The sequence below is a fragment of the Crotalus tigris genome, unplaced genomic scaffold, assembly GCF_016545835.1.
Source record: "Crotalus tigris isolate CLP2741 ecotype Arizona unplaced genomic scaffold, ASM1654583v1 scf7180000024457.371407, whole genome shotgun sequence".
Taxonomy (NCBI): Eukaryota; Metazoa; Chordata; class Lepidosauria; order Squamata; family Viperidae; genus Crotalus; species Crotalus tigris.
This window is the reverse complement of record NW_024100627.1, coordinates 185,552-329,730: the sequence shown is the minus strand read 5'-3', so window position 1 is coordinate 329,730 and position 144,179 is coordinate 185,552. Positions and strand designations below refer to the sequence as shown.

Genomic DNA, 144,179 nt, shown 5'->3' with positions numbered 1-144,179 from the left:
AGATCCCTGACCCCGGCATCAGGAATTTCCTTCCCCAGACACAAAAACAGCTCAATTTTTAAAAACTACATATAGCATCATTTTTAAGCATGAAATTTAACCCCGAATCCCATTCTGATGTCCATTTTTATATTTGGGTCAAAAAAAAATTTCACCTCCGAAGCACAAAAATCCCTGACCCCGGCATCAGGAATTTCCTTCCCCGGACAGCAAAATGGCTCAATTTTTAAAAAGTAGATATAGCATCATTTTTAAGCATGAAATTTAACCCTGAATCCGATTCTGATGTCCATTTTTACATTTGGGTCAATAAAAAAATTTCACCTCCGGAGCACAAAAATCCCTGACCCCGGCATCAGGAATTTCCTTCCCCGGACACCAAAACGGCTCAATTTTTAAAAACTAGATATAGCATCATTTTTAAGCATGAAATTTAACCCCGAATCCCATTCTGATGTCCATTTTTACATTTGGATCAATAAAAAAATTTCACCTCCGGAGCACAAAAATCCCTGACCTCGGCATCAGGTATTTACTTCCCAGGACACCAAAATGGATGAATTTTAAAAAACTACATTTAGCACCATTTTTAAGCATGAAAGTTAACCCCAAATTCCATTTTGATGTCCATTTTTACATTTTGGTGGAAAAAAAAATTCACCTCTGGAGCACAAAAATCCCTGACCCCGCCATCATGAATTTCCTTCCCCGGACACCAAAACGTCTCAATTTTTAAAAACTACATATAGCATCATTTTTAAGCATGAAATTTAACCCCGAATCCCATTCTGATGTCCATTTTTATATTTGGGTTAAAAAAAATTTCACCTCTGGAGCACAAATATCCCTGACCCCGGCATCAGGAATTTCCTTCCCCGGACACCAAAACGGCTCAATTTTTAAAAACTAGATATAGCATCATTTTTAAGCATGAAATTTAACCCCAAATTCCATTTTGATGTCCGTTTTTACATTTGGGTCAAAACAAAATTTTCACCTCCGGAGCACAAAGATCCTTGACCCCGCCATCAGGAATTTTCTTCCCAGGACACCAAAATGGCTCAATTTTTAAAAACTAGATATAGGATCATTTTTAAGCATGAAATTTAACCCCGAATCCCATTCTGATGTCCATTTTTACATTTGGATCAATAAAAAAATTTCACCTCCGGAGCACAAAAATCCCTGACCCCGGCATCAGGTATTTACTTCCCAGGACACCAAAACGGCTCAATTTTTAAAAACTACATATAGCATCATTTTTAAGCATGAAATTTAACCCCGAATCCCATTCTGATGTCCATTTTTATATTTGGGTAAAAAAAATTTCACCTCTGGAGCACAAAAATCCCTGACCCCGGCATCAGGAATTTCCTTCCCCGGACACCAAAACGGCTCAATTTTTAAAAACTAGATATAGCATCATTTTTAAGCATGAAATTTAACCCCGAATCCCATTCTGATGTCCATTTTTACATTTGGATCAATAAAAAAATTTCACCTCCGGAACACAAAAATCCCTGACCCCGGCATCAGGTATTTACTTCCCAGGACACCAAAATGGATGAATTTTAAAAAACTACATTTAGCACCATTTTTAAGCATGAAAGTTAACCCCAAATTCCATTTTGATGTCCATTTTTACATTTTGGTGGAAAAAAAAATTTCACCTCCGATGCACAAAAATCCCTGACCCGGCATCAGGAATTTCCTTCCCCGGACAGCAAAATGGCTCAATTTTTAAAAAGTAGATATAGCATCATTTTTAAGCATGAAATTTAACCCCAAATTCCATTTTGATGTCTGTTTTTACATTTGGGTCAAAACAAAATTTTCACCTCCGAAGCACAAAAATCCCTGACCCCGGCATCAGGAATTTCCTTCCCCGGACACCAAAACGGCTCAATTTTTAAAAACTAGATATAGCATCATTTTTAAGCATGAAATTTAACCCCAAATTCCATTCTGATGTCCATTTTTACATTTGGGTCAAAAAAAAATTTCACCTCCGAAGCACAAAAATCCCTGACCCCGGCATCAGGAATTTCCTTCCCCGGACACCAAAATGGCTCAATTTTTAAAAACTAGATTAGCATCATTTTTAAGCATGAAATTTAACCCCAAATTCCATTTTGATGTCCATTTTTACATTTGGGTCAAAAAAAATTTCACCTCCGAAGCACAAAAATCCCTGACCCCGGCATCAGGAATTTCCTTCCCCGGACAGCAAAATGGCTCAATTTTTAAAAAGTAGATATAGCATCATTTTTAAGCATGAAATTTAACCCCAAATTCCATTTTGATGTCCTGTTTTTACATTTGGGTCAAAACAAAATTTTCACCTCCGAAGCACAAAAATCCCTGACCCCGGCATCAGGAATTTCCTTCCCCGGACAGCAAAATGGCTCAATTTTTAAAAAGTAGATATAGCATCATTTTTAAGCATGAAATTTAACCCCGAATCCCATTCTGATGTCCATTTTTACATTTGGGTCAAAAAAAAATTTCACCTCCGGAGCACAAAAATCCCTGACCCCGGCATCAGGAATTTCCTTCCCCGGACACCAAAACGGCTCAATTTTTAAAAACTAGATATAGCATCATTTTTAAGCATGAAATTTAACCCCAAATTCCATTTTGATGTCCGTTTTTACATTTGGGTCAAAACAAAATTTTCACCTCCGGAGCACAAAAATCCCTGACCCCGGCATCAGGAATTTCCTTCCCCGGACACCAAAACGGCTCAATTTTTAAAAACTAGATATAGCATCATTTTTAAGCATGAAATTTAACCCCGAATCCCATTCTGATGTCCATTTTTACATTTGGATCAATAAAAAAATTTCACCTCCGGAACACAAAAATCCCTGACCCCGGCATCAGGTATTTACTTCCCAGGACACCAAAATGGATGAATTTTAAAAAACTACATTTAGCACCATTTTTAAGCATGAAAGTTAACCCCAAATTCCATTTTGATGTCCATTTTTACATTTTGGTGGAAAAAAAAATTTCACCTCCGAAGCACAAAAATCCCTGACCCCGGCATCAGGAATTTCCTTCCCCGGACAGCAAAATGGCTCAATTTTTAAAAAGTAGATATAGGATCATTTTTAAGCATGAAATTTAACCCCAAATTCCATTTTGATGTCTGTTTTTACATTTGGGTCAAAACAAAATTTTCACCTCCGAAGCACAAAAATCCCTGACCCCGGCATCAGGAATTTCCTTCCCCGGACAGCAAAATGGCTCAATTTTTAAAAAGTAGATATAGCATCATTTTTAAGCATGAAATTTAACCCCAAATTCCATTTTGATGTCTGTTTTTACATTTGGGTCAAAACAAAATTTTCACCTGCGAAGCACAAAAATCCCTGACCCCGGCATCAGGAATTTCCTTCCCCGGACAGCAAAATGGCTCAATTTTTAAAAAGTAGATATAGCATCATTTTTAAGCATGAAATTTAACCCCAAATTCCATTTTGATGTCTGTTTTTACATTTGGGTCAAAACAAAATTTTCACCTCCGAAGCACAAAAATCCCTGACCCCGGCATCAGGAATTTCCTTCCCCGGACAGCAAAATGGCTCAATTTTTAAAAAGTAGATATAGGATCATTTTTAAGCATGAAATTTAACCCCAAATTCCATTTTGATGTCTGTTTTTACATTTGGGTCAAAACAAAATTTTCACCTCCGAAGCACAAAAATCCCTGACCCCGGCATCAGGAATTTCCTTCCCCGGACAGCAAAATGGCTCAATTTTTAAAAAGTAGATATAGCATCATTTTTAAGCATGAAATTTAACCCTGAATCCCATTCTGATGTCCATTTTTACATTTGGGTCAATAAAAAAATTTCACCTCCGGAGCACAAAAATCCCTGACCCCGGCATCAGGAATTTCCTTCCCCGGACACCAAAACGGCTCAATTTTTAAAAACTAGATATAGCATCATTTTTAAGCATGAAATTTAACCCCAAATTCCATTTTGATGTCCATTTTTACATTTTGGTGGAAAAAAAAAATTTTCACCTCCGGAGCACAAAGATCCTTGACCCCGCCATCATGAATTTCCTTCCGCGGACACCAAAACGGCTCAATTTTTAAAAACTACATATAGCATCATTTTTAAGCATGAAATTTAACCCCGAATCCCATTCTGATGTCCATTTTTACATTTGGATCAATAAAAAAATTTCACCTCCGGAGCACAAAAATCCCTGACCCCGGCATCAGGTATTTACTTCCCAGGACACCAAAATGGATGAATTTTTAAAAACTACATATAGCATCATTTTTAAGCATGAAATTTAACCCCGAATCCCATTCTGATGTCCATTTTTATATTTGGGTCAAAAAAAAATTTCACCTCCGGAGCACAAAAATCCCTGACCCCGCCATCAGGAATTTTCTTCCCAGGACACCAAAATGGCTCAATTTTTAAAAACTAGATATAGCATCATTTTTAAGCATGAAATTTAACCCCGAATCCCATTCTGATGTCCATTTTTACATTTGGATCAATAAAAAAATTTCACCTCCGGAGCACAAAAATCCCTGACCCCGGCATCAGGTATTTACTTCCCAGGACACCAAAATGGATGAATTTTAAAAAACTACATTTAGCAACATTTTTAAGCATGAAAGTTAACCCCAAATTCCATTTTGATGTCCATTTTTACATTTTGGTGGAAAAAAAAATTTCACCTCCGAAGCACAAAAATCCCTGACCCCGCCATCATGAATTTCCTTCCGCGGACACCAAAATGGCTCAATTTTTAAAAACTACATATAGCATCATTTTTAAGCATGAAATTTAACCCCGAATCCCATTCTGATGTCCATTTTTATATTTGGGTCAAAAAAAAATTTCACCTCTGGAGCACAAAAATCCCTGACCCCGGCATCAGGAATTTCCTTCCCCGGACACCAAAACGGCTCAATTTTTAAAAACTAGATATAGCATCATTTTTAAGCATGAAATTTAACCCCAATTCCATTTTGATGTCCGTTTTTACATTTGGGTCAAAACAAAATTTTCACCTCCGGAGCACAAAGATCCCTGACCCGGCATCAGGAATTTCCTTCCCCAGACACAAAAACAGCTCAGTTTTTGAAAACTACATATAGCATCATTTTTAAGCATGAAATTTAACCCCGAATCCCATTCTGATGTCCATTTTTACATTTGGATCAATAAAAAAATTTCACCTCCGGAGCACAAAAATCCCTGACCCCGGCATCAGGTATTTATTTCCCAGGACACCAAAATGGATGAATTTTAAAAAACTACATTTAGCACCATTTTTAAGCATGAAAGTTAACCCCAAATTCCATTTTGATGTCCATTTTTACATTTTGGTGGAAAAAAAAATTTACCTCTGGAGCACAAAAATCCCTGACCCCGCCATCATGAATTTCCTTTCCCGGACACCAAAACGGCTCAATTTTTAAAAACTACATATAGCATCATTTTTAAGCATGAAATTTAACCCCGAATCCCATTCTGATGTCCATTTTTATATTTGGGTCAAAAAAAAATTTCACCTCTGGAGCACAAAAATCCCTGACCCCGGCATCAGGAATTTCCTTCCCCGGACACCAAAACGGCTCAATTTTTAAAAACTAGATATAGCATCATTTTTAAGCATGAAATTTAACCCCAAATTCCATTTTGATGTCCATTTTTACATTTTGGTGGAAAAAAAAAATTTTCACCTCCGGAGCACAAAGATCCTTGACCCCGCCATCATGAATTTCCTTCCGCGGACACCAAAACGGCTCAATTTTTAAAAACTACATATAGCATCATTTTTAAGCATGAAATTTAACCCCGAATCCCATTCTGATGTCCATTTTTATATTTGGGTCAAAAAAAAATTCACCTCTGGAGCACAAAAATCCCTGACCCCGGCTTCAGGAATTTCCTTCCCCGGACACCAAAACGGCTCAATTTTTAAAAACTAGATATAGCATCATTTTTAAGCATGAAATTTAACCCCAAATTCCATTTTGATGTCCGTTTTTACATTTGGGTCAAAACAAAATTTTCACCTCCGGAGCACAAAGATCCCTGACCCCGGCATCAGGAATTTCCTTCCCCAGAAACAAAAACAGCTCAGTTTTTAAAAACTACATATAACATCATTTTTAAGCATGAAATTTAACCCCGAATCCCATTCTGATGTCCATTTTTACATTTTGGTGGAAAAAAAAATTTCACCTCCGAAGCACAAAAATCCCTGACCCCGGCATCAGGAATTTCCTTCCCCGGACAGCAAAATGGCTCAATTTTTAAAAAGTAGATATAGCATCATTTTTAAGCATGAAATTTAACCCTGAATCCGATTCTGATGTCCATTTTTACATTTGGGTCAATAAAAAAATTTCACCTCCGGAGCACAAAAATCCCTTACCCCGGCATCAGGTATTTACTTCCCAGGACACCAAAATGGATGAATTTTAAAAAACTACATTTAGCACCATTTTTAAGCATGAAAGTTAACCCCAAATTCCATTTTGATGTCCATTTTTACATTTTGGTGGAAAAAAAAATTTCACCTCCGAGCACAAAAATCCCTTGACCCCGGCATCAGGAATTTCCTTCCCCATTTGGGACAGCACAAAATCAGGCTCAATTTTTAAAAACTAGATATAGCATGTCATTTTTATCCCTGAGCAGGAATGAAATTTAAGCCCATGAAATTTAACCCCAAATTTGATGTCCGTTTTTACATTTGGGCATCAGGAATTTCCTTCCCCAGACACAAAAACAGCTCAATTTTTAAAAACTACATATAGCATCATTTTTAAGCATGAAATTTAACCCCGAATCCCATTCTGATGTCCATTTTTATATTTGGGTCAAAAAAAAATTTCACCTCCGGAGCACAAAAATCCCTGACCCCGCCATCAGGAATTTTCTTCCCAGGACACCAAAATGGCTCAATTTTTAAAAACTAGATATAGCATCATTTTTAAGCATGAAATTTAACCCCGAATCCCATTCTGATGTCCATTTTTACATTTGGATCAATAAAAAATTTTCACCTCCGGAGCACAAAAATCCCTGACCCCGGCATCAGGAATTTCCTTCCCCAGACACAAAAACAGCTCAATTTTAAAAAAATACATTTAGCACCATTTTTAAGCATGAAATTTAACCCCTAATTCCAACCTGATGTCCGTTTTTACATTTCGGTGAAAAAAAAAATTTCACCTCCAGAGCACAAAAATCCCTGACCCCGGAATCAGGAATTTGTTCCCCAGACACCAAAATGGCTCAATTTTGAAAAACTAGATATAGCATCATTTTTAAGCATGAAATTTAATCCCGAATCCCATTCTGATGTCCATTTTTACATTTGGGTTAAAAAAAAATTTCACCTCCGGAGCACAAAAATCCCTGACCCCGGCATAAGGATTTTCCTTCCCCAAACACCAAAATGGCTCAATTTTTAAAAACTAGATATAGCATCATTTTTAAGCATGAAATTTAACCGCGAATTCCATTCTGTTGTCCGTTTTTACATTTGGGTCAAAAAAAAATTTTCACCTCCGGAGCACAAAAATCCCTGACCCTGGCATAAGGAATTTACTTCCCCAGACACCAAAACGGCTCAGTTTTTAAAAACCAAATATAGCATCATTTTTAAGCATGAAATTTAACCCCAAATCCAATTCTGATGTCCGTTTTTACATTTCGGTGAAAAAAAAAATTTCACCTCCTGAGCACAAAAATCCCTGACCCCGGAATCAGGAATTTTGTTCCCCAGACACCAAAATGGCTCAATTTTTAAAAACTAGATATAGCATCATTTTTAAGCATGAAATTTAACCCCGAATCCCATTCTGATGTCCATTTTTACATTTGGGTTAAAAAAAAATTTCACCTCCGGAGCACAAAAATCCCTGACCCCGGCATTATAAGGAATTTCCTTCCCCAGACACCAAAATGGCTCAATTTGTTTCAAATGTTACCGATTTTGAAGAATGAGATTAATCTAAGTGAATGGCAGAAAGGCCTTAATAAATTTATTTGGGCAGGGAAAAAGCCAAGGGTTAAGCTTAAAATTATGCAAGACTTCCGTGAGAGGGGTGGGCTCAAGGTACCGAATTTGAAATTATATTATGATGCGGTGGTTTTAACACTAATTAGTGATTGGTTAAATTTGACAAATCCTGAGATACTTTATCTCGAGGGATGGGATTTACTTTTTGGGTGGCATGCCTATTTAATATTTAACAAAAAGATGGATTGGGTTTTTAAATCTCATATTTTAAGAATTTCTTTACTTATGACTTGGAGAAAATATTATAAAAGTGATTTTAAAGTACCATTATGGGCTATACCTTGGCATGCGATAGAAGGAATAAAAAGAGGTGCTAAAATGGACATGGTGTCTTATAGACAGTTACTTATGTGGGATGGACAAAACTGGCAATTAAAATCACGGGAAGAGTTAGCACAAGAAAATATTATTTACTCTTGGTTCCAATACAGGCAACTAGCAGATAGATGGAAGGTGGATTGCAAGGTGGGCCTTCTTAGAGAAGATGAAAATTTTATTAAGCAAGTGAAGGATCAAAGACAAGCCCACATTAAGAGAATTTATGGGGTTTTAGTTGAATTGGACTCAGAAACGGAACTAATTAAAGATTGTATGATGAGATGGGCGCAGAATTTTGGTGAGCCAGTTCCATTGGACACCTGGGAAACTATTTGGGTGAGAAATGTCAAATTTACACAAGCACAGAATTTAAGGGAGAATTTCTATAAAATGTTTTATAGATGGCACCTTGATCCACAAAAAATGTCTTTTATGGACCCTGACCTACAACCTAAATGTTGGAGATGTGGGTGTATGGATGCTACTTATTATCATATTTGGTGGTCGTGTAGAGAGATAAAAGCATTTTGGATTAAGATATGGTGGAATATCCAGAGAATTTTTAAAAGGAGGGTAAAATTTACTCCGCAATTATTTTTGTTGGGTATAGTTATTGATTGTGATACAAAGGAGGTTATATTGATGTTAAATTTGATTACAGCCGCGAGGCTGTTAGTTGGACAATATTGGAAGAAGGAATCTTTGCCTAGACTGCAGGAATGGTTTCTTAAAGTGTCCTATTTGGCGGAAATGGCAAAGATTTCGGCTTTTTTAAAGCAACAAACGCAAGAGAAATTTCTTGCTGTTTGGGATAAATGGATAAAATTTATACAGTTTAAAATGGATATTAAAAAATATTATATAGCTTTTTCTTAATTTTTATTTTTATATATATACATATATATTCTAAAATATAATTTTTCTAATTGTTTTTTAATTAAGCCTATATTCTGCTCTGGGAAGCTCGGGGGGGAGAAGGGGGGGTGTTTGGGGGAGGTTGGGGAAGGGAGGGTTTGTTGTGTAATGTTTAGTTTTTTCTTTGTATATGTTTTTAGTCTTTGTATTGTTTTGTTTTTTTTCTTTTTTTTGTAAAACTTATAAAACTTTTAATAAAAAAAAAAAAATTTCACCTCCGGAGCACAAAAATCCCTGACCCCGGCATAAGGAATTTCCTTCCCCGGACACCAAAACGGCTCAATTTTTAAAAACTACATTTAGCACCATTTTTAAGCATGAAATTTAACCCCTAATTCCAACCTGATGTCCGTTTTTACATTTGGGTCAAAAAAAATTTTCACCTCCGGAGCACAAAAATCCCTGACCCCGACATCAGGAATTTCCTTCCCCAGACACCAAAACGGCTAAGTTTTTAAAAACCAAATATACCATCATTTTTAAGCATGAAATTTAACCCCAAATTCCATTTTGATGTCCGTTTTTACATTTGGGTCAAAAAAAATTTTCACCTCCGGAGCACAAAAATCCCTGACCCCGACATCAGGAATTTCCTTCCCCAGACACCAAAACGGCTAAGTTTTTAAAAACCAAATATACCATCATTTTTAAGCATGAAAGTTAACCCCAAATTCCATTTTGATGTCCGTTTTTACATTTGGGTCAAAACAAAATTTCACCTCCGGAGCACAAAAATCCCGGACCCCGGCATCAGGTATTTACTTCCCAGGACACCAAAATGGATGCATTTTAAAAAACTACATTTAGCATCATTTTTAAGCATGAAATTTAACCCCGAATCCCATTCTGATGTCCGTTTTTACATTTGGGTCAAAACAAAATTTTCACCTCCGGAGCACAAAGATCCCTGATCCCGGCATCAGGTATTTACTTCCCCGGACACCAAAACGGCTCAATTTTTAAAAACTACATTTAGCACCATTTTTAAGCATGAAATTTAACCCCTAATTCCAACCTGATGTCCGTTTTTACATTTGGGTCAAAAAAAATTTTCACCTCCGGAGCACAAAAATCCCTGACCCCGACATCAGGAATTTCCTTCCCCAGACACCAAAACGGCTCAATTTTTAAAAACTACATTTAGCACCATTTTTAAGCATGAAATTTAACCCCTAATTCCAACCTGATGTCCGTTTTTACATTTGGGTCAAAAAAAATTTTCACCTCCGGAGCACAAAAATCCCTGACCCCGCCATCAGGAATTTTCTTCCCAGGACACCAAAATGGCTCAATTTTTAAAAACTAGATATAGCATCATTTTTAAGCATGAAATTTAACCCTGAATCCCATTCTGATGTCCATTTTTACATTTGGGTCAATAAAAAAATTTCACCTCCGGAGCACAAAAATCCCGGACCCCGGCATCAGGTATTTACTTCCCAGGACACCAAAATGGATGCATTTTAAAAAACTACATTTAGCATCATTTTTAAGCATGAAATTTAACCCCGAATCCCATTCTGATGTCCGTTTTTACATTTGGGTCAAAACAAAATTTTCACCTCCGGAGCACAAAGATCCCTGATCCCGGCATCAGGTATTTACTTCCCAGGACACCAAAATGGATGAATTTTAAAAAACTACATTTAGCACCATTTTTAAGCATGAAAGTTAACCCCAAATTCCATTTTGATGTCCATTTTTACATTTGGGTCAAAAAAAATTTCATCTCCGGAGCACAAAAATCCCTGACCCCGGCATCAGGAATTTCCTTCCCCGGACACCAAAACGGCTCAATTTTTAAAAACTAGATATAGCATCATTTTTAAGCATGAAATTTAACCCCAAATTCCATTTTGATGTCCGTTTTTACATTTGGGTCAAAACAAAATTTTCACCTCCGGAGCACAAAGATCCCTGACCCCGCCATCAGGAATTTTCTTCCCAGGACACCAAAATGGCTCAATTTTTAAAAACTAGATATAGCATCATTTTTAAGCATGAAATTTAACCCCGAATCCCATTCTGATGTCCATTTTTACATTTGGATCAATAAAAAAATTTCACCTCCGGAGCACAAAAATCCCTGACCCCGGCATCAGGTATTTACTTCCCAGGACACCAAAATGGATGAATTTTAAAAAACTACATTTAGCACCATTTTTAAGTATGAAATTTAACTCCTAATTACAATCTGATGTCCGTTTTTACATTTGGTGAAAAAAAAAATTTCACCTCCAGAGCACAAAAATCCCCGGCATCAGGAATTTCCTTCCCCGGACACCAAAACGGCTCAATTTTTAAAAAGTAGATATAGCATCACTTTTAAGCATGAAATTTAACCCCGAATCCCATTCTGATGTCTATTTTTATATTTTCCTTCCCAGGACACCAAAATGGCTCAATTTTTAAAAACTACATTTAGCACCATTTTTAAGCATGAAATTTAACCTGGAATCCCATTCTGATGTCCATTTTTACATTTTGGTGAAAAAAAAATTTTCACCTCTGGAGAACAAAAATCCCTGATCTCGGCATCAGGAATTTCCTTCCCCGTACACCAAAACGGCTAAATTTTAAAAAAACTACATATAGCATCATTTTTATGCTTGAAATTTAACCCCAAATCCCATTCTGATATCCGTTTTTACATTTGGGTCAAAAAAAATTTTCACCTCAGGAGCACATAAATCCCTGACCCCGGCATCAGGAATTTCCTTCCCCGGACACCAAAACGGCTCAATTTTTAAAAACTAGATATAGCATCATTTTTAAGCATGAAATTTAACCCCGAATCCCATTCTGATGTCCATTTTTATATTTGGGTCTATAAAAAAATTTCACCTCCGGAGCACAAAGATCCCTGATCCCGGCATCAGGAATTTCCTTCCCCGTACACCAAAACGGCTAAATTTTAAAAAACTACATATAGCATCATTTTTATGCGTGAAATTTAACCCCAAATCCCATTCTGATATCCGTTTTTACATTTGGGTCAAAAAAAAATTTCACCTCAGGAGCACATAAATCCCTGACCCCGGCATCAGGAATTTCCTTCCCCGGACACCAAAACGGCTCAATTTTTAAAAACTGCATATAGCATCATTTTTAAGCATGAAATTTAACCCCAAATCCCATTCTGATTTCCGTTTTTACATTTGGGTGAAAAAAAAATTTCACCTCCGGAGCACAAAAATCCCTGACCCGAGCATCAGGAATTTCCTCCCCAGGTCACCAAAATGGCTCAATTTTTAAAAAGTACATTTAGCACCATTTTTAAGCATGAAATTTAACCCTGAATTCCATTCTGATGTCCGTTTTTACATTTGGGTTAAAAAAAAATTTCACCTCCGGAGCACAAAAATCCCTGACCCCGGCATCAGGAATTTCCTTCCCTATACACCAAAACGGCTCAATTTTTAAAAACTACATATAGCATCATTTTTATGCGTGAAATTTAACTCCAAATCCCATTCTGATATCCGTTTTTACATTTGGGTCAAAAAAAATGTTCACCTCCGGAGCACAAAAATCAGGAATTTCCTTCCCCGGACACCAAAATGGCTCAGATTTTTTCAGAGACTGCTACTTTGGCACTCCTGAACCACACACTTTATTTACCCATATTACTGATGGTGACATGCATTTGGGCCAGCACAATTTATCAAGCCCAAAATATGACGGGCTGCTCACCTTATACATCACAGCCTTATTGCTCTCTATTTGTAGTCATCAAATTCATCAAATTGCCCATTGTCAAGACTTCTCATTCTTCACAACAGCAAAAGAGCAAGAAGGGCAAAAAAAGAGCAAACTGAGCACTGCTCATATTCTTGGAATGTTCTTTGTCCAGTTTCTGCCTCTCTCCATTTCAGTGAACCTGAGTTCAGTTAATTTGCCAGTTTTATTATGAAAAGGATTTTCCCTTTTTCTCTAACATTATTTTAATGGGATTCTTGATGTCCTGCAGAAGTAAACAATAGACTACTAGAACATTTTTTATTGATAAGAGCCTCTCAGACCGCACACAGCTACAAAGGTGTTTTTAGAAAACCAAAAGGCTGAATGGGTGCAGCCCAGTGATTTCTTGAAAGTCCTCTATTTACCTAGGAAACAAATAAAGGCATGTTGAGACAACAGAGAACAATCTCACTAGTTTGTCTTTTGCGGAGGGGATTATGTTGAGTCTGGTCACACCAATCACGGCAGCTGTTCTGTGAGCAATTCATGGCATGCTGTCAACATTCCCAGTCTGCTCATGGAATAAAAAAGATTGCCCACCTCAAAGCTAACTGCACTGAACATATACCTACTCTATGCAAGGTATCTCACATTCTCTACACCAGCTTTTGTGGTGGTCTCCCATGGAAAATGAGACACGCACGCAGGTATCTCGGGATGGGAGCCCAGAGCTGACTCCAACACCCTATTTTATTGTTACTACAGTTTTTACATCACACAGCGTAATCAAAAGACGTATATAGGGGTGGTTACAATGTATCGCATAACAGACACTCTCCAGATGCAAGGCTACGCAGGTGTTCTTATCAGACTCTGTCCAAAAGGCTGATGAATGTATCCTGTGTCTGGAGCAGTCCGTTTGTTATCTCAAGGACCTTGTGGGAGCATGCCCATGGACATATTTGTGCAATTAATCCCACAAGCTTTGAAACACGATAGCTGGTTTTTGTTTTATATTTTTCCTGCTAATTTGGGAGGCAAAGTGGACTTGCAATCCTGCCTTCTTTTTCTTATTGATTTAACACCTCACCTCCCTCACTTCTTATTGTCTCAACTTTCCAGAATAAGCATCATATTGTGCCCAAAAGACTTGGCCTCCTTCAAAAGCTTGTCCAGTACCCCCTGGCTTTTATACCCAACTCCCTCTCTCTACGCTCCTCCCGTGTCTTTATTCTGGGGGCAATTTTGCATAGCTAAGCTGCTGCTCCCGACTGTTTCTGAAGCCAAATTTCTGAGTCCAGATTGGTGTGTTTGGAAAAAGGTTAAATTGGTGCTCAAACCAAAGTATTGCTACTGAAGGATCTGACTGGTCTTTCCCTTGCTCATGCCCTTCTTATGGCTAGTTTGTGTTGAGTCTCCCAGTATTTGATTTTTCCTTTTATTCTTTCTTCTTGGTCTTTGTTCTTTTCCTTTCCTTCCCCAGATATCTGCATACATGAGCACTTTCATATTCCCTTCCCAAATTCTCTTCCTTGACATTTTATATAAATTCTTTTTTTTCTCCCTTTTTCCATACAGGTAATCCTCGGCTTACCACAGTTCATTTAGTGACCGTTCAAAATTACAATGGCACTGAAAAATGTGACCTATGACCGTTTTACACAGTTATGACCGTTGCAGCAGCCCCGTGATCATGTGATCAAAATTCAGATGCTTAGCAACTGGTCATATTTATGAGCATTACTATGTCCCAAGGTCACGTGATCACCTTTTGCAACCTTCTGCTAAGTAAAGTCAATGCAGAAGCCAGATTCACTTAACAACTGGGTTACTAACTTATCAACTGCATTGATTCACTTAAAAACTGTGGCAAGAAAGGTAGCAAAACTCACTTAACAAATGTCTCACTTAACGACAGAAATGTGGGGCTCAGTTGTGGTCTTAAGTTGAGGACTAGCTGCATTGTACTATCATTGTAATGATTAAAGCAAATGGAAAGGTTGTTCCTTTGCTCCTACAGCACATCCCATTGGACCATTGAAACTTTATAGCGGTGCTTCCCAAACTTTTTCTTTCATTACCCCAAATCACCTATCAGAAAGGCCTTTTCACCCAGGTAAGGTAAAACATTTTAAGTGAATTTAAATGTCCTTGTTGTAATTGGGCAATGGGTTTGAATGTTGTTACCCAAAGAAAAGCCACTTTTACCCAATTTGGGGTAATTTGCCTAGGTCTGGGAAGCACTGCATTTACAGCAAGAGAGAATGGATGGTTCAACTTCAAAGGATCCAAAGTGGCATTCACTAAATCTTTGTGACTTCATTCCAGTGTGCCTACAGAGCAACCTAGAGATTGGAGAGACAAGAAGGAAAAGGAAGTGTTGCTGTACAATGGGCTAAGAATGGGAAAGCATAGAGAGCATGTTTCATCCTGTTGGACAGAAACCGGAGCATATAGGATGTGGTGGAATGTAGTCCAGATTCCCAGGAGGATGGTAGTACATCCCAAGGAATAAAAGACAGCTGGGAGGAAGAGATTCAGGAGAGGCTGAGAGGAAGAGGGTCCTCCCTAGAACTTCTCAGAGTATATCTTTGATGAAGCAAGTAGCTTGCTTTAGTTTGATAAGATTCTACCTATAGGTGAGGAACAATAAAATAAACTGCTTAAAAATACTCTGCACATCTTTCTTGGATTTTGGATGCTGATATCACCTCTGATTTGACTGCTAACTCAAAATATTAATATTCACACCATTGTCTCTTCTTCCATAATTCATTGGTTGATGATGTGCCAGTATTAAACCTTTCTGGGTCAGTTTTGAAACAAGTTTAGCTCAGTATGGTAACTTTTTAAAAAACCTTATGGTCTTCTTCATTCTTCCAAGTAGAAAGTTTTTTGATTCTGGGTCTCTGGAAAAAAAGGCCTGGATTTTATAGTTTCTGCATTAACCCATCAGTTCCCAAACTGTTAACAGAACCCTCAGAATAGCCTCAAAAAATCACAGATCACACACGGGTTTCCTATTTTTGTTTTCATATTTTCTCAGCTTTTAATGATCTTCAAATTAGAATTTATTAATAATCAATGCATATGCTCAACAAAAAAGAGGTCCATTTTCATTGCAAAAGAAAATCAATTTTTGATGTATTTATCTGTTCCATATATTCACAGAAAGGCTCTACAATTTTTGATTAAATATGGTGTATAAAGAATTAGAAGACATTTTAAACTTAGAACAGAACAAACATCTTGAAAATATTTCATTGGAATGTCAAGAATTCCACATCCCCAAAGAGGAAAACTCAACAAAATGGAAGTTTACAATAAGCCTTTGCACCTTGATTTTTTGTTCTAGTGAGGTAAAAGTGGTGGTTTACATTGATGATGGCTAGATAATTAGAGAAACAGGTTCAAACAGGTTACAATAAAAGCTTGTTGTCAACGCTGCTAACATCGGATGTTTTTGCATTGATAACAGATGGAAATGTAGCCATCTTTTTCCTTTTGCTTTTAGAGTTAGATGATGCTGGAGGGGGGATATGAACAAAAGTCTAGCTAGACATAACACACCAAACCTAGCATGAGAAACAAGGTTATTGTAACCAGAGCAGATAAGGATTTGGTGGGCCGGAGAACTGGAGAGGAAGCCCGCGCTTCAAGCTAATTGGGGAATGTGATTTATGACTGTTAATTAGCGGAGGCAATTGTGCTTTGATACTATGTGCTCAGGGGAGGGGAATCCAGTTTTTGGCTTCGATTATGCACTGCCGATGTTATGCTACTCAAAATAAAGATTCTTTAGGATAAACAATGCCTCAAAGTTCTTTTGAAGAGTTTCATCTGTCGGAACCATGACACTTGTTAACACTCAATTCTGTAATAAACTAAACTCAAGGATGCTAACAGTACTAATAAAGGAGAATATTTGTAGCTCAAGATTGAAATGAGGGGTCCTAACACTGATCACCCATCATTAACACTGATGATGTTGCCTGGTTTGGGGACTGAAACATCTGCAAGAAAAAAAACCAAGCTCAGAGAGCATTGAAAATCCCTCGCTAACACCACTCTTTTTTTTTATTGAAAATTTTTATTTTTTAAAATATACAATCATTTATAAAAATACAATAAAATTTTAAAATAGAGAAACCCCCCCTTACCCTCCCTCCCACCCCCACCCCCCCTCCCTTCACTTCCCAGAGCAGAATACAGGGTTAAAAAAAAAGAAAATTATAATAATTAAGAAAAAAGAAAAAAAAGAGAGAAAGAAAAAAAATATCATAATTAACCTTTAACTCCATAACCTATAAAACAATTCTCTATAATATTTGATATTCATTCATAAAATAAATAAAACTTTTTAATTCCATACTTTTTCTGAATATAATCTATCCACCTTCCCCATACAGTAATATATCTTTCTTGTGTATGATCCTTTAAATAAGCAGAAATTTTTGCCATTTCTGCAAAACTAGATACTTTAAATATCCATTCTTCTAAAGTAGGCAAAGAATCTTTCTTCCAATATAAACCTACTAGTAACCTTGCTGCAGTTAATAAATTCAACATCAAAGTAGTTTCTTTTTCATTTAAGTCAACAAAAATACCAAGTAAAAATAGTTGAGGAGTAAACTTTATCTTTTTTCTAAAAATCTTTTGAATGTTCCACCAAATCATAATCCAAAAAGCCTTTACTTTTTTACAATTCCACCAAATATGAAAGTATGTCGCATCATTATTGCCACATCTCCAACATTTGGGCTGTATGTTGGAATACATACAAGATAATTTTTTAGGATCTAAATGCCATCTATAAAACATTTTATAAAAATTTTCTCTCAAATTTTGAGCTTGTGTAAATTTAACATTTCTTATCCAAATTGTCTCCCATAAATCCAATGAGATCGGCTCCTGTATATTTTGAGCCCATTTAATCATACAGTCTTTAACCAATTCTGTTTCCGAATCTAACTCTAATAAAACATTATATATTCTTTTTATATGAGCCGGACCTTGGTTTTTAATCTGAATAACCAATTGTCTATCTTCTAGTGTTATTCCCTCTTTCTTGTCTACAGTCCATCTATCCATTATTTGTAAATATTGAAACCATGACTGTAGAATATTTTGCTGCCTTAATACATCTAGGGATTTCAAATGCCAATTCGAACCAGAACAAATTAACAATTCTTTATATGAAATTTTATCAAAATTTGTCCCCTTAGAGGTTCCCTCAATTGCATGTCTGGGAATCCCCCAGATAGGTATTTTATAATTTAATCTATAATAATACTTCTTCCAAACACAAAGTAAGGCATTCCTCAAAATATGTGATTTAAAAGTCCGATCAACTTTCTTATTAAAAATTAAATATGCATGCCAACCGTATATTAAATCCCAACCTTCCAAAAAAAGAATATCCATATTTGTTAAATTAAGCCAATCACTTAACCAAGTTAGGGCGGCTGCATCATAATATAATTTCAAATTAGGTGCCTTAAGTCCCCCTCTTTCTCGAGTATCCTGTAATATCTTAAATTTAACCCTTGGTTTCTTCCCGGCCCATATAAAATTATTGATACCCTTTTGCCATTCCTCCAAATTTGCCTCTTTTTTAAGAATAGGTATCATCTGAAACAAAAAAAGAAACTTTGGTAGAACATTCATTTTTACAGCTGAAATTCTCCCCAACAATGACAATTGCAATTTTTTCCAATCTCTTAAATCCTTTTGGACTTTTGCCCATAGTGGTTCGTAATTGTTCTTATACAATTTTCCATTTGAAGCAGTTAGATATACTCCCAAGTATTTAACCTTTTTTACCATCTGAAAACCTGTGGCTTTAATCAAACTTTCCCTTTCTTTAACTGACATATTCTTAGATAATATCTTAGTCTTATAATTATTAACTTTAAAACCAGAAACATTCCCATACTGTGTTATAAGTTCTAATAAACCATCAATCGCCTGATTCGGCTGTTCCAAAATTAAAACCAAATCATCCGCAAATGCCCGCAATTTATACTCATTCTTCCTTATCTTTACACCCTTAATTAACTTCGATTCCCGAATCTGAGTCAATAAAATTTCCAATGTTAAAACAAATAACAATGGGGATAATGGACATCCTTGTCTTGTCCCTTTTTGAATATTAAAATTCTCAGTCAATCCCCCATTTACAACAATTTGTGCAGATTGCTGCTGATATATAGCTTTAAGTGCATGTAAAAAATTATCCCCAAAATTCATTTTCTCTACCAAAGAAAATAAAAATTGCCAGTCCAATTGATCAAAAGCTTTTTCAGCGTCCAAAAAGATAAAAGCCACAGGAATCTGATTATTCTTATCCAAGTACTCAATTAAGTTAATAATTTGTCTAACATTATGTTTCATATATCTCCCTGTTATAAATCCGCTAACACCACTCTTGTTATTAGGAGACTGTAGCTCTGTTGCATCAGTTGATACAGCAAACTCCCCCTGGTGGTAGGAGAAATTGTGAAAGTAACTTAGAAGAATCTATTCTACCAAAACACCTGCAAATCACTTAACATGAATGATATCTATGAGACAATGATCCAGCTTTTTCTGGAGTAAAGCTGGGGAAATCTCAAAAGGCATTCATTTTCTTTCAATAACAGCAATACAGGAGGTGATGTTACTGTATAGGATTAATAATATAGCAAAATTTACAAATAAGAAATTAAGTAGAGGATACTTTGAATACAAAAAGAAGCACATTAGATGCACACATAAGATTAATCTTTTAGAAAATATAGATAAACAATTGATGATACTATAAAAAGATAAATCTAACAATTATTGTTAGTGAGGTGATAAACTAACAATTTTTAATTTAGCAACTAGGTGTAACAGAGTAAAAGAGGACTATATATCCTCCTGCTATAAAAAAGAGAGAACTGTTAAAATATATAATTTAGGAGGCATTGTGTTGTTAGATATATATATATAGTTTTTATGCAAAATATTAAAAGAAAATAAAAGATGATAGGGATAGATAGATAGATATGGATGGATAGATAGATAGACAGACAGACAGACATCACTCATTAATAGTTAAAGACAATCGAGCTAGTAGACATTGAAATGTATCCAACATCCATACAACTCCTACATCCCATTTTGATGAGACTAATAGCATGCAAGAAAATATTTATAACAACCAGCTCTGATTTTAAGAAAAAGATCTAATTTAGCAGGCATAATGCAGACTTGTGTTCTGTTTAATATGAATGGTATAATCTTCATTGCTAGTTTGATTTCTAGCAGGCAGACGGTATAATCCCAGTCTTCATTTTCTGAAAATAAAATCCCATGGTGTTCAAATAGATTTATTCTGATCAAACATCCCTACAAGTATTACTTCAACATATCATTCACAAGACATATTAACCCTGATCAGGATGAATTTCTAAAATAAAAATGGGCTATAATATAAGATGACAATGAAACTGAACAGCACCGAGATCAATAATGTTGAGGAAATCTTGTTTGGAGAGTTTCAAAGCTTACTGTTGTTCTAAACATGCAGGTGTCATTAAAATTCTGATGACATATTATTTGAATCCCATGCACTGTAATTTTTACCATTAATCATTATGTTTCTTGATTCACAGTGAAGAGATTTTTAGTGCACTGCTGAAGCATAACTAATTTTTTATTAATAGAGTTTTATTCTGCTTTTACTTTGGATCAGTTCATAGCAGCATGCATATCTAGTGTTACTGCCTCCTATCTTCCCCGGAGAAAACTTGTCAAGTAGGTTGCACTGGCTCAGAACTACTACCCAGTGTATGTAATTCTAGCTCTCAGGGTAGAGGGGAAGAGAGCTGTGATAGATGAGCAAAATGCTTTTTTCTATGGCCAATACCCAGTTGTGGATGTCAACTGTATCCAGGAGAACACACATGGCTGGTGATTTAATTCCTTCTCTTCTTGTTGTCATAACTGCAACCCACAAATCTGCTCTGAAAGTTTGGAAGGCAATCTGAAATAAATGATTGGAGGCACATGGGGACAAGAAAAGAGGACAGCAGGGAAAGCTCACATTGAGCAAGCAGATGCCTGTCCATGTGACACCAGACATAGCCTTGGATAAGGAGCTGATCAAAAATATTATATTGTTTCAGTTAATAATCTAGTTATCTAAGTGCCTGACGTGTCTCCCACCCTGATTATCCTGATTCTTTGAGCAGATCACTGCACAGTTTTAAGATCACCATCAATGTAATGAGTTTCATGGAATGAAACTTCCAAAAGATCTAACTCAGTGATCTAGCTGGAGTAGCTTTTTCTTTTCAAATGAAAAAAAATATCTGTGCAAATCTTTCTACTGTTCTACTGTTAAATGCCAACCACCCATACATTCCAATCTATATTATTTCTTTTGTCAATAGTTGGAAACTAAAACGTTACCAAAACAAAAATGTTATCATTTAATTTACACTAGACTAGGAGATTCTTTAAATGTAAATTTATATATCTCTACTCTCACGTAGCATTATGAGATGACTAAATTTTGTTGGTAGGCATTATGAATAACAAGGTTTTGTCTTGAAGCAAGACTTAATTTAGTGTTAGTAAATTCTATTCCATGGGTAGAAAAACATAATGAAGTTTGAAGAATGCTGTGCAAGAATGCTGTGCCATTTTGGTTACTATGAATATAGAAAAAAGTTGTGAAATAAGAGAGCTACAATAATGAGAATTAGGGCACAACTCAAGGGGCTGATTTGTTGTTATAGAAATGGCTAGTACTTACTAAGTATGTAAAAATAAGAAGTTGAGGCTATAATGTTACTATTTTATTCTACTATAGTAAAAAGAGTTGAAGTCAATGCTTTTGTTTCCCCCCCCCTTTTCCCCCCCTTCACTCTATTCTTCTTTCTCTTCTTTTCCCCTCCCCCATTTTTCCACTTTTCATTTTCTTTTGTATTTTATATGTTGATAAGCTTAATAAAATTATTAATAACCAGGAAGGGGCTAATGTCATTCTACCGTGCCCCATAGATGAGATGTAGATTCAGATCCCCATCCTGAACTAATACAGCAGTCCTCAACTTACAACAGTTCATTTGGTGATCATTCAAAGTTACAACGGCAGTGAAAAAAAGTGACTTATGACTTTTTCACAATTAGAACTGTTGCAGGATCCCCCATGGTCATGTAATCAAATTTTGGATGTTGGCAACTATGACGGATGTAGTGTCATGTAATCCTTTTTGTGACTGTCTTATAAGAAAAGTCAATGGGGATGTCAGCTTCAGTTAACAACCATGTTACTGACTTAGTAACTGTAGTGATTCACTTAACAACTGTAAATTGTTAAAAAAAAACAACTGCAAATTGTTTGTGCCCATAAGGTAGGGCAAAATAGGGCAAAGTTCACTTAACAAATGTTTCATTTAGCAACAGAGGTTTTGGGCTCAATTATGGTCGTAAGTCAAGGACTATCTGTAAAGTACTGTACCACTGCATTTGAATATTAAAATATGACACTTCAAGAAGGAATTCCAAATAAATCACAGAAGTGGATTGTAAATAAAATAATGTTAACTGTGATTAGTATTCACCCTCTTTTTCACAGATTAAAAACCTTTTTATTATTATTTACTGCTTGATTTTAAGAAAAATCCCTTAAGTATCTCTGTTCCTGGCAATCTTAATTCAACCAAGCAAAATAGATTCAGATACTGAAAATGACACTCATTTATGTGAGACACCTTTCTCAGGAGTTTTAGCCAGCGGTATCAGGCTGGGAAATAGGATGCAGGCTTAATCCACTGGCTCAATTGAAAAAAGTAATATGATTATACCTTAGACCAGCGGTTCTCAACCTATGGGTCGCGACCCCATTTGGGGTCAATCAACCATTTCACAGGGGTCGCCAAGCAAGGCTGTCCACCATTTTTTTCCCCTTTTCCAGCGGGTGCCTTACCTCCCTTGGGCTGGGCAGGTGGTCAGCAGGTGGTCAGCCTGCTCCGTCTCTGACGCTTGCCAGCTATGCCTCGGCCAGCGCAGGGGGTGGCACCACGCATGTGCAGTGCTCCCAGGCAGGGAAAGTCCTCGACTTATGACCGGTTGGGTAGTCCTTGACTTACGACCGGTTTAGTCCTCGACTTACGACCGGTTGGGAGTCACGGCATTAAAAAGGTTGAGAACCACTGCCTTACACTATCAGGAACCCTAGTGGTACAGTGGTTGCATGCAGTACTGCAGGCAAATGCTGTCCACAGCCTAGAGTTCGATCCTGACAGGGCTCAAGGTTGAATCAGTCTTCCATCCTTCTCAGGTCAGTAAAATGAGGACCCAGATTATTGGGGGCAATTTGCTGACATTGTAAACTGCCCAGAGAGTGCTGTAAAGCGCTATATAAGCTACATAAGGTAGTGTATAAGTGTAAATGTTATTGCTATCTAGCTGGATCCCTTATATCAGGCTATAGAAGAAGGAGAGATTGAAGGCAGAGCTTTCCATTGAGTTTTTTTAAACATCTCTTCCATTTGACTCCTGCTGTCCCCGAGTTGAAATGTCCCATGGCAAATGCATATAACTTTAACCAAATGGTGCATGGCTTTGTTATTTCCCTCTTTATCCTTTTACAATGTGTATCATATGTCTTAAATGTAAGATTGAAGGCAGAAACCACTTTATTTTGACAAAAGAATCTCTGGGGATCTTTTTAGCTGAAAAATGGGAAGTTTTTCTTTTTATACAATAACAGCCATAGTGGCTATGCACTCTGAGACAACAAATTGATACATACTGGCAGTGCTTTTTTTCTAAAAAAAAAAAAAAAAAAAAAGGTGCCGGAACTCACACACGTCATACAATCCGCCTTGCCTACCCTAAAGGTTCCATCCAAAAAAGGTGCCGGAACTCCATTCTGGGCTTTTTTTTTGAGAAAAAAAGCCCTGCATACTGGAGAGGTTTCTGCCTACCATGGCGCTTTCCAAATCAAATAATTTTATTGCAGTCATTAATCAGCAGGAAGAAAGAAATAAATGAGGAGGAGCAATACACAGGAAAATATGCTTAAAAGTTTCATTCATTTTTTTAACTAAAATCTAGAAATATAGAGCCCCTGACAAATCTGAGGAAGGTGTGGTGCTCTCTACACCTCAACTTATTTTGGTCTTTTTTGGGAGAGCAGGGGGTGCACATATCCAAACAGGGCACTGGGCTGCTGCCCCCAATCATTTTAATGTTATGAGCGTTGTGGTTCCTGTAGATGAGACCAATTAAAAGAACTTCAAGGCAAGGAATTCTTCCTCAAAGAACATTTTTATTTGGCTACAAAATAACAGCACATACAAAGGTGAACCCAAGACTAAATTCCTCTCACCTTGGTTGCAAAGTTGCAAGTAGCAATTCCCACCCCAATTAGATGCCATAAATCACATTCACCAATTGTTAGAAAACACAGGCACTCCTCCCAGCTCTCCAGCCCACCAAAATATTATCAGCAATGACCTTGATTCCCATACATTTGATTTGTTTTGGCTGAGAACTACACTCCCCCCCTCCTTCTTCTAAACTAAATATGTGGCAATGAAGACAAAATGAAAATGGCTTCAGTTCAGTTTGTCACAGCGTTGACAAGGAAAACATCTCCATGCAAAGATAGTAGAACTCTTGGAAGTATAATGATAATGCATGCTAGCTTTCCTTTTGTTTGTTTAATGGAAAAACAATGCAAAAATATTAGATGAGGTATGGATCACATTGGGTACCAAAGGAGGTGTCACTGGACACACTGAAGCCTTTGAAGTTAGGACTCAAATAAAAGCTCCCTTTTTAGCACACCTAGGCACTCAGTCAATGTGACAGGAACAAATATAGAAGGATTGATTCAGTTGAGGAAGGAATTTAATATAATCATGTCAGTAGGGTGATCTCCATCACCCCAAATTTCCAAATTAGAAAGCGGTCCTCCACGAGGGACTTAATAATACTTTATGAAGATAGACTCGCTGAATATAGAGCTACAGAAGTTAAAGCCCACACTGGAAATATGTTTTGTAATCTCTGACTTCATTTGCAAATCAGCCAGATGGCAATTAGTGTGGAGGTGTATTTTATTCAGCTTGGAGGACAGGTTAGCTTTCACTGAAGCATATTGGCTCTGGCTAGGAAAGGGTGAATAAGGTCTTCAAGAGAAAAAAAAATACATCAGGATCTTATATTGTAATAATTACGAAAATGCCCATGATCAACTCCAGAGAGGCCGGCAGAGTGAAAATGAAGGTGGTGGGAAAAGGAGAGAGGCAGCTCTAGGGTCAAAATGCTGTTAAACTACATCATGCAGGCAACCCACTCGAGTTTTGCTATAACACATCCAATAATGAGCTGTCCCCATTTAGACCTTGGGCAGCAAATCCAACCTCTTGAAAAAGATGTGACAGAGTTATAGATTGCATTTGTTGCTCTGTTTGTAGCCAATAGTCTAGCTTGGTATCTAGGAGAACTTGACAGAACCCCTCTGAACTGTGAGACACGGGAAACACTCAGAAGCATCCGCCTGTTTTTCATTCCTTAACTATTCTCAACACAGGAAATCCATTCATCTTGAATGAAGCTTAGGATTAGTGATCTACTGGATAAATAAATTAATCTTCTCCCCTCTGCCAATACTGAACTCACATTTCCAGATATTTCCCTGCACACACGCACATAAACACCTACCAGTCAATACATAAGATAGGATACATATTGTTGAGGATAAGTTGTTAAAGTGAATTTGAAATGTGCTTCCCAAAATATCATTTACACATTTACCAGATGGTAAAATAAACATGTAAATTGTTATCAAGTATACACCAACTTTATCCTGCAAATTTTAGGCACCAGAGGGATGGTGTAAAAATTGTTGCATATTGTGTTACTTGTTCATTTAATAGTTTATTAGCATTTTAAAGTAAATATGTATAATCTTCCCTTTTTAAAAAAGGCATTGGTATTTTAAAAATAATTTTTAACAACTTAACACTTCTTCAGTTATGCAGCAGTTCCAAGTCCCACAATGTAAAAATCAGGGACACACTTAAATTTGTAGTTTGCACAGTGAGATGATAAAGGAAGGGTAATTATACTAACCAGAAATTAATTTTGTAGAGCAAGGAGCATTAAAAAAAATGGCTGACAGCATTATCTTTGGAGCAAGTGAAGAAGAGGAACAGGGTGTGGTGGGATCAGAGGATCAAATCAACTTACTAATGAATACTGTTGATTTAAGTAAAAATCCATTGCTGATTTTGGAAATCCACTGAAACACTTCTTTTATTTTTAGAAAGATTAAAATCTTATAAACGTCATTTGAAAAAATTCCCTAGAATGTACTAGGGTAATAATCCCTTACTCACTTTCTTATCTGCCTAGGTTTATTTATTCTATTAAAGCTATAATGTGGCTTATTTAATTTTGACTCAGCATGTTATGTAAACTGAGCTATTGTGGTTTGATTTAGAGATGTATGTTTATAGGTTAACATTGTGGTTGAACCTGGCCACTATGTTAAAAACAATGAATGAATCTGCCATAACATCTCCTGGATCAACTTAAACACTGGCGCAACCATGACATGATGTAATCATGGAGATCTGAACCCCCAAAGCAAGCAGTTTTTATCTTTCAACTATGAAAAGATCATAGAATCCTAGAGTTGGGTGGGGTTATTTAAGCCACCAAGTCCAATCCCTCACTCTGTGGAGGTTTTCAGATTACAACGTCCCAGACAGTATGTTTTATGAGTACCACTATGCATGAGATATAGTAATAGCTTCCACATGTGCAGTATGAGGCTTCTTAAGCATGCAACTCCTTATGAGGCAAAAGATATGAAATAACCTAAGTTCAATTATGGTGTTCAGGGCCTTTTTTCTCATAGAACGCCCAGAACGGAGTTCCGGCACCTTTTTTGGATGGAACCTTGTAGGGTAGGCAAGGCGGATTGTATGACATGTGTGAGTTCCGGCACCTTTTTTTTTTTAAGAAAAAAAGCACTAATGGTGTCAGTAAAGATGAAAGATGCAATGATAGGACAGGCTAAAGCAAGAATAAGCCAAAACCAAGACATCTGGCTGCTTGGAATAGCAAAGGGACAGCATTTCTACATTCAGTGAAATAGAAACCTCTACACCTCTTGCTCTTTTTTTTCCTGTAAATAAAAATTCACAGTATATTACTCACATTTTGTGATATTCTTTATTTTCTGCCTGAGCTGTCCCTTTCACTATCTCATGATAAGTATAGGCCTGACCAAAGATTCCTGAGGTAGATGCATGCAGGAAAATAGCTTTCTGGGGTGAACTTTCCAATGTATGGTGCACTTAGCAATCTTGTACCATTGGTAGCTTAAGAAAATCCTGTCTGGACTGGGACTCTTGAGAACAACTTGAACAGTGTTCAAACCACCAGCTATGAGGTCCTCCCACTGGACAATTCCCTTGCTGCTGTTTCCTCCCACCTATCTCTTCCAGGAAAGCAACTCTTATCACTTTCTTTCCTGGAGAGAGTGAGAATGAGAGTGAGAGTGAGAGTGAGAGTGAGAGAGAGAGAGAGAGAGAGAGAGAGAGAGAGAGAGAGAGAGAGAGAGAGAGAGAGAGAGAGAAACATATACACACATGAGATGCACCTTCTCTTTCTCTACCTCACACACTGCACAAAAGGTAATTTTATATATACAAAGCATCTAAATGTACATAGAAGTAGTCCTTGTTTACAACCACAATTCAGCCCCAAGTTTCTGTTGCCAAGGGAGACGTTTGTTAAGTGAATTTTGCCCCATTTTACAACCTTTCTTGTGAGGTAAATCCCTACAGCTGTTATGTTAGTAACATATAGCTCCCCCATTGACTTTGCTTGTCAGGTCACAAAAGGTGATCACATGACTCCAAGACACTGCAACCATTATAAATATGAACCAGTTGCCAAGCATCCAAATTTTGATCATGTGACCATGGGGATGCTGGAACAGTCAACGTGTGAAAAATGGTAATAAGAATTCTGTATTTCAAAGCTGGTCGCTGTGCTGCAACAAACCTGTACATGCAGCATAACAACCAGCTTTAAAATCCAGATTCCTTTCCTTCTGCTTTTTAGAGCTACAGTAATGTCTTTAGTAAAGCAGTAAAGCTCCAATAGATGCTAGAAAGAGAGATGCCGTATGTAGTACTTTCTATTCTGGATGGGTCTGGGAGGTCTTCCCTTAATTTGGAGCGTTTCCTACTTCAGTTCAGTGGGGACTGCCTTATTCTCCCTTCGGCCTGTTCTACAGTTCCTCTTTACTGAGACCTGCTGTTGAACTGTCCTAATCTTATAGTCTCCCTCAAATCAGGGCGTGCAAAGAGATAATTTGCTGGATTAAATCCCAGCAGAAACTTTTAAAAAAAAAAAATTACTCCTTTACTTTCCCTGAGGTATCTACTTCTCTCTGACTTTGGAGGGGTTTGGAAGATCATTGGTGAGAATGGGCTGAGATAAGGATTGGCACTGGAGCAGTTTGCCTCTTGAAGGTGTTCACTTCCGCTTCCACTCGTTTTAGAGGTGGGAAAAAAATAAAGATTATGCTTCCAAAGTGTCAGATTTGTATTCACATTGATCTGACAGAGCTCCAATGGAGAGATAATTAATTCTCACATACAGTCATCTTTATGTACGCTTTCGTTTTAACATTGGAACTGCCTGTTCTTTTGCAACCAGACTGTATGCTGATGAATCTATCCATGTTCTCTATACACCTGTGACCTAGGAATGATTGAAACAGATATCATACAAATAACACAAGTTGTATTTGACCTTCATCAGATCTCACATACAGAAGCTATCAGTGTGCAGACCAGATGTCTGTTTAGAAATACTTCTGCTATTGTTACCTTTCAGCCATTTGGTCTGTTCACTTTTTTTTTTTTTTTTTTTTTTTGCAATATCTTTTTCCATAGTCATTTTGCCCTTCAGGATTAGACTTCTATGCTTAGGATTTTATTGCTGTCTTGCATATTTAGCAGACTCATCTGCTTCAGGCAAAAGGGCAACAAAAGCCATACTATATTAAACATAAGCTAGGTGCTGCATCTTCTCTCTCCCTGGGTTTTTCCTTACTCAAAGTAAATGCCCTGGGGAGAGACTCTAGTCTGGAAAGAAAGAGGCTTTATGGGTTTTTTTTAAGTCCTTGGGGTCCAAATTTTGGTTTAAAATTGATACAGCAATTTCTGATGCCCCAGAATCATTTTATTTTACATTCAAATGTCACATCCAGAAATGTATATTTATGTTACAGGGGTGTAATTTACTTTCTCTTTAAAATAATACAAAAATGACCTGTTTTTTCTCCCCAGAAATTAGTGAGACTAAATCCCAACATACTTTTTTTTTTCAGGCCAATAGGGTATCTTTCTAATACATTATTTGATGCATTACAGGATTTAATGTAAATTATTGCAAGACACCACTATATATTTATACAGTGATTATATAAAGTGGCTAAATAAATAGTAAAAAAAATCTAATTGCACATATTCTTTACCTGTCCATCCTGCCCTTTCTCAAAGGAATGCTTGAATCTACTGTATGTGTATGCATTAAAATTTACCTCTCTCTTCTGTTTCAGGAATCTGAGATGGTGATGACTTATTCCCCAAAAATATGTCACAGTTTATTTCTAAGTCATTTTGGAGTATTTTTAGCTTTTACTGTTATAAATTAAGGGTACTTCTATGCTGTAACTGCTTCTATTCTCCTTGTTTCTTAAGAACAGTCTGAGTATGATCCATGACTGTCTTCTGCTAATTCTGACAGCACAAAGGGGAAATTGTTCCTCATCTCCATTCTAGACAAAGGATAATAAAAAATACATTACTCCTCCCTCTAAATCTATATTTCACGTTGTGATTGCATGCAAAAAAAAGAAACAGAAATCTTAGTGATTCCCCTGGGGACCACTTGCTGAAAAGGAATTAAGCCATAGCCACCTTTCTCCTGAAAGCATTGGAGCTACAAGGTGCAGGGAGGCAGAAATGGCTCACCAGTTGCACAGAACCACCCTAAAAATATACACCACAAGTGACTGAAAAGACTGGGAAAGAAATCAGCTTAGCTCTCAAACCCAGCTGTATTTGCAAGATCATAGAGCTCAAAGCTGCTTTCAGATTGGGGCTGAATCCTCATGTGGTCGTGCTCTAAGGTTAAAACAACAGCATTGGGTAATTCCCACAGCTATGCCAAAGTCTCCCCACTTCTGGCAGGAGGTGGATCCACCATCCCCAACCACTTCCTTGGATCTGCATAGCTCGCCCTTGATGGCTAGATGACCACAGCCTCACCACTTAGCCTCCATTCATCAGCTAGATGGCTGCTCAAGGAAGTTCTCAGGGCGACGAACTGTGAAGTGGTTGTGGGGAGGCTACCAAGTGATCACAACGGGGAGGGGGAGCCATTCCAGAAAGCCACCTGCCTGTGGTGATTTACTCCAGTTGCAAATCAGGAGGATAATAAGGAAGCCCCTAGTTTGTTACTTGTCCCCAGTTTAAAGCTTCACTTCATCAAACAGTCAGACCAGTTACATGCAGTCTTCGACTTATAACTGGTCATTTAACAACTGTTTAAAGTTATGCCAGTTATGCCAAAAGGAACTTACTAGTTCAAAATTTCAAAGTTCCAACATCTCCCACATGACCATATATTGGGCACTTGGCAAGCAGCCCACATTTTTGGCCATTTGCAGTGCCCTGCTTACATGTGAGTACGATTTACATTTTTGCCAGAAACCAGCATTTACTTCCAGTTCCCTGAGGGAAAAAAGCACCTCACAGTGAACAATGGGTGTGCTTCCTAATACAGACATGTCAAACTCGCGACATCACGTGACATCGCAGTTTTGCCATTGCCGGCAATGGGGTGGGCGCAGCTTCCGGATGACGCTTCCGGCCCGTCGGCTGGCAGTTTGACACCTCTGACCTAATAGCTTCAGGGTTTGCTTTATGACTGCCACATTTACTTAACAACCGCTGCAAAAAAGGATATAAAAATGAGTCTGGTCATATGGTGACCTACTTGACGAGTGTCACAACTTACAATTGTAATTGCCAGGTTCAGCTACAGTTGTAAGTTTTTTAAGAAGAGACTAGTCTGAAATGGTATAGGTTCTCTTGCTCGAGCAAGGGGCTGGACTAGAAGACCTTCAAGGTCCCTTCCAGCTTCTATTCTATTCTAAATTCTAAGTCGAGGACTACCTGTAAAACAATACTTTATCATCTGGCTTAAAATGGACTCTTTTGCCTCTCAGAATACCTGAAATGAATCTCCAGTTCTAATATATAAATATAATTATGATTCTCCTTATTACCACTTTCTGCCAAATACTTATTACCACTTTCTGCCAAATAAGGAACCTTTTATCCAAGCTAAAAAATGGGCTAAAAAGAGAGCAGCATTTTATATTTTTAGAAAAAAAGGTTCATTCATTGTTTCTTTGCCTCCCAGGACTGTTGCTGTGGGGAAAATAGGCAGAGGAAGGAGTATTATGTATACTTGCAACCTTGAGTTATTTATAAAAAAATAATAAAGACAAGATAAAACATTTTTAAAAAAAAAAAAAAAAAAAAGATCAGCCCCTAGTCAGTGCAGGAATCAAAATGAAAGCATTCCAGGTATATGGCTGTTAGGAAGATTCTTCTAATAATCAAGCAAAATCTGCCTTCCTGCAATTTAAATCCATTATTCTTGTTGTGCACGACAGACTGATAAAAAACAGAGAAATCAGCAACCCTTTCTAGTGAGTAATGCACCAAAGAGATTCTAAGCTGCGGTCCTCATGGCCATGTAACACCAGACCAAATTTTAGGATTCTTCCGCCATTTTTTTGTCTATATCACCTAATGAACTTGAAACATTGCACACAGTTTTGGTTGGTCTTGAGGTATTTTGTTATTTAATAATTATCAAGATGAACAATATACTCATATAATCTGTCACTTCAAATCCCAGAATGCTTGGTTGCAGGGCTCTCTGCCTTACTATCGTAATGAAGAAAGCCTATGGGACCTGCAGCCTAAGCCTTAAAAGGAGACCTCATAAAGACATCTCGCATCAAAATGTCATGGTTTTTTTGTTTTTTGTTTTGTTTTGTTCAAAGCAGATGAGATTACCTGTTCTCTGTGTATTGTGGCCCTAACCACTTTGGCTCTTTAGCACACACACACACACCCAGCTCCAAATGACATCCCAGCCTGGCCTACATAATAATGGAGTAAAGCAGTTCTAGTACGCTAATATGGAAATCACTACTGAAAGCACAATTCCGTATTTACTCTAATCACTATTTATCCCCATATGTGAATTTATTTATTTATTTTCTAGAGCCACCCAAGAAAGAGGCAAGATTAAGAGATAATTAGCACTACAAGGGGATCAAACTAAATTGTTTATTATTAAAACAATTACATAATACATAGTTATTATATATTATATAACTATCATGGTTAAATAAATGAAATAGTATAATTTATTTCCATTTTGCAGAATAAGAAGAAAACACTGAGGGATAAGTGAAACCTGAAGGTGCTATATATGGTGATAGTCTCCTACAGCCTGAACTAGTTATAAGATACTAAATAATTACATTCTATGGGCCTGATCCTGCATTTTTAGAATATTTCTAAGCATTTCTATAGCTATGTCCCTGTATTTCTAAGATGAATTTGCAGTGTTCCTTATTCTACAAACTCCCTTTTTACGACCCTGTAGCCCAGGGGTCTTCAAACTTGGCCCTTTTATGACTTGTGGACTTCAACTCCCAGAATTCCTCAGCCAGTGTCCCTGGCTGAGAAATTCTGGGAGTTGAAGTCCACAAATCATAAAAGGGCCAAGCTTGAAGACCCCTGCTGTAGCCCATTTATACTATAAATTCTCTTTTTACGAACCTATGTTTCATAAGGAGAGCCATTAAAATAAACTATGTACATCTGGTATTAATTAGGTCCTTCATAATGGAATTTGGAATTTGCTGCTTCTCTTCACATTTCCAAAATATAGAGGCACAAACTATTAATCGGATTAAGGGGATTCTAAGACACAGGACAGGCAAAAAAAGTGACACGTCTCACAAAGAAGCTACTTTTCCCTTTTATTAATGAACCAAAAAGTTAAATGTATTTAAATGTAATTAACACTGAACAGACAACCAACACTAGTTTTTATTCTTGATATACAGGTTCTCCTTTCCTCTTTGTTAAAAATCATCACCAAGTCCAAAATACCACAAGCAGCAACAACTATTTAAGGCAGGAATGCAGCTCACAGTTATTCATACAGAAATCCAAGTAAAATGAAGATTACTCACATACACATGAATCAAAATTATCCTCAAGAAATTAAATGAAGATATTAACATGAAGAACACAACACCTCTAGGAGTGTTAATGAGAATATACCAGAGGGAGAGAAACTGAGCCCAAAGTTGATGAAATGTATTTATTAAGGTGGAATGTATCAGCTATCTGCAAGATCATCTACCGCAACCAGCCCATCCATTTCACATCAAGCAGGGATAAAATGTTATTAATCTCCCGTTTTGGGGATGTTCAGAGGAATGAAACAAGAAGGGCTCCTTTTCTCTTGGCAATGTTGACCCTGTGAATAGCTTCCTGGTAAAGATCAGGCCAGCCTCTTTCTTGTTGACCTTTCGGAAGCTATTAAAGACAGAGCTGTTTCAGAGAGCATGCCTCTGGTTTTGTGATGTCCTCTTTAATTCCTCTTTTTATTGTTTGTGCTCTTTTTTTCCCTTTGTTTGTTTTGGTGTTGTTTCTATTGCTTTTATAGAAATGTGTTCCAAGAACGTTTTAATTGGTTTTTCTGTACTCTGTAAGCTGACATGAACCTTATGATTGCCATGGGTTAGAAATGTGAAAAAATAAATAAATATTTCAAATATCACTTCAATCATGAACCCATTCAGTGGATTAGGCAAGTCAGAGTTCTTGTAGCTTCATCCTACCCATCTGTAAAATGGCTATAATAATGATCTTATACACTTAATGATACTGAAAAATGTTTCTATTTTGTCTCGAGCACTTGAGGAGGTGTTACATGATTTATAAGAGTTAGCATTTCTTGCATACACAACCATTAAAGTTCGAAACCCCCAAGTTTTCTAATGGATATAGAAATAACTTCTAGTAGAGATTTGAAAGAGCACATTGAAAGAAACTTGCATTCATCATTTCTGTATTTTCTCTCCAGAGTATGTAGTATATTGTACAACATATTATAATATATATAGTATATTGTACAACATATACTTTGCCAGAACACAAAACTTGCAGCCCAATTCACACATGTCTGAAACATCAGTAGTTTACTTAATGCTAGGTCAATGGCTGAAAAAGCAATTTTCACAAGCATTTTTCTCTCCTAACTGTCTTTGGAATAAGATACTGTACATTCTATATGTGGTCACTAATCCATACCCCTCCAAGAGGAATGGGGTTTGCACATATAAAATGTTCTTGGGCACAAAAGTGTGATGCTGCTTCGTCATACAATCAATCTGTGCACTGAAATCTCATAAGCCTTGATACATTTTTGGCTGGGTTGATACAATTGATTTATTTATCAAATTTATGTAGTCACCCATCTCTCCTAAAAGGGACTTTGTATAAGTCAGACAAAGCTCAATGTGTTATGTAAACCACAGGCATGGATTGCTTTACTGTACAAACATATCGACTGATTATAAGCCCAAGCACACACCATGGGAAAAATGACTTGCATCTTCATGGCATTTTCTCGTGCATACATCCAGATGAACAGAGGTTGCAGCAAAGATTCATAATTTTCTGAATCTCTTTACAGCCATCTGGATTGCATTGCTCAGATCTAGTAGCCCAAGGTTTTTTTTAAAAAAAAAACAGTTAAGTAAACTCCACTTAACTAGAATTTAAGGCTACAGCTCTAACCATGCCTTCAATCTATTGAGTTTAACAAGGATTATTTTTGAGTATACATGTGATAGGAGTGTATATAGACCATTACCTCAGCTAAGTTGGAGGTAAAGTGTAACATCATGGACTATTTTCAATAAAACATCCTGGCCTATAAATGTCATCAGATGTGAGTCCCTTCAGGATTACTCTTAAGTAAATTGTTTAAAATGGCAAACAGAGGCAGTGACTATTAAAAAGCATTGCACTTTGATTTCAAGCATACCTCACTCTGCATCAGAAAGTGAAGTTTTTCTCCCCACCCCATTAAAAACATCCAGGAATAGAAAGCCTATATATTGAACTGAACATTGCATGTGTTTTCTATTACTTGCAACAAGTACAGTATTCCTTAAGAGGGAGGACCCTTTTATAAACAAGAGCTCAGAAAATAAGTCCAGAAGGAGATAACCTGCATAATGGTACCAGGAAACTGATGATGGAAATGAATCATAAACTAGCAGATCTGAGCAGAGCAGCCTGCATCCTATTTATTTCATTCCAAAGGTGCTGAATCAAAAAGAGCTTAAGATAAGGGAGGAATGGCAATATTATATGCCTATGTTTCCCAAACGGATGACTCCCAAATATTTCAGGATTACCAATCCCAGATTCCCCAGCCAATTTCTTGAAAGGTTGGAAATGTGTAGTCCAAAGGCCTTTGGAAGAGACCAGGATGAAAACTGCTTTACATTACATATGCTCGAGAATAAATTCAACTGGGTTAGATTTACTTAGATATGAACAGCAACTAGCAAACTAGAAAATCAAAATCTGGCATGAAGCTTGAAATGCATGTATTTTTTTTTTTTTTGAGTGTGGAAATAAGATCAGAGTTATTCCAAATAAGTTGAAGATGATATAGTATGGCTTTTAGCTATATTCATCCTTTTACTGGAAGCTCTAATTTATCAGTTTTTAAAACATAGATTCCTTCTTTAAAACAAAAACTGTTCCATCTTTTTTGACCAGAAGGACTAGAAGGAAAAAAAATTAACACACACCAGTGCTTCCCTTAGATGTTAGATTACAAATCCCATCATCCACACCCAGGACAGGAATCAGGGATAATAGCGTCCCACATCTACAGGCTGGGAGAGGATCTGCTCATTGCAGACAAGTCTGTAGATACAGACACTAATTTGCACTAAAACTGTTCTGATATAAAAGTATAGGAAGACAGCACAGAGAGAGAGATAGAGAGAGAGAGAGAGAGAGAGAGAGAGAGAGAGAGAGAGAGAGATTTGGTGGTTCTGTCCTACAGTCTGAATTTACACAATATGCTAAGGCAGGTTTTCAATATGATGTGTATAGTATGTCATAATTACCAAATTCATACAACATGCTGAGATTTGGGCTCTTGTTCCTTTTTTGCCGGCCAGTAAGTTCACAGACCAATCGATTATTTTTCCAGTCTTGTAATTTCATTCCTACGGAATGGGTGAGGGTTATTCATCCATGGTTGGTAGTTCCTCCCGTGAATGTTTGTAACCAAGCCACATTAAGGATCTCCCATTTATTTCAACAGTCTCTTTTTGGATATATTTTATCACTAGTGGTGGGCAAAAAGGGGACAAGAGCTGAGCTTCAAAAGCTCCCTTGGCTCGTAAGCTGAATTCTCACGTTGCCCCTAAGATGTACTGTGGTTTTGCTTAGCTTTGGCTTACTGTCTTGTGTGAATCCAATCAGAGTCAGCATCTGTTCGGTAGAGAATTCTGGGAGACATTTAATAAAATAATGATGGGCCGAAGAAGACAGATCCAATGCATTTGGTAGAAAAGTAAAACACACAATTTTGCCACGCTGCTAGGGAGAGCACAAAATACCCACCCAAATACTTGACCCCTGAAAACTTTCCCCCCACACAGACACACCTGCCTCCTCCTTTAGGTGTAGCAGACACCGCCTCCTTCCCTGGTCACGCCAGAGGCCTGTCAAATCCAGCCTTCTGTCCTCCTTTTCTCCCCGAAATCGCCCACGCGAAAGAGCGTAACTTCGGAAAGGTTTCCAAAAATATGCGGGCCCTCCTCCAGCACAGCACAAGGGCTGCGTCGCGTGGGCCTCTGACGTGCGCGAGAGCGAACGCGGACGCGACTGACCCGGAGGCTGCCGCTGAGCAGCTGCGGATTTTCCGCGAAGGCCCGGACGGATTGCAGGCTGCTTCAACTTATTTTGGTTCTGTCACCTCGAAAAATGAAACGGACCTCGGAACATTTTTTTTCTCCTCTAGAAAAAGGACCCCGGACTCGCCGTTCTTAGATTTAATCTTTTACCACAAATTTAACGAGGTTTATACTTCTGAGTAGATTTGGATTGCATGGCGTTCGGATGGAGCAAGGATATTGCAGATAAAAGTGTGGATACATTTTTTTTTCCTGAAGCTTTCCTTAAAGACAAAGCGAGCTTTTAAAGCTTACTGGGGCACAATTTTCAGAGAATGGGAGGAATACAGGGACAAATATTTTTAAGTTGTTTGGGCAAATACACCACAAAAGTCTTGTGACATCTCGCAAGACTAATAAATCTTAAAAATGATAGTTATGCCATATCAGATAAAATAAAGGTTTTTTTTATTCTACATTTCTTTGTCTTTAAGGTGCCACATGTTTCTCCTTACAAATATTTTTGAGGTGATAAGGGACTTTACTTTTGGAGGAGAGGAAGCCCTATTTGAATTACTGAGATTTAGTTTTAAGCAAACTTCTCCAAATTAAATGCTAAATTTATAGCTCAGAAGGTTGGGAACTGGGCAGTAAATCAAATAATTACCTAATTAATTATTTGTTCATATAGCTAACTATGGCTTTTTGAATAAACCATATTTGATAGCATTCACATTACACACTAAAACATAAACCATGTCTGTGCTATGGTTACACCATATACCAAATGACAGAAAAAAACCTGATTATGGTTTAGTGTATTATGCAAACTTAAAAATTGATAGGATTGTTTGTTAGGCTGCAATCTTATTTGGAAATAAATCAAAATGACCGAAGAAGAGCTTCCAAGTAAATATGTATCTGGCTGCACTATTTGTCAACTTCAGTTAAAATCAGACACCTACTTTATAAACCCAGTGGACCAATATGATTTGATTATTATCCCGGATTATGACTAGAAGGCTGCAGTCCAAGCTTATACAAATTCATGGAAACATATGGGGCGACTTTGCCCCAGTCATTGACACAGCTCTATGCCCAAACGTGGTTGGCCTGTTTGAGGTCTTGCATGTTGTAGCAATTCAGCCATTGTCCCTAAACCACGGTTCATATTTCAGTATATTGTATGAACACATCAAGTTTCAGTGCCATGGGGAACCCAACCATAATTCAACCCAGTATATTTGTGTGTGTGTGTGTGTGTGTGTGTGTGTGTGTGTGTGTAATGTATAGTCTGCATCACCTTGCATGACTCTAAATAGTGTATTATGTTCACCTTCTTAATCTATTGAAGGAGAGTGGAACAATTATCCATTGAATCAGTGCATGTTGATTATGGAAAAAATAGGAGAAAAACCAGCAGTTGTTCACTATTGTCAGTATGCGTGTATCTCAGCAGTTAAAGACTGGATAAAACTTTGAAATAGCAAAAAGAGATGTATAAATTTTCCTAGGTGAGCAGCTATGACTCAATAGACTTTATTTCCCCTCCCCCCCTATGTTTTTTTCCTACATTGCTAATGCCCTTTTCCATCAAGATGCTATTTCATAAAATGTTAAGTATAAGAAGGCTATCTCCAATGGACCATTGACCAGAACAAATTATTTTGTTTGAAGAATTCCAAACTATTGTCTGAGGTTATAAACCTGCTTTCTCCTTTGCTGCCCTCTAAATGTGCTGTTGGGACAATGACTCCCATTATCTCCAGTGAATAGGAGTTATACAGACTGGCAAGAATGGGAGTTGTAAATCCAACATATCTGGAGGGTACAAATGAGAGAATCCTGAATGTACTAGAGAACCATAACAGGGAGCTTGAGGAAAAAGACATCCTAACTCATCATTTTGTTTGCTTAATTCTTGCAACAAAGACAGGACTCCCACAAAATGTCTGAATTCAGTTTTCCAAATGCAAAAACTTAAATTCATTCCCTGAATAAAATTTGGATATTGCAAAGCATACAATGATCTCTCTCGACCATTTCAGAATTGCTACTGCTGTTCCAACTTTTGGAGAAAGGTCATTCCAACATATTGCCTTGAGATTTCTTGAAGTATTACTCTTTGTCCAAAGCATTAAAAAGGGAGTAAATAAATAGTGTGTATTTCACATTGGGATTTGAACAAAGGAAAAGGAAAGAAGCCACAAGAAAAGCAATTGTCCTGACTTATGACAATACTCACTGACTAGTCATTAAAACACGTATTTTACTCATTTAGAAAGATTAACATTCAGTATAACACTTAATTACTCATACATAAAGATCCACATTTAGTCTGAGCAAAATAATAATACAAAAATAAATTCAGAGAAATCAAGCACTCCTAAGCGGGTCTCAAACATGTACTGTGTCTGATCTGCCTTCATTTGACTATGCTTCTTTTTGTTCTTGGGTCCATATAGTCCCTTAAAGCATTTGCTACAATAATAAGTCAACATCTTGGATCAAAGCACATGTGGCTCAAGTGGGAATATCTGTCCTACTAATTGTTGCAGTTGTTAATTTCTCTTTATTAATATAAAAACTTGAAAAGTTTTTTCCTTCAACTTCTGGATGATATCTATAGCCTAGGTTCATCCATGATGCTAAGCTTTTCCATGTGGTTTAGCATGCTATTGAACCCCATCCGTAAGCCATTTCCAAATCAAAGTTCCAGCATTTTACAGCATAAATTAGTTATTGTTGTAGAGACATATTTGTATGAAGGCAGGCTTTTTATCATTAGAGTGATAAGTGGATGACACAATAAGATGTTATACGTCCACTAAGGCTAGTGTCAGTAATGAAATGTTGTTTACAATTGGTTTCTACTGTTTCTGGTTTCTGATCTGCACAGTTGAAGAAAACCAGTGTGTCGCTCTGAATCTGGAGGCCACTGTCTGTCTCCAGATGGAATAGCAGAGGAATTCACTAAAAAGGAACTTTCTTTTCCAGAATATACCCCATTTAAAAGCTTCATTAGATATGATGGATGTTATGCAATTTGGCAATACATTCCCATTAAATCTGATAATTTTAAGAGCAAGTTTGTATATGAGAATTGGGAATCATAATCTCTAGTACCTCATGAGATGGCTAAACAAGATAAAATCATTTTCAAAATCAGGCAGAAATAAAAGAGGTATAGGAAATAAAACTAAAAATTATTACTATAATAATGATTGATTAATATTATACCTAAAAGTTCTTGAGTATTCTCTGTTAAACCCCGTTTTCTAGCAGAGTGTCCTTTAAAGGTACGTAAAAGACTTTTCTGAAATAATTTTAACTTTTTTAAAAAATAATTGGTTATTGACAAATATTATCACACATTTTAAAAAAGGGGGAAAAACTTTAGTTTCACAGTTTAAAGATAAATTTCCCATCATGGTAGAAGGCAAAGAAGGTGGAATAATATACTGGTCAAAAAAATAAAGGGAACACAAACGTATAGGATCCTATACGTTTGTGTTCCCTTTATTTTTTTGAGCAGTATATAATGCAATTCATGACAAGGAGAATAACAATCCATCAAGAGACCTCTAGTGGCAGGTTGCAGAATCACTCAATAGTATGGGTGAGTGTGTGTGTGTGTGCGTGCGCACACACACACACACACACACACACACACACACACACAAAGAGATCCCAACCTCAAATTTAATTCCTCAATGTTTTAGTTTTTTAGAAGAAGTCAGATACTACAGGGAATCTCAGATGTCCTAGTCCTAGGAAATTGGAGAATTCTGCAACAGTTCACATGCAGTAAGATAGAAAGTGAAATAATTATTTTATAGGATCTACTATTAACTATTTCTGTTTTTATAGAATCCTTAACCAGCATATTCTATTTTACTTCAGTTTAGTGATTCTGAGGTGCAAATGTTTACGTTTTCCCCACTGCCAAAAATTCTTTAAATGCATTACAATCATAAATTTGCCCCAAAGTAACTTACATCCAGGTGCCAATGAATCTCGCACCCTTTTTTAGCTCATTGCATAGTGGAATAGGGTATGATTGTACTTGCCCAAGCTGCAGCGTAAAGGTGAAAAAAAAAAAGACATTATGTTTGTGCTGAGGATCAAGTAGCTGATATTAGAGGAAATAAATCGTTCCTACTCCGTTTGTAAAAATTCCCATGTACTCCCAGCCCTGAGTAAACTATTCTTAATTTACTCAGATGTTCTAAAAGCTACACATAAAGACTGTCTAAACATTTTTTCCAAGTTTTATTATGCTTTTTGTACACAGACAATATAAATGGGTGAAAAAACAAAACATTTTCCTGGTTACTTGTAATTTGAAGAAACAATTATTTATCTACACAAACATAACAAATGTGTAGGGAGGTTTCTTTTTTAAAAAAAAAGGGGGGGGGAGAAAAAATCATGTCCATCAATTACAGAAGGACATACAAAATATATACAGGATGAAAGTCCTGAATTTCTATTTGGGAAGGTTTGTTTGCCGATTGCAAGTTAGTCTTAATCATTTTGCCTGATGTCTATTTCACAGTTCATTTCTCGCCCCCACCCACCCACCATATTTAAACATGGGTTGATCAATTATATGTTTCCTACACAAAATTTTGAAGACTCACTACTCTACATCAACAAGGGGAAAGACTAAAACTCTTGATTGAACGAGAAAATGAAAAGAAAAAGAAAATGTCAGAGAGGGGAGGGAAATTAAACCTCTTCAAACTGGTGCTGTCTAGTCTATTCCCCAAAGAAGGCTCTTTCAGAGATACTTCCTTATGCATTGAACAAAAACGAAACGAAACAAAAATTCAAACTAAATGCAATTTTTTTTTCTTTTTTTAAAAAATATACAACTCACAAAGTCATTTTTCACCGGACTACACTACGGGCACCAACAGGTCAAGCTTAGCATTGGTTGTACAGTAGTTTGTTCATTACAAAGATTTACAGTCGGTCTTTTAACTGAAGTGGGGAGGGGAGAGAAAAATATTGGAACAAGAGAAGAGCACCTGCACGCCAACCAGGGATGGGCTAAGGATTCAGTGTGGGGACAGAAAAGGACATAAAGAGAAAAGATCATTCGATTGGTAATGTGAAATGCTTGTTGGAACTGAAGTGGGCTTTCAAGGAGCTGTTCCCCTCTCTCTGGCCACCTGTCTCTAATAGAGTGTTAAACTGCGCTGCTTACTTGACGAAAGAGTCGATGGCCCTGTGGGCAAATCCCCTTCCCATACACCCACTTGCACACCTGGTTGAGCACAAGCTACAATCTAATTGAAATAGCGCCTCCATGACCCAGCGTTAAGATTCACCTGAGTTAACTCTGCAAGATCCCATCCCATCTGGAATGACCATACTGGAGTTTGAGTCACAACTCTCCAGTCCTGTAAATTAAATTACTGTTTTAGTTTAAGTCAAATAACAGTGCAAACACAGGTAGGTTTACTTGGAAGGAAGTGCCTTTTTGATCAGAGTTGGAATAATTCTTTAGTATGATGGCAATCTAACATAGCCTGCTAGGGCTATGAGTAGGTTCATACAACATGCCAAGCCAGCACGGCACAGACTTACTTGTAGCTCAGTGTGTTGAATGAACACAACCCTTTGCAATACTTCATAGGTAAATTGTAATTGAAACCAAGCTTAATACAGAGTGTTATGCGAACCAATAGAGTTTTTAGCCCAGGTTTTCACCATAACAAGAGACATAACGTTTGCTTTTGAACTTTTAAAAGTGCTTCATTTAGAATCCATATTTCCCCATCTCTTTGTTGTGTCCCCACCCATTTCAGTAAAGTTTAGTCGCAGGCCCAAGTACCTGGAGAGATCACCTGCTTCTCCCTAGTATTCCTATGATTACGCTTGTTAGTAAGAGTAAATTAAGGGAAAAGTCCACTAGAGTCCTGCTGAACCCAGCGGGGGGCTCCTCTATCTATAGACGCTGAGCTATTAAACGGGTTTACTTTCATTGGAAATAAGTTCTGATCAGGCAGGAAATGCTGCATCCAGAAAAGGGAACTGAAGCATTATACTCCTTGCGGGAAGCGAAATCCTACTGAGAGAAGTAGGAGTAATTTCCGCCATTACACAGCGCTTTGCGAGGGGCAGCGACGCTACGATCGCACAAACTCGGATGAGACTTCCTTCCAAGGAAACGCGAGTGGAACCAGCTTCGAAGAAGCAGCTCACGCCTTTTCCTGACTGGCGATTTCTAATGTCATCGCTGTTGTCATTTATCAGGAGGAAAGGAAAGCTGGCTTCGCATCGCCACAGCAATGGTGAGGTGACACTGTCAAACAACAGTCAGGAAACGGCGTAAGATCTCCTTTCCAGAAGTTATCTGAGATAAATTTAATGGAATTTGCTGCTGAATAAGTGCCTATAGAATTATATGGAGTTTAAAGCCCGTAGTAGAAATTCGGCACACTCCTATGAATGCCTCTTGATCCTAATCCGAGTAAACATATTTAAGGCTGAGTTTTGAACTTGACTGAGTCACTTCCCAATCGAAGCACCTGCTCTACATGTGAAATAATGCCAGTTTGTTTTAATTATGGTTTGCCAAATAAACAACAATTGGCTGGGTGTCTAGGAGACGCACACGCCAAGCAAATGCTATTGTAGCTTTAGTGCAATGTGTGAACAAAACTACTGCATTTCTTCCTCAAAGTACTTTAGATAAGGTCAAGTTTCACACATATGCCCAATCAAGACACCGAAGCAAAAAGGCGCTTTTTACTTGAAAGGAAACTTCACTAAAAATGCAAGGCAACTAACACGAAGTATTTTAAATTCCTATTCCAATACCAGAATATTGCCTTCTAAAATCAACATAAATACTATCCTATGGGATCCAAGCTTGAAATTTAGTGTTGATTAAATCAGAAATGATTTCGGTGAGAAGTACAGTAAGGTCTGGCATGCATTTAAGTAGAATTAAGTGTAATTATTTTGATGTTAACTGTTAAACAAAATTGTCCGAATGGATCCAAATATATATCAGCCTAGCTTTGTTGAAATTGTTATGTTTAATTTTTTTAATCAAGTTTTAGTCTCTTTGGACAATGGTATAAAAATACTAATTGACACACTTCCTAACCACACACCCGACTTTATCCTAATATTAATATGCAAGTGTGTAGATTAAGATTAATATGAAAGAAGGGAAAGGAGTTTTAGATATTTTAGGTTTTGCTTAGGGCAGCCAACCCTCCTATAGGACCCCTGTTCGTTATTTGCGAATTGTACATATATATTTCCACTATAGTCAGCCCGGAACAAGGAAGGGGAAAAGGAAAGGAGGAATTTCCCTTCGAGTTTCAAGCATATGATGCAAGGGTGGTTAGTTTGACTATTGAACCTTAAATCAAGTTTACTCGGAATTACGACCCATTAAATCGAAACATGGTAACAAATGGACACGGAATTGGAGATGTGGAGAAGAGGGGTCTAGAAGAATCCCAAATTTACCGAGAAACCCTTTAAAGGCACGCAAATACCCCTTCATCTTGCCCACCTTTTTAATATGGCAGAATAAAAAGCATCTGCTATCCACCTTCCTGATCAGAGAATGTGCAGAAGAGCTGCGAGCTTTTGGCTATTATCTGGTGGTAAAAGCGATTAAACATCGCGGGCCTAATTTCAAATAAATGCGTGCATATGACTGAGCTGCAATTCGCTGGGTGGAATTTACTCCCCTGTGTCATCGGGTTAAGTTTAGGATATCTTTAAAAAGATTTGATTGCGCGTGTCGCCCGCCAGCCAAAGTTTAAGAGGGGACCCCTTTACCACACCGAACATGGTGGTGGGCACAGGTATAATTTAAAGGTTTTCTTAGGATTTTGGAATAATCTACCCATTCGAAACACCCGAGTGGCGAGAGCTAACTTTAAAAGAAAAAAAAAAGACGCCCCAGCTGCTTGGCCAAAGGGAAAAACCACGGCATGATTTGTTTTGTGCGGGGAGGGGGTCGCTAAGGAAAGAGACATACAAGGTGGAGAATGAAGGGTCGTGATTCTCAGCATTTCGTTGCCATCCACCTCCTACTGAAGAGACGTTGGAACGGCCCCACGGTTTGCGGGCTTTCAGCGTGTGCGAGGAAAGGGAGAGAGGGAGGGAGGGAGGGAGAGAGAGAGAGACTGCGCGTGCGCGGTTGTAGGTGCGTGGCCAGCTAGAGCCGCTTTCAACAGACCGGGAGAAGCAGCGCTCGCTCAGATGCGCAGCGCAAAGCGAGGGCTGCTTCGGACAGGACGGTCGAGAAGGGCGGGAGGGGGCGTGGCCAAAGGCATCTCTCTAGCTGTGCGTGTAGAAGCCGTAGTAGCCGATGTCCTTGGCGCAGGTCTTGTCGCAGTCCCTGGGGGCCAAGGCGGGCTCGCTCTTGAGGGGCGAAGAGCTCTCTGAGGCCGGGGTACCCACCGGAGAAAGCCGCCGGCGCTTGGCCTGCTCGTAAATCCCAGAGTCGGTGGAATCGATGGACTTGATGGACGAGGGAGTCTCGATCCAGCTGGAGTCGGACAAGTCCTTAGGGGGCTTCGAGTCCTCGGCAGGCGGCCCGGCAGCGGGCGGCGGCGGCGGCGCCACCAAAGGGGAGCGCTCAGGGGGCGCCAGGCTGTCGGGCTCCTCCCCGCCGCCAGCCCCGGCGGGCAAATAGGGGTTTCCTCCAGCGCGGGCACCGCTGCTGTTAGGCCAGCACGACAAGGATTTGGCGCAATACTGGGGCGGGCTGCGTGCCCCCCAGCCCGAGGGGTCCGGATAGTAGCCGAGCGGGCGAGCGGTGCAGCCAGCAGCCTGCAGCGGCAGAGCCTTAACGCCGGCGGCCGCGTAAGATAATAGCGTGGCTGCGTTTCCCGCCAAATCTCCGGCGGGGTCGTAGGCTGAGGCGGCCGCGAAGTCCAGCCTATTATTGGCGGGCGTGACGAACCAGCGCTGGGGCGAAGGCGCGGCGGGCTCTTCGGCTTGCTGTGGAGAGAGCAGCCCGTTAGGGTGAGGCACGCCTCGCTCCGGCATGGGTCCTCCGGGTCCCACACCGCCTCCGGCGCCCGCTCCCGGGTGATGGTGGTGATGGAAGCCGCGGGATTTGGCGTAGTTGCTGACGAACTGGTCCTGCAGGAAGGAGCCCGCCGCGGCGGCCGCCATTGCATAACGAGCCCCCGGCACGATCTGAGAGCGGGGAGAGTCATTGGGCGACGGGGTCAAGCGGTCCATATCGCAGCCCGTGTAGATCCTGGGAAGAGAGAGGGCAGGGAAACAAAGCAGAAAGGAAGGGATGTGACTGGCAGATTGGCGAGATGTGATGCAAGAGCCTGCTCTTTTCCCGATTTCCCTCCAGCCCCAAACGGCGCGCGTTCAAATCAGAAGGGCCTGCATTCGAACTACCGAGAAACACGGAGGATGGTGTGTCTTACGTCTGCCTGAGCTGGTAATTTACCCTCCGAAGGAAAGTTAGATCACATTTCTCACCGTTGCCCAAAACTGGCAGAGGCGGCACTACATTGGGGAAAGCTTGCCTAGGCCTTCTTTCGCTAAGCTGCTTAATTATACTGAGAGTGTCTCTGAGCCGGTGCAAAGTAGCAGAACCTCTACTGCCAGAGCACCATCTCGCCCTTAAGCTAAATAGCAAGCTAGCCCACTGCATCGTGCACTGACGATAAACAGCGCGTCTCTATTGCGATATATTGCCTCGGCGACTGTTGGATGGAGCTGCTAGTCTCTAGACTGGAAGTACACTGAGATCGGAGTGCCGGTGACAGAAGAGGTCTTTTAGGCAAGCTAAATTTAAAAGTTAATTTTAACTTTTACATTTCCTGCCTTCTTGGACTAGGTTTGCTACTTTGTCTTTCTCACCGCAGGCGTAGCAACTCAAATAACCACTCCACCCCTCTGCGCGCCGGAAGTAAGTGAGAGCTGAGAGTTGGTGCTCAGGTCTCTCCAAACTGCGCCAAAATCAGGGTGGGGTTTTGATGGACGGAGGTTTTCTGCAACCCCTGCTCAAACTTCCACAGGTGTGCCCTAGCGGAAGAGAATACAATAGACTGCGCCTAACAGGCAGACCCGGAATAAAAAGCCCGCTAAAGATCAATGGGAACGGCCAATAAGGGACAGTGGCTTAGCTAAAGGCATGCTTAGAATCCTGAAAGCTTGAGGTTCTGGGTTGTCCTAGAAATCAACGCACATGCTCGTGGAAATTAAGACTAGAGATAGCCAAGCCAAGGATAGCCCATAGAAGTACAAAGGACTAAAATTCTCCTAAAATTAGGAGAACGAATGGAGGGTGGGGAGGAAGATGAGACGCTCTACTACACACTTGTTTTCTGCTCCGAGATATATAAACCATCTAGCCATTTCCCTACACTTGCTTTTCAGATAGGTTGGGCCCAGAATAATGGGAGTTGTAATCCAATGCAACAGGGGGGGAGTTTGCGCCAGAGATTCCAAAACTAATGGGAGATTAATGAGGCTGGAGTCCTTAAAATAAGCGTAGAAAATAGAAGCCCAATGAAACTAACTTGCTTTGGGGAGGGGAAAAATACTGTTTCAAGTTGTGGAGAGCCACTCTGGGAGAGAATGGAAGAACTGTGAAAGTGGTGGATCTCGGGAATTAAAAATGAGAAGCGATTGATTAAATTATGTGGCCACCTGACTATATCTGGAAACCCTCCTGGGCGCAGATCTTTACAAAATTCTCTTATTCCAAAGGGTTATAAGCTTGACATTGTGAACTTACAGTAATGCAAAGCTTCAAAATTGTAGAACTTGTTTCAGCATTAAAATAGCTTTTCCCTTTATAACTATTTGGTAGCCAAATCTGGATATGGGAGTTTTACTTTACAAGGAGTAAGCTGTATTTCTGCCCTAGTTCTATTAAACAGGATGACCTTGCAAAACTAGGGATTCCCAGAACTTCCCACTTAAGGCTAAGTTTTCCTGACCCATTAAATGAAAAAGAGCCCACACATAACATGAAGCCTGTGTTCTCCACATCTGGAGATCCAGAAAAGAAGAAACTCACTACGTAGCTTCTTTGAGCCCAGGAACCAACAGAGACCTGATCTGCTTGATAAAGTAATCCAGATATGAAACAATGGATAGTGTTGGGTTCCCTAATGTACAAGTAGGAGTATGTTAGTGTTTTAAAAATCCCTTTTAAAGGGAGGGGGAAATTCTCCCTGGTTGGCTGGATACTGCTCCAGTCAATCCTAATTACTGCAAAACTGCTGTTGGATTTCAAACAGAGCTCCCTCCCTGTTCTCCTAGAATTTGTTCTTCCTTTAGTACAGTGTTTCCCAAAGTTGACAATTTTAAGGCATGAGGACTTCAACTCCCAGAATTGCTGGCTGTGGAATTCTGGGAGTTGAAGTCCACATGCCTTAAAATTGTCAAGTTTGGGAAACACTGCTTTAGCAGGACAAGTGGCCACAGGGCCAGATACCCCTGCTCCAGAGCCATTTGGTAGGAACCACAGGCAGGATAGTCTGGGCACATTTATTCCAAGGGATTTGTTTTTATTTATTTTGGTTATTTCCCTCCTTCGTTATTTTGATAACTCAAGGTAGCAAATATAGCTAATGCTCCTGCCTCCTATTTTCCCCCACCACAGCAGTCCTGTGAGGCGAGTTGGGCTGAGAGAGTGACTGGTCCAAAGTTCACCAGCTGGCTTTCATGCCTAACGTGGGACTAGAACTCACAGTCTCCTGGTTTCCAATCACTACACCTTAATCTTAACCACTACACCAAACTGGCTAGTGTCTTAACCACTACACCAAACTGGCTCTCTAGCTCTCCCTGGCAGCTTCCAGAGTGCCAGGAGCAGGACAAGAGGACTAGGCACACTCGTTCAAAATCCATGCCACCATCAATAATCTATCCAGGGGCGGGGGGGGGGAGAGGGGGCCAGAAGAGGGACAAATGGTTGCACCCTTTTCTTCTGGATTAATCAATCCGGATAAGCTACCTCGCCCTTGGCTTGCTCCTCAGGATTGTAGCTTGTCTGGTTTTGTTGTCATTGCCATGAATAGGGTTGGGGCCTTAAATTGTGTATTTTTAATGTTGTAGGCAACCCAGAGTCACAGTATGTGAGTTGGATGGCTATATAAATGTGTTTAATTAATAAACACATAACTGGCTGAAGAAAAGGCACTCAAGTCGTGGCACTAGCAGGAGAAAGTTTATATAACTTGCTTGGAGCAAGCTGATTCCTGAATTCTGCTGTAGTTCAGCCTGGCTTAGTTTCACAAGATGTGTTTCAATTTGCGGGTTTGGTGCCCCCTCCCATTTGGTTCTGGCCACCCCAGCTTTATGCTTTGGTGAGATATTTGGTTGGTGAATCACACACTGGAGACTGGAGAACTTCGAAACAGGAAAGCTAGGTAGTTGTAGAATGTGACAGCCTTTGGGAGCATTCTCAACCTGCATAGTACATCTTGGGACAGTTCACTTTTTTCTCCCCTGATCTTCCCCCCAATCAATCATACTTTCATCTAAATGTATGCAAGTATCACTCCTGGGAATTTTGGGAGGCGTAGTCCAACTCACCTCCCAGATGCCAGATTGTCAACCTTTCAGCTGCCCCAGTTTTCTTTCCTTCAAGGCAAAACTTCAAAAGTTCTGCCTTGCCCCCTCTTCCCAAAGGCCTGCTTTCCTGAGGCTAGCTGGCTCACACTCTTTCTACCTTTTTCTCCTGGCAAAGCCAAGGTGTTTGCAAGCCCCCATTGCTCACTCAGCTGGGACTGCTAACCTCTACTTCAGTTATTTCTGAATAATCTGAGAGAGAGGATTGTGACAAGCTTCAGAGTCATGCTGGACATCAGCACCAGGTCACCTAGAAAGAGGTCTTTCCTTCCTTGCAGTTCAGTTTGGAGTTTTACCCCTCTGCCAACCCCAAGGTCGTTTGCCTATTTACAGTAGAGAGAAAAGATTAGGCAGTCTCTTGGGGTTGGTGAACGAGAAAGCTTCCTTGAACGCCTTTTTCAGTGGAAAGGAGGACTACAAAACAATACCTGATGCCTGATTTTATCCTCATGCTAAGGTTGGGGGAGGGAGGAGTTGAGAGGAATAAATGACTAGTTTCTTCTAAAGCTTAGTTTAAAATTGAATACAGGCTTCAGGACCTCAGCAACATCTTTGCAATGTTTGTAATTGAAGATAATCCTGGAGAAGTCCAGCCTAACAGCGGGGTACTGATTAGACCCCCGGGTGTTTTATAGGATTGAACAGAGACTTGCTGGGGTTAATGGAGTTCTTCGGGGCTGGGGGAAAGCTCTGGGCACCTCAAAATCGTGCCTGAATCATAATTGCTTGTTTCCAAAGGCCTGGTTTACTGAGGGAGCTTATAGAGTTTGTAGTCGGGATTGATATTATCCCACTAGATAACGAGCTGCTTCTGGCGAGCCAGTGGGAAGTTCCTGCTGCTTACTTTCAAAATATTCACTTCACTTTAAACTGGGGGACCACTGTGTCCCACTTCGTATTCCAGGGCTCTCCCTAAAACCAAAAGAGTTAAGCTGGACAGCGGCGGCAGCAGCAGCAGCGGGCAGAAGGCAAGGGAGCAACTCTCTTCGTGCCCTGCTGCAAAAAAAGCTCACCCTTTGGGATTTACCACCTTAGGTTGTGCGTTAAACAAATACAAGTTCTACCTGGAGAAAGACAAAATGCAAAGCTGAGAGCCAGGGATCTCGCCTGTTCCAAATCCTTCAAAGATCACTTAAGTGTTTCCTTCAGGCCCGCTATTGTAACCACTGCTCCTCTAGTTCACATGCTAAGTCTTAGTGCTCCCCCAGTGGATTTATCCTAGGACTATATACCCAATAGCACATATAACCTGCTCTCGAAAGTCGCAGGGTCTTCTTTGGATAAGTCAAAAAGCCCACCCACCATCCATTTAACAGGGCTGGACGTGCCAGAGCCAACAAAAGGCTCAAGACAAGGAACTTACGTGTCGTAGTTGTCTCTGAAGCCTTTTGCGAAGGGGTTGTGATCGATCTTCAGCTGTGTGATCTACAGAGGAGAGGGGAGGGGGGAAGAGTCAAACAGTGGTCTCTCCTCTGCTGATTCTCTGCCTAAGATAAAGCGGATACCTAGCTTGTTTCAGTGTGGGTTAATTCTTTTTAAGAGAACAACGCCCCGGTCATTTCCTCATGAGAATTTCTCTCCTAAAGAGAAAAGGGCTGGAAATAAACGAAAGCTAATTGTAGCCTCTTCCCAGGGACGTGCACCACACAATCTTCCCTGCAAAGTTAATAATTCTGAAGGATCAAAGGTGATTTGTGATCCAGAGGAGAGGAACTTCACCTTCCAGTTTGCTTTTTGTTCTGCCTCAAACAGTTCCGACAACCTCCTTGGAAGGACTACAAAGTCAAGGTCCGGTTTAGGTACCCGGTCTCTTATTTAGAATTAAATCCCTCCTAATTAGATAAGACAAATAAGACTCACTTCGGAACAATTCCTCCGAAGATAGCTGTGCGAGGGGATTAGCAACTAGTCACATGCTCGGAAGTGTCACTTGCAAGACTCTTACTGGCCAGTCGATAAAATGTTTAGCCCAGAGACCACTGCAGAAACTCAATCTGGACCAAGAGCTCTGAAGCATTTGCAGTGAAAAGGAAGGTGCTCTGAATCTCAATTATTTGACAATAGCAGCAATATAGCAACATATACCTGTCACGGTTAATTTAATCTAATGCTCTTTTTCCTATTTTCAAAACAGGCTAAACTACAAGGGGATTGGTTCCCCCCTATAATACCAGGCTGAAATATAGTTGGCTAGTTTACAATAGGTCGGATAAACACAGTCGAAGATTTCTTCCATCCCTTGGCTAAATTATATGGTTCAAATCAAAGTCTTGGTGAACCACGATTAATCTTTCCTACGTCTAATAAAAGCACACAATAGAGTCCCCAAACCTGTAGTTGGCTCGTTGATGATTTAAAGTCTAACACAATCAAAGTCAGATTTATAGATAGGATTTGTTGGTGTGGGCTGCTAATACCCGTTCCCTGGAAATTAATTTAAATGAGTCCCAGCCCCTGCTTTATTTTACTTTTATTTTTTGCGGATGCGAAAGGCATTCTGGGGGTCTACAATAGAGAAGCGAAAGGTGCCTTTCACGAATCAATGTCCTAGATCCAGCCAAGTTATTCTGGCACCCCTCTCGCCTTCTGGGATAGTCGAACGCTGTAGCCACGCATTAAACAACGGCCAATCTGCTGCCCTCGAAAAGGTGCGCCAAATCTGCTCTCAAGACCGCGGCCTCACTCTAGGGCTGGCTCTACCTTAGGTCACAAAAGTAAACAAGTTCCAAACAAATCTGGCCGGGAAAAGGCGAGGTGACTTTGCTCGTGGGGACGAAGGGCCAAAGCCAGTCTACAGAGAGGTTCACGCTTCCGAAGCTGGTTAAAATGCCCAGATCAAAGCGATCTGAAATATTTACTGCTCTTGGAGGACCTGAGGCGTTCCTTCCCCTCTTTTTTTAAATTGCAATTGGGGTTGGGCAGAATCGGGACCCGAAAGCAGGCTTGAATAATTTCGCAAAACAGTTTAGGCAATTAATCCACCGTATCACTTCGTTGTCTGAAATCTCGATTTCCCACTCAAGTTCGGGCAGTTTCGCCTCCACCCTCCCGGCCTCCGTAGCTGCACTTGTGCCCCCCTCCCTCTCCCCCCAAATCCCGAAAAGGCCAGAACTGAGCGAGCGAGAAAAGCACTTTACATCGGTGTTCTGGTAGGCAGTGACGGCGATGAACTGCGTCTCCGGGAAAGTGAAGGTCTGAACCCGACCCGGCTGGCTGGTGTCCTCGGTGCCGTCTTCGTTCACTTCCACCACGTGCAGGCGAGGCTGATATTTGTGGAGGGACTGCAGGACCACCATCTGAAGGCGGAGAAAAGGGTGAGGGGGAGAGAGGAGAAAGGGTTGCATGTTATATTCCAGACCCGCTCCCCAGATCTCCCGGGAAGCCGAACCGCCGCACCAATCTTGCCTTCTCCAAACGGGCTCTTCTCACTCCCTCCCCAATTTCGCGGTTCTAAGGAGGGTCGCCGCCGGGATTTCGCCACCTGTTCCAAAAGCGCGGATCTCCCCCTCGCTTCACCCCACCCCCAAAACCCCGCCGAGGCCGCTTTACGAGCTTCCCACCGCTTCTATCCGAAGCCCTCGCCCGGGATCGCCCGGGAGAAAACCACCTCCTGCTCACACGCTGGTGCGAGCGCATCTTCCCCGCTTAACCTGATTATTGAATCGCCCTCTTTTCCCCCCTCAGGTTTGTACAATGGGGGCTGGGTTTGCAAACAGACTCGGACCCAAATGCAATGAATAGAGCGCAGGATGGGGGTGCCCCTGCCATCTCTTGGTCCTGCAGGGCGCAGCGTCGCCTCTCTCGAGCCCCAACTGACCTGCCCATTGTTGTTGGACGCCCCTTTATTGTTGGTCAGTTTCAGTTTCCCGAAGGAGATTTCTTGGCGCATCCAATGGGCTCCTGTGTTGGGCGAGTCCGGGTGCATGTAGACGCGGTTTCCTGAAAAACGAAAACCCCGGGTTTTGACAAACCGCAAACAAACGTTGGAGAGAAAGACCTTCACCCAGCACCTCTTCCCTTCTCCTTCTCTCCACCCCACCCGAACCCTTCTTGGAAGAGTCCTACAATTCCCCAGACCCCCCAGCTTTGAGAAAACAGAATTTGCTCCTTCATTTTGTTTACCGCGTGTGACACGTTTTTAGGTATTTCAACTCGGGAAGCCGAAGGAAAGAAAGCGGGAATGGGGGGAAAGCAGGGGAAGACCTTCAGCTTTAGCTTCCCCCTGAGTTTTGTGTAACCTTACTGGTCCAAGGGCGGTCCACAAAGGAAGCTTTCTCACCTAAGCCAGCCGAGCCCGGATGCAAGTCTTTGCGCCCGCCCGGGTACGTGCGGTTAATCGGGAGGGAAAAGAGGAACCGAGGAAGGACTTGCCTTGCACGTTGGTATCCGCTTTGCCACAAGGCACCCATTTGCCGCCTTGGAACCGCCAGTGGTTTGGGTCGGCCAGGATGACATCCACAAAAATGTTGTAGTGAGCCGTGGGATCCAGACCCGAGATGTTAAAACTTAAGAAAGGGAACATTCGCCTGTTCGAAGAAAGAAGGCGGGGGGGGGGGGAAAGGAGGGTGAGGAAAAGTGACGGGATTGAAAAGGAGGGAGATCATAATTTTATAAATACATAACTGTCCCCCTGAAAATCTTCAAAAAACCTTTCCTTGAGCGACTGCTGCAGAGGAAAGTACCCGAAGGGCACACCGATTTCGGCATCTTGCTCCGCGCCTTTTTGTTAGGCGGATCGAGCCTAGGAGAAAACGGTCCCCTGCTTACTCGTCTCCAAGTGAATCCGGCTGAAATCGAGGGCTATTTCCGAGGAAACCGGGCTGGCGGGTTGGCACATCGGCTTGTAACCCAAAAAGATCCTCGCAGGGTTTCTACTGTAATTTACCCGGAAGTAAGTCCCAGCGATTTCAATGCCTTTTGCCTTCAGGTGACGGACTGCCAAATTTCAACGCTCAAAAACCAACGCTCAGAAATGATGGTGGACCCCCATCATTCGGGGGTCAGCAAAGGAAGCCAGGCGAAGCTCTTGTTCGCCAGAACGTGCGGCAGAAATGGCCCAAGGTGCACCGAAGACCCCGGCGCCCGTTCCCAAAAGAGATTGCCATCGCGACCATTCTTCGTCTTGTTTATGACTCTTACATAAGTCAGAGCCAGGAAGGAAAATATCGTAAATAAATTGGGGGGAGGGGGGAAGCTTATAGGCCCAAAGATGTATTTTAAGTATATATATATATAAAAAACTAAGAACTGGATTATTCCATCCCCCAAAACAGGAATGCCAGTGTTCTTAATCTTAAAAACCCGAAGCAAAAGGAAAGGAAATAGGAAAAGAAAAGAAAGAAGGAAAAAGGGGGAAAAAAAAGAACACGAGAGGTCCATAGCCAAAGGAGAAGGAGAAAGAATAATAATAACAACAATAATAATAAGAGTTGATGATGATGATGATGGTGATAATACAAGGGATGCGGAACAAGAAGAGAGGAAAAAATGGCAAAAGAAAAATACTTTTGAGCAGACACCGGAGTCTCGGCAAGAGATCCGGCTTTTCCCGGTGCTCTCGCTCGCCCTTTCCCGGTCCCTCAGCCCCCCCTCGTCCTCCTCCGCTTTCTTCTCCGCGGCGTTGCGCCTGGCTTGCATCCTTCGACCTCAGCCGCCGCTTACCTGCCTTGCTTGGTAATGATCATCTCGGTCTGGTGCCGGTGGAACTTCAGCCAGAGCGGCCTGTTGCATAGGTAGACCTGTGCCTTGCCGGGGACGAGGCCGGCCTGGGCTGAGGGGAACTGATAGAAAGGCGAGCCTTGGTAGGAATGACCGTACTGCTGCGGGTAAGGGTAGCCGGCAGCCGGGTAGCCTTGAGGCGCCGCGGAGTTGGAGAGCAGGCTGTTGTATGCTCCGTTGGCGATGACCGGGTGGTGCGCCATGTAGCGGCTGGGGCTGGCGAGCGAGAAGGCGGCCGCGTGGTTGTGCTGACCCGGGTAGGGGAACATGGTAGCGGCGGCGGCGGCCGGGGGAGCCGAGACAGCGGCCGGGGGTTGGCCGGAGGAGGCTGGCGAGGAGAGCAAGTATCGATCCGCCGCGGCTGCGGCCGCCGCTGCTGCTGCTGCTGCTGCCGCTGCCGCAGCCGCCGCCGCTCCATCGAAGGTTGGACGGAGCTGCTCCTGGCCGCCGCCGCCGTCCAAGACGACAGGCGAGAGTTTGGCGCGCTGCTGCTGCTGCTGCTGCTGCTGAGGCGGCGGCGGCTGCTGCTGCTGCTGCTGCTGCTGGGCGTCCCCTGGCGGGTCTTTGGAGTCAGGGAAATTGTCTGCCTCGGCCTGATTCGTCATCCCCCCCCTGGCGAGTTTTTTCAGAGGTGAACTTCTCTCCAGGTTGTCAGCGCTCGCCGAAAGGAGGGCGGCGGCGGCAGCCGGATGGTGATGGGGGTGCGGGTGGTGGTGCTCGTGCAAGACAAGCTCGGATCCGCCCGCGGCAGGCGGGTAAGCGCTGCCGCCGCCGCTGCCGCCAGCGCTCACATGGAGAAATTTCTTGGAGAGCATCATCGACGGAGGCGACAGACAATGCTCCAGCTGCATAGCTCCAGACTCGGCCCGCTTTTTGGCCAAAGCCTGCCCGGGGTAGCGTAGCGGTAGCACGGGGTCGTTTGGGGGCGGGGGACGGGAATCGCCTAAGGCCCCCAGCTCATCATCCCGGGACCCTCGGCGGCGAGGGACCCAAAGCAGCTTCTCCCAACACCCAAGGCTGGTCCCGAACTGAAGCCACGATTCCCTACTGCCCCCCCACACACACCAAAAGCACCGCTCCCTGGGAGAAGAGATTGGCCAATTGACACCGTGCAGCAATCAGCCAAGCCGCACTTTTGATCTCCCTGGTTGCCGAACGCATGAAACGGCTCCTGCCATTGGTTAACCGCTGACAGTAATTTAATTAGATAGACGTTAATTAGGATAATCACCTGGCTCCCGGTCGCACGACGATCGAGGCAAATGAATGTATATGTGTGTGTGCGCTTGCTTGTGTATATATATATATAATTTAAAAATACTTTTTACTGTTATTTTTTGTGCGGGGAGAAATAAAGAGAGACCCTATATAGCCCTACACTACCGTCTCTGGTTACAGTGCAGGAAGTCTGAGACAGAGAATTTGGGCACTGGCGTTCCGCCCCTCTCCTTTCGCGCAGGCCTCCTTTCTGACCACGCGACTCGGGGCTTTCAGCAGCCCCGAAGCCGAGCCACCCTCTCTGGGCTTCCTAGCCGAGCGAGCGGGCAGCCTGGCGTCGCGTTTTCTTCCCTTCGGAGGCAGCTCCAAAGCCCCCGCGGCGTTCGGAGGCGATTCATCAGGGGTAGCGAAGAAGCCCCACCTCTTCCTTAAGGTGAAGCGCTCGGACGGGCCGCTTTGTCCCCGAGTTTCCCCTGAGATAACGCCCGGAAGATTGGGCGGCCCGGTTCCCGCGCATTCTGGCCAGGAGCTGCCCGTTCTTCGTCCCAGCGGGAGCGCGGGGATCTTCCCCGGGCCCGCTTGCGACGCTCCCTGCCCGAAGGAATCGCCGACCAGCCGCAGATACAAGTAACTGCGCCACTGCGTCTCTTCCCCCACCGCCATCCGCAAACACCCCAACTCTTGATTCTCTCTCGCTTTTGAAAGAAGCGTCAGCTGAAGTGCCTGAATGACTGGCTGCTTTGAGTTTGACGCTTGCTTCCTCGGTAAATAAATATTTTATTTGCGCGCAGGCATGCAGGGTAAAGGAATGGGCGGGGGTGGGGGCAAGAGACGCTCCGAGAAAACCACGATATCATACCATCATCCAGTCAGAGCTCGGTTTTTTCCCCCTTCTCTTTCCCCCGTGGCCCTCTCCCCACTCAGGCTTGTGTTCCTTCGGTGTTTTTTTCAATACTTTTCCTCTCACGCCCAGCTCTCTTCTGTGATAATAAGCTTGTCACAAGTAATTACCTGGATTTTGGTAGGAATAAATTAACATCTTGCTAGAATGAGAGAAAAGATGCTCCGGGATTGGTTTGGGGGGGGAGGGGGGAGTTTGGGGAGGGGGGTTCACACGCACGTTTAAAACAATAATAAAGGGTTAGATAAAAGCTTAGATAAAACACGGCGGTGGCCCATTGGGCTCGGTTAAAAAAAACAACGCTCGGTCTGGAAGTCCAGAGGCGGCCAGGCTGCGAGTTCCCTCAGCCGTTGTTCCTCAGGAACCATTACCCGGGAGGTTTGCCTTGAGAGGAATTTTTCACTTTAAAAATCGCTCGAAACTTGTTCGGTTTGTCTCCGGGGGTTTTAACAACATGTAAAAAAGCGTAGGAAAGGTATAATAGTAGAGGTAACAGTAGCAGCAGTAGCTATAATAATAACAGCAACATCTCTACCAAAGAAAAAATGAGAGCAGCCAGGGGGAGCGAATCGTACTCTCCGAGTACAGTAGGAGCCCTTGGCCGTTGCGCTTATTCCTCCTCCTCTTCTACTTTTTGCTGTGGAGACCAGGATGGTCCCTGATTGGCTGTCCGTTCCACTAATCACAGGTTGGCAATTTGGGGCAAGATAGGGACCGTATTATAAATGGTCAGTTTTTCTTTACCATTTAAAAAAAAATCTGTTTTAGATTACAGATAAAGTTGAGAACACCAGGCTTTTCCCCAGAATTAATTCCACCCATCTTTTACCATATGATGGTGACCGTTTTTCCAACAAAGAGCTGGAGGAAGATTGGAAACCTAGTATTTGGCAATGTACATTTTAGTTAATCACCGGTTATTTATTGTACTGCCTACTTGAATTTCAAAATTTGCTTGAGGTTTGACAATTACCCCCCCCCTTTTTTGCCATTCTGACACACAATGTTTGATACATATTAAACACTGGGAGAAGAATCATTAAAATAAATGGGTTAATTTATTATATAAACCCTAGAATTCAAGTTCTGCTTCTAAAAAGCCAACATTCATATTTCTTAGCTGAATTTATTCTATGTGAGAGTTAATTCCACATTTTTAGAATTAATCTCTTCCAATATCACAATACTGATAGGAATAACATTTTAAAAAGAGGAATGAGTTCTCAGGAAGATGAGAAAATATGCTTCCCTAATGGGTTATTGAAAAATGTTCCACTCAGTTCAACAAAAACAACAAAAAATCCATTCAATTAAACAAAGTTTAGTCTCTTATCTTGCTCCCATAATGAATGTTGTGAGTTTCTCTCTCTTTTTTTAACCATACTGTTACAGGCATAAACTTCAGAGTCTACCACATGCAATCAGTGGACAGAAATCTGGCAGTGTGTATGCCTTACTCCCATATAAATCAGTACAGCATTCTAGCCCCAAAGTGGTAACACACTTCAGTCTCCTGTTTCCCAAGACATTCTGTTGTAGCCCATAAAGTTGCTATATTGCAACAACAAGAAGTTTCAAAGGGAAACTCTAAAACAAAGCTGCTAAGTTGGAGTTAATTAATACATTCCCCTAGGAACAGTTCTTGTTGGTCTGTTTCAGCAAAAGCTTATGCCACAATCTAGTCATCAGTGTTTTAAGGTGGTGCAAGTTGTGAGCAATGCAATCTTATGGTACTAATGTCAGGCATAAGAACTGTCTTCTTGCAGGAAGTAGTTTGGTCACACTTCCACTGAGCAACAAAACTGTTGTTGCTTAAATATAGCAGTAGATTAAACAAATATGTTGGGGGGGAATAATGGCAAAACCAGGCCCTCCAAAATTCCAGTCAAATAGCTAACTTGTGAGCCTTGTGGAAACCTGACAATTGGGGTAGTTTAAACTTCTAATTACCTTTCATTTGATGTCCTACTAGTGGTCACAACTGGTTTAAGGCAGATTTTATGAGAGGATGGAAAATGAGCTGCAGTAAGGAGACTGAGATCTGTAGATTGAATAAATGCTAAAAATAACATCCCCATCAATTAAAAATGGCGAGAACTTGTGATTTTTAGCATAGGAAGCCATTGTTTTGCATGATATAAATACTTAAATTCTACAGTTGAATGCTCAACACAAATTCACGTTTTGTTTTCTAATGCCACTTGTTTATTCCAGGTTTATTCAGTTGGACTGTTTAAATTCCACATTCTTAGTTATTAACATATAGTTCCATCCTTTTCTGAGAAACATATATGTATGCATAAATGTGCTTTTGTGCCATACATCTTGAAAGAGCTAATAAAATCCATATTTTTAATGCTTAAAAATTTCATGCTTAAATTTCAGATCAGTTTTCATCACCAATAGACAATACTCACATGTGTTAATTCTGTAACAATTAACACTACCAGATAAAAGATTGCCATATGCAGACTATTATTCTTAATCTGGTTAACAAGGCCCAAGATAATGTAGATTTTGACATAAAAATGCCTCATCTGACCAAAAAGAGGGTGGAAGATAAAATATTAACAAAAGTAATAGAGTGCTGTATCTCTTAGAGTTGAAGTTAATTGGTGCAAGAACTACTACATTGCCTTGCAATTTTAATTTTTTTTTTAAACTGCATCAGACTCCAAACTTCACTATTACATTTCCACTCACTGAGTGAATAGGTTTCAGTTGATAATTAAGGAGTTCCGGTCAACCTAAAGGCTGGATAATTTCAGTGGTGAGAAATTAGAATGGAGTCTTTGGTGGTCTCTCAGCTTGATAGTGACAGCTTTCAGATGTGACATTTTCTTCTATGTTAGATTTATGCTATTAAACTTGCTATATTGCCAACTATAGTAATTTCTTGGTCATTTAAAATTGTCAGAAAAAATACTTGTGGTGTCTCTGAACTTGTTTGCTTGCTGACCCTCATTTACCCTATTAGAATGCATCACCAGTGTTAGTGTGGGGTTTAGTTCCTATTCTTATACAGTAACTTGCCCTGCCAGTGTTGACGGGGTGTGGTTTTCTTTTGATAGTTACTAAGAGTTGCCGACAATGGGAAAATGCAAAGCAGAGCGTACCTCCTCTTATTTGCAAAGAACACAAAAGTATTTCCAAACATTTCTAAGAATGGATAAGTTGATCTCACTTTATTTAAGTAGCTTTATATGTAATCAGTTTAACTTTAAAGCAGGTATGTGTACAATCACTCTCTCAGATCTTCCTAGATGTCTTGAGCTACATCTCTAATCAGGTCTATCCAGCACATCTGGAGTGCACTATGCTGTCACCATGCATTAGAAACAATAACAAAGGTTAAAATAAATGTATTTAATATGTAAAATGTTTGTGTGCATGTATACATTATTTATAACTCACCTTTCTGCACAGTGACTTAATGAAGTTTAAATTAACATGCAAACTGTTTTAATACTAAAGGCAACTTAAAAAATTGTGAACAGGATGTATTTTGAAGGGAAACATTACTTCTGACCTCTGATGAAGTGCATTCTTGGACTGGAATCGCATAGGAATAGCTCTCCATCACAGATCAGAAGCTAAGGGAATATCAAGTTTATTCTGCAAATATTAGGCACAAGACAAGTTATTCCATTCAATTGTCCGATTCTGTTCTGTTTGATCAGTCTGTGTCTTATAGCTAGTTGATTACTGGTACAGTGTAAGTGCTGATTTTTAATGCAAATTATTGCATTTTCTCCCAGTTAGCTACGGCAGAGGCCCCCAACCTTTTGGGCACCAGGGACTGGTTCCATGGAGAGAGGTTTTTCTGCAGACTGGAGGGGGCCTGGTTTCGTGTGCTGCCTGCATCCCGCGGATGGGGCTTTGCTTATTTGCGCAGTCTGGTTTCTGGCATGCTGCAGACCGGTAGCAGTCCATGGACTGGGGGGTTGGGGACCCCCGAGCTATGGCATTTGCACCAATTGAAGTTTCAAGGTATTATCAAAGACAGACACACAGAACATTTAGTAACAGTCAAGGTGGCATATAACTACTCCATGGAAAATTGCTGCTGATTGGGGAAAGATTGTAGCTGACAGTTGGCCATAATTTTGCAAATTCACTATGTCAACTATGAGTCCAATGACAAGTAGAAGATCTTCCCCAGCCTTTTCATGTCAATGGGAGATCTCTGTGGGACACTGTAAGTCAGCATCCTAGACAGAGGAAGGAGCAGAAATATAAAATAGTAGACTAAATGCCTAATCCTGCCACACAGTTCAGAATAGCATAATGGATGGTATTAAGAAAAAGTCTGTGCTCAAAATATTTAGCAGGCTGCACTCTCCCTGACCGTTTCAGTATGGGTGATCATTTAGGTAACCAAAGCACTTTCAATACCATATACCAGTCAAAAGCCTAATTAAAAATGGTCCAGATTCTCAGCATAATCTAGGTGCATCTGGAGCTGTGAGGCCATCATATTTATGATTACCACTTCCAGTAATGAAATATCTTGAGACTAACCTATAATTGCACAGAACTGCTGGATCAAGGGAAGATTTCTAAAAAAGAAAATAATAAAAACATAAGTCTAATAACTGCCTCCTTCAGGCAGGGGGTAACATTCCCTATCCTCAAGGAAGTGTTAATTAGCTAGAAAGCATTGCAGGGTATTGATGTTTCACTCCATGATTATTGGAAATTCTGCTCAGTGCTTACCTAAATTGATATTTCTTTTATAAAATAAATTATTTCAAATTTAAAGTATGCCAAAGAGAAAAGCCTTATCTTGGAAATAATGTTGAGCTCTAGTATAAGGTTTCTGCTGACTTATACCTGCATGTACAGGGAGCAGAGTAACTAAAGCAATTATATATTAGAGTTTTTTAATATTGTATTTTTAAAAATAATAAAGGCAGGATAAAAATAAGCAAATAATGTGATTTCTGTTGATTTATACAGGGAGCATAACGAATAAAGCAATTACATATTAGGGTGTATTCATAAAAATAAAGGCAGAATAAAAACAAATAAAAAAAGTACTGTGATGGTTAAATTTATCAATTATACAAATAAAAAATAATTAGACCCAGACTATTTCTTAGCAATTGGTATTTCTTTATTCCTTTATAAACTTGTATTTCATTTACAAATTAAAAATTGGTTTCCATAACATTTTCTCATAAAGAGGTCAATATTTTTTTTCTTATACTTTAGTTGTGTACATAATGTTGGAAAGCTCTGCAGCTTTCTTTCAGAAATGTCTATTTTCAATTAAAAAACAAAAACAAAATAAATTGTAATTTTATCTCTCAGCATGTACTTCAATGGTATTTACAGAGTAGGTTGACAAATAATATCCATATTTTGATGACATTGTCTGTAACAGATTTGTTGTAACTTTTCAGATGTTGGTTCCAGGCTTTTATTATCTTCTGTGCTTTGTTTATACATTGTAGAGACATTTACAGCTATATGGAAGGAGGAATGTTGGGGACGGGGACAGGAAACTGTACTTTTTGGGAATTCTATTGAGTTCTGTGTTTGACAAAGCAGATGTGGAAGTTACAGAAATGTCATTAGACAGAAGGTTCAACAAAATTGATGACCAGGTTTTCATTAACAAAAAAATCATGTCCATGGCAAATGAAAGGCATTTCTCTCCTTGTTGAATTTTGTACAGTATTGTCAATAATTGATTCTTTCTCAATTACAATGTCAGCAAAACACTAAGTAGTTTAACAGACATTTTAAAAAGCCACATATTAATAATTAAGGTATATATGTGCTGCCAATTATCTTCAAAATGAAAATGAAAATACGCTTTTTAACCTTGTTCTTGAATTGTTTTAGAATCTGCAGAGATCTTGCATTAAAAAAATACCCAAAGTAATTGCACAACAGAGATGAAAAGGTGTTAGAGTGATGCTCTTAGACTGCAAATGATGCCAGATGTCTCTGACATCCAAATATATCTTAGCCTCAGTGCTTTAAACAATAGATGGTTAAAGTCAGCAAATAACATTTATGATAAGTCATTATTTAAATACAACAGTATCCAACATTGCTGCTAAACACTGGACAATGTTGCAAGTCATCAGCACATCCACGTGTTCTTCTAAATGACGTTTAGGATCCTAAAATATAATTTCAAAAGATTGTTTATAATTTATTGAAATATCACAATTACAAATGGTTGTTTCCATTTAATGCAGTACTGATACAGTTAAGCAATTAAAGTTCAGAGTTCTATTATGCAAGCAATATAAGGCAGTATCTAACAAAAATACTGCTGAAATTATGAGCTGTTAGATTGCCCGGGGCTGCATATTTTTTATATCTGTCTGAATTCTATCCCAGTATTGATGTAAAATTGGAATTTTGAACTTGGATTTACATTTCTATGTATTAGTTATTAATTTTTTTATACTGCCAACTATAGTATTTTCTTGGTCATTTAAAATTATCAGATAGAAATACTGTGGAGTCCTTGATGCTCTCTAAATTTGGTTGTTTACTTCAGATGCTTCATTACTAAACTAGGTAATATCATCAGTGCTATACATAAATAGGCAGGTTTGTTCTCTGTTTATATATAATAGCTTGACCTCCCAGTGTTTGGGGGATGTGGTTTTCCCCTTGGTAGTTTCTTGATTATGATATAATTTTCTTCTTGATGTCTGCCTTGTGTTAATTCCCATTTATCTGGGTACTGGCTGCTAGAAAGATGTGTTCTTTTTTTTCTTAGCTTTTTTATTGTCTCTTTTGAATGATGTGTAAATTTGATTTATTTCTATTTATATTGATGGCTGGTTTATCTGAATGCTAAGCTTCTAGAAATTCCCTAACATTTTCCAGGAATTATCTATCCCAGGCAAAACCAAATTCACAAATGCTGGACCACCAGTGATCAATAGACATATTTATGGCCGTACTTTTGAGTCAAGAAACAGTGCTATGCACGAAGTTATAAAAGGTATTAGCAAACTAATTATTTTATATTGTGCAAGTACTTTAATACTGCCCAGCTTAAAAAACTCTTGCTGATTTACAATCCAGAATTTGGTTTCATAATGAAAGATTTTTATCACATCTTAATTACTAGTGTGCTGACAGTTGATTGGAGCTGTGAGTTTGTCTAAAATAGACTTTCAAAACACTCAGGTCATTTTACAAACAATTTTTCTTGAAAACCAAGCTATGTTGTAAACACAGGGCCAAATATGATGTACAGTACATTAATTATTTTTACATGGCGATTCAAATAACAATGATCTAAACATCTCGCATACTATATATTATATTTAAGTACTTATATATGTATCACATTTGTAAATTACTAGTCAATTTAAATAACTCCATCATAACATTCTTTATTTATCAAGTTCATTAATGAAATCAATGGGAGCTTTGCCATTTGCTTCCAATGGAACTGGGATTTCATCCCATGTTATTTTAAGATATACTCGCTCAAAACAAAAGCACTTTCCAATTAAATAAATGAAAACAAACCATAAAATACACTTAAGGGGGAAAAGCCCTATGTTTGAAGTGGAAACCTGAAGTACTGCTAAAGTGTCATTTTTAGAAGTGTTCAATATTTAATTTAAGCATAGCTTGCCACTGGAGTAAAACAAAAAGTATATCCATGTCTGGATTGGTTAATGTGGTTTCATTAAGGAGTAAGTGAGCTTGGAATAAGGATTCCTCACTGGATCCAAATCTCTGGTCATGCTTTCCTGAATCCCTTCCATCAGGCAGGTCGCTTAGCTATTATTATCTAAGACTAAGCTTTTAGGAAAAGCCCAATTCGTTTCAAAGGAAACAGAAAAGATAAAAGCTATTAAGCACTAACTTCACATTTTTGTTTCATCATCTAGATAACTACAGCTAATCGTGACGATTTTTGATTTTAATATCTGCAATAATTCAGACTTTATTAATTGTATTGCTAAATTTAAGAACTACTTTAAAAAGCTCTGCATGTTCTGTGACCTTTAGAGTTTTCTCTTCCAACAATATTGTTCTCCTGCAGGAATACAGAGACTGCTGAGCTATATTAGTTAGCTATGAGGGTTAGACTGCTGGAAGTTTATTGTTATTTAAATATGTACCCCATCTTTCCATCTGATAATATTCAGACAGTTAACAGACAAAAGAAGATATTGAACAATAAAGACACAATTAAAACAATAGCTAAATAATCATACATTCAAAAGCTAAAGTCTTGACAACCTTTTCCAAAACAGAGATTAAGTATCTCTTGAGATAATTTTCCTTATAGTGTGGAGATGAAGCTGCAACACTGAAGTGCAATATTAGGGAAAGCACAATGGTGAATAGAATGTGAAGGATGTGTGTATATAATGTATGTTTTTATTAATGATTTTTACTTGTATAGTAATGTGCACTGTGGACAGCACTTAAGTTCATTGTGAGTTACACAATCACAAGATATTCTATTCTATTCTATTCTAAATTGATCAAAATACGTTCAAGAATATTTAGATCACCTTTTAGACAAGTGACTTTCTGAACCCAGACACACTGGAGTGCACATACATCATTTCCAAGTAAATGTGCTTGAAGAAGTTATGGGAGTCAATATACCATGTGAACATTAGTTTAATATCATTTCTAAAACTAAGGAAAAGGGCAGAGACACAACTACAAATCTTAAGACCACCTAATCAAGTAACATTTAAACTACAGATTTCTGATATATAACCCAGCCTCTCACTATCCACTGTAGCACTCGCTTTTATTTCAAGGCAGAATTATAAATATGCAATTTAGAGATTTTCTTTTTAGTACACTTTAACAGGCAACAATGCAAAAAGATATGTAAGAGAAATTGTGAGTTTCTCATAATGAGTCACTTCTTAAGTGAGATGGATGTTCTAGAAATTTAATAAACAAACATACTCATTATACTACATTATACTCAGGCATCCTGAATACTAGGAGAAACACACTATATGTAAGGCTAAGGATAAAAGACGATTTATTAAGGAAGAAAAACTACTGGTACTAGTTTAGTAACTGCCTCATTCAGCAGTTTGCAGTTACAACAGTGATGAAAAAATAACTTTACTATCCACATATTTATGACCTTCACAGAAAACTAAATTAAGATCATAAGCACAGTCTTGGTATTACTTAGTGTCCGATTCACTTAACAATCAGATTTCTGGTCCCAATTGTGGTTGCTAAATAAGGACTGCCTGTCTATATCAGATGTCAAATGTCAATTTTATGTCCATTGTTGATACACTTTTAAGTTATGGACTTTAAGTAGTTATAGTGGAAATAAATGGCTGTTATAGAAATTAAGAACAAAAAAAAATCATCCATATATGATTAAACACACAAGTAATTTTTTTCATACCAGTGTAGTTCCTTACCTGCTTGCCAACATTTTTTATTGCCAGCTGTTCAGGTGTCATTTTATCCTCTTCTTCCACAGCCTGTAAAACAAATGTAGAAAAGGTTGGTATTTAGTATCTTATTATTTCAAAAGCTTCTCAAAATATAAACTTTGTCTTTTTCTATTGAAGCTGAAGCTTTAATGTTATTTTAAGGGACACCCCCCCCCAAATCCCCTTCATTGTGGTAGCTCGACAAAGGCACTAAATAGTACATCAGGACAGAAGCCAATGTCTTCCTCAAAATTATTCAAATGGTTTTCATAAGTGCTTAGTGGTGTGTGGTTAATATCAATTTGATCAGAGCAACATATCTTCTCAATACAATGAAAAGAGAACAAAATCAGAAATAACATGGATTATACACATGTCACTGAAATAACATGGATTATACAAATGTCACTGACTCTAACACAAATTCCTCTGACAACACAAGCAAGAAGCCTTTTCACTACTTTTGACCTGCACACCTTTTCACAAAACTCAGCATTTCTTTGCTCTGACTGCAGTAATGACTTGGGTTTTTTTAAAAATTAAAAGGCAAGGTCTGTCCATTTCCAAGATGTTAATATAAATTGTGCTAATTTCTGGAAATTATTAATGTTATTTTATTTTTTTCAAGGTTGGGCATTTCCTTTTTCTCCATGTTACATTGGAATCAATTTTTGAATCGATGCTTCCAGAAGCTAACCTGACAAGTCAAGTAATTGTCTGGCAGAGGCCCAATATGGTACCTTGTTATAGTTCTTTGCTAGTTCCAGCATTTCCTTTACCACTGTTTCATTGAGCTTACAGTGTTCACTGTAGTCCTGAAGAGTTAAACCTTCCATCCAACTTTTCTTATGTAAATTCAGTAACATCTATCCAAAAGAAAGAACAATAGAGAGCAAATAGTAAAATAACAGTATTTGTGGCTTATACATTTACACATTTTGAACATGAAAGTGGTATTAGGAGGACAGATGAGAAATCACAAATAACTACTAGGTTAGACCTAATTTCTTTATTAATTAATTTATTTTAAAAATTATATGTTGCCTGTCTTGCTGCCCAGAGAAACTCTAGTTAATGATTTAATATTTCTTAATTTTTAATTACTTTGGATTACCTTATTATGCTATAAGCCACCCAGAGTCATTGTTACAGTGAGACAGGTGACATATAAATAAATAAACAAATATAAATAAACACGTAATGATAGAAGCATTTCTTAAGATGAGTTCTAATCTAGAACAGGAAAAAAATAGTCAGATGACTAGGAGGGAATATTTAACAATGTTCTTTTCCTTTCTAACTCCCAGCAAGACTGCTGAATCTTTTTTTAAAGAGATTCCTCCCTCAATTCTTTAAAGTGAGGGGCGGGAGAAAAAATGGTACAACAGGAAATCTACAAAGACTGCTGAATCCTTCATTTCAAGCGGGCAACATTCCAGTGCCATACCAGAAGCAGAATATGGAGCTAAAAGTGGATCAGTTATGCTTTATCATAATAAATACAAAGAGATACAAAAGTTTCTAGCATGGGAGAGTTTAAATTTAGAAAACTGGTGTCAACCCCGAATTACCTAGGCTACCTCAGACAACTTTTTCTATCTCATAGATTAGCTCATCATAGACTTAACTATCCATTCCCTCTGAGTCCGTCTGATAAGATAAAAATTGTTTGCTCTGTAAGGTCATTGTGAAATTTGAACCCACACTCATAGGGGGATTTATGAAGACATGATTGAGTGCTAAAACATGTTTGGGTTCATGTGGTTTTAGGCCTTTTGCCAGACTATCAGCTTCCAATAAATAATTGGTGTTAAAACGGCAGAAGTCCTATTCTCAGCCATGAGTATGAAATCATGAATACAGACAAGGAAGATATAGGAAACATGGATGCCAGGGCACTGGGCAAAGGCTGCATACATTGATGAAAATAATCTTCATTTCTTAAACCCTTTTTAAATCACACTTGACAATTACTGTTATCACCTTAATAAAAGTGCATGCAGTGAAATGAACCAAAGTAATGTTTCCATAGCTTAATTTTAAAGCCCAACCTCCAGAATGCAGAGGGGGAAAAAAGATGCACTGTATAAACCAAGATGCAAAAGAACAAGCTCAAATATCATTTTTTCCATGTTTTGAAAGTGCAGGTATATCACACAGAGCATCTAAGCTCACACAACCGTTCCCTACTTCAACAAAATTGCCCTCCTGTGTTTCCTATAGCAGTGAGAATTTGAAGCAGCAAAGACCTTAGCACTTGGTTCTTGCAAGCCCAACTGAGCTCCTGGTGAGAAGACTGGTTTTCTGTTTGAATCTATCATCTTCAAGAACACTACTGAACACTTATGATTGAAGAATGACCTTACTTAATGTCTACATTCTCCTATAAAGATAATTAGTGTGGAAAGGTATCTGAACAGTTAATATTGCCTCTAAAATCAACTTTAATCATGAACAGATGGAATCTATTGTGGGCATAAAAACTAAAATGTCTGCATTTGGGAAGAATTAGCAAACTTGGAGAAAAGTATACAGAGTTATGTTTTTAGTTAGACTACTGGAACTATAGATACAAAAATATGCCTATAGTTATAATTTGTGGGAAAAAATGATACCTGTGGCTGATCTAACAACCTTCACAGAACTTACCTCAGAAAATGAAAGAAAAATTGTGTGTGTGTATATATATATATTAAGAATATGCTAGCCCTGGTGTTACACAAGGGGCTCCTTGAACAAAACTGCCAGTGCTCAATCATGCAAATGTTTGAGAAGGCTGGTAAACTGAGTCTAATACGCTTTACAAAATAAAATTTCAATCAGTTGCTGCTGTTTATATGTTTTGTTGATTGTAAATATTCAAGAATAGCTGAATTATTTTTGGATGGATTATATGGATAAGCTGGCTTGTGTAAGCAGGTTTGAGCTATGTAAGAAAAAAGTGTATGTGCTTTTAAAAATAAATAAATAAAGACAAGAAAATTAACAGATTCATTGTAATAGCACTACAAAAACAGAAAATAGCTTTCAGAAACATGTAGCTTTAAAAATAGAATAGCCATATTTTTATCATAATTTAAACAAAGATGTTCATAAATTGTCTAAGTCAGACTGATTTTTGCCAACCACATACAGTATTTACTAGCACATTTGACTACTTATGCATGCAGATGCCTTCTGGAAGAAATGTTGCTTTCTACCACAGTTCACATTGAGACTTTATTTGCATTGACAATGGATCAGCTATATGACATTAGGCAGATGTAGAGACCCCGAATTATTAGGGTTAATAAATTTCAACAGCATTTTCTTACTAGCTGATACTCAAAAATGGTAGTGTTAATCCTTAAAATAGGCTCAATATAATTTAAAAGCCCCCACAAAAGAAAATATCTTGAGGCAATTAACCCCCCCCAACCATAGCCCAATATACTGCCCCATCCTCTGTAGCTCTTGGTCAGAAAAATTCCCCTGCTGTGATAAAGAATCAAAGTGACAAAGATATTTTTTGTTACTAGTAACTGAAAATATTCTAGGAAAACAGAGCTTGCCTTCTGTTCTAATTCATTCTTCCTGTAGTTGATAGTAATGGAATAGTAATGTCTGTTCAACCCATGGATTAAAGCCTGGAAAGAGAATGTTTAAAAAGCATTACTAAAATGCACCTGATCATTTCTGCCAAACAAAACCAGAATATTTATCTTAAAATATTGCATTCAGGGTATGAGTTTATGAACTTTTTTCCTGGAAATATGCAGCTGCTTAACGATATCTAGATATTCTGGTACTACACACTCAAATGAAACATATTTTTAATGGTAAGGCAATAAATATACAATAGGCAGAGATACTTTTAAAATAATAGCTTGGCACACAGTATAATTAATCATTGTCCTAATTAATGGGTTTAACTTAAACAAATTTCAGTTGTTTTGTAGTGTGAATCTACAGTAGAGGTGGCATATAAATGGTGTGGAATGCATAAATAAATATACCACAGATTATAATTGTGGAACATTTATAATCCAACAGTTTTTTAAATGATTATAGGCAAACCATCAAGAATCTATATTTCTGTTAAAATTCCATTTTTATTTGATTCTCTAGTTCAAACAAAAGTTAAATAAATGCCCAGAACTATTTCCAAAAAAGCCACAGATGTACAAAGCAGAATTAAATCCTCAACTAAATACTGCTGCTAAGCTTTTATTCTGTTGCCAGTGTTTCCACTGAAGAGCAGTCTACCTCTTCAGTAGTGGAAGCAGCTGTATTACATTTTATATGGGGAGATATTACCAAATAATATGCAGATCCCTTTTTGGTAGTTATTTTCCTGACGAATGGGGTGTGTTAAGTTGACTAATTTTAGAGGAAATGTTTAAATATACTGTACCACAAGTCAGGGTTATAGCTGGAATAAGCAAAAAGCAATCTTATAGGCTGACTATACTTGTATAACAGCTGAACTGAAAATAAGATACTTAACTTTCCGAAAGCAAATAATAAAAAGTAGAAAAATTAGGAAGTAGTACAATACCGTGGGGTTTGCATAAAAGGTCATTACGTACAGCCTTGAAAGGCCCAGTAATATATTCTCTAGAAACATACAAGCACAGGCTTGCCTGTACCCAATCAAAAACATTAGAGGGTTCTCCCATACTCATTAGGCTTTGTAGTTTGTACCAATTCTAATCAGGAGTAATTTTATTCATTCTTGTTAAATAGAAATTTTTTGGTATTGAAAAAGTTGTTCTATTTTATTAGGGAAATCTGTAAATAATCATTCATGAAGCCCATATAGTTTTTGAAATATGAGTATAAACTACTGACAGATACAAGATTGTCAAGATAGGAACAAAAATTGCAGCTCACAGTAGTATTTGCTGTTTTCAACTACAAGTACTGTGTTTGCAGCATGTGTTGCTATTAGAAGTCCTGTAATTAATCTTCAGAGAAATAATTAGACTTCTGATGGCAACTGACTGGGATTTTTAAAATTCATTTTAAAAGAAAAATAATATTTTTGGCAATATTACCTTTAGTACAGAAAAATGATAATGACAAAGCAATAATCATTCACGGGGGAATAACTATTTAAGAAACAAAATAATTTCTGCATGGATCTCTGTTTACATCCATCTCTTACTATGAATAAGTAGATCTTACATTCAATGTTATTTATAAGGTTAATTTAGTATCTTGGTCTGAAGCTTACAAAACAAACAATAAGCTGCACAATTATATCCTCTTTCCTTCTAGCAAGTTCCCAGAACAAATTCCCTTAGTCTCATCAGCTCAACCAGAAGATGTAAATGCATCCATATCAAACTTCACTGCAGCTAAGACAAAGCTGTGTTCTCTAACATTATCTAAGTCATCTTAAAACCTGGACCAGTGGGGACTATGAGAGACATTGCTTGCAATTAAGAGAAGTACTATTGTAATTCTTAACAGTAAACAAAATTTTTATAATCCATCTTCAGGCAATGATAGAATGGGAACATGCTTGATAGCTGCTTCATATTTTTAAAATAAAATTGAGAATTTTAAGATCAACATTTTTATAAAGGAATGATGGACTCAATTAATACTATGAAGTTTTATTTCCAGAGGGATTTCATCCTTTCTGACCTGCAGTCTTGAGATTCCAACTTATTTATTTAGGAAATAGTAAATAATTACTTATTTATTACGATATCATTTTTATAATTGGTTGTGCAGTTCAGATGTTTAGATCACCTATCAAGTCCTTTATATGGCATTTTATCCACCTATGAAATCCTTCCAAAGGACTTGCAGTTATTATTATTCTTATTAGTAAATAATAACAGTAAATTGCAATCCTATGCATATTTCATGAAAATAACCCCATTAAAAGAAATGAACTATACTTAAGGATTTCATTCTGAAATTATTTTCTGGATTCTGCCTAATACTATCAGTGGGCTTTTCAATTTGTTACCATACATACAAAGTTACTGATGAACATCATCCATGGTCTATAGGCTCATGAAGGAAAGCAAACAAGTCCCCTTCCTATTCTCAAGGATATTGTAAACAAAGCGTCTCGGAGAAAAAAGAGAGACATCTTCTGAAATGAAAACATATTTGTGGCATATATGTACTGTAGTCAGTGTCTATTCTCCAAGAAATCTAAACTGCCCTGGTGACTTCTGTATCCATAAGGAAAATTAAGGCAAAGAATAATAGAACACATAAACATCAATAAGGCACTGCCCTCCCCATCATGTAATAGTCACAACATGCATATAAAATGATTTGAACTGGTTAGTAAGAAAATCTGCAGACAATTTCTAAAACAATAGTACATTTTATCAGGAGAGAGCAACTGTAAAAGAGTAGTATGCATTACTAATATCTTCAAGCTATCTGAAATTATTTAAAAAATCAAAAAATAATCACTAGATCTAAATCTTTATCAAATTAATTTTTTTGTGTGTCTGTATATTCATAGACACTCACACACAGTTTAAGCTACATTCAGTACATTAATATTAAATACCTGGATAGATGGCTTGTTTAAGTGACCCAGATTTGAAGTTGTTTGTCTTGGTTCATGTCCTAAGACCATCATATTAGCATTGATTAATCTGAAGGCATCGATAACAACCTGTAAAAACAAGACAGAAAAGTCAATTCTCTGAAGAAAATGCAAGTTATTGCACCACAGAACAGCAGACTTCACAATCAAGTCGCATCTGTTTTTGGTCTTTTTCCAGAAAATTATTTAATTATAATATTAATAAAAAAGAACCGCCTGCTGGCTCTGCCATCAGCACAGCAACTCAGTTTAGTATTGCAAGAGGACACCAATTACTACATTTTTCAAGGTGATGAGAGAAAATAAATTAAGTTTCATGCTCTCTTATCCGGTTTTGATGGTTATGTTTACATACATACACACACACACACACACACACACACACACACATACACATATATACATACATATACATATACACATACAATGTGACTTTAAAAACATCTTCTCTACTCAAATTGAACGATAAGGAGACTAACTCTGAAACTGAGCACAAGCTAAGGGACTGTGTGTAAAGCCCAGTCGTGTCACATCAATTATACCAACGGAACACTTGAAATGACAACAAAATTATAGCCAGCAAGGAACTTGCTCCATGTATTCCCTCCTAGTCAGATGCTTTTTGTTTCCTGCAAGTAGGAAAGAGGCTACACACTGTCGGATGGATTATGATAACCTTGTCAGTGTCATGGCCGAGAGTAAAAGAGAGCAAAAAACAAGGCAAACAAAAATAAGGTCACAATGATAGTAATACAGATGGTGACTTTCAAAACTTTATGATTTATTTTTAATTCTGTAAAATTCTATAAATGATTTCCTGATTCTAAGAAAAATAGAATGTGGAGCAATACAGATTAAAGACTAGAACAGAGATTTTCAAACTGTTCTGTGGTACTCTAAATTTTAATAGGTTTTGTGAGAGACTAAGGACCAGAAAAAAAAAAAGTTCACTCAAATGAGTCAATTTTATGTCACTAAAACTTTGCCTTTTGATTGGAGGCTCCAAGATTTGTTTTAAGCTAATAGCTCTGCAGCCTGAAAAGGTTTGAAAACCTCTGAACTACAGTATTACTCATACAGAGTCGAGCCATTTCTCAAGTAACCCGAGCTCAACATACTAAGAACACATACACGTCTATATTGTTTAAGATGAGCTGTACACTTAACAGTCTGCAGTCTGCTTCTCATAGGTGCCTTTTGGAAAGGCGTTCCCTCAGCTGTATACCAGTCCTACAGAATGATATACCAGTATAAGGAAGTGAATGAAGGTGGCTATAAATTTCAAGTGGAGAAACTTAACAGTGGTTTTCAATAAATATGCATTCATTTGCATACGATGAATTGTCAAAAAACAGCAATCATTTCCCTCCATGTATGATGTTTTTGTATCAGCATTTAATCCAAATGCTGTTTCTATATAAAACAGTGGCATGATGAAAGGGGACAATCTATCGTTACACAAAGGGAAGCATAAGGAAGATGTTGGAGGTTCAATAGCATCCAAGAAGATCTCTATGACTAAAATAAATGAAGGTTTAAAAAATCCAAACAAGTTTGTGACCAACAAAAAATAATTATGAAACTACAAAACTGTTTGGCTCTTGTTTCAGTTTATTCTCATGGGCAGCAGATAGGATCTTAAGCTGTCTTCTGTATCTCTTTTGCAGCAGAACAGGTCAATGCATAAATGTTACTGAAAAATGATGTGAGATAATTTATAGTCATTATGCTTTTTCACAAGGGCAAGACAGCTACAACCAATATATTAATGCTCCAAAGATATGAAATATGAATCATCTACACATTTTACTGCTCAACAAACAAGAGAGTTGAATGAGAATCCTGCACTCGAGTTGCTTTAAGCACTGAATAAATGAAATAAATTGAAGTCTTAGTTTGCTGACATAATGATCTTGCTTTTAAAGTTCATTTGGTGTTCATATTTTAGTTCACACAATGTTCAATCTGTACATTTTAATATGGTTACCTATGATGAAAACAATGGATAACAACTGAGTTGCACGTTGCACTAAGCCATGCTGTAGCTAATATGTTTTAGGTTAGCATGTTATGTGAATCTGATGATTGTTTGCAAGCTACAGACATATTATTTATTTAACAAGCAATGATTAAAACAAAGTCTGACGTAGCATTTTATGAGTAGTGATATGAACTGATAAGGGAAGGAGGAAAACTCAATGGCAAAGCATTTACTGGACATCCTTTGACCTGCTGAATCATTGTTTCAGAGATATTTCCTTTCCTAAACAGAGGGAAAAAATGATCAAAAGCAAAAAAAAAAAAAAAAAAAAAAGTAGGAACGGGAGTGACTTCTGATTTCCTGCCAGCTTTACCACAACTGACCACCCTCCAGCAGCTGATGGTGGGTCTGGTCTATCCAGACTCCGGCAAGCTCAGGTGAATCCAATTTCTCTGATCTCCATCAAGCAAAAAGTGAACTGGTCTACCTGGCTTCTGGAAGGCTAGGGTGGGACCAGTCTACTGAACCTCTGGGTGGCAGTACAACAACACTGAAGCAACCACACATTCGCCAAAATTTCACCTCGCTAGAGTCATGGATTCCAGATTTTGAACGCATTCTGTAAATTAGCCATTTGAGGTACCTTGGTTCAAAAACTGTTCCCCTATGATTACTGTTTGCTCAGTTAAAGGTTATAGATACTAAGTTTTAGTGGTGTAAAGATGCTAAAACTCCAAGATGAAGCTCTGGCATTTCCATTATAGGACTAAGAATGCACTTACATAAAATTGAAGACCCTCATTTGATCAATATGGCTCCCACTAAAATATGAATTTCAGCAACAGACTCCCGGTGGAACTAATTAATAATAAAAAAATTCCTATTTTTTTCCAATTTATTCTAGAATTAAGAAAAGCTCAGCGATAGATTTTATAATATACTCATCCTACTCTTCCTGCTCACAAATCCTACAGTACCACCCCCTTATTCCTTACTCCTAGGTCTATATTAAACAGAGTGATTGTTTTCAAGCAACTTTGGTCTTCAATAACATTTTACAGTAGCATTAACTTGTGCAGAGAGAATGGGGAAGGGGAGAGTGAGCGTAATTTATGTGTTTTTTTACAGATCACATATTCATAATTTTAAGGGTCCTGCCCCCTCCCCTCCAAGAAATTTGCTTAGAATCTGAGTCTGAATTGTGTTGAAGGACAGAACTTGATTCTCCCTAGCAGTAGTTCCTAAAGGTAGAAGTTGATGTCTTTATGCACTAACCCAATGCTATGCATATTGCTCTACTTATTAACAGGCTGTGTCATGACCACTTTGGGATACCAGTTGCATTCCATGCACCATTTCAAGACACACACACACACACACACATGTTTTCTGAGGTTTTCGCAGGTGTTTGTATGTAGGTCTTTGGTTATTCAGGTTTTCTCCCGCGTCAAATTGGAAGTGTCTTGGCGACGTTTCGATGAAGTCTCATTCATCATCTTCAGGCTGGTGTTTTTGGTTTCGTGCTTCTAGGAGCAATGTGTGATTGTAGCTGTTTCTTCCTTTTAACTGCCAGTGGGGGTATGAACTGATTGGATGAGAGCTTGGCTGTGCTCTGATTGGATGGGGGGGTTGGCTGTGCTCTGATTGGTGTCACACAGGATGTCACCACCACACGTCCACGCAAAAAGCAAACCCAAACCCACACCGATGATGAGACACGACCACAAACAGAAGCCAGACCACAGCTGCATCATTAGCCACTTTAAACCCCTCCAATCCATACATGAAGCAAACTGACACCCACCATGAAGATGAGGGACGACCACAAACACGAAGCCAAACAATAGCAATGCAGCTCACCATCTCACATCCCCGTGCAACTCAGACTAACCTGAGCACAACAAAGCCCCCACCCAAACAGAATACTCCCCAACCAATCAGAGCACAGCCAACCCCCCATTCAATCAGAGCACAGCCAAGCTCCTAACCAATCAGAACACACCTCCATCCAATCAGAACACAGCCAAGCTCTCATCCAATCAGTTCATACCCCCACTGGCAGTTAAAAGGAAGAAACAGCTACAATCACACATTGCTCCTAGAAGCACGAAACCAAAAACACCAGCCTAAAGATGACGAATGAGACTTCGTCGAAACGTTGCCAAAACATTTCCAATTTGACGCAGGAGAAAACCCGAATAACCAAAGACCTACATACATACATACATATATATCATTATCACAAACGAAGCTATTGATCAAATAAGGAGGGGATTAGATTCATAGTACAAAAATACTATGTTTTCCTTCTGATTTTCTATCAGCTTTCTAGTTGGCTTTGTTTATGGGAAGCTGGCAGGGAGTGTCAGAAGTCATGATTACACGATTGCAGCAGTGCTGTAATAACTACAAGTTTGGAAATACAACTGGTCTGATGAGTCTTAAAATTTCAATTCCATGACAGTAATGGGTCCCAGATATTATATGCATTTTCTTTTAGCTAGTACAGGGGTCCTCAGCCTTGATAACTTTAAGACTTGTGGACTTCAACTCTCAAAATTCCTCAGCTAGCAAAGCTGGCTGAGGAATTCTGGGAGTTGAAGTCCACAAGTCTTAAAGTTGTCAAGGTTGAGGACCCCTGAGCTAGTACATTTGAGGCACCTTGATTTAAAACTTTTTGCGTTATGTTGCACTGTTTGGGCTAACTGAAGATTACAAACAGACAGGAGAGTTTTAGTAATATATGGATTGAGTCTTATGAATCTCCCAAACTCCTGAAGCAGCATTTTAGCCATATGTTCTAATTTTTGAACACCTGCAAATGCCCAACCACAAAAGAGTATAAATTAAAAGTAAGCAAAAACAGAACTAAATATCCTACACTGAAGTCCTCTAGAGATTTACTCGATAAGAAATGACACAAATTTACTCAGAGGGGAAGATACAATTACTTGGCACTATATCAGAATCACAAGGTGTGCTTTGTATTTTAGAGTACTACTTACACTCCTAGAATGGATTAGAATTGACTGCTCCACTAGAAAACATGGAACCTATCCAAGACAGCAGTATTTTATAAGAGAATTGTTTCTACTCAGATCTGAGCTCCATATGCACTTTTCACGATGAGCTGTTTGAATGGATGCTAAATAAATGGCCATGCATCAGTTTTGCAAGTGTGCTATGATTATAGTGGCCCATTTTTACAAGGTCACTTTTAATAATCTTTCTGAGAAAAATGCCTTTAGCCATCTAGTATTCTGCAGTGGAATTTGAAGGAGAAAACAGTTTTGGAACAGTGGACACATTCAAGTTTTAAAAAGGTTTATTGGGCAGAATATGGGCTAACAATTCTATGCCTTAAATACCAATGTTACTGCCTCTGTTTATTTCATTGTATTTTTGATCAGAAATTGTACATGTTTGGGTGGAAGATGTTGTGATTATGGGCTTGCACTACAAAATGTTACTATGCTCAATTCCTCACTGTATTCTTATTAATTTTTTATAAACTACTGGACAAAAGTATATGACTTGAGTGACATTTTGCTTCTACTTAACAGCATCAATTCAACTCATAAGGAGGAACATTTTAACTACACCAAGATTAAAGGAATTCACTGCAATCACTATAGCAACTGTCTTAGGGAAAACTAATATGCTGAACAACCTGCAGCCTAAAATTAGATCTGGGACGCAATAAAAAACATAAAGGCAGCAACACACCCCACATTTTGATTTCTAAGCTATCTTATAATTGCTTTTTTTGCACAGTAAGAACAAGTAAGTTCCTTCTTTAGAGAATCGTATGAGAATAAATAGGCTCATTAATGTCCAGTACGCTAATGAGCAATGGATGAAGGAGGTGTTAATTATGTTACAGTAAGATTCAAGGATAAAGCCCTGGTGAGCTCTTGAATATATGTTGTAGCTTAAGCCTTCACTAGGTTTATATACTTTGAAGTTCTCTGCAAAGCATGATAGCAATGCAGTAACCTTACAGTCTGCAAAAGGAATTTTACAGGCAGTTGGATCACAGGGTCAATTGAGGGAAAATAAATTAGTACTGCTTTAATTTTGTTAGCATTTGGCTGTCTTAAAATCTTAGCTTCCTTTGACCACAATGATTTGTAAGTGCATTAAAATGTAGCCTAAAGGCTTAATGCAAAATTACTTCTTCCAAAGATAAGGAAATAAAGATCTTCCTCTAATGCCATGGTGGGGAACAGGGTATAGATTAAGGTAGCTTTTTATTATTACATGCTCTCCACTCCTGCAATTCTTCTCACCAACTGGACGATTTAATTCTGCCTGGTGCAAGTGCCTTGAGACTTTGCAGAGGTCACTTCAACAGTAGACAGCTTATAACAAAACCATTAGCGGTTTGGCTAGCTTAAGGAAACCTCTTACTTTTCTTTTTTTGTTTATTATCACTGCATGAATCTGCAGCATATGATAGTTTATAATTTCTCAGGCTTGTTAAATTCATGTTAAAGGTCTGTTTTCTTGTTGAATAAATTTTGTTCATATAATGCTGCCTATTTCATACAGTGAGTCTTTAATAGCACCTTTGGTCTATGCGCAACTCACAGATCAAAACAGAGGACTAAAATAGGGGTTGATGATGCTATTTACATGTGTGATTCCTGCTGTCTTCTTGTTAGTAGCTTTAATATAATAGAAGACCTTGTCTGTTTTGTAATTAACACATCTTTACTGGAGAGATATTTGGAAGTGATTGCTGTGAATATACTGGTTAGTAAAATAAACACAATCACACACCACTTTCTGTTATCAGACAAATTTGTGAATTGTACACATTATACTCCAGATCAACAAACTGTGATATAACAGCCAAAGAGAAGACACATTTATATAAACCTATATTTTTTCTGAAAACATGCATTCATTCTGACCTTGTAAATATAATTAGTTTGTAGGATGCATGGAATTAAATAACATAGATTCTTTAGTAATTGCAATGGTTGCAAATAGGATACCAAATATTTGGAAACTACATAAAAAAATCAAAATGACATTTTTATTGACATCTATTTCTTACAAATCATTACTATCTGGAAAATACTTTCCTTCTTACTTTCAGTTGTTATTCAAATCAATAATCTACACCATCGCTTGCCTTTGTCAAAAGATGGCTTTCAAACAGCTCTTCTAGTAGCTTTTTCATCAAATCATCTTACCACTATATACAAGTTCATATATAAATCCTTTTCTCCACACTGTTTCTAGAATAATATGCTGAATATTTTTATTACTTAAAAATCTTTCAGCAATGCATTTGTTATAATTAAGCTTTTTCCAGAGGTATTATAATTGACAAGTGGCCATATACCTCCAGATATCTACTTCTTAAATATCTCAACATATCACTACAGTACTTTGGGGCCCCGAAGGGAGGGAGAACACACTCCTAATATGGGTGTAATATCTTAAGTGATGAACTGCAATCAGTTAACTTAGCACTGTTAGTTAGAACTGAAGTCTTTTCTGACATTGCTGTATTTGCAGAAAAATGTCCCTGAAGCCCTATGGCAAATAGAAGCTGTCTTTAAAAAATGCATTAAGGCGCTTTGCAATTCAAGCCTTCAGCCATTGTTCATGCACATTTATAAGAAAACGGCATTGTATAAGAGATCCTGTGCAAAGGCTATAATGTAACTATTGCCAGGTGTGGAAGGAGAAGTAATGTCCCATCTAAAATCTCCTTTATCACCTGCAACTGAACAGTTATCAACTGCTTAGTTGGTTTCTAGATTCTTTGAAAAATTAAATGGAACTATGACCCTTGAAGTGCAGCTGAAGTTTATGACCACTTTGATATTTATGCTGGTGTGCACACTTAAACAACCGTGACCAAAGAACATCTTTGGTCCCCTGTAAGCCCACGGCATAAAAAATTCAGAGAAGTCTTACTTTTGTGCCATTTCCAATGAAAAGCACTAAGAACAGAAATGACTCATGCCAAATGCATACCACTGAATTGCTGTGATTGTGAGTTTTGAGGTCTTACACATGGTAATTATTTATAAAAATGTCAATTTTAGTTCTGAAAAAAAGATTCCTAGGAGTGCATACATTTTCCTTCTTTATCCTTGGAGAATTTGCTTGCTTTGGTCAGGTTTACTGTGCAACCTGAATATCTAGAACGGAGAGACAGCTACAGAATAATACATTTAGTCTGACAAGCAAAGGCATGCATTTGTAACCCCAAAAGCAGAAAAAACACAAGTTTCCAAGTTTTATGTCTTACCAAAGAGAGATGGATTATTCTACATGGTAAAAGGCATTTAAAAATTAATACTATTAAATGAAAAGTGTACTCAAAACTTTTTCATTTAGAAAAGGGAAATAAACTAAAATAACTCTTGCAATTTAACAAGCAAAAATAACCGCCTGCTCTGAAGAATACCAAATTGAGTGCTATTGAATTAAAAAACACCTTCAACAGAAAGTTTCTCTATCTTTAATGAAGCGTTCTCTTTGGAGCTTTCATTCAACTATCTAATATAACTGTATGCAGTTGAGAAGGCAATAAAAAAAACCAAGGATGTAATTATTATTTGTATGCCATAAATAACGTATATTTTATCTATGAAATAATTATTAGAGAGAAAGAAAACATGAGATAAAAATGGAAGAGGAATGAAGCTGGAAATATCCAAATGAACTTGCAACTGCAAATGAGCTGCAAACTCGTACATTTTTTTATCCTCCTTCCCCCTCCACATGCTAACACAGTACACATTTTCCTCTATTACTTGTTTAGTATTAATCAAAGTTCACCACAATGTCAGGCTTATTAGAGCCTACATTCCAGATGGAGAATCACAAACCGGCCAAGTATAATTTCTGGATATGTTTCAGAATATCCACTGATTCAGTCGAACATGGCAAACCACAGCTTAAGCTGAACATGTGAAGGTACGGAGAGAAGATGATTCTATCTGTGTGGATCCATACCTTCTGGTTTTCTTTCAGTATATGGACTAATCATGAGAGGTAAAACATGATTATATAGTTGTGCATAGTTACAAATGGTAGTTAGTACCTTACTATCATTCAACTGAAGTTCTTAGTGAACAATATTTGTGAAATTGATACCTTCTAGTTAGATATCAATGAACAGATTCAATCTCCTAACTATTTATGAATCTCTCTTCTGCAAAGTGAGCTTTTCCCATGCAGAATTCCCCAAGCAAGTTAACCATTGTTGAGAGTTCTACAAATTGAATTACAGGTAGTCTTGACTTACAACAGTTTGCTTAGTGACTGTTCAAAGCTGCAATGGCACTGGAAAAAGTGAGTTATGATCATTTTTCACACTTATGACTGTAGCAGTGTCCCCATGGTCACGTGATTTGCATTCAGATGCTTGACAACTGACTCACTTTTATGGCGGTTGCAGTGTCTTGGGGTCATGTGATCCCCTTCTGCGACAACTTTCTGACAAGCAAAGTCAATGGGAAAGCCAGATTCTCTTAGCAACCATGTTACTAATTTAACAACTGCAGTGATTCACTTAAGTGTGGCAAGAAAAGTCATAAAATGGGGCAAAACTCACTTAACAAATTTCTCATTTAGCAATATAAATTTTGGGCTCAATTGTGGTCATAAGTTGAGGACTACCTGTAACTTGGAAGCTATGTGAGTAGAATAGACTGCCTTATGCTAAATACAAGTAGTCTTTAATTTACAACAGTTCATTTACTGACTGAAGTTATGACAGCACTGAAAAAAGTGACTTATGACCATTTTTCACACTTATGACTATTACAGAAGCCCCATGGTGATCAAAATTCATATGCTTGGTAACTGACTCATATTTATGACAGTTGCAGTGTCCTGATTTTATGTAATCACTTTTTGCAACCTCCCATCAAGCAAAGTCAATGGGGAAGCCAGATTCACTTAACAACTGTTTTACTAGCTTAAAAACCGCAGTGATTCACTTAACAAATGTGGCAAGGAAGGCAAAATTGAGGCAAAATTCACTTAACAAATGTTTCACTTAGCAATGGTGTTGGAGTTATCTGGGTTATCTGGCCTGTTAGGCTGAGTCATCAGCTGCAGTAGGCCAAGGTATGAGGAAGTCAGAAGTGAAAAAACAAGATAGTGCCGTGCGGTAATGTGTTTTGGTGTTTGTTGGTGCCGTGTGTAACAGCTGTATAGTAACGTGTGCAAAACAAAGTTAGCACGTGTAATATGCTAATATGCTGTGTTATAACAAATGTGGTTGGTGTAAGGTGGTCACCAGGTGCCTATAAACCTGCCTTCTGATAACACAATAAAAGGGATGCTTCGGCTTTGTTTGAGGCTCCCATCCCGAGGAAACCACGTGTTCGTGTCTGTTCTTCAACACCCATGGGAGACCGCTGGGCGCGTGAAAACCCACACAATGGAATTTTGGGGCTCAACTGTAATCGTAATTTGAGGACTACTTGTATAAGTTACCTGCACTCCTTGTTCAAAATTCTGAATTTGTCCAGTGTGTTAATATATGTCAGTGATGGCGAACTTTTTAGAGACCGAGTGCCCAAACCCCACTTATGCATCGTCGGGTGCCGGGTAGGTGTGGCCCATTGGTAGGTGTGGACAGGGCTTTTTTTCTCATAGAACACCCAGAACGGAGTTCCGGCACTTTTGGATGGAACCTTGTAGGGTAGGCAAGGCAGGTTGTATGACATGTGTGAGTTCCAGCACCTCTTTTTTTTTTTTTTTTTTTAGAAAAAAAGCACTGGGTGTGGCCCATTGGGTGGGCATGGCTGTGGTGGTAACAGCAGACTGGGTGGGACTAAAAGATTCAATCAATCAATTCCAACTTTGCAAGATCTTTTTTCCCACAAGAAGTTGAAATTGACTGATTGATTTAACCTTTTTTTTTGTACACGGTGGCGGAGGCCTAAAGCGAAAAGGTTTTATAAAACCCAGCTGAAGGCCTAGGACTGGGGCGACAGCGTGCGTGCCCACAGAGGGGGCTCTGAGTGCTGCCTCTGGCACCCGTGCCATAGGTTCGCCACCACTGATATAGGTAGTCCTCGACTTGCAACAGTTCTTTTGGTGACTGTTGAAAGTTACAACAGCACTGAAAAGTGGCTTGTGACTGTTTTTCACACTTATAATTGTTGCAGCATCCCCATGAACATGTGATTTACATTCAGATGCTTGGCAACTGACTTGTATTTATGACAATTGCAGTGTTCCAGGGACATGTGATTCCCTTTTGCAACCTTCTGACAAGCAAAGTCAATGGGGAAGCTAGATTCACTTACTAACTTAACAACTGCATTGATTCACTTAACAAGTGTGGGAAGAAAAGTCATAAAATGGGGCAAAACTCACTTAACAAATTTCTCACTTAGCAATATAAATTCTGGGCTCAATTGTGATCTCAAGTTGAGAACTACCTGTATAATGAGGTGAACTAGAATCAGATTCTCCGTCAGTTTTTAAAAATGGGCAACCCACTGATTTTGATAAGAGGAGAGAATATTTGTAGGATTGCAGTGAGGGGTCCTTGATGTTTGCTGTGTTTGGTTGTTTTCTGGTAGACAGTTTGTTACCCAAACTAGGTAACATAAACTAGGGAGTGGGGTTTGCTCTCACTTTATGTTCTAGTGGCTTGCCTGTCAGTGTTGGTGAGAGAGATCTTGGTGGTTCTTTGGTTGGGCTATTTACTGTTGGCTTGTTCAACAGTTGCTTGATTGGGATATTGTTTGCTTCTTGATTGTTGGTCTAATGTTAATCTCTGTGTTAATCTCTGGTCATCTGGGTGTTGATTGCTGGTGAGAGGGGTATTCTGGTCTTTATTCCCTTTCTGGTTTGTTGATTGCCTCCTCTGAATGATATGTTTATGTCTACATGACACTGATGGCCGGGTTCCAGGAAATCTCTTGCCTTTTTGGACCTGGTTTAGTCTAGGATGGCCATAGTTTCCCAATAGAAACTATGGTTGAGTCTATCCATGTGTTGTGAAATTAAGAATGTTTTCATTATATCGTCTGACTGCTAGTTGATGTTCGTGAATGCACTCTGCTAGTCTTCTGTCTGTTTGTCCTATGAAGTGGCCATTGCTTGCACTGTATGTTGTAGAAGACTCCAGTTTTTTTTTTTCTGGGGCTGCTGGGTCTTTTTCTTAGGAAGTTTTGGACAAGTTTAGTTGGTTTGTATGCTATGCTGATGCCATGTGCACATAAATAGTCTTGTTGATGAATTCTGAAATGTTTTTGATGTACGGCAATGTTATCCTTTTCATAGTTGTATTGGTTGTGCTATATTGTGTTGAGTGGTCAGGAACATTTTGATGAAGGTGTGTGGATATCCATTTTGTTGGAAGATGTTGCATGGATGATCTACTGTATTTCCTTTTTCTGATGTTCAGGGTTGTTGCAATGTGATTGTGCTAGTCTAACAAGTGTTCTTACGCAGCTTCTCTTGTGGGATTGGGTTGTTATTTTGATAGTGGAGCACTTGGTAAGTGTGGGTGGTTTTCAATGAACTTGTGTTGCCATTGCTATCTCTGCTGATAAGGATATTCAAGAAGGATAGCGTGTCATTATCTTCTTCCCTTGTGAATTTTATACCTTTGAAGATGATGTTAATGGTTTCAGTGTGTTCTCCAGTTGGTCCTTTTTATTATTGTAACAAAGGTGTCATCTACATATTGGATCCATATTTTGAGTTGTATGTGTGGGAATGCTATTAGTTCCAGGCATTGCATTACAGTCTGTGCTATGAGTCTTGAAAGCAGTGACCCCATGGGTGTCCCTTTGTTTTGTTGATATATTTGTCCGTCAAATTGAAGGTTAAGTGGTTAGGCAGAGATTGATAAGATCTATGATTCTGGGTATTTCAATCTTGATGTATTTTGTTAGGTCGAGTGTGCTGCGGAGTAGTGCTGTCATGGATTCTTTGGCTATTGTTATTATTATTATTTAGAGTATGGCATATCATACATGAGCTAGCAATATATATTAATATTTCACTTAGATTAGTAAAACACATTAAAATAAAAATGTTAAAAGGATCTGTGTTCAAATACCAATGTCTATGCCATCTAATTATTGAAGCACAGCATTGTTTATTATTTTTTTAAAAATCAGATACTGGATCGGTATATGCCCTCAGCTTACAGCCAGTTACGATGGGGCCTATAGTTTCATGTGGGATCCTGCAGTCACACTAAGAGAAAAATACTAAGCCCCATTCATAGAGTGAGTCGTGGCAGACGCTGTGTGTGGTACAAATCCTATTCAGGATTGTCCACTGTCAACGTGGTAGTTCAAAGTCTGGCGCCTTTTTTGTGGAGTCATTTATACATCTTCCTATATCTGGGCATTCAGTGACCCATTTGGCTTTCCATTGGGAATCAATGTTAAAGTTGTTGGGCAGATGTTATGGGCTTCCTGATTTAAGCCTTCTGGCTAATAAAATGAGCAAAGTCAGTGCGCACCGGTAGTTGTTCATAATTTTCTGCATTCTCTCACTAGTGCATCTTGCCTTCGTGAAGCTAGCAGTGCTATCTGGCTCAGAACAGGAAGGCAGCATATCAGAGTAGTTTTAATACATCTGCTTATTATTCTCGTGGTGTCATTGAGTTTGGCATCTAGCTTACTACTATGGCAGCTGTAAAGCCATACAGGGGCACAATATTCTGCTGTGGAGTACATCAGCCCTAGTGCTAATGACCTGAGGGTGGCAGCTGAAACTCCCCATTTATTTCTACATAATTTCTGGAGTATGTTGTTCCTAGCTATTGATTTTTGCCACCATATTCTCTCTATATATCTTATAGGAGAGAGTTTGGTCCAATGTTATTCCAAGATATTTTGGATGAGGGTTACAGGGGAGTAAGATGTTGTTTAAGTAGACCTTACGGGCTTCATATGCTAGTTTGTTATTAAGGTGGAAGCACATAGTTACTGTTTTCCTGGTGCTAGGATAAGCTTCCAATCAGTGAAGAATTTTTCCAAGATCTTAAGATCTTTGGACAGGAGATTGTCTGTCACTTCCATGAGGCTTTTTTTTTTTTTTTTGGTACTGTTATGGCCAAATCATTAGTATATCCAAATATGCATCCCCTTGTCATTGGAGTATCTGATATGTCTAAGTTTGCATCTTTGGCTAATTCTGGATCTATGGATGTGATTATGGATGTTAGCCGCCAATTTTCTGAAATTGTATTTAGATAGCCAATTGTATCATTATTTTCATCTACTTGTTTGCCAAGATCCCATGTATTAGAGAAATTGTTCAGAGCCAAATTGTGATATTGAAATTAGCTTTAATGCAGGTCAGTTTTAAACACACTCTAAAGCAGGGGTCCCCAACTTGTGGACCACGGCGCGGTAGTGGGCCATGGCCTATTGGCCACCGGGCTGTGGGACAGGTTGGCCAGCACATGCACATGTGCACGCATATACACCCACTTGCGCTAGCACCGCGAAAACAGACCACTGCTGCACCTTGGGGCGTGAAAATGGGATGCCGCCACACTGTGAGGCACAAAAACGGGATGCCGCTCTGCTGCGAAGTGCAAAAATGGGCCGCTGCCGTGCCTTGGGGGGTGACCAGAATCAGTACAATCCTCATTCTTAGTGACAACAGACCATAGACCATGTTTGCCATTTACTGTTTGATTTTAATGTTCTGTTTCTTCTACACTGTTGGATTTTCTTTTTCTTTTTCTCTTTTGTATACTGCCCAGAGTCATATAAGTTGGAAAGCCATATAAATGCTTAAAAGACCCAAAGACTGTACTTTTTCAATCTCTCTCCTGTTGTTTACTGGGCACCCTACAAATGCTACTGGAAATAAAAGTGGAGATGCCAAACATAACTTACCTAAGGCTATGTAAATTAGTTCCAAGCCATTCAAAAAATTGAAACTGTCACAGATTTGGGGTTGTTCTTTCTTTCATTAGAGAATTGAAAGAATCAATTATAGTGGTATATCGGTACTCAACTGCTTTGAAACCTGTCAAATTTGGTACTCAACATTATTTTGACATGAAAATTTTGTCATGGTACTCATGGTGTAAGCTAGAATTTGTGTTGGCGGCCTCATGACTCGTTATCCTTTCCAGTTGAAACGAATCTGTTTGGTACTCATCATTTTTGGTACTTGTTGCACCTCCCAGAACCATTAACAAGTACTGAAGTACGACTATACTTGTTCATTGTGATGCACAAAGTTCAGAGAATCAGCACTGTAGATTTAGAAAAAATGTGATCTTTTCAGGTCAGTTGAATTTTGAGTATTTACCCAAATAAGGCTATTATTTCATCAAAATAACTAAGATTGAAGTATTTTAAAATGTGAACTATTCACTGCAAAATAACAAATATAAACTTTAAGCTGTGAAGCAATTTACATTAAAAAGTACTATGGCTGAACCTACAGCTACTAATTCAGTTACCAATTCAACACAAATTACATCATGAGAAAACTTGTCACAGTCTACAACCACACTTAACATTAAAAAAACTTATGAATTCTTGAACATTGTTCAACAGGACTCTGTTGAACAGCAAGAAGGGGAAGCCTAGATTAGAAAAATTAGCCATTGTTGTTGTTATTTGCGAAGACGTGTCCAACCCATCGCGACCCCATGTACAATGTTCCTCCAGGCTTCCGGTCCTCTACCATCTTCTGGAGTCCATTTAAGTTCACACCTACTGCTTCAGTGACTCCATCCAGCCACCTCATTCTGTGTTGTCCCATTCTTCTGTTGCCCTCAATCTTTCCCAGCATTAGGCTCTTCTCCAGTGAGTCCTTCCTTCTCATTAGGTGGCCAAAATACTTGAGTTTCAACTTCAGGATCTGGCCTTCTAAAGAGCAGTTAGGGTTGATCTCCTCTAGGACTGACAGGTTTGATTACCTTGCAGTCCAGGGGACTCGCAGGAGTCTTCTCCAATACCATAGTTCAAAGGCCTCAATTCTTTTGCGCTCAGCCTTTCTTATGGTCCAACTTTCACAGCCATGCATTGCAACTGGAAAAACCATGGCCTTGACTATACGCACTTTTGTTGGCAGGGTGATGTCTCTGCTTTTTAGTATGCTGTCTAGATTTGCCATAGCTTTCCTCCCCAGGAGCAAGCGTCTTTTAATATCTTGGCTGCAGTCCCCATCTGTTGTGATCTTGGAGCCCAGGAAGATAAAATCCTACCTCCATTTCTTCCCCATCTATTTGCCAGGAATTGAGAGGGCGGATGCCATGATTTTGGTTTTCTTAATGTTGAGTTTCAAGCCAACTTTTGTACTCTCCTTCACCCGCATCAAGAGGCTCTTTAGTTCCTCTTCACTTTCTGCCATTAGAGTGGTATCATCTGCATATCTTAGGTTTTTGATATTTCTCCCGGCAATCTTAATTCCAACTTTTGATTCGTCTAGCCCTGCCTTTCTCATGATGTGCTCTGCATATAAGTTAAATAGGCAGGGCGACAGAATACAGTCTTGCCGGACTCCTTTCCCAATTTTGAACAATCAGTGGTTCCATGTCTAGTTCTCACTGTTGCTTCTTGACCCGCATATTGTAGAAAGTATTAAAAATGTCTTCAAGGAGAGAGGGAAGATCTGTTATAAAGATAATCTATATATAACTAAAAGTCTTCTGTCCTGGCAATCTATATACTTCTAAAACAATCCTGTTCATTTGTTTGTTTGTAGCCTTCAGGTGGTGAAATAGTGCATCAGGGCAACATTTTTTGAATCATTATACTTCAAATGGGCTAACTTACAGAATGCACCCAAAACGTGGGATCCTTGACTCCCATGAAATTAAAATTTGGCAAAGTTGTGGTTGCTTCAGTGCTGTAATGGTCAGCAGCAGTCACATGATAATCATTTCAATGCTCCCTAACAGCTTCCTACAAGGAAAGTCCAGGGGAAACTGGCAGGAAGTCAGAAGTCACTCCTACTCCCACTGCCTTTTTGCCCGACCATGGTCATTCTGTTTCTCAGCTTAGTAAGGAAATATCTCTGAACAGATTTCAGTTGTGTAATAATTAGATAATAAAAATAAAAATAATAAAGTTGGAAGGGACCTTGGAGGTCATCTAGTCCAACCCCCTGCTCAGGCAGGAAACCCTATACCATTCCAGATAAATGGCCGTCCAGTCTCTTCTTAAAAACCTCCAGTGTTGGAGCATTCACCGCTTCTGGAGGCAGGTTGTTCCACTGGTTAATTGTTCTAACTGTCAGGAAGTTTCTCCTTAGTTCTAGGTTGCTTCTCTTCTTTAGCTCATACTAACAAAGAGATTTTTGAAAATGCCTCAGACAGCTTCTCCTTTTTATATGAAAATAAAGAAACAAGAGGAAGCACATTCAGACTTCCAAGATTCTGTTACCACAGCTATTTTAATAGGAGTACCTTTATGCCTACATGGTGTCTGTTTTTTAGTGTGGTCTATCTCTGGGGCTGACAGTAATGTGGGCTAGAAAAAAAAATTAGCTGGCTCCAGGAACCAAGTGGAACAAACTGTAGATGGCAGATAGTATATTAAGATTGAGAATTATTGAAGGTAAAGGTTGGAGGGATGAAGGAAAGTGACAGGGAGCGTATGAATGACAAAAGGGGGAGGACAGAACAGACTAATATCAGTTAATTGATTGAGAATAAGAAATGTTGATAAAGGATTCTTCAGGTACTGCTGCCCATCATGGCTCTGAACAGAACTGACTCTATACAGAGAACATAGTCTTTAAATAGAACATAGTCTCTACACATAGAACTCAAGCTCAATCATTTTTGAAAGTTACTCATAATATATAATAAGTTTGCTCACGTAACCAACAATTGGTATAAAGATGGAAATTTTAAGATGGGGACATTTCACCTCCTCCTTTCTAGCGAATGTTTCTATTCTAAGTATTTTAAGGATTCTTCCTCTATACTTTAGAGATACATTGGTTTAGCTAAAATTATTTAATCTGGCTTAATATATATATATATATATATATATATATATATATATATGTGTGTGTGTGTGTGTGTGTGTGTGTGTGTGTGTGTGTGTGTGTATATATATATATGAATATATATATATATATGAATATTGTAGATGATGGGTTTGCATTCATTGTTATATGCAGACCCCTCACCTAAATATTGAAGTTCAAAAATTTGTCATTTTCTGACACTGGGAAGATATTACACTCTTAGTAGGCTTACAGGCCAATGAACTCTCCTGACCTAGAACCAATTAAGTGCTAGCTGTATACAACTAATTAGCGAAAAACTAGTTTGGGATGGGAGACTATATAAAAGTGGAGTAGTTGATGAAGGCAAATCATCAGAAGCACAAAAAATTAAGTCTTAAGAAAAACTGAAGTTACAAAAACATCAAGAGACCAGATGATCCAATGTGGCTTGAAGAGAAGCAAAGACCTACCAAAATGTGCCATGCTATGCACAGAGCAGATAGCACACAACAGTTCTTGATGTTGCAGTTATGAATCAACAAGATATTTCTACAAACCATACTAGTCAAGAAATCAACTCTGCCAAGTATCTAGTATAAATTCAGGCTTTGGTGAAATGGAAGTATAAATTAAGATGGCACGTTGAAATTGAGTTTGGTTTTGGAAGGGAAATTGATATATTTTCCGAAATTATAAAAGTGGGTCTATATTTGGGATTGAATGTTTTCAACCTTGTCATGCTTTCTTTTTGTCAATCTCTCTTAAAGTATTTGGGACAATAACCTTTATCTGTACTTTCTTCTCTTTCCAATAAAATTATCTTTCTGGATCTTTTCAATTCTTTCTCTGCTTGGGGCATCAAAGTGTATGGTTTGGGTTTCTTATGATGATGGTAGCAAATATTGGGCTACAAAAATGAAAAAGCTGTTTCTATTTTTCTGGAAAAAGAAAGGAATAGGAATTGGATTCTATCTTCCTCAATTTGGTCAACTGTAAGAACCTCTGTGGGAGGTATGGCAAATTGAAGTGGAGCTGACAACTGAGGAAAAATCCAGTGAGTAGACTGGCTCCATGGAACATCTCTGGATAAGGTGAGGATGAGAGATCAGCCACCCATGCTCCAGATGGTTGCTCCTTGCCAGGAGACCACAGGTTATCAGTTTTGCACAGATTTGAGCACCAAGAGATAACAGGACTATCCCCCTTGCTCACAATGCAGCAGAGCCTTTTAAAGGACCCTTTGTTTGCAAACCTCACTTTCTACTCACTTTCAGAAATTATCTATTAACCATTTTAAAGCTGTTGAAGACTTTCATGACAAATCTAAAAAGTCATCAAATGCAAGTTATGTTCTTGATACCAGTTAATACTGGGACTTACACCATGACACAAAACATAGGAAAGATTAAAGGAGATCTTTAAAGAATGGAGCCAGAAATTAGTAACTATAATATCAACACTGACAATAATGATGTCTGTTTCTATGGATAGACAATGTCTAAAATACGTTATGGAATAATGACAGGTGTTCACAAATCTTATCTGACAAATACCAAAAGTAGAACTACAAATGACAGGCCAGGATAATGATTTGGAAAAGGATGCTTTACTGGATACAGGAAAGAAACTGGCTAAAGTTTTAAAAATTAAAAGGAAAATGATAAACCAAGAGAATGAACCGGAAAATGTTTTTTACTGGAGTTATAAAAATGGCTTGAAGAAATCTATGCAATGGTATAAATAAGACTTGAAGAGAAATCAAATCCTACAACAATATTTGAATTAAATATTAAGACTGTTAGAAGTAAAAGAAAAGAATATAAAGTTGATTTATTTGATCAAGGTTAAATAAGACATGCTCTGCCAATCCTTTGTGGACTTTTTGCTGACATCAGGATGGAAAAGTTGATATTTTATGGATCTGCTTATAAAGGATTGGGTATGGAATGAAGCCACCATATTCAGAAAGGCTATCTGGTAACATCGAAAGTGAATAGGTAATTAAAACATTCCTCGCACCATACGTAGAAGCACACATCAGCATTTTCACTGCAACATTCCGGCCCAAGTTCTGAAGTTTCTAGTGATAACACACTAAATATAAAACTTCAGAGCAATAATGTACACTAGGGTCTGTGGCCTTGTCAGAAACATTGGCACATCAAGGTAGGTTAGGCAAAAATACTCCTGATTTCAGCAACTACCTAGTATTCAGGTGCACAAAGGAGCTGGAGAATATTCTCAAGTATTAATCTGATTCATTAGGAAAGGAGATACTTTATGAAAAACTTGTAAAACCCATTCTCCTAACTATAAGCACATCTCTCTTATTAAGATTAAATTCAATTTTAGAAAATATAGATATTAGCTTTTTAAGAATTCCAGAGAAAAACCAAAGCTTGCCCAATCAACTATAAATGTATCCAATCAATTATAAAAGTGTCTAATGAGATGGGATTATATTAGACAGACTTATCAAGAAAAGTTAGTGAATTACAAAAAATGCTGGGAATACAGAATAAAAACTTCCACAATGCCTAAATCCTCGCCGTAGTTGTCAACCTTTATATGAATCAATGGGTATTCTGTAATAGTAAAAAAAAAGCATTGTTTTGCATCATAGGAGAAATTTTAAAGCTGAGCACAATAGAAGTAACTGTAATTTCTCTGCCTTAGATTTTTTTCCTCCTTTCTTAGTATCCCTGCAATCTGAAATGCTAAGCATAATTTTGTATTTTACAATTACATATTTAAGTCACCTCATTTGAGAATTTTTGTTGGGGAGAGGGATTGTTAACTGGACACATATACAGAAATATGCTGACATTTGAAAAGAAAATTAACAATTAACTTGGCCATATGTTGCTATTATTATACTCATACAAGTGATCATTTCATCCTATCAAGAAAGTGGCAACATTTATAGTTGGTTAACCAGCTTACGATCACAGATCCATTAACACAAAAACTTAAATACTTAAAATATTTATAACATTGCACAAATGTCATACATATTAATTGAATGACTATTCTGTAATACAATAGGAAAGCATGCTGAAACAAAACACCTCAGCAGTATTTTAAACCAGTAACCACCTAGCCAATTTCTGTATGTTCTGTAGTTTTTCTAATCCACTCTCCCTGTGGCTGAGCAAAATCGAATTGCCTCTCACATTTGCAGACAGCTCTGTGAAGGTGATAATAGAGCTGCTCCCTGCTGTCATGAGGCAGGAAATAGGAAAATGGCATATGGGGCTAGAAAGAAATAAAAAAAGAATCAAACAAGAACAAAAGAGATTTCAACAAAGGACAAACTATAACCCAATATGCTTTGCAAGTTAATCTCTTTTCATAAGGATTTTGCATAATCATTCATCCGCAAACTTACCCTAAAATGTGAATGGTTGCAAAGTTGTTAAGGAAATTTTTATTTTGGAGAACATACAAAAAGCATCCTATTCCATTTCAAGGAAAAAAAAAACGATTATATATCTCTAGAGAAAGATTTAATCTAATTTGACCTGCTATTTCATTTTGAAAAGACTGAAGATTTTACCTACCTAAATTGTATTTATAATCTTGACCCTAAGAAAAAAAATTGTATTGGACTTAATAGAAATGCCTACTATGTTGCGAAGTTTTTTTAGCTTCTTTTTAACTTACCCATAAAGATCAAAGAGTTCTTCAAGAACAAAAGTATAGAAAATAATTAAAGGAAGTGAACATTTTCTATAAACCTCAAGATGTGATTAAAAAAACATTAAAAGAGGCATTTCCCCCCTTTAATATAAACTAGCACATACCTTTCCTTTTACACTCTGAATGGGATCCACTACTACTGCCACAGCTCTTTCTGAAAGGGCCTCAAAACTCTGTTGAGTATTGATATCCACACCCGACAACCAACAGCCAAAACCAGGATGACTGTGATACCAGCCAACAACCATCTCAGGTCTGGAAAAAAGGAGGCATTGGGAAATTCAATTATTTGCAGCAGGACCTATGAAAGGCAGCAATGTAATTTATAGAAGGGTAAGAAAATAAAAAGGTAAAAGAAAGTGCCAGTAGAAACATTTATATTTATGCTTACCACATTATAATAAAAACATGAAAATGTGGTGAAGAAGTGCTAGCGTTAAGGGAGGTGTAGTAAAAAGTGCAGATCAGGCTCTCAGTTTTTCATCCTGGTGCCACACCTCCCATCCACATTTTGGGAAATATCACCTCTGAACACACTAGAGCCAAGTTGGCTTTTCACCCCAGAATATCTGTTTCAAGCATGGTTGATAGGATCAAACGATATCAAAAGATTAAATATCAACTAAACCAGAAGTAAAGATTTGCTCAAAAAGCAATTTGCACTGTTCTGTTTGATGGTCAAGTCTTTTGTTAACGTTAACTCTTATAAGCTTTTATATCGGTATACAAATTTCAGCACAAAGATGGCAACTGTTGAGACATTCCAAACGAAGTCCTGATTTTTTTTTTTTAAATATCTGAATGTTTTTTTCTCCAAATAATCTTTGTTGGTTATACAGAACGGTGGTTAAAAAGTTGGAAAAAGGGTGGTTAATTGCCCCTTATATATAGTGTTAATACAGAAATGTAACCTCTTATTGAATATTGTAATTGTTCCACTGAAGAAAAACAGTGATGGGAATCTGAAAATACTTAGCTGGCTTTTGACAATATATTAATTATTAAATGTAAGCAATCTATCATATAAATCACTCAGAAGGAACAAAGTTATGTTTAAACACTAGTAAATGATAGGACAGAAAATCAAGAGGATTTGACTGTTATTATAACGTACTTTTATAGTCAATAAAGAAAATCCTAACCTTCCAGTTTGTTTTAACATATCCAACATTTTGGCTTGAAACACAGGATCAACTGCCTCCACACTCACTCCCTGCATTTGGAAGCAGATTAACAAAGGCAATTTTAGGTACAAGTAATAAACTTTCATGACCGATTCAGGACAGTAATAATATAATCTACTAACAAAGAGAAATATCAGAAATCACAAAAATATTTCTGTTAACAAACATATTTAATTCATTTGCATTCACTGCTCTCTTTCAGGACTGCACAGCAGTTTAAGCCTAGAAGATTCTATGAAGTGAGCTGTGACTGCTTTGTCCAAGATCACTAACTTCATCCCTTATCATGTATCCAGTCTACTGTAATCATGCTTTGAGAGCAATTCAAAAAGTAAATCACTACTGTTTACGACAAACTTAGCCAGTAGCTTTCACATCAAAATCCAGCTTTTTAATTAATATCCCAAGTTTATAAATGTAATATTTAAAAATTTTTTAAAGTACATTTTAGAAGAAAAGAATAAACTTGGAGAGGAGTCAAAAGCAGACTTAGTCTAGAATCCCTACGTAAGCAAAACCTCCCCTGAATGCCGTTCAACCTTATCTAGTCTCAACCAGGTACAAACTGTCGGTCTGAGAAGATCCTGTGTATAGGTTTGAGCAATGAAAAAAATAATTGAAATCTTCAAGTGTGGGTCTGGTTGTTTGCGGCTGGCAGATTGAACCTATTGTTTACCATACACCTTAATGCTTCATGTAATTGATAACATCTAGTTACAAAACAACATAGCTATTTATGACTGGAAAAGTTATACTGAACATAGAGCATCACATTATTATAAGCTTGGATAAATGTACCACATGTATGAATATTTTCTTCAAAAAAATTAAGCATGTTGGGGAGGAACATTTTTGAGGTACGATTATAACAGTGTTATAGCACATGTGCTAACTGAAAGAACTCACCGTTCCTGACTGTGGCATAGCAAACACATCAATCACTCTGACAGTGTAGTCATCAACAAATTCTCCAAGCATGAGTCCCATAACTTCCATGGGAACACCAGCTCGACCATGCTTCAACATCTGGAAAGATCAGAATTTTACTGAATAATATTTAAAGAACAGATGCTTGATTCTCTGGTGGTTTTTAAATTTCTTTTCTATTATATATTCATATCTTTAGAGCTATAAGGCCAAAAGCAGCTTTCTCTGAAAATACTATAGTATCACTTGTCTTACACAATGATTCATAGTAAGCTATTATTAGAGAAATAAAGTTTCTGATAGCATAAGACAATGGGATGGCATGAGAATTGATTGTATTTTACAAGATGATGCCTTTAAAAAGATAAGAATATTTTATAAAATATATGATTCCTTCCAATGCCTATTAGTTCTGTTTGTATAAAACAATCTACAAAATCTATGCTCAAAATATCTCAATTGGGAAAAAAAACCCGGAGACCTCCGAAGAGCACAACACAGAACAGTGAGATACTGGTGGGGGAAAAAAATCCCTCTGCTTTTATACTACAAGTGTCATTTTTAACTATAAAATAGCTTTTCTCCTCTTTGATCAGTTATTGCCCAGGTTTGAGAACAACAGATTAATTAGCATAATTCATGTTCTGCTAACTTCTCATTTAGGGTCATGTAACATATGTCATATAGTGGGGTTTATAAAGATAGCACTAAAATTTTACTTTGTATCATATATTATCACAAAACTAGTTATATTGGTCATATCATGCCAGGTTTATACAATTAAAATGGATTCTCAATTTATTTATGGTTCTATTGATGCTCTCCTTTAAATCTCATTCTCTTGCTCTTCTCGCTCTAGGAACCCCAACACTGGAATGCATCCTCACTTCTTGATAAACACTTTATTTTCATTTCAGATTGCATTTTCCTTCGAGCATCAAGCAAAAACATTTTCATTCTCCCAAGGTTTCAATGTATTACTATATTAACACTTTAATGCTTCCTTGCAATTAAACCTTTCAATAAATAAAGACTGATATAGTAATCTAAATGTAAATAATTACATTCAATCTGATTTTTTTAATATGATTTCTAAAGAGTTTTAAAAACCATGACTTCATTTGAATACATCACATTTAGAAGTTATGTGTAAACTATCTATAGACATGGAACAGATAGCTGCCCATAGTAGTAAAATTAAAGCTACTTACCAGTATATCATCAACCACTTAAAATATACAGTGGAGAGAAAAATGGAGGACAAAGAACCCATAAAGAGTTCAATGAGAACTGAACATATTCATTAAATGCTAAGTGTTGAGCAATTTTTATTGGGCACAGGAGGAAAAACTAAATGGAAGTAAGAATATGACAAATGATTGTATCAGAAAGGTTGCTTGACCACATTACTCTCAGCATCCTTTGCCATTGGTAGTATTTCTGAAGTTGTAGTTCTACAATACCTGGAGGGCTTCTGATTTTCCATTTCTCTTACTTGATTTTTAAATACTTCAGAAAATGTAATTTTTTATAAAAGACACGGTAGAAGCATCCCGCTTATTATATTCAGTGCTTTGCACAATACTTAAAAACACACACAATAATTTACCTTTAGAAGTGCAAGCGAAGAAATGTAAACTTGCTCAGCTGTGTCAACTGCAGGTGCATCTGTAGGAGGTCCCTAAATAAAGAAACAACACTCTATAATGTACACAATTCTAATTTATATATAAAATGTGCATCATCTAATCAAACACTGCATGAATACATTTGGTTCTATTAAATGCAGAATTTTGAAACAAAAATGGTAGCAGCAATCCCAAACCCCTACTCTTAATATAGAAGAGTTTCAATTTTTTCTTCCCTGACCATTTAAAAAGACTCATATGAATAATTCAAGACTATTGTGGTTATTTCCATCTATGTGAAACACTCAATATCCTCCCTTGCATATATGAAAACAAGCTTAGTAAGTTGCTGAAGTATGAATTAGAACAGTGGTATCAAACTGCTGGCCCGCGGGCTGGCTGCATCATGCAGAAGCCACGCCCATCCCAGCTCCGGCAATGCGAAAAAAGTCATGATACGTTGCAACACGTCACGTGATACGGCGAGTTTGACACTCATGAATTAGAAGATCTAACTGAAACTTTGCATCTGTCATAAACTCATGAGTGTTTTTCAGCAAGTCACGAGTTGATTTCACACATTGCAATACCCCAGTCCCATGATTTGATGAATAAGCATAATGGTTTGTTCCATATATTAAGCCAAAACCTTACATGTCACATTATGTCTTAGCACAATATGTGAACCCTATTATTCTTCGTACTGACCCTGCACCTATGAGGATTACATAGATCCTGCTCCCATTCATACAATGCCGATTATTATTTATACATCTCTCAGTTCCATTCGAATCTATTTGGTTGTGCAGCATTTAGCTAGCCAGAATAATAATAAAAAATTATACATACTGCTCTTTCTTCCTCTCCCTCTCCCATACACACAATCTCCAATTAACTACATGTTTCTTACAGTGGTGTGACTATAAATGCTGCTAGGCTAACATGATTAACTGGCACCAACACAAACACAATTTCCCTTTGCTTCATCAGTTTTTAGTTAAAGAGAACTTGAAAAAAGGCTACAAGAGCATTTTGCAGATCCATTGGTGCAGTGAGAGAAAAAAATGGATCTCCAATCCCTAGGCAGAAAAGCTGTGAACAAAATACTCTGCTCTTTGCTTTATGAGTAGTTAATAAAAAATTAGCACAATTGTCCCAGGTGTGAATGACGACCAAGGCCAAAATTATGTATTGTTCAAGCCCAGAATGCTATCTACAGCATTGCAAAATTAATACTATGCGATTCCTCTGAATAATAACAGAATAGTACAAAATAATCTTTTAATTGTGGTTTGTGACCAAGGATAACTTCGCAGAAACCCACCATCACCAATATCAAGCATGCAATAAGCATTTCTACTTAACACTATATTACTTTGCTTCATTATATTTAAAAATTATTTAAATTATTTAAATATAATGAAGATATATTTAGCCTAAAACATCAATATGTGAATTTTCAAAGATGAAGATATTTACAGGAGATCCAAAGAATTCAGCCCACAATTCAGAAGTCCTGCTTTTAATTATGCAAATGACCTTACTCTAAAAACTACAATGAGAGAGCAGTTCATGGCAACAGCTGTACAATGAAACAGAAGTTTCATGATAGTCATTATGAAAATAATTGCATCATTTGTGAACTGAAAATTTAATGGTAAAGCACCATTAATAGGGAGCACAGGTAATATTTAAAACTATTAAGCATAGAAAGACTATATAAGAAAGACTATATTAGAAAATATAAAATTTTATAAAATATAAAATTAGCAGAAAATTTGCTAACAAAGTTTCAGCGATTTTAATCTTTCCACATTACTGCTCAGAACTTTGGAACACTGAATTCTATTTCCTCCTTTTATACACAATCATCATTTTCAATTAATGTCTGAAAAAAAGCAGTATTACAATTAAATAATCTGGAATTGTCACAGAATTGGTCTTTTTATTACTATTTTCAATAATACTTAGAATGCAACTTTTAATATTTCATTCTAACAAGTTACAGATAACCCCATGCTAATACCAGTTTCTGAACTATTATGTTATTTTGTGTATTTGCCTAAGGCTAAGTAAAAAAAGACCATTTTCCCTATGGGTTTTTAAATATTAGTGCTTTGCCCTCACTGATGTCAACAAAGACTTACGTAATTTAACCACAAGTTGTTAGTATACAACTATATGGTATTCCCTCTTCTAACTTCCAAAATTTCCTAAAGAAATTTCCCTAACATGCTATACACTATATACTGTATTCAACTAGTTGATTTAAAATCCTATGCCAAATATTATGATTAACAAGTAAAAACTAGATAGTTTCATTTGATATAAGTCAACACTATTTGGTTAATAGGACATCTCATTCTATTTATAGTGCTTAATCTTGAGGGTTCCTCAATCATTAGAATAGATCTTCAGGATGTAATAATGGCAAATGAATCAATTCCACTGGATGTTGCCATTCCACTGGTATATGTATCTCAGATACAACTGAGAATCAATTCTTTTACCCTAGGCTTGCTTTCTTTAAGTAGTCTTACATGTGCCAATTCAGCCATACAGCCTATTTGCATATTCATTTGAAAATATGCTGTCTTGTATAAGACAGCATAATTGCTACCCCTATCATAGGTACACTTTTTTCTGAATATTACTATTTCAGAGTGAATACTTTCAGAGCAACAACAGAAATTTGATTCATTATGGTACTGTTCTAAAGCAAAATTTTGGATATCTATTTAAACAAAACTGTATTTAAAATCTTCAGTCATGTAAATTGTTTACAGTTAAAAGTAAATAATTTTTGCTTTTGTAATAATTACTACAGTAATTTACAGCAAATTATTTTAAGGGACTAGAAGAAACACACAGATATCGATCTACCAAATTACAATAAAGAACGCTACGGTTTGTAAATAGCAAGATACATTGGACACCCTTAATTCCACAGAATGATGAATTATTTTACACTCTTCTGTACCTATGTATAAGCTCACAGATACACAAGATGGCACATCTGTACACCACAAGCTGTAGAAGGTTCTCGTGTTTTCTCCCCTACCTTCCCTTCCCGTTTACCACTGGGCAACATTAAGGAAGATGCACAGTGCTTGTATATTAAATTGTTAGATTATACATCAAACCACATCTGCCTGTCATTTTCCATTCCAACCAGTGATCTACAAAGGTGATGAAAAGTAAATATACTTTTCGCTGATATACCAGATGCATCAGAATCCCCAGAGAATCAATGTGCTAACATCATCACCAAAGACTAAAACCGAAGCAAGCCTTTAAATTTGATCGTTTACTTACAACTAAAGCCACAAAAATAAAATAGCACTTTATGGTTTTTTAAAAAGTTCTTTTGTATCCAGTGCATACAAAACAAGTGAGGAAAATCATTCCTGATTATACTTTTTAAGAAAAGAAACAGATGCTTCTTTCTGACTAAACTGTCTACCAAGTGTTAGACAGTGAACTGACCTGCCTGCAGGGCAATTGCATCAGTTATAAGCTGCATCAATCATTTCTTTTAGCCATTCCTTATTAGCTAATGCAGAATTTAAGGTAGTTTTTCACAATTAAAAACATTTTTGCATTTTAAAATACATATGCAATGTTTCTATAAAAAAATCTAATAGAAGCAAGATCAGACAATCGATCCAGTGAGGTTAAAATGAGCTTTTCTTCATGAGCATTCAAATATAATCCAACTATAAAAGCTGTGACTTTTCCTTGGGCAGCCCTTGTTGACTAAGTGTTAAAAAAGGCATTTGCCATTCTAACAGCATAAAACTAACGCCTTAAAGTGTTATCTACTCAGGCCTTTTAGCAAATTTGTTAACACTTTTAGGTATATTACTCCACCTTTCTCTTAGTGTGAACTGGTATCAATTATTTAGCCAGTTTTATTATGTTATTAGAATACCTGCTGATTTATCATGAATCAAAGTGTCATTTTAGAGCACTGCCCTTTACATCACCATACATTTCTTTAAATGAAAATGATGGAAAATAAATAAAGCCACAACTACAAAAAGAACCACAGACCTAGAAAATCACTTAAAACTCCTACTGAATAGTCTTCCCCATTTAATCGTGCTACATTTTTTTTAAAAAAATGTTTTTAAATGTGGAAAAAGTGGTCCACTTCTTTAAAATGTCATTATAAAAGAGACCTCTGTAACTAAATTATTAGATGGCTAGATCCAATATTATTTCCATCCGTTCTTTTTAGTTAAAACCCCTTTAAAATATAAACACAACAAAACAGACATAAGCAAATGTACAACTATCCAACACTGTCATGTTTATTCTTACCCAATAAAATAAAAATAGGAACCTTTTAATACTTAATTTTGTGAGTATTAAACAACTAGTGTGAAAAACAAGATGCATGTAAACTACTTCTACTGCCTCTGCCTCAATGACTAGCTGAGACAACCTGTTATAGGAGGTGTTAATTGGCAATAGGAGTGCAAGTCAGAAGCATGTTCCCCATCGTCCTAACCCAGCAAGGCTAGGTCATTAAAGTGGAAATGAATTCTTTCATGCTGACTTAACTCTTGGAGCACAGATTTTCAGCTGTTACACCTACAGACAATTGAGAGTGTGTGCTACTTCAGATGGCACAAAAAGAGGCATTTTCCTCTTAAAAATAATTGTATTATGTATACGGTTTATTATGCACTATATACCAGAAGTAATCTGTGAATGATCTAATGGTTATTGCACACATGACTACATGGAGATGTACAAGTAATCAAATGTACAAGTATTCTGAAATGCACAACAGTCTGCAGACTTACAATAGAAGAGTCTGGGACAAATGATTTTCCTAACAAAGGAAATGGTAACATGTTACTGCAATTGTGCCTAATTGTGAAAGAAATTGCAACTGTCTTTCTTAAGTTTTTAGGCACAATTGACAATATGTCTTAGGAATGGAACAGCATTGAAACAGAATGAAGTAAATAACAAACTTTATATTTTTATTAGTACTTAGGCCACCTAAGAAGAATTTTAGTAACATGAATATATGGAGTAGAACACACCAGGGTTGTCAAACTGGGGTGTCAAACTGCCGGCCCATAGGCCGGACACGTCACAAGGAAACTGCACCCGGCAATGGGGAAAAAGTTCTGATATGTCTTGCGACGTCATGTAACGTCGCGGGTTTGACATGTCTGATCTAAACACTATCATTTTGACAGCTTTTGTGTGAAGTAGTACTTGTAGGCCAAATAAGAGTCTTAAACTTCTGCTCCACTGTAAGGCTCATCAAGCAATGTTCTTCTTCTTCTTCTTGTACCGTATCCGTTATTGGACATTGGCGATCATGTTGGCGATCCTGTTTTTATCAGCAGCGACATGAAAAAGTGCTGCTGAGTTTTGTCCAAACCAGTCCCTTAGATTTTGAAGCCATGATGTTCTTCTTCTGCCTGGACCTCGTTTGCCTTCAATTTTTCCCTGGAGGATTAAATGGAGTATGGCCATCACAAATTATGACCAAAATTGTGGGCTCAATTGCAGTTGTAAGTCGAGGACTACCTGTACACTGATGTGGCTTATAAGCTGGTCTACTTTATGAAGGGTAATATAAAAATGAGTTAACCCTTTATACTTCCATCTTAACCAGCAACAATCAACCATAACAGCCATAACAGATATCATAATTTGTTACAAACACCTGTTCTCTTTGCACAAAATATTTTTAATTTTGCCCATTACAAGCTTGTTAGCAGCTTTTTATTGTAAGGACTACTATGGTTGCAAATTTCATCAGTGTGTCTCAGTCAGACAGCTAAGTATTTACATATATTTAAAATTAGCATGGCTTAAAAATCATTGCATCAACCTGTATGCAATTTTGCACATACCACCTTCCCTTCACCCTGCCTGCCAATTTCATTCTAGTCTGCTAAACAGCAAAGATAATACAGACAGTTATGTTCCTTCCATACTAGAATATAAAATAACAAAGATCACTTTTCTAATTTACATTTCTGATCCTGGCAATGATCCAGAATACCTATGTCCAGACCAATCCAGAATATATTGGACTTCTTGAACATGGAATTGGGCCAAGAGATTATACTAAATGATATCTGCACTCTATTAAGTAAAAACCATAAAAGAATCTACTTTATGAAATGTAGTGAGAAACTATGTAGTTGATTAAATAACGTTATAGCAGTCAAAAAATACTTATGAAAGAAATCAGGATGGAAGAAGTGAAGACAATACTGGAACAAAGTATCTTTTTTTATAGTAAGGTATTATAAGATTTCCTTCTTAGGTACAATAAAAACTATTTTCCATACACGAGGTTATCAGAACATTAAAAACAGAACAGCTACAGACATTTGCAATGCTTTAAAGAGCTTATGATCAAGGAATGTGGAATATTGATTATGTCTGTGTTTTGAATGTTATGATTTAAAATAATCTAAATAATACTCTATATGAATTATTTGAGAGAAAATGCATGACCAAGAGAGCAGCAACCAAAGGGGGAAGAGTCAATGTTTAAGAAGTGGAAATGCAAACAGGTTGATATGATGGCAACTCTCCTCTGAGCAAAGCCACATTAAAAAGCTATATTTTTGGGAAAGAAAAAAAAAGGCTGCATGTGGTTGTCTATCCTTTATTGTCGGATGATTTCATTGTTGGATCATTATACAGATATCTATTATTTCTATTTCAGGCGGAAAACTTTAAAGATATTTAAACTCGACTATATTACTGAAGAAGTTAAATGTAATAGTAAAACGTTTAATGAGGATAGGGATTCAGTCCACATCTGTCAAGCAGAAGCATTTTTTCCCGTCTTCAAAAATCTGTGGTGTGTAGGATAGCTCAATATGCTTAGCCCAGGGGTAGGCAACTTTGGCTCTTTTATGACTCGTGGACTTCAACTCACAGAATTCCTGAGCCAGTTTAAGTCCACGAGTCATAAAAGAGCCAATGTTGCCTACCCCTGGCTTAGCCCAATATGTCGGAAGAAATGTGTAAGCTAGAAACAAGTTTCCTTCTTTTTGGGGGAGCAAGACTGAATTTCTATTCACAGCTTCACATTTTCAAAATTTACTTAAAGGTACACAACAGGAAAAGAGGTCTTAGCATAATAAGACCAATATTAATTATGCCATATTATAAGTTGCATTATAATTTGCAGTTATAAATAACATTTATATATATATATATAGATTTTTCAAGAAACTACCCTATTTAGGAAAAGATGTGGACCAATATTCTTTAGCGCATGTTTTTATTCTACTTTTTAAATCTGACCAATCTTATTTATAAAAGGTTACAGCTTTAGAAATGTCACTACATTTAAATAAAAATTCAAAATGTATCTGTAGGCAGATAAACGGTAAAGCAAAAGGTATTACGGTAATTCCTAATCCATCAGACTGCTAAAATATTAAACTTCCTAAAGCTTTCAAAAGAGAGGCTCAAGGCAGTATCTGAAAGCAAGCTTACTACACTGATCTTGAAGTATTAAAAGAAACAGACTTTTATCTTTAGTCCTTTTAAAAGATATCACTATTACATAATCCAAAATGAAATTAGATTACAGGGTTAAGATCTACATATATTAGACCAGTAGTAGATTCAACAAGATTTTTAGATCAGTGGCAGGTCTTTTAAGTGCTACAGGTTTTATCAATTCTACAGCATCAAGCAGTGCAGCACTTGAAACCTTTCAAAGTGACAGTTTTCAAGTGCCATGTACAATGCCCTAATCTGGAAGTGTCCCAACCAACCCATCTGATCAACAATTTCACAGATGGAAGCACTTGATGGCTAATTGGCAAGCCGATTATTCAAACAAAATAGCTATTTGCAATTCTTGCTTCTTTATTTCCAGTAGAAGTGCTAACACGGCTAAGAGACAGGTCACCCCTCCTCCATGCTCATTTTTAAAATAAAATATCTACCTTTCTAGCTATTCCCCCTGGGTACCATTTAAAGCACTGAACTGAAGTTGCACTAAGCAAATATGACAAGATATAGTGTTCTGTATCGAAGGACAGGCTTTGCTAGCATTTCAGTTACTCTTTTTGAGGGCTGTATACAGTGTTACTCTGGGTTATTTACCCACCCACGTCATCATGTCACCAGCTGTCAGTGCTATTGTGCACTCGAAATGACATTTTAAAATTCAGAAGAGGAAATGCAGCAAGAACACTTAATTTAAATTTACCAGATAACATGGGTAAATTCTGAACCATTGCTGAGAGCACTGCAATTGTATAGCTATGTCCTATCTCCCACATGCTTTGTGTTACACTATGGATACCAACAAATGTAAGAACAGGAGAATGGTTCTAATGCTGCTCATTATAAAGGTTATGAACAAGCATGAATACCTACACCTCCTATTTGGGAAGTGAGAATTACTGGCTCTTCTGCATGTTGCAAAAAAATAATAATAGTGCAGAATACTGTGCATGTATTACAACTTTAACATAAAAAAATACAATCCACGAAAACATTTTTAGTTCTCAAAAATTCACCCATACCCTACCTTCCTTAATATACACTTCAGTGTCAGAAAAAGTACAAACTATTTTAAAAGATTGTTAACTCTTTTCTCCAGGAGATAATAGTCATATTCAAATGTAGTGTCCAATCCAAAATCAATGTCCTGGGAACTTAGCTGCAAGCAAACTATAAATTCAACAAACCATGGCTTATCTTAGTTGGGTATCTCCTCTTCTTGGGCACAAAAAAGAGAGATATGGGGATGCCCACTTCTAAAGCTTGAATGCACAAGTCTTCAACTGATAATCAGAAATATGTAATAGGTCATAGCCACGAGCAGCAAAACTATATCCACATATAGTCTAAATCCAAAGGGTATCACAAAAATATCCAGGTGGTCTCCAAAACATGTTAACAGGTCAGATTTTGACTTCTATATGCTTCCTTGAAACAGAAAGGTAGGGCACAAAATGGTACTAATTAACATGTTCAGACCTCCTTTTGTCAACCTTCTATACTGGTGAAGTTTCTTTTAGTTTACACAACTAAAAGGTATACTATTTTGTTTCCTTGCAACAATGGGAATTCTTTAAGAAAGTAAATTGCTTTCAAAAACCAAGGAAATTTCAAAAGTAGTTTGGGTCTAATTCTAAAAGTGTATGCTGGATGTTGGAATTGTTTATCTAGACTTTTGTCATAATTCCACAATATTTTATATAAGCTGCTTTTAAATTTAGAAATATATTAAAAAATTTCAATTCAAGTCAATCATGGGCATACAAATCTCATTCTCATCTTTCAATTGGACATGCATTTAATCACTATGTATAATTATAGCAAAATATATAGTTTATAACCAAACAACCTATATTCTACTTAAAAGAGATTAATCTTAACACGTCACATATATAGTTCCTCCGACATAATGTGTATTAGTGACAAAAAATTCCATCAACGGACACATTGACCCACAGTCAGCCCAAGAACCCTTCGGAATCCAAATCAACTGCACAGCACACCAGAGACAGCATCGACCCTCAAACAACCCATGCAAGCCCCCCCCCCACTAGCACTTCACCTCCCAATGACTGTGATCTGAGGTAACCTCTCCATCACAAGACCCATCATAAAACTCCCACTGATGACTCACACCTGATCCATCACAAGACTCTTACTGACACACCCACACCTGAATCCCTTATAAATAGAAGAACAGACACTGATATCTCCTAAATTCCGCTGAAGATGCTACCTAGCCTGGTAACGAAACGTTCAGAAACCAACCCACAGATTCAGAGAATGAACTTTACCCTTATCCTACACCCAAGCTATAGATATTCGCATTACTGCATGTGTATTACTGCTATTCAATTCTTGATGATTGTATCCATGCCTTTTACATGGCATTATTGTGTAGATGGTTTTCCTAGACTTCTGGGTTTTGGTTTGTTTTTTCAAAATCCTAGTTGAATCGAGAGCTTGGGATTCTGATCCACTATAGAAATGCTAACCAGACCAACTCTGCTCACCTTCCAAGTTTACCTACTAAGGCATGGGTCCCCAACCCCCGGTCCGTGAACCAGTCTCTGATGCCCAAAAGGTTGGGGACTCTGTACTAAGGTACAAAAATCCTCAGATAATTCTAATATTACAAATTAACAATCCTGTACAGTCATGTAAGTGATGATGGAATCCAAATCCAAGCTTGCATATAAGCAGATAAAAGAGACTCAACATCTATTTTCACACGTAAATTGTAATTTTTTATTACAATATTAGTAATAGTAATAGTAGTAAAGTTGGAAGGGACCTTGGAGGTCATCTAGTCCAACCCCCTGCTCAGGCAGGAAACCCTACACCATTTCAGACAAATGGCTGTCCAGTCTCTTCTTAAAAACTTCCAGTGTTGGAGCATTTACTGCTTCTGGAGGCAAGCTGTTCCACTGAGTAATTGTTCTCACTGTCAGGAAGTTTCTCCTTAGTTCTAGGTTGCTTCTCTCCTTGATTAGTTTCCACCCGTTGCTTCTTGTCCTGCCTTCAGGTGCTTTGGAAAATAGCTTAATTCCCTCTTCTTTATGGCAGCCCCTGAGATATTGTAACACTGCTATCATGTCACCCCTTGTCCTTCTCTTCGTTAAACTAGACATACCCAATTCTAGCAACCGTTCCTTATATGTTTTAGCCTCCAGTCCCCTAATCATCTTTGTTGCTCTTCTCTGTACTCTTTCTAGAGTCTCAACATCTTTTTTACATCGTGGTGACCAAAACTGGATGCAGTATTCCAAGTGTGGCCTTACCAAGGCATTGTAGAGTGGCATTAATACTTCACGTGATCTTGATTCATGATACAGAATCTTACAACAGTGGCATTTATTCTAGAATCTATCTCCACTTACAGAAAAATGGTGTCATTTTTCTCAATTAGATAGATAAACTTTATTGTCATTTTTTACTGTGGGAACAATGGCACACATTAAAAATGAAATTTAGTTGCTTGCTCTCAAAGTGTACACATATATAACACACATTTAAACATACTATATATAACATACGTATAGACCTACATCCTTACATATAAGTAACATATAAATATTAATCACTGTCCATCTTGAATATATAACGGAAGGAGGAAGATTTAGAATTCACAAGGTTAATACTGTATGGAACAAAACTGTGACTGAATCTGGATGTTCTGCTTTTGATACCGTGGAGCCTCCTCCCAGAAGGTAACAATGAAAACAGGTCGTGAAGAGGATGGGTAGTGTCTCAGATAATCTTACAGACCCTGCTCAAGCAACACTTTTTAGCTATGTCCTGGATGGAAGGGAGGGAACTGCCAATAATTTTTTCAGCCATCCTCACCACTCTCTGGACTGCCTTCTTGTCTGAAGCAGTGATGCTTTTAAACCAGACTGTGATGCTATATGACAGGATGCTCTCGACTGTCCCTCTGTAGAAAGTGGTAAGGACAGGGGAAGGAAGATGTACTTTTCTCATGCGACACAGAAAATGCAGGCACTGCTGTGCCCGCTTCACCAGTGTTTCGCTGTTGAGCGGCCAAGCCAGCCTAGTTGTTAACTGCATGCCCAGGAATTTGATGCTGGTAACCATCTCCACAGGTGAGTCATTAATGCACAGAGAAGTGCAGCTGTGCCTGCCTTTTCTGAAATCGACAATGATCTCTTTGGTTTTTCCAGTATTTAAAACTAGCCTGTTTTCCTTAACGCCAATTCACCAAACCCTCAACCTCCTTCCGGTAAGCCCCCATGTCATCATGAATAAGGCCCACTACTGTTGTATCATCTGCAAACTTCACAATAAGGTTGGTGGCAAACCTCGCACAACAGTCATGGGTCAACAAGGTGAACGGTAGCGGACATAGGACACAGCCCTGAGGAGAACCAGTGCTCAAGAAAATGGTTAGAAATATTTGTTCCAGCTTGCACATATTGGGGCCTGTTAGTAAGAAAATCAAGAATTTCTCCTTCCTCCTGGGCCTCTCCATACTACATGCCACTACCCTTTCCCTACTGAATCCTCTGATTGTCCAGAATTTTAGAAGGCAGAGGGATACAAAAACAATTGGTGAAAGTCATCAATAATAATAATAACAATAAAGTTGGAAGGGACCTTGAAGGTCATCTAGTCCAACCCCCTGCTCAGGCAGGAAACCCTATACCATTTCAGACAAATGGCTGTCCAGTCTCCTTAAAAACTTCCAGTGTTGGAGCATTCACAACTTCTGGAGGCAGGTTATTCCACTGATCAATTATTCTAACTGTCAGGAACTTTCTCCTTAGTTCTAGGTTGCTTCTCTCTTTGATTAGTTTCCATCCCTTGCTTCTTGTCCTGCCTTCAGGTGCTTTGGAGAATAGCTTGATTCCCTCTTCTTTATGGCAACCCGAGATATCAAACACTGCTATTATGTCACCCCTAGTCCTTCTCTTCATTAAACAAGACAAACCCAATTCCAGCAACCATTCCTTATGTTTTAGCCTCCAGTCTCCTAATCATTTTTGTTGCTCTTCTCTTTACTCTTTCTAGAGTCTCAACATCTTTTTTACACTATGGTGAACAAAACTGGATGCAGTATTCCAAGTGTGGCCTTACCAAGGCATTGTAAAGTGGTATTAACACTTCACGTGATCTTGATTCTATCCCTCTGTTAATGCAGCCTGGCACTATGTTGGCTTTTTTGGCAGCTGCAGCACACCGCTGGTTCATATTTAAGTAATTATCCACTAGGACTCCGAGATCCCTCTCACAGTTACTACTATTGAGCAAGGTACCCCCTATACTATACCTGTAGATTTGGTTTTTCTTGCCTAAATGTAGAACCTTACTTTTTTCACTATTGAATTTCATTTTGTTAGATAGTGCCCAATGTTCAAGTCTGTCAAGATCCTTCTGTATCTTAAGCCTATCTTCTGGAGTGTTGGCTATTCCTGCCAGCTTGGTGTCATCTGCAAATTTGATGAGGTCCCCATCTATCCCCTCATCCAAATCATTGATGAAGATGTTGAAGAGCACTGGGCCCAGAACAGAGCCTTGGGACACCCCACTACACACTTCTCTCCATGTAGATATAGTTCCATTAAGGACCACACACTGAGTACGGCCGATCAGCCAGCTACGAATCCATCTGGTGGTGATGCTGTCTAACCCACATTTTTCTATCTTATCAAGTAGTAGGTTGTGGTCTACTTTATCAAATGCCTTACTGAAGTCCAAGTAAATTATATCCACAGCATTCCTCTGGTCCACTAATTTTTTCACCTGGTCAAAGAATGTAATAAGATTTGTCTGGCATGATCTGCTTTTGACAAACCCATGTTGGCTTTTGGTAATGACTTTGTTTGCCTCTAGGTGTTCGCCAATTCGTTGCTTGATTATCTTTTCCAGAATCTTCCCAGGTATTGAGATCAGGCTGATAGGTCTGTAGTTTCCTGGATCCATTTTTTTCCCCTTTTTTGAATATGGGAACTACATCAGCTCTTTTTCCAGTCCTCTGGTAGTTCCCCAGTGTTCCAGGATCTTTGAAAGATATAGTTCAGTGGTTCTGAGATCACATCTGCCAGTTCTTTCAGAACCTTGGGGTGTAATCCATATGATCCTGGTGATTTGAACTCATCTAGGATGGACAGGTGCTCACTTACCATTTTCTTGCCTATCTTGTGTTTCTAATCTGTTTTTTACAGTACTGTTTTTGATAGGTTGGGTTGTTTTTTCCCTTTGTGTAAAGACAGATGCAAAAAATGAGTTGAGTAGTTCTGCTTTCTCCCTGTTGCTTGTCACCTTCTTACCACTTTCTCCCACTAATGGACCAATCATTTCCTTAACTTTTTTTTTCTTTTTTACATGTTGAAAGCAGCTTTTTTTGGGTTATTTTTGACTTCTATTGCAAGCTTTAGTTCATTTTGAGCCTTAGCTTTCCTCACTTCATCTTTGCAGGCTCGGGCTATTTGTTGATATTCTGCCTTAGTTATGTGCTCCTCTTTCCACTTTTTATACTTATCCATTTTGTCTTTCAATTTATCAGAGAGTTCTTTATGCAGCCATGCTGGTTTCTTTTGAGAGTTGTTATTTTTCTTCTTCATTGGTATTGTGCTAGACTGGGCTTTTATAATCTCACTTTTCGAAATTTCCTAAGCTTCTTGAGTTGTTTTCCCCTTAAGGATTCTCATCCATGGAATCCTTCCCAAGCTCTAAGTTTATTGAAATTAGCTCTCTTAAAGTCCAAGATTCTAGTTGACTGTGTTCAGTTGCTTGTGCTTGCATAATGAATTCCAATATTGTATGATCACTCCCCCCCCCCCAAGATTTCTGTGGCTTTAACACTTATCATTTCATCTCTGTATTTTGCTGATAGGGCATTACCAAGCAGAAATGCATCGGAATTTTGTGGTTTTCCAAAGGTCTTCTATTCAGGTTTTAGTCTAAAAAATACCGTCAATACCTCTATGAGCAGGATTTTTCTCCCATTTTATCAAATACTAATTTCTACAGTTGTTCAATTGCATTTCAGAAACTTCCAAACATTAATATTTTTTCTATGTAAGAAAATACTGCAGGCTGCACCCCTAAGGTGTTTATGCTCATGGAAAGACTTGATTTAGTGGATGCCTATAACAGAAGCTGGAAGAGACAATTTCTCTGATTGTCTGTAAACCCCTAAATCTGGCCTCAAATGTTTGAGAACCTCTAGAACAGCATGAGACACAGCATGAAGGGAAACAGTCAACAAATTCTTTACTTTTGTTGAAAAGATTTAATGCTTTGTAATAAGTGGAATGGCAATACAGTATCCATTTGGATCAGAGGCTCTAGGCGACCAGTATGTCTTCTATGTTTAGATGCAAGTTACCTCTAGATTCCTGCCTTCCTGGACAAATTGGACTAGCTTCAAACCTTGGACAATCCATCTTATAAAAAGGTGTCAGTCGTGATAAATTACTTTAATTATGCTGTCATTACACCAAAGGAGGCTGATAGCTATCAATTTTCTTGCTTATTTTAAAAATATGTTGATTTATTTATCACATAACTGCACTTTCAAAATAGATTCCCACAGGAGACAGAAAACAACAAAGTTGAAGCTTTTTTTCCCCCTAGTATTTGTTTTGCATGATTGCAGAGTCTAATTATTATCTGTGTCACCTTGTTCTTACAAGAAAGCTATCAATACATGATACAACAAGATCTTTTGCAGAGTGGTGTGCTGATTAGGACTGAGAGGAATTGACTGGCCCAAGGTTACCCATCTGGCTTTCATGCCTAAGCAAGGACTAGAACTTGGGTTTCCTCACTCCTAGTCTAGCACCTTAATCATTACACCACGCTGCATTGCAAGAACAAAGTAACAATAAATATATTAAATTCAGCATGTGTCTCTTTTCCTAATTTTCTGGCTAAGAAAAACTACAATAATTATGAATCTCTTACTGTGTTAAAGAATGAGGCTCAGGAGAAGTGTTCCAATTGCATAGTGTTAAAAAAGTATTTTTAAACAGTATTCACTGAGAAGCACCTGGAAGAAAGTGTAAAATGCAAATACTTGCTATAAAGTTAATTTTAAAAACAAAAGCTCTGCTTTGGGCAATACACTATACTCTGGATTAGTTGCACAATCACCTAAAGCAATACCTGTCCTAAACTAATAACCTAGTCCTAAAAATTCAATGAAATATTCCATTTCAGGGAGAAAAATAATGTCTGTATCCTAAGTTACATTATATTAAAGCAGCAAGTCTATAATTGAAACTATGGAGAGAGATAAATGTAGTTCACAATATGAAGTCAAAAGGAAAATAGTTTTACATCTAACTCGTCAGCAATTTGGCAGCCAAAACAATACCTTCATCTGTAAAGTTTGCTCATGCATTAAGATCTTCAGAAGTTCACTGATAGTTCTAAGTATTAGAAATATATTATATTATGCATTTGCAAAACAGCAAGCCTTCTATGTAATGGCACATTTACTTTGTAATGTCTTCACAACAGAGAGATAATTTGCTTTCCTTTCAGTGTTATATCGGAACATTCCCTTGTGTTGAGGCATTTTATATATACATTAAAAAATATACCAATGTATTCATTAGGTTACTTTGTTGACTGAATAAATCTGATAATTTTTTCTGACAATTTTCTTACTTGCTGTAGATTGTATTTTAAAATAATATGCAAACTATAAGACTGAATTATAAATTTAGAAATGACAGCAAGTAACTCGTCTAGCACTAATAAAGTCAACACTGCTATTTGTTAAAATGGCTCTCATTTATCTGTTTGAAACCAGTGGGTAGCAGTTGTATGAACATTCACAGGCATCTTTCTCAACTACTGTTAATATGGATAAGTCAATAACATGACTGAAATTGTCATTTCTAGAGAGACCAGAAAGATTAATCTGAATGACAAGGTGAAAAAGGTGGTGTATTCCATAGCTGGATCCAATGGTGTGATTATGTTCTATTGCTGATATTTTTTCTGTGGGAGGATTTTTAATCTCTTGCAAACCTGATCCAGAGAGCTGAAAGACACTTTGGAGCAGATCTGGGATCTCACTTTGAGGTGATACAGCCGAAGTGACAGTCCTGTCGCAGCAGCATGAGTACACGCAAAAGGTTTGAGAATAACATCTGCTAACTGATTGTGGAAGATTTTGTTTATAAAATCATGTGAATTTTCCAGTACCAGATGGATCAGAATATATAATATATGACAAATAAAAAGATCTTGCTTCTTGATAAAAGTGAGCAAATATAAGTTCTGTTTGGAAAATTAAAGTTAGTGTGAAACTTTGAGGGGAAAGAGGACACTGCAATGTTTTGTTACAGCAAACACGCAGGTACTCTTCTACAATGAGACAAATAATCTATCAAAAATATATGCTTACTTTTCTGCACTTACTATACATAACATTTGTGTAATTGTAATTCGATAATTCCTCAAATGGTTATTTTTCCAGAGAGGAACAAGATTCAAACTTGTAATCTAAATTCAAAAAAAGGTTACTGGCAATCTGGATACTAACCTGTCCTAGACCAGGCATTCCTCCTCCAAGTCGTAGGAGTCGATCCATATTTCCTAAAGAAACAAACAGATAGCATACCTAGGTTCTAATGTGTTTACCAAACTGTTCTCCATAAAATTCACCTTCAGTCACTCATTATGTCAAAAATATTGGTCGTAATTACAACACAACATCAGACTTCCTGTTAATTAACACCACATATTAATTCAAGAAGCTGTCTTCCATACTAATTAACAACTGCACTTTAAGCGTACTGATTTTGGGTTATCCCCAGTTTTAAAAAAGATAAGCTTTTTTTGTTTAACTCCTTTTTTATTGCAAAATTCATTTATTTCCTCCTCTGATCCCACCTACCCCCAAAAAGCATCTGCACAGCAAACCAAAGAATACTCAACACCAGCAGATTAATTTCCTTCAATTTATCCAGAACACATCAATATAAAAATAATTCAAAAGTGAAGATTTTTAACATCCTCATTAGTAAGTTCTGTGCTAATTAACTTACAGCTTGTCAGTTAGCATCAAAACTGCATGTGAAAGACACTGAACAGATTAGATTTCTGAATTAGCATCAAAAGCTTTTTTTAATGAACTCATTACACCAAAAGAACACCATAAAGTAAACATTAAATGCCTTTAGTTAAAATATTAAGGGCTACGTAGTTGTTGCATATATCATTAAATATGAAATACTGTGGAAAGAAAATGAATCTCATTGTTGTTTGTTATATTGCTTTAATAGTAAAATATTTAACATGCACCATGGTAATATGACTGGAAACATTTTTAATACTATTAGCATGTCACCAAGTGCCGACTTCTGGATGAATAAAAATATCTAGCATTCCTCATTAAGAGTGTGCAAATGATTTAAAGGAACATTTCACTCAAATTGTTTAAACAGCCCAAGTCTTCACCACTATCCCTATTGGCGAGAATTGCTTGGAGTTGTTTATTTGGCAGGTCCTGGTTCCCACCTGTGACCTAGGCTGAATACAATATTCAAGAGGGCTGTCCAAAACCTTTAGGAGGCTACTGAAACAATAGGACACAGGCTGCTCTGCATACACGTGCAAGCAGAGACAGCTAGGAGCAGCTTCCAAGGCAAAAGATGCAGCTGCTGCTATGAATCAAGAAATGTTTTTCATGAACTTTAATGCAGTAAGCATGATGGCCTGTAGTTCTTGGTTAATATCTATCTCTATCTGCATTCTGCTCTCTATGTCTTTTGTCTTGCCACGTTATGTCTAATGTAGCCAAACAAATGCAAACTTAAAAATACTAAAGGTTTTCCTAAAGATTAAAAAAAACCCCTAGAATTATAATCATGTCCACAGGGCACAATCCAAAAGAATTCTCATTACTTTTAATTAAAGTTAATTATCTCAAGATTATCATCAAGGATCCAATTAATACAATGTGAATATTTCGGTAAAGATCAATCAATAAAAGTTAATTTTTCATCATAACGCATGAGCTGAACACACAAATAGTTCCATGGCCTATTTCAATATTCTTGATGCTAGAATGACATTTTTTTTTAAGCAATTTAAGTAGAACTGCCACGAACATCTAAGAAAACCAGTTCATGTACTTAATTTTACACTGTACTCACCTGGTTTTCAGCTTTTTTACACAATGTTTTTCCAGTTCTTAGTGGAGTCTCCAAGTTTAGATGCAAAGTGAAGCTCCTACTAAAGAGTAACAATTAATCAAGATATCTTTTTAAAAACCTTTATTTTATGTACTGAATTATGTAAGAATTTTCTATTAAAAAAAGACAATACTTAATTTTCATCCATACTTTTTCCTTTCCCCTCTGCAAAGAGAAGAAACTCCACTATTTATATGTTAAAGACATGAGGACATGATTTTGTCTTCAGCACCTCCTCCTCTACCTTGCCACAAAGACCACCTCCATTCATAGTTTTATTTTTCTTCTTCAAAAGTGCTATTTTTCCATCCCTCAGTTATGCTCAGTGGTCCGTTTATAGCAAATTGTTCTGAGGTAAGTTTAGTGTAGATGGCATTTCTTGTTTACCAGTCACCAGAGGCTATGGCAGACATTCCACCCTGAATTCCTGGCCATTAACGTTTTTAGCAGCAGAAGAATCAGGGCTCTCGTACAATGCCAAAAAGCCCCCTCTCCCTTCCTAATCTTTGAACATCACAAGGAGGAAGGAAAGGAAAGTGGATCTTTTCAGTACAGGTAGTCCTCATCTTACAACCATTCATTTAGTGACATTTGAAGTTACAACAGCACTGAAAAAAGGGAACATGGTCGTTTTTCACACTTACAACCCTGCAGAATCCCCACGGTCATGTGATTAAAATTTGGGTCTTGGCAACGGGCATGTGTTTATGACAGTTGCACTGTCTTGAGGTCATGTGACTGCCATTTGCAAGCTTCCCAGTTGGCTTCTGATGAGCAAAGCCAATGGAGGAAGTCAGATTCATTTAACGACCACATGATTCATTAAAAAATACAGTGATTTGTATAACAACCGTTAAAAAAATTGTAAAATGGGGCAAAATTCACTTAACTGCCTTGCTTAGCAATAGAAATTTTGGGCTCAATTGGGGTCGTAAGCTGAGGACTGCCTGTACCAGTTTTCCCAAAAACAAAAACACCCCCCAAAAGAAAAATAGGGTAAGTGGGATTTCTGTGATTACTTCCCCAATCTCTGTGAAATTAGCGAACTAGAAACAAATACTGTAAGCCATTCTCCGTTTTTCCTGCTTGGGAGAAAGGGTAGGAAACAGGTCTTTTGGTGTCACTTCTCTTTTGTGTAAAAAGACCTGCTTCCTCCCAGAGGTTCAGCTGTACTGCAAAAGTGACAGGGCCTAAGATAGGAGCTGCTCCTATCTTAGGCTCTGCAGGATTTAAGCCTCAGGGAATTGTTTAATTGTAAGCCCAGCAAACAACTATATGCCACTGAGATAGATCAAGGTCTCACAATTCCAGCAGTTTTGCCAATTGATCGCTGGACACACACATAAATAAAATAATAAAATAAAGCAAAGCTACTTCCTGGCAGCACTGTTGGCAGAACTGGTAGCCTTGTGAGGAAGCCATAGTGAAACTACCTACAGCTTCCTGGCAGTATTGCCAGCAACTCTACAAGTAGCTCCACCATGCCTCTGCCTGCAGAAGAGCAGCGGGTCACCCCATGATGGAGTCTCAATTTGGCAAATAGTGTTAGAGTTGTTTATTTAAGATACTCAGGCTATCCTATGTACACTGTGGGCACAATTATTAGGCAAGTTGTATTTTGGAGGATTAATTTTCTTATTGAACAACTACTGTGCTCTTGGTCAATCCAAAATGTTAATAAACCTCAAACCTGAATATTTAAGAAAGTAAAAGTGAGGTTTTGACTTTTTTAGGAGAATATCTACATGTGCGCAATTATTGGGCAGCTATTAGTGTGCAGAATTAGTACGCAACTAAATGAAAAATGAAAAATTGCCCATCTCACTCACTTATTTGCATCTGTTAAAGTGAGAACAATAAGCAAACAACTCAAAATGTACAAAATAAACATTTCTGACATTTCAACAAAAAAAAAAATCAGTGACCAATATAGCCACCCTCCTTTTCAATAATAGTCATAAGCCTTCCATTCATGGAGTCTGTCAGTTTCTTGATCTGTTGACAATCAACGTATTGTGCAGTAGCTACGACAGCCTACCAGACACTGCTCAGAGAGGTGTACTGTTTCCCTTCACTGTAAATCTCCCATTTAAGAAGGGCCTACAAGTTCTCAATAGGATTTAGGTCAGGTGAGGAAGGGGGCCCTGTCATTATTTGTTCATCTTTAAGGCTTTTACTGGCTAGCCATGCAGTGGGATACAGTACTTCACTGCATGCGATGAAGCATTGTCCTGCATAAAAATCATGCTGTTCTTGAAAAATGCAGGTTTTTTTCTTGTACCACCGCTTGAAGAAAGTGTCTTCTAAAAACGGGCAGTAGGTTTGGGAATAGATTTTGAGTCCATCTTCAACCTGAAAAGATCTAACTAGCTTGTCTTTGATAATACCAATCCATACCAATAGCCCACCTCCACCTTCACCTTGCTGGAGTCTGAGTCAAAGTGGAGCTCTGTGCCCATTACTGATCCAGCCATGGGCCCATCCATCTGGCCCACCAAGAGTCACTCTCATCTCATCAGTCCATAAAACATTTGAAAAATCTGTCTTCAGATATCTTGCTGTTTCAACTTAGGTGTCTTGTTCAGTAGTGGTCGGGTTTCAGCCTTCTTTACCTTGGCCATGTCTCTGAGCACTGAACACCTTGTATTCCTGGGTATTCCAGGTAGGTTGCAGTTCTGGAATATGACTGGAGGATAATGGTTCCTGGTAGTTTCACGTTTGAGTCTTCTCAAATCTTTGGTATCTTTTTTCTCAACACGTTTCTTGTGACCTTGTTGACTATTTGCAACAAAATGTTTGATGGTTCTGTGATCACGCCTCAATCTTAGCAATTTCAAGGGTGCTGCATCCCTCTGAAAGACTTTTTACCATTTTTGACTTTTCAAGTCAGTTAAATCTTTTTGGCCCATTTTGCCTGAGGAAAAGAAGCTGCCTAATAATTATGCACACCTTAATATAGACTGTGGCTCTCCTTAGGCCACACCCTCCCTCATTACACAAATACACATCACCTGATATGCTTATATCCACTAAGCTTAGAGGTGGAATATATGCATAAAAATGATATGGTCAAAATACTCACTTGCCCAATAATTGTGCACACAGTGTATTGATAGGTGGAAAATTCAATCAAGCTATCCCTGCAATATAAGCTGAACTAACTGGATAAGTACCATTCTTATCAAGGTCAAATTTATAAATTAAACTCAACATATTAAAACCAATAAGAGATTTCTTTTGTGAATTATTGAGAACTGACTTTCCAAACATGGAAGAACAGTTGCCAGAAGAAACATTAAATGTTAGCATTCTATCCTCTATTTAATTGCTACATATGAACGGATATAGCACTCAATCCACAATTATATATAAATTCTCAATTGCTGGGTTACCTCCTAGCATATTGTAATGTGGAAGATTCTGGCTTAATGTGCTATTCTATTTGAAGCCAGACAGATGTGTTCACTCAGGAAACTAGGCTTAAGCAAAGCATGGATTCATGAGAGACATAAAATATATGAATGTGCATTTTGACTGCTGGTTTTTGACTTAATATGTTAACTGAATCCCATTAATAATAAATATTGATAAATTTGGGGTAGATATATATGACTCTACAATTCAATTCAACAGCCAAGATAACTGTAGATCACATCTATTCTAAATAGTGGATGATTATCAAGTTTCCATAACTATCTAGAATGCCTGCACATTTTTAAATGCTGAATGACATTTAATATTTTACATGACATAGATAATGCTGTTGAATTGTCAAAAATTAATAACTGATAAATTTGAGCACCAAGAACTGTCCACAACAGACTTCCTAATTACCTTAAGCTTTTTACATTATACACTTCTAGTTTTCATTCTTCATCCAATCAAAATATCCCAATTATCTTTAATACTTATTATGAAGGCATTCCTCTTTGCGACTCTAAGAGATACATAAGATTGTAGCACAAATTACCTCCAAACATTTTCTTTTTAAAAAAAATCTTCCCAGTCAGCCATTTATCTGAAACAAATAGCTAGTGATAGATTTTGGTGCTCAAATTTTGCTCTACTTCCTCCACTTTTTAATTCCCTCATTTTGCTTATTTGTTCAGAAACAAAGTAAAACACATGCTTGTTATGAAAATGCAAATAAAAACACTGAGGTAATTCACTTCATTTACTACTTTGAAATCAGGGAACTTTATACAGATATATAAATAGAAATCACAAAGCATTTTTGTGTAAATCTGAGTAATAGAAAAGTTACTTTTTTTACCTGTCCTAAATCACTGAGATGGGACAAACTTCACACAACGTACTCCAACAGTAACTGAAAGATAAATGCAATATATAATTGAATGTATATCAAAACAAGTTTTAAAGTATAGGTAGACTTCACTTAACAACAGCAATTGGAACCTATGTTTCCATTGCTAAACAATGTGGTTGTAAAGCATGATGTCAAACAACTGCATCGCTTAGCAGTAGCAATCCCAGCAGTCTGTATTGACATCCTTAAGCAAAAATCATCAATGAGAACCACCTCACAGTTTCCAGCTGGCTTCCAACAAGCACAGTCAATGGGAAAGCTGGCAGGAAGTCTCAAGTCCTGGGCAGCTTGCAAGTAGGCTTGTGGGTGGGTGACTGCAGTGTCGTAACACAAGCGTAGCCAGCAAGTAATGGCTGATGCTGGGTGAGAATGAGTGGCTGCTACAGGTGCACACTATGGAATACCAGATCCCTAGGATCCCATACTCTGTAGTTCGGATCCTTGGGAGAAAAAGTGGTGGGAGGCAAGCAACTTACAGGAGCCACCTGCAATTATTGACTTTGATTGAGGAAAGCTGGCAGAGAAAGTCACAACTGGTGATCATGTGTCTGCAGGACACTGTAATCATCATAATTGCAAGCTGGTTACCAAACACCTGGATTGCAATCATAAATGACAACAGGGGTGGTAGCACAATCGAAACTATCAGGAGCGGTCATAAAGTACAACTTGTTCAGAGCAGTCTGAACTGTGAATGGTCACTGAAGAAGTAACGGCTAACCAAAGATTACCTTTGCATACAGGGCAAGATACTATGTGCAAAAAGATAGTAAATGGAAGTACTTTATTTCTGAATCCTTCAGTTCTATCTGTACATCTGTAGAACTGCATCTGCATTCTTGCATTCACATCTACTTTTTACAGCAAAAGTACAGAAAAATTAACAGAAATTATAATAATGGAGTTAAATATTGTTGTCACAGCAACAAAAGCAAAAGGCATACAACAGTTTTCTTGGCAAAAATAACTTCTGAGAAATAACTAATGAAAATATTATCTATTAAAATATGCTAAATGAACTACAAGTAGTTCCTGTGTTAAGACCATTTGTTCAACGTTATGGCAGTACTGAACAAATGATACTCATGCTCAGTTCCTAAAATTATGGCCATTTGCAGCATCCCCAAAGTCACATGATCAAAATTCAGGCCCTTGGCAGTCCACCCAAACTTACAACAGCAGAGGTGCTGTAACTCCCACTTGCCCATCTCTTCTCCCATTTCTGCAATTTTGGCCCCAGGCACTCTGCAGTCCCTATTACCTTGCACTTTGTCATCCCCAGCTGACTTTTGACATCTTCTTGCTCCTGCTACTGACCAAGCATACAAACCCTGACTGGGCAAGGCTTTCTTCCTGAGGCTAGTAGCAGCAGTTTCCTCATTAGAGGTGAGGAAGAAGGCCTTGTGTGGCCAAGCAGTTGCTTCACAAAGGATAATGATGGGCATGCCTTGTAAGTAGCAGGAGCAAGAAGAGGGCAAAGTCAGCTGGGACAGTGGATCGCAATATGGCAGGGCCTCAGAGTGCAGGGTGGCTGTGTGTTTGTGCTGCAGGGCCCGGAAGCAGGGGTTTCCTGGGGGGCTGGAGCTTCCCAGGGCAATGGCAATTTTGTGCTGGCTTCGACTGGTGCTTCCTAGGGTTTGTACTGCACTGTGGCTCAAGGACTTTTTGCAAGGAAGGGCAAAGGGTAGCCAAGATAACAGAGAGGGAGCAGGTGGAAAATAGGCATTTGGTGGAGTTGAGGGGGAGGCAATCTCCTACCTTGGCTTGGGGAACCGAAGCTTGGGTCTGGGAGGACCAAGCCAGGAACAGTTTGGATCAGGGTTGGTCTTCAGCTAACAACTGATGGGATTCAGTTAACAACAGCAACGGGGACTGCCCGGATTGCCACTGCTAAGCAATAGTTACAAGACACTGAGCTTTATGGCTGCATCACTTAATGATAGAAATTTGAATCCTGTCGTAATTCAAGGACTATCTGTATACTGGACCTGTAGAAGCTGGAAACAAATATGAGTTAACTTTGTCTTCTTCTATGCTAGCCTACAATTTCCTCAAAATATTTACAAAAGAAATTATTTTTAAAATTTATATTAACACCCAACTCCCAACAACTCTGGGTGGTTCACAAATAAACAAGGAATAAACCAATATTATAATAAACAAGAACAAGGAATAAAAGGCTACAAACTGGACAGAAATGAAAAAAAAATCCACATCATCTAAAGGGGTCTTTAATCACCTCACCAAAGCCTGGATGAAGAGCCAGGCAAGGTCACTCAAAATTCTGGCTGGGCAAGGCCATCTGGACTTGTGGTGGAACCTAATTTCAAAGAGCAGGTGCCAGGCAGAAAAGAACCCAACTGATGGCATTAATTGAAAGAACCCAAAATGCACTTATCTTGCTGGATCAAATTGGCTCTGCCCTATGCAAGGTGTTGTTTATAGGTAATGACCAGCACCCTGAATTGCACCTGGAAACAAACTGGCAACCAGTGCGGCTCGCAAAGTAGGAGTTTACATGGGTATTCTGGGCCAGTTCAAGCTTTCAAGGGGTCTTCCGGGGCAGCTCCACATACAGTATATTACAGTAGTCAAGCTATGAAGTGACTAAGCTCCGAGACTGCTAGGCCTTCAGATCCAGGAACAGGTGCAACTGTCACATCAGATGAAGTTGTGCAAAAGCTTTCCTGGCCACAGCTACAGCCACTGATCAAGCAGGAGCTCATACGCCTTCATGGGGGCCCCCATAACGTTGTTTCGGGTTTCTAACATTCCTGTGAGGAACACACAGAGCGAGCCAAGTGAAAGCGCACCGGAGGTGCTCAGCATCGGGAGGGTCGCTCCCCCATAATCCAAATAGCCTTTTTCGGCTACAAGACCAGAGCAGCTGGTTTTTTTGGGGGGGGGATCCAACCTTACCAGAAGACTCTCCCAAACTCGAAACCACAACGTTAATCGTGGTTGAGGATACACAACTGGAGCCTCAGCCTGGTTTTATGCCGGGCGCCTCTTTTTTTTCAGCCGCCTCGGGAGGAAGACTCAGCGTCGCGCTTGAAACAGCGCAGGACCGAAGTGTCTCCTATCCCCCCCCCCCAAAATAAGGCAGACAGGCAGGGCACAGGTCAAGACAAGGAGCCTTTTCGAGGCAGAGCTCCGTTCGGCGGAACTTTTATTTCCTCATAACCTCCGTGAAGTTTCCTCCTTCCTCTTTTCTCGCTTTTGGGATAAAAGGAGACTCGAAGCTACCGTCTCTCAGCAAGTCTTACTCCCGAACAAGGGGGGGGCGGGGAATAACCAATGGCCACCCGACTAAAAGGGCCAGCCGTTGCCCCGCCTGGAAACAACCCCCGCGCTCTCCTGCACAAGACGGACCGGCTCCCTTTCTCCTACCAGTAGAGCCCGGCGATCGCGCTCTCACCCGCTGAGCGCCTGCGTATCTCGCACGCGGCCTACCTCTCACCGTTGTGATCGCCGAAATCCCACTTCACGTCGCCCCGCTCGGCACCTTCCGCTCAGCCGGGCCGCGATGAATCAGCCCGATTCATTCAAACCCGGTGTAGCGTCTCAGGCCCCCGCTGGAAACACTTCCGGGACCAAAGAGTGACACCCGCTCCTACTTCAAGGCCCGTCTTCCGTTGCTTGCATTGGTAGCCAATCGTGTGCTCGAGCTGGGAACCCCTAGCAACGGGTCGTCCCGCCCCGTCGCTGGTTCTGCCTGTCTTGAGCCGCGCGTTGGAGTATATGCTTCTCTTTCAGCCTCAGGAGGCTGGTGGCTTTGGGGGTTATCCTCTGTCTTCTTTTGTTGTAGGTACGCAGTATTTTTTTACTGATGTTAAAAAAGAGTATATTGCTGGAATCCTAAACCCAGTAGTATTGCAAGCCTTGATGCATAATAGCAGCGATTTGCAAAGATCAATTATGGTGATTTATACATTGTGCAATTTTTTTTCCTTTATAGCAGGGGTCTCCAACCTTGGCAACTTTAAGATTTGTGGACTTCAACTTCCAGAATTCCTCAGCCAGCTTGTGGCTGAAATCCACAAGTCTTAAAGTTGCCAAGGTTGGAGACCCCTGCTTTATAGAATGCTGCCCTTAAAATTTGGTATAGTCTGTATTGAAACACGATGGAAGTGAAATGGCTCTTAGGGAACATCACAGGCTGGATACTGTTATGATTAATACAATGTCTTATTTCACTGAATAGGGCAGGAAGCAGGATCTCAAAGAATTATACGTAGCAAAAAGAGGCATGTGAGTGCACCTCAGCCATCCTCAAACTGGTCCATTGGCTGAGAGTTCTGTCATTCGGAGCAAACATGGCCTGTGGCACTTGCAGTTCAGGACATCCAAATAGGTCAGAGACTGATCCACAACACAGTACAACACAAAATACATCATCTAAGAAAATCTTTGAATTATCTTTCAGCTTCCTGTTGGGCTGTATTTTTTTAATTGGACCATAAATTATGTGCTGAGAAGCATATTTAGAATTAAATTATCTTGGAAATACAGCTTTACTCTCTGGCAACTACAGCAAGATGCCTGAAATTTCCGCCTTTTCATAACAAAAGGTCTCTTCTATGTTTATGCTGTAGGCAGTGGTGGGATTCAAATATGCGAACAACTGGTTCTCTGTATGGATGCTGCTTCCAGAAATCCATTCTGGGCCTGAGCAACAAAAAGTTAGCTACCGGTTCTGCCGAAGTGGTGCGAAGTGGCTGAATCCCACCACTGGCTGTATAGATTGGATTGACTGGGAACTGAGCCAATACATTATTTCTTTCTGTTAAAAAGACAGTTTATAACAGCAGTTCTCAACCTGTGGGTCACGACCCTTTTGGGGGTCGAACGACCTTTTCACAGGAGTCGCCTAAGACCATCGGAAAACACATATTTCCGATGGTCTTAGGAACCGAGACACTGCTCTCTCTGTTGCAGCCTCACTCTCTTCCATCTTCTTTTCATCCTCCCCACCCCACAAGCTTGCGATACCCCTCAGGGCCTCACGTTGCCTCCCGGAGGACTCAGCTGTTCGGTAGCCAGAAGTTGGAGCCGCTCAGCTGTTGGTCGGGATGCCCACGGAGCCGACACCCACGCTGCCAGGTAGAACAGCGCCGGCTGCTGGTCTCCTTTGCCGCCCCACACGTCCTCGACCCCTCCCCTGCCCGTTCATGTAGAGCCCGCGGGGGCTTGACAGGGAGAGAGGGAGGGAAGGAGGAAGGGACTCCTCCTCCTCTCCTAAGGTTCAAAGCATGATCAGCTTCCCAAGGGCACCACAATCCCAATTCATGTGTTTCTGCCGTACCTCCTCGGCGCTCCCGGGAATGGGGTGGGCGGAAGAATGCTTGGCTAGCAAAGAAAAGCCACGGAGCTGCGATCTAAGATCGCAGACAGGCCGGGAAGGGGGGTGAAGAAGAGGAAGGGAATTGGGAGAGAGGAAACGCCAAGCTTGTCCTCGCCTTTCCCAAGGACCTCCTGCGCTATCTCACAGGAACACCTGGTTTCAGATTTACACTGCAAAAGTTTTTCTCGCACAGAGGAGAGAGGAAAAACAATTGTGGAACACTTGGGAATCCCTTGCAAGGCACCATGTACCTTGGTGCTTATTTCCTAATGCCTCCCCCCATGTTTTCTGTTCCACCCCAAATTCACCTTTCTTCCACTCTCCTTACGCAGCCATCTATGGTCTTAATACAACCCTCAGTCTGTCTCCCTTTCAACACCCCCTAAAATTCTTCATTCATGCAGGCTTCTAGAGTTCGGCTGGCAGGATGCAGGTAACCCCCCTGTCCTGCTGCCTCCCATGGCACTGCGCCGCTCCATGTCCCGCGCCTCTATGCCTCAAGCCTCCATGGCACAGGATCACTGGCGTCCCCAATGGCCGCTGACTCGTTCCCCGCCGCCGGTGACCATGCAAGCCCTGGCAACTGCTCCAGCCTAAGAAGCAGGCGGCTGGGAGGTCTGCCATGGCACCGACCTCCTGCACCCGTCAGCTGGTGACTTCCGGACCTGCGTCCATCAGCTGGAACGTCCGGAATGCTTTGGCCAATGAGGAAGGTGAAGGGGAGGCCGCCGCAGCGCCGAACTCTGCGCCCGTCAGCTGGCGACCCTCCGGCAAGGGAGCTGGCTGGTGTGGAGGGTGATGGGGAGGCGGCGGCTCGGCAGACAGGGTCCTGCCTGCCCGTGAATGTCGGGCCCACCCCCCCATCTGTAAAAGAAAAAGTCTTCCACCCAAGGATAACTTTTAAAGATTTTAAGGATCTTTGAGAAGAATAGAGAAACAGAGAGAGGGAGAGAAAGAGGGAAAGAGAAATAGAGAGAGGGAGCGAGAGAAAGAGTGAGAGAGAGAAAGGAGAGGGAGAAAGAGGGAGAGAGAAGAGAGGGAGACAGAGGGAGAGAAAGAGAAGGAGAGAGGAAGATAGAAAGAGAGAGAAAGGGAGATGGAGAGAGAATGAAAGGGAGAAAGAGTGAGAGAGGGGGAGAGAGAAAGAGATGGAGGGAGAAAGAAAGGGAAAGAAAGGGAGAGAGATAAAGAGGGAGAGAGAAAGAAAGAGGGAGGGAGATTAAATTAGTAACATGGTTATTCAGTGAATCTGGTTTCCCCACTAACTTTGCTTGTCACAAGATTGCAAAAGGTGATCACATGACCCTGGAATAATTTTATGGTTGGGGGTCATCACATCCCCCCTGTATTAAAGGGTCGCGGCATTAGGAAGGTTGAGAATCACTGGTTTATAACTAGTGCGATGGTACTATGAGATTCTAGTGTTATACCCAGATAATCATCTTGAAATCACAGTTTCTTGCAGGTGCAAGAATTTACACCCCACATTCACTTGCCAGACAAGGGGCTTTTTATTCTTATCAATGGATGGAGCCATTCCAAGGCAGAAACTGATTTGCGTACCAAGCTGCTGCTTCCTTTGAGGTAAAAAAAAGCATCTATAGACATACCAAAAGCTATGGATCTGAGTTAATGTTTTCAAGTATCTATGCCTCACATTTTCCTCAGCTTTTCCATAATTATTCACATTCTCTGCCACCATGTTTATTGGCATTAGGGAGGGTAAATTAAATATTTACAAAAATAATATATTCCATCTTCTACATGTATAGGCAATTCTTCTTTTTTTTCCAAAACAATTTTTATTAGTTTTCCATTTTACACCAACACAGCTTAAGAACCCATGTGGAAACATGGTGATCAATTTTTTAAAAAACAAACAATAACATAGTAAATATATGCACATTATTTCTTAAAAATTTCCCTCTCTATCTGTATGGAATATTATAATCAAATTAGTACATTTTCAGATGAATTCATTCATTCTATGTCTAACCATCAACTGTATTAATCAATAAAAAGTTTTTAATCTATAAAAACCTATATTTCTTCACACATTTAAATTTAAGTTTAATGAACTCTCCATTTATTTAAAAACATAAATCAATATCTTTCTAAAACAAATTCATTCACTAATATAACATTTTATCCAAGTTATATAATTAAAAATAAACTAACATTCTCTATCTATATTGTTATAAGCTCATTAAAACATTTCTAAAACAAATTTTCATTGAATATATCACTCTATATAAATTTCATTAATCAATAAAAATTTAGAAACTCATTATAAATCCCAAAGATCCTGTATCATGCTTTCTTAATTTTACAAATATTTAATCTTAAACTAACATATTCATTTACTATTCAGGTGCCCCAAGTGTTTTTTTATCTAAACATTACTAATTCCAAAAATAAATTCTTCTCTTTCTCACCAATATTCTATTGTTTTTCACTGTTTCTCCAAATCTCCAATAATTAATTCCATCGTTTTCCATATTTCAGTTCTTTTCTCATCATACCATCTCTAATATTAAAGACATATAAAGCCCTTTTAACAAAGTCCAAATCCAAATCAATCCAGATCACTATAAAACTTTACCACGTTACTATAATCAGATTTAATATTTATATGTTATTCTGGGTTTCTTTCTAGTCCAAACAGATTTCCATAATCGGGCCTCCGCCTGCCACACTATACACTCCAAAAAGGAAGCTCCCATTGTGCATTTTGTTAAATTAGTATAAAAGTTATAGTTAATCTGAATGACTTATAGCAGAACATCATTTCCCCCCCTTTTTTTTAAATAAAAAGTTTTTTATTTTCCATTTATTCATACAAAATACAATTCAATTAAAATAAATTCCTAACCATTGGTACCGCCTGCCCATTCCCGCCAGGCCGCGTCCACCCTCTCTAATCCTTCCCTACTTCCCTCCTCTTTCTCCCCTCCCCTCCTACTCTCTTCCCCTCCCCTTCTCCTCTAACCATCTTACTTCCTCCCTGTTCCTTCCTCCCCTCTCATCCCTCTCACACACATGAACACAGCATAGGGGAAATGCCCAAGCGGCACCTCTCTATAAACTACCATAACTATATTATCATTACCCACCCACTCACCCACCCACCCACCCTCCCTCAACCCTCCCCCCCTCGCTTCCCATATTAATAAGAAAGTTAACAATAATAAAAAAGGAAAAGAAAGAAAAAAGAAAAAAAGAAAAAAACCATCATACTTAACCTTTAACTCCCCTTAAATTAAGTCATATAAACAAATCTCTACAACAGTTACTGTAAAATTTAATCATAAAGTAAATGAAACTTTATAGTCCCATATTTTTTCTGAATATAATCTATCCAATTCTCCATACAATAATATATCTTTCTTGTGTATGATCCTTCAAATAAGCAGAATTTTTTGCCATTTCTGCAAAGTTAGAAACTTTAAATATCCATTCTTCTAAAGTAGGCAACGAATCCTTCTTCCAATATGAGCCTACTAGTAACCTTGCTGCAGTTAATAAATTCAACATTAAAATAGTTTCTTTGTCATTTAAATCCACAAAGATACCCAATAGGAATAATTGAGGGGTGAACTTTATCTTCCTTTTAAAAATCTTTTGAATGTTCCACCAAATCATAATCCAAAAAGCCTTTACCTTTTTACAATTCCACCAAACATGAAAATATGTCGCATCCATATTACCACATCTCCAACATTTGGGTTGTAAATTTGGATACATACAAGATAATTTTTTAGGATCTAAATGCCATCTGTAAAACATTTTATAAAAATTTTCCCTCAAATTTTGAGCTTGTGTAAATTTAACATTTCTAATCCAAATTGTCTCCCATAAGTCCAATGGGATCGGATCCTGGATATTCTGAGCCCATTTAATCATACAGTCTTTAACCAATTCTGTTTCAGAGTCTAATTCTATTAAAGCATTGTAAATTCTTTTTATATGGGCCTGACTCTGATCTTTAATCTGAATAACTAGATTTCCATCTTCTAATGTTATTCCTTCTTTCTTATCTACAGTCCACCTGTCCACTATTTGTAAGTATTGAAACCATGACTGTAGAATATTTTCTTGCCTTAATACATCTAGAGATTTTAAATGCCAATCTGAACCTGACCAAGTTAATAATTCTTTATATGAAATTTTATCAAAGTTCATCCCCTTAGAAATCCCCTCAATTGCATGTCTAGGAATCCCCCAGATAGGTATTTTATAGTTTAACCTATAATAATACTTTTTCCAAATTCGAAGTAAGGCACTCCTCAAAATATGTGATTTGAAAGCCCGGTCCACTTTCTTATTAAAAATTAAATATGCATGCCAACCATACATTAAATCCCACCCTTCAAGAGCAAGAATATCCTTATTTGTAAAAATTAAGCCAATCACTTATCCAAGTTAAGGCGGCTGCATCATAATATAATTTCAAGTTAGATGCTTTAAGTCCTCCTCTTTCTCGGGCATCTTGCAAAATCTTAAACTTAACCCTTGGTTTTTTCCCAGCCCAAATGAATTTATTGATACCCTTCTGCCATTCCTCCAAATTTACATCTTTTTTTAAAATAGGTATCATCTGAAACAAGAAAAGAAACTTTGGTAGAACATTCATTTTTACAGCTGAAATTCTCCCCAACAGTGACAATTGCAGTTTTTTCCAGTCATTTAAATCCTTTTGCACTTTTGCCCATAGTAATTCATAATTATTTTTATACAATTTTCCATTTGAGGCAGTTAAATATACTCCCAGATATTTAACCTTTTTCACCATCTGAAAACCTGTGGCTTTAACCAAACTTTCCTTGTCATTGGCTGACATATTCTTAGATAATATCTTAGTCTTATGGTTATTGACTTTAAAACCAGAAACTTTTCCATACTGTGTTATAAGTTCTAATAGACAATCAACTGCTCTAATCGGTTGTTCCAAAATCAAAACCAAATCATCCGCAAAAGCCCGTAATTTATACTCATTTTTTCTTATCTTTATGCCCTTGATTACCGTTGATTCTCGAATCTGGATCAACAAAATCTCCAATGTTAAAACAAATAACAATGGAGATAATGGACATCCTTGTCTTGTCCCTTTTTCAATATTAAAAGTCTCAGTCAATCCCCCATTAACAACAATTTGAGCCGATTGTTGCTGATATATAGCTTTAAGTGCATGTAAAAAATTATCCCCAAAATTCATTTTCTCTACCAGTGAGAATATGAATTGCCAATCTAATTGATCAAAGGCTTTTTCAGCATCCAAAAATATAAAAGCTACAGGAATCTGATTGTTCTTATCCAAATACTCAATTAAGTTAATAATTTGTCTGACATTATATTTCATATATCGCCCTGTTATGAATCCTGATTGATCACTGTGAATCAAATCCTTCATAACCTGCATTAATCTATTTGCCAAAATTTTAGTAAAAAACTTGTAATCTACATTTAATAATGATATCAGCCTATAATTCTTAGGCTCTCTAAGATCTTGATCCTCCTTCGGAATCAATGATATAAACGCTCTTTTCCAAGAAGGAGGAACTTGTGCTCCCAGCAAGATACTATTAAAAAGCTCCTTTAATGGCTCCAACATTTCTTCATATAAATTTTTATAATACGTCGACGTCAATCCATCTGTTCCTGGAGACTTTCCCACCTTTAACTGCTTGATAGCTAAGCCAATTTCCTCCACAGTAATTAAACAATTCATCCCATTTTGCTGTTCCTCAGAAAGTTTAGGAAAATGTACTGATTGTAAATATTTATCTATATCCATTCCCTTTATATTATCACTTGAGTATAGTTTTGTGTAAAAATCTAAAAAACTCTTTTTAATCAAATTTTGCTGAAAAACCTCAGTACCTTTATATTTTACTTTCTCTATAATCCTAGCCTTCTGTTTCTTTCGTAACTGATAAGCCAACCACCTCCCAGGCTTATTTGCATTACAAAAAGTATTATGTCTCATATAACGCAAATTGGTAGCCACCTGATCTGCCATCAACATATTAAATTGTTCCCTAAGCATCTTTACAGAAACCTTTAAGTTATTATCAATTGGGTTAAAAGCAAGTGCTTCTTCTTTTATTTTAATCTCATCTTCTATTTCTCTACGTCTTTGTATCCTTTTATCCCTAGAAACTTTATTTAAATCAATTAAAATTCCCCTTATATACGCCTTACTGGCGTCCCAGACCATGGGCATCGATGTACCCTTATTCATATTTAAAGCAAAAAACTCCTTTAAATACTCTTTACATTTTTGTACAAACTCTCCCCGGGTAAACAAATTCTCATTCAGTCTCCAAGGCCTTCTGTTCCCATCTTCCAAGTATAGCTCCATCCACACAGGACTATGGTCTGATAGGGTCCTGGGAAAGATTTTTACCTTTCTCACCCTAGAAAGAAAATCACTAGTAATCAAAAAGAAGTCAATCCTTGAAAATGACTGATGTCTATCCGAATAGAAGGTAAAATCTCTATCACTTGTGTTCCTTTCTCGCCAAATGTCAATAAGTTCCAACTCTTCTTTCAAATCAAAAAAAGTTTTGGGTAATTTAGTTTGAGTAAAATTTTTTGAAAAGCTCTTTTTATCTATAGTTATATCCAAAACTCCATTCCAGTCACCCATCAAAATTACGGATTTATAATCCAGCTGGGATATCTTCCCATGCAAAAGCTTATAGAATTGCTTCTGTTGTTGATTAGGGGCATATAATCCAACAATAAGAACTTTCTTGCCTTGTAACAGTAGTTCCACAAAGACATATCTTCCTTCAAGATCAATCTCAATTAATTTAGCCAATAAATTTTTCTTCACATAAATTACAACACCCCCTTTTTTCCCTGGAGCTGGAGCTATAAAATGTGATCCCAAACGATAATTTGTCAGATATTTTGAGTCCTTTGAAGTTATATGAGTCTCTTGCAAACATATCAAGTCATTATTATGTTGTTTCAAAGAGTGGAAGACCTTTCTCCGTTTCTGAGGTGAATTTAAGCCATTAACATTCCAGGTCAGGAACTTGGCCATCTACACCGGCCTGAAGCCTTTGAAGCATAGCCTAAAGATCAACTGTCAAAGATCTTTTAGGTCTTGCCCCTCCCACAGGCTCTGTAGTAACCATTCCTTCTACTTTATCACCACTCTTCTGCTGCTGCTCTTTTTCTTTACGTTTATGGGCAGCTCGTGTCATCCTTTAATCTTTTATCTCAAGATTCTGTACAAGCAACACCGCTTGTTCCATGACCATCAATGAGGAAGCTCCTGCCATAACAGGCTCTTCAATTATCCTTGTTTGTGGAGGTGAAGACGGTCTTGCCTTTAGAATAGAGGTGATGAAAATATCTTGCCTTTGAAACTGTAGTTAATCTGTAACATATTCCATCATAATTCACTACTATTCCTCTTGGAATCTCCCATCTGAACTGGATTTGACGACGTTTTAACTCATCAGACAGAAAAGTAAAATCTTTTCTACCTCTTAAAATTTTTGGAGGTATTTCTTTTAAAATTATCACATCTTGAGCTGCAATTTGAAACCTCTGTTTATAAAAAGCCTGTATAATTTCATTACGAATAGATCTTCTGGAAAAGTAAATAACCACATCTCTTGGTAGGTTTCTCTGTCTGGCAGCCCGTGAGTTAACTCTGAAGATTTTTTCTATCTCATTCCCAACTACTTCTGGTCTCCATCCAAGATTAAAAGCAATATCTTTAACAATAAGCATCTTCAAATCTTCCTGGGAATTTTCTTTCAGTCCCCGGATATGCAATGCGAACTCCATTTCTCTGTATTGTGAAATAGTTTGTTCATCCTGTGTAACTTCTATCTTATTCTCCACTTTCTCCATTCTAAATTCCAGTTTAGCTGCATTTTCAGTAATCTCTTCCATTTTATTGTCAATCCTTTCAATATGCAGGGCAAGACCTTGAAACGCAAATAATATGTCTTCTCTGACCTGCTTGTTCTTTTTCTCCAATAATTCTTCTGTAATAGCCCTCTCTGCAATTATAAGATCTTTTACCTCCTCTTTAATATCCAAAGCATTCATTTTTAAAGCCTCTTGTAAGTCTTTGAGAGAAATTGCAGGAGGAGGAGAGGGTGGGGGTGATTTTGGTTTAGACTGAGAAGCAGGTTGAGGAGATAGAAGCTTTAGGGACAGAGACCAAACGTTTTGAAGCCATTCTGTTAAGTTCAAAGAAGCAAAATTCTTGCCTCTATAATATCACAGTTCTTTAAATAATAATAAAAAGAAAAAAAGAAGGAAAAAAAGAAAGAGGAACAAAATTCCTGCCTCTATATTTAAAACATGAACTTTTAACTTTGTTGCAAAATCAAACAAGACAGTCGCCATTTTGCCTTTCACTTTCCCTTTCTTCAAAAGGGAAAGTAAACAAAAAAGGGGGGGAGAAGATGCTTGCAGGAGTTAAAGTCACAATCAATCTTAAATCCACTTTCTCCTGGTCTGCTCCGTCTGCATTTGAATACTCACAAGCCTCCGAAAAAAGCAGATGTGGGAGCGGTGCCTTGCTTCATCCCAGAACTTCGGGACAAAGACGTCTCGGAGCGCGGAGTTGGCTCAGGCTCCGAGGGAGCTCTACCCTCCGATCCCCAAAATTATGGGGATCCAGGGGAGCTCTTTCTTCTACCTGAGCGGCTCTTCTCTTCCCTTTCTCCCAGGGTTCAAGCCGCAGGACAGCTGATTGTTAAAGTCCCGCGGCTTTTACACGACCCAGGAACGGGCTGCTTTGTGAAAAGCAGCCATCGTAGCTGCTTGATTCACCGGAAGTCATTTCCCCTTTCTTTAATGTTGAATAAATTTCAATTAAAATCCTTTCTTTTATATCGTCCTCTTTGATCACATTTTTCTCTTTTTCCCATGTTTTTTTCTCTATCTCAAAATTAAATGGCCAACTTATCCTTCTGAAGCAAGATCGTCCAGTTCCTTATCATAAGTCCTTTGTCCATTGATATCAAGTCTTTTTTCCAAAATCAGTTGATTGTCCAACTGTGAGTTTACTTCTTCCAGCTCGGTAAGCGGAGCACAAGCCTCTTGTGTATAAACTGATGTTTCACTTAATCCTTGTCTTTTGCCTTGTCGATACAAAGAAATCTCCTTTGAGCAAGCAATTATCTTCTCCGTATTTTCCAAAATTTTGTCCAAAATGTATTTATAAGTAAAATCTACATCGGTTTCCTCCATCTTTATTATATTTCAAATCCTTATCCTTTTGAAGGAGACTATATTTAAAAAATGATCACAATATCCATCTCCTCCCAGTTTCCTTGTCTTTTTCCTTTGTACAAAATGAAAGCCTTTCCAGTGAAGAAAAGATAGCAAGTACAATGAATAAATTTATCAGAGAGTGTCCCCCAGAAAGTAATCAAATGTTCAATCCTTCCAGACACCATAAAGATAAAAGTAAACAATATTCTCCAAGTACTATAAAAAACTTTCTTGAGGCTCCCAATATCCAAAAATAAAATCAACCATTAAAACAAAAATAAATTTGATCCTTTGTGCTTCTCTTCTCCCATTTAAAAAGCCGCTTCACCAGAAAACGGAATAATTCCAAGAAAAAAAAAAACTTTTCATAGGCGTAAAGAAAATAGAGGTGAAAGGAAAGTCTCACCGAGTTCTCCACCGTGGGTCTGTTTGCTTAGCTGATCTTGTGGCTTGCAGTTGGCGCAGCTAAATGATCAGCCATTTTACTGGCTGATCTTTACCCTGTCGGCCCAAAGGAGATACTCGGTGCACAGAGGATGCTGCCGCTCCTCTGCAACTATCCAAGAAGCCTCCTCAATGGTAGACGCTCCTCCAGAGCGTATTTTCGACCCTCTAAGGGGTCAACCGGCAGGGGAAACTCGATCGGCAAAGGAACAACTCCCTTTGCTCGACCGCACCGCCGCAAACTGGAACCGGAACCCCCATGTATAGGCAATTCTTTATGCATTTATTCAACTGTACATTTCAGTGTGTTCATTCTGATGAATCCCAGTTAAGTCTGCTTGCATAGAATTATAAACTTAGTCATATATAATCTTATATGATGGTAAAATTCATAAAGTCTAAGACTTACATACTATGTTTATGCTAAAACTCGTATTACACCAATATAGAGGTAGTTATTTCCCACATTCTCAAATAAGCAGATTCACATCTAAAACATTTCAACAGTTATTTTCGTCTTCATTTGATTTCATCTGATTCTTTTTTTAAAGAGCCTTAAATATTGTATTGGAAAAGCAGAGTTTTTAGCTCTGAATTAAATAGGGCTTCTTATCTCTGGCTTGCAAAGATCCAGTGGCAAATTTAGAAGTTCCATTACTGTATCTCTCTCCTACTATTGTAATAGTTGTCCATACTTTTTGCTGTAGATATATAGCGCTACTTTAAAGAAGTTCATAATTACAATATGGAACCATAAATAATAGAGTTGAAAGGGAACCTTTAGTTCTGGCCTGCACAATTTGTAGAGGGAAAAAGGCTACCATGGTAAAAAAAATTGTGAGTCACAATGGAATACTGTACATGTTGATCAGCTATTCAGTAACTAGAATTCCCGAGGCAGCATTGGAATGGAGCATTGGTGATGCATTGTATGTGTTCAACACTATGTTTTTTGGGGTAGTAAGGACAGATCGTTCTAGCAATGTGACATTTGGCAGTGGTGAGTTTATTGAAGTTTTGAAAAATGCCAATGAAGCACACAAAGTTGCTTGGTAGTCTGTGATCCATATGTTGCATAGGCCTGCTTTAGTCCATTCCATCTAATTTCCTGGTCAGTGCAGGAACCACAGCTAAAATATCTTAGACAAATGGCTGCCTGGCTCAACACATGCATGGAAGGGAACCTAACGCCCTAATGGGCAACTAGTTCCATTGTTAAACTTTATTTATTAAATTTATATAGCCACCCATCTCAACTCCGCAACAGTAGGTGCTTTGCATCACTAGTGGAAGAATCTATTCAGAGCAGAATAGAATGGATTGTTGCTTCCTGTGATTTGGGAATTATACTTGGGTTATTACAGACTAAAATTCTCTTTGCCTTGTTTTGCGGCTGTACATTGCTGCTTGTATTCATTGTTTGCAATCAACCATTACTCCAATAACTTTTTCCATATTTTTCATTATTAATCAAGGAATCTCCAGTCTTATAAGAGATTTGCATTTATCTCTCTTGAATTTAATTTGATTACTTTCTGGCAATTTCTTCCATATTAGCATCAAGGTTTTAATATTTTTGGAATCTTAACTGCCCCTCCCAACTTTGTATCTTCTATGGGAATCTGATAAACATGTCTTCTACCTCTTCACCCCAATTTATAATTACTGCAGAGCAGAGGACTCAGTATTGATTCTTGTGGTAGCCCATCTGATACTTTTCTCCAATTTGAGAAGTGAACACTGATTAAATTATGGGAAGTCAGCCCCCAAGAGAAGGAAATATTAAAAGGGCAGAAAAATATATTTCCTCAAAGGATCTTAAAGAGTTAGAAAAGCATACCCAGTTTTTCTTAATAGCCCCAGGTCTCCCTCCCCCAAGCAGAAACCACTCTGTAGAAATGCAGATGGAGGCCCTCAGCTAGAAGATTAAGAAGACAGACACCTAAAATCTACATACCCTGTTCAAACTTTAAGACAGGACATAATAGGATTAACCCAGATGCCAAAGGACACACCCAGACTCAGGTCAGAATACATGACACAGGAAATAGCCTCAAACAGGAAACCACTCCAAACAAAAGGCTCAAGAGGGTATAAAAACCCACTCCCTACATGTGCTCAGTCCTTTTTCTCTTTTCTGCCAGAGCCATCTTTCTGTCTGGCTCTCCTCTTCAATAAACTGCAACCTTCTTTCTAAAGCAGTCGCCATGTTTATTCCCAGCTTGGACTGAACCACGATGAAGACTTTTCTTCCAACAAAATCTTACTGAGGCCGATGTTTGAGTTAGCTATGTATCCACTTAATTGGCATGCCAGTCACACTTCATTAAGCTTACTAATTATATATCATGGGATACTTTGTGAAGTGCTTTGCTGAAGTCAAATTATACGATATCTATAGTACTCTTACAATCTGTTAAGGAAGTTATTTAATTTAAAAGTGAGATAAGGTGACACTGCAAGATTTATTCTTCATAAATGCATGTGGACTTCTGGTTATTATCACACTGTTTTTAGGTGTTTATAGATGGATCGCTTTATAACCCACTCTAGAATTTTCCCAAGTATCAAAGCCAGATAGATTGATCTGTAAGTTGTTGAATTTTTCTTTTCCCTTCTGGGAAGAGAGGGGAAAGATTTTGTATCTTCTAATTATATCCTCCAGGATTTCTAAAAGATCATACCTAAGAGTTTGGCCAATACTTCTATTACCCCATCGTGTCCTGGAGATTTAACCTACAGTAATTCAGAGAGGTGTTCCCAAACCCTGTTTCTATCAGTCTCAAATTTCAAATTTATTTAATTATTGAATTTATATGCTGCTCATCTAACAGTTGGAGTGACTCTCAATTTAGTCTTTTTTTCCTGTCTTCACAACTGCCTGATCTTGTGGAACCCACAATATTTTTGTCAGAAAAGTCTAAACCAAAATAGAAGGCTTTTCTTTATTATTATTTGTTTTCTTAATGAAGCAGCTGAAATACTGATTCTTTTGCTTTCCTGACACTGCTCTACAGTTGGAGCTTCTAGTCCAGTGATGGCGAACCTTTTAGAGACTGAGTGCCCAAAAACCGCCACCGCCCCCACCCCACCCCGCCCACAAGACCATCCACCTCCATCAGCCACCGCAGATGACCCGGGGGCCCAGTAGCACTATGGTGGCCACACCCTCCACCCGTGTCCCACATCTGCATGCAACAGGGCGTGAGGGCGGAGCCTTGTCCCTGCTGCCCAGCTGCTATGTCTTTGGCTGCACTGCTCTGTGTGGGTCACGCCTGGGGGGATTCTCTTCCAGGGGGCTGCTGGTGTGGGGGCCGTGGGTGTAGGCAGGAATGGGGCAATGGCGTATGTCCCCACAGAGAGGGCTCTGAGTGCCGCCTCTGGCGCGTGCCATAGGTTTGCCACCACTGTTCTAATCTGTACTCTTCCTTTTTGACCTGGCCATTTTCTATTTCTTGTATGTATTCTTTTTTTCTTTTCAGATGTTAATGAAACTTTTTTTTCTTTACTGCCTCTATTTTTCCTCCTCTCTACAGTTTTGTTTTTATTATGTCCTTTCTTTAGTATTCTGATCCATCTTGAGATCCTTTTCCCATTAGCTTATCATTGTAGTGGCATCAGCGGAGAGATCAAATGCAGGGGTGCACAGGAGGAAGAATGATAAATATATCATTGCCATTGCAATGCAAGCCTCACCCCTTTTGTATATATGTTGTGATGTCCCATGCAACTCCCAAAGGTGTGGAGCTAGTGTTTGTTGGCAGATAGCTCATTCTGATAAAAAACAGCAGGATGCTGGGGATACCCATATGTTCTACTTATTATTGTTCTGACATTATTAAAATCTGTTTATTTGAAGTTCAAGATATGGTCAGATTTGGTTTCCCTTCAAATCAAGAACTCCAGTTGTCACTTTCTACTTTGTCAACTATGTCTTCCCTCTTGATGAGTATCAGATCAAGAACAGCTGATTGTCAGGCCAAGGACACCTGATTAATCAGCTGATACTTGATGAGAAGTTTCTAGATTAGGGACCCTTTTACACAATTGAAATTGGCTTGATATAGTAGGGATCTGGATCTGGAATTGTTCTCCTGGATAAATGGAGAGACCCCTCAGCAGATTGTCCCCTAAATAATTAATTTTTAAAATGGGGAAGGTTGAGGATTTGCTGTGGATAGGATTATAGAGACAGATGTGGGTTTTTTTTTCTATCCAATGTTTTGGAGGGAGGGGTCAGGTGACTTTTCCCTTCAAATAGATACAGTTTTGATAAAGAGTGTACCCGTGGTTGTGGAAAATCCACTGTGTTCAGAAACTGGAGTTTTGATCTTTTGGGCCCCATACTGGAAAGAAAAGGGCATGTTTTTGTATGTTTTGGTGAGTACTGAATCTTCAGAATAAAATATCTAGCACATTGGGCACTTCTTCACTGAGATAACCATTGCTTTCTGTAGCCAATAGCAGCAAGATACTATTTAGGTTTTGTTTTTCTTTCCAGAAGGTATACATGTGTAGGGATATTTTCAGATTTGAATTGCTTTATGAACAAGTCCCAATTCTCTCTCTCCAGAATTTCCTTTTAAGGAAAAGCAGCCATCTCCTGCACTTCAAAGGCAGCACCATGTTTGTTGGTATGACCGTGGCCCTTAATTGTGGGGATAGGGTGAGCTGCCAGGACAGTACTGCTCTATCTCATTCTGCCCCATTCTGTATTATATGGAACCAGTGTTTGGCAGTATGAAAAGCAAAAAAGCTGTGTAAATTATGGCCTAGGAATAAAACTAGTACCACGCTGGTAGGATAACATATGGATTGCCAGGATGTGTTATATTATAGCAATGAACTAGTAGAAGTTGGTCTCTTTTAGAAGAAAATTTGTCCTTAGCAAAGACAAAAAGAAAGACACCAAGGAACAGGATAACGAAGGGAATGATGAGGGGGCAGTTTAATAGGAGCACCAATTCTACTGAATGCCTCATCTTCAATTATTTCTAAAACATGATCTGCTTCTCCCACCATAGCCACTTTGCCATGCTTTTCTCCCATCCTGGGGCTGAAAAGAAATCACATTGTCCCAAATCATGCTGCTGTCTCCAGGGAGCCCTGAATGCATCTGGAGTGGAGCTGAATTTGTTGCTATATGTACATTGCTATGGGGTAAGGCTGCGAGGACAGTGATTGGAAATTTTAGTTATGTTCAATGTCATCAGCCATAGGGCAAGCTGCCATGGGTCTGGTCATGTGGGCGCCTTTGACTTAGGACTGTAATGACTTATGATTGGAGTGGCAAACTTTGTGGTACAATATTTATAAATTTCATCACATTAACAATGAAAAAGTCTCATATTGCTTTTGTGGTAATAAATGATAACTTTTTTTATTTATTTATCAAATTTAGATAGCCACCCATCTCATGTCTCTGGGTAGCACACAACAATCCAATTAACAATAAATATAAAACAATAGTTACAGTACCTAAAACCATAATTACTAATAACTGTGAAGAAGCATTAAAAACTATAAACAAGAAAAGAAAAACAATAGACAGAGGGTTATTAATAATAATGGAGTCACCTCATGAATTTACCCTTCTCTTTAGGTTCCATGCATTGGCTGGAAATGAATTTTTCATTTATGTATAATGGGAATATCACTTAGCAAAAAATAAATTAAAATAAAAACCTCAGATAATAGAGTTTTTAGGATCTGAAATTCTACTTCACCCAATATTTTCTTTGTTAATCAGTATGTGGTAGATCAGAAACATAAAGAATATTATATTTCAAATTCAAAATCACCAGTCATACATAAAATGAATGATCGTATAAGAAAAATGTGAGAATTTATCGTTATGGCTTAATTAATACATTGTATGAAAACAAAAGAACAAAGACAGGATACTTATAATAATTTGGATCTTGCTTATTAAATATTATGACAAACATTTGTGAGTTTTGAATGCAATAACTGTTTGCTCTTTTTTGTGTTGGTTTTTGGTAGGCAAATTTAAAATCGATATATTGTTTTCTGCTTTAATCAACATTATTTCTTTTTATGGATTTATAAGTCACTTTAGGAATTGCTCTGGCTGAAGAACAATGCTTTAAGTTAGTATCTTTAAATTTAGGACTACAAAATCTGAGCTGCAAAAATTCATATGATCCCTAGATTGCCGCAAAGAGTTGGAATTTTTGCTATCTTTGTTATCATCTAGTGGTCATTCTAACTTCTGCAGCCTAGATATGATAGTCCTGGTTGTCATTATGAAAAATGAGTTACTGGACTTTCATCTGATCCACTAAATCTGTGCCAATAGCACATGAAATGGATTCTCTTTCTGTTGATGGGAGGAGAGGAAGCAAATTTTGAGTAGTTGTCCTTTACTGACAGAGGGCCACGGTCTTAGTCATGCTAAGGATTCTTTGTATCCTGTTGGCCTTTTCTGCTGTGGCCCCATGCCCTCAGGAATATTCTCCTGTCAGAGGTGAGATTCCTGGCCTTCCAGAACAGCCTGAAAATTTGGTCCGGCTATTTGGCCTAGGGCCCTGACAGAGAACTGCCACATTAGGGATGACTGCCCATCATCTTGTTTTAACTTTTAATCTTTGTATTCTAATTTTAATTGGGGGTTTTTTTGCGCTTCTTAACTTTTTATTAGATTGTAAGCTGCCTAGAGTCACTATATTAGTGAGATGGGCGACATAGAAATTAGGCTGCAAAAATCTAGACAACCACTATATATTAATTACTTGCCTTGTGGAAGGAAGAGAAACTAGCAGAATTATATTTTGTGACAACTCTCTGAACTATTACTGTATCTTTGAGAGGCTACAGTGGTCACAATTTCATTAAAAAAGAATTGGTGGCTCTTTTTACCCGTTTAGACACTCTTGTTCTTAAACTCCCTTATCAGTCTTATCCATAATTCTGCTTTTCTTACTCATTCAAGTTTCTGATTGATTCCTCTTTGTATTTGATGCTTTTATTATTTTTAAGTAATGTATCCTATATAAAGGTTTGATTTAGACTAAGCTTAAAATAGTTAATAAACTTTGGATGGAGGATTTTAATGGATTTAGAAGTTAGAAGAAAACACAATGGATGGATGAATTTTCTTTTCCCAACTACATGTGAAGAGCAGACCTAAAGATTATATCAACAAGACTTTCTGAAAATGAGGCAGAGCTGGTTTTACTTTGTGCAGAAAATCTTAGGACAATAAAGATTCCTACAGAAATTTAATGAAAAGCATGAATGTATTGGCCCATTAATGTTATGAAT

General features: G+C 38.4%; 2 protein-coding genes across 5 annotated transcripts; both read right to left on the bottom strand.

The window, feature by feature from the left end:
* Positions 1-45,368: 45,368 nt before the first annotated feature.
* TBR1 (T-box brain transcription factor 1) lies at positions 45,369-56,244 on the bottom strand. The gene is made up of 7 exons (XM_039332231.1): positions 55,942-56,244; positions 55,337-55,884; positions 54,047-54,201; positions 53,493-53,614; positions 52,813-52,971; positions 51,039-51,100; positions 45,369-46,331 (listed from the first exon to the last, which is right to left on the bottom strand). Exons 1-7 carry the CDS (start codon positions 56,242-56,244, stop codon positions 45,401-45,403), a joined length of 2,280 nt encoding a protein of 759 aa, XP_039188165.1. The 3' UTR covers positions 45,369-45,400.
* Positions 56,245-62,610: 6,366 nt separating this feature from the next.
* PSMD14 (proteasome 26S subunit, non-ATPase 14) lies at positions 62,611-125,466 on the bottom strand. Of its 4 annotated transcripts, none has more exons than XM_039332227.1 (13): positions 125,312-125,466; positions 121,805-121,858; positions 117,493-117,571; positions 115,878-115,930; positions 98,830-98,901; positions 97,200-97,319; positions 96,252-96,322; positions 95,214-95,364; positions 73,452-73,559; positions 70,480-70,554; positions 67,669-67,794; positions 66,914-66,976; positions 62,611-63,646 (listed from the first exon to the last, which is right to left on the bottom strand). In XM_039332227.1, exons 4-13 carry the CDS (start codon positions 115,923-115,925, stop codon positions 63,548-63,550), a joined length of 933 nt encoding a protein of 310 aa, XP_039188161.1. In that variant the 5' UTR covers positions 115,926-115,930; positions 117,493-117,571; positions 121,805-121,858; positions 125,312-125,466; the 3' UTR covers positions 62,611-63,547. The 4 variants fall into 4 exon arrangements, with proteins under 4 accessions (XP_039188161.1, XP_039188162.1, XP_039188163.1 ...); XM_039332228.1 differs by having other exon boundaries at positions 117,493-117,568; XM_039332229.1 differs by having other exon boundaries at positions 125,319-125,459.
* Between the last annotated feature and the right edge of the window lie 18,713 nt (positions 125,467-144,179).

Excerpts from the sequence above, each read along its gene's own strand:
- TBR1 (XM_039332231.1), bottom strand. The coding sequence starts at position 56,244 with ATGCAGCTGGAGCATTGTCTGTCGCCTCCGTCGATGATGCTCTCCAAG. Across the intron at positions 51,101-52,812 it reads CTGCCTACCAGAACACCGAT|ATCACACAGCTGAAGATCGA; the intron begins GTAAAGTGCTTT and ends TCTCCTCTGTAG. Across the intron at positions 46,332-51,038 it reads TTCAGAGACAACTACGACAC|GATCTACACGGGCTGCGATA; the intron begins GTAAGTTCCTTG and ends CTCTCTTCCCAG.
- PSMD14 (XM_039332227.1), bottom strand. The coding sequence starts at position 115,925 with ATGGATCGACTCCTACGACTTGGAGGAGGAATGCCTGGTCTAGGACAG. Across the intron at positions 98,902-115,877 it reads GAATGCCTGGTCTAGGACAG|GGACCTCCTACAGATGCACC; the intron begins GTTAGTATCCAG and ends TTCTTTATTTAG. Across the intron at positions 96,323-97,199 it reads CTATGCCACAGTCAGGAACG|GGAGTGAGTGTGGAGGCAGT; the intron begins GTGAGTTCTTTC and ends TTCCAAATGCAG.